At 45.8% G+C, this 144,179-nt stretch overlaps 1 protein-coding gene across 2 annotated transcripts; it reads left to right on the top strand.

Moving 5' to 3' along the window:
- Positions 1 to 67,661: 67,661 nt before the first annotated feature.
- On the top strand, positions 67,662 to 143,803 carry GPRIN3 (GPRIN family member 3). 2 transcript variants are annotated; one of them, XM_053256686.1, is made up of 2 exons: positions 67,662 to 68,104; positions 137,170 to 143,803. In XM_053256686.1, the coding sequence occupies exon 2, from the start codon at positions 137,288 to 137,290 to the stop codon at positions 139,646 to 139,648; it is 2,361 nt and encodes a 786-aa protein (XP_053112661.1). In that variant the 5' UTR covers positions 67,662 to 68,104; positions 137,170 to 137,287; the 3' UTR covers positions 139,649 to 143,803. The 2 variants fall into 2 exon arrangements, with proteins under 2 accessions (XP_053112661.1, XP_053112662.1); XM_053256687.1 differs by lacking the exon at positions 67,662 to 68,104 and adding an exon at positions 119,587 to 119,644.
- The last annotated feature ends 376 nt before the right edge of the window (positions 143,804 to 144,179 follow it).

Below are 144,179 nucleotides of genomic sequence, written 5' to 3'. Positions count from 1 at the left end.
GGGGCCACACTAAAAATGAAAAGTCTGGCAAAATAGTCACATATGTGACACTCTGTGCAATACACTGGGAAGGGCCCCTTCTCCTGCTGGCTTTCTATCTTCATAACTGGTTTTGTTGGCTGTTTACAGTATTTAGAGATTGTTTATTAGAAAGTTAGGTCTTAGCTGTATTGGTCAGCTATTTAACAGTTCAAACTTCCTTTCTCAAGAATATGAAGGAGGGATTATTATTTACCTTTTCTTTCCACTGGGCTCCTTGTGATCAAGGGGACTCGTTTCAGGCTCCTCCACACACTTCCCTCCTAAACTCCATGGAAAACACCAATGCCATGTTTGCTATCCCTGATCACTAAGTTCTTGGGCCTTCACCTCTTATAGAGAGAGTAGGCTTCAAACTGATACAGGAATGTGGCTCACAGGAAGGTGCCCCCACCACCAGGTGTGACTCACTGCAGCCCTAGCTGACTCCTCCCACTCCAGGCAGAGAGAGAGAGAAACTAAATGCCACAGAGCCCCCAGAGTAAGCCCTGGCAAATGCTAGCCCTGGCAAGAAACAAACACAGGCACGGCATGTATGTCTTCTTCCCTCTGTACAGCATCTGCAGCACTCTAGTGCTCTTTCTTTATTTGCCCTTCTCAGAGGAGCTCTTACCCCTGGACTTATGGGCCTCCACACCCCCTGGGGGCCTCCAAATCCTCCTTAGTCTGTCCTGGGTGGCACTGGCCTGCCACTGTGCCGGGTGGCAAAGCATGACCTCTGCTTTAGAGACAGAGGGGGAGTGGGGTGGGGGATATGTGGGATGGGAATATGTTGTGTGTTGAAATGTTTTTGCTAATGCATAGTTGCATAAATATACCTGTTTTATATTCTTTCATTCTTGTGAGTTCAGCTGCTGTTTATGCCCTCAAGAACCTGCGAGTTAAAAATACTAAGTGTGTCATGATGGGGGCGGCTCCAAAGGCATTTAGATCCAAAATTACCTAGGTACGCTTCTACCCTTTCTGCTTCCTCCCCCTTCTTGTTATTATGACAACAGCAAATGAGCTAGGAGAAAGCATCAGGAATGAGGTGGAGAAGGAAAAAGAGGAGGAGGAAGAAGAAGTGGAGGAGGGGGAGGGGAGGAGGGGGAGGAGGAGGTATGGAAGAGCTGCTTGGATGGCTGGGATGGCAGAGTGAGGAAAGTGAGGTGTTGCAGAGCATTTTGCCACCCTGCTAAGTCACCACCTGAGGCAGACACCTTATCTCACATCATGGAGAGACCACCCCTGGGGTGATTTATATTGCATATATTTAATATTCTACAAGCAAGCAAATCAAAATGGTAATCGTTGGATCCCAAGGTTTTTCTAGAATAGAAATCACATGACTGGTGAATACTCCTGGTGCAAAACTGTGGTGCCAGAAGAAAAAGTGAATTTCATGTACTGCTTTCCGCCTAGATGTTTAGCCACCTGCTCCATCCCAGCCTCTCCAAAACTGCAACCCCTGCTAAATGAACCAAGAGGCACCTTTTAAAGCAGTGACTCTCTTGTCTTTGGTAGGGAGAGAGCAACTGTCTTTATCCAGCCCCAGGACAACATCCCTCCAGTGTTGCAGGTGTATTTGTACTTCTTTTTCTATTGTGAGCCCTTTGGGGACAAGGATCCATCTTTATTTATTTATTTTTCCTATGTAAAACTGCTTTGAGAATTTTTGTTGACAGGTTATATACAGTATAAACCAACATAGTTATAGTAGCCGTTGTTTTTGCTCTTTCCATGGAGATGCAGCAAACCCATTCCAGTAGGTCTCTGTTTTGTGGCAGGTTCCAAATGGTGCTCTACCCCCATCCTTGGGATGGGAAACCCAAAAGGAAAGAACGGACAATTAGTACAGGTTTGTTTTGGAAAAGAAAGCAATATTCTCAGCTGGAACAGAAATCTTCTTATGCCAGCAGAGAAAGGAAAAACAGAGAACTTTGCAATAGGTGCCTCTAGAGAAGAAAAAGCCTCATCATACTTTGTCGTGGGAACTTTCTCTCTTCTCCATGCCATGTTTTATTGGTCATGCTGAGGAATTCACACTATGGCAGCTAGACAGTCACAGACAGCCACAGTTCTACAGAAGTCAAAGCAGTAATGGCAGTTGACATGACAACGATTTGATGCAAAAAGGGGTCTGCTAGCTTTGAGCATATCCTCTTTCTATTATAAAATGCAGTCCCAATTCTTATTTTGTGGTTTCCATGTTTCGGCACCATGGTTAAGAGATGAGTAACAGGTTAAGAGATGAGTAATGGGTTAAGAGATGAGTAATGACTTGCAGTAGCTTGCTGCAGGGAGGTCCATGTTCAGCATGCTTGCTGTTATTTTCAGTGGGCTAGGCATTAGACAATGGCCACCAGATTTGACACTTCCCATGGACCCCTTTTCTCATTGCTAAAATGGTCCAGAAAGGAAGGGCTGAAAAACTCACATCCTTTAGGTTTTCATTCCCTGATCATATAGCCCATCAGTCTGGCAAAAATAAGCAAAATACTGGAAAATGATTTTTTCCATTCCTTCTTATCTGTTATGACAGGCCTATTGAACTTAAGAGTTCTTTACAGGAGAAGCTTTCTTCTGTTTTTGTATTAGTAGGTCAGGTTGTTAAAAGACATTAAATATTTTTGGCCTTTCATAGATTTCCCTAAATTTTATCCATTTAGCAGCGGAACAAATGGTATTATTCAGTACTCTGCTTGGAATTATTTTAATATTTTTACGAGTCAACCAGAGGAACTGGGATGGAAAAGATTAGAAAAGACTTGAGCATTTGGGACCTTATTTCAAGAAAGCTTCTGGATAATTTTTCTACAGGTTTTGAATTAAAAGGATGAAATTTATGTAGGGAAATTATATTTATTGGTTTTATGGATCTGAGTGAGATTCATTTATGAAGGTTTTATTTTTATTTTTTTGTTGTTGGGTTTGATTTTTTTCTTGGCCAGTCATAAGTTTTTGTTGATATAATATTAAATAATAATATGTTTATTAATACTTTTTGAGCCTGTGGGTATGGGATGGGATACTGCGGATGTTTTGCTCTGTGCCTGAATCAATTATAACATTCATGTATATGTTTTTTGTTTGTTTGTCTTGACTCTCCCCTCAATTTAGATTGCTAGATTGGTTTAGAGGTCTGAAATTTTACTGGTAAGATTGAGGTCCATGTTAACATTACGTATTCTATAATTATATACACACGTATAAAAATATATATAATTACTATTTGTATCCTGCATATAGACGATGTTTTCAGGATGGATGTGTTCTTGTATGTATTCATGTATGACTCTCAGAGATGTAACCTTTTCTGTTTTTACTTATATTACTAATAAATGCAAAATTATTCTGGCAAAAAAAAAAAATACTTAAGAAGAATTCTAGTGGCCACCATGCATTCCACATGTGTCTGCCATGTGTTTGGAGAACATACATGGCACAAAGTTGGTTCAAGATCAAAGTTGATCCAAGATTGATTGATTGATTGATTGAATATACCGCCCAATCCACAGACTCAGGACAGTGTACAAACAAGAACAGCATCCGAGCTTTAAAATGAGGGAGAGAGAGAGAGAGAGAGAGAGAGAGAGAGAGAGAGAGAGAGAGGTAAACACCTGGCGGAAAAGAAACGTCTTCAATAAGATCTTAAAGGCTGAAAAGGAGGAGGCAGACCAAATCTGGGGGTGGGGTGGAGAATTCCAAAGTGAAGGGGCAGCAACAGAGAAAGCCCTTCCACAGGCCCTAGTACTACGGACCTCTCTGAGACCAGGTACCAAACGATGGGCAACCTGAGAAGATCTCACAGGACAGGACAGAACTGGCCGGAAGAGGCAGTCCTGAAGGTAAGCAGGTGCTAAGCCCTGAAGGGTTTTAAAGGTGAGAACCAGCACTTTGAATTGGACCTGGAAGCAAATAGGTAACCAGTGCAGTGACTTCAGGAGAGGTGTCACACTATCATATCTCCTAGTGCCCATAAGCAGGCGGGCCGCCGCATTCTGGACCAACTGAAGCTTCCGGGTCGTCTTCAAAGGCAACCCCAGGTAGAGTGCATTACAGTAATCCAGACAAGAGATGATGAGGGCATGAGTTACCGTTGCCAGTGCCTGCTGGTTAAGATAGGGCCGCAACTGGCGGACCAGCCGAAGCTGGGCAAAGGTACCTCTGGCCACAGCCTCCACCTGCTGTTCGAGCAGGAGCCGTGAGCCCAAGAGGACGCCCAAGTCGCGGACCACCTCCTTCAGGGACTGTGCAACCCCGTCCAGGGAGAGACTCAGAGTCGGCAATTGGCCAGATCAAGAAGTAAGCAAAAGCAACTCAGTCTTGGAGGGATTAAGTCTAAGCCTGTTTTGGCCCATCCAGACCCTGACAGCCTCCAGACACTTGGCAAGCACAGAAATGGCGACTCTGGAGTGTCCTGGGGTGACAATATACAATTGAGTATCATCGACATATTGATGGAATCTCACCCCAAACTGATGGATGAACTGCCCCAGCGGTTTCATGTAGATGTTAAAAAGAATGGGGGCAAGAACCAAGCACTGAGGCACCCCACAAAGGAGTGGCCACAGGGCAGAGCATTCGCCACCAATACACACTGACTGAAAGTGCCCACTAAGGAAGGAACAGAACCACTGCAAAACAGTGCCCCCAATACCTAACCCATGCAGGCACTCCGGAAGGATACCATGGTCGATGGTATCGAAAGCCATCTTGAACTGAGCTGTTTTTGTACGATGCAAAAATTGAATCATGTATTTCTTTGTCACTTCCATGCCTGATGAGGGCTTGCCCCAAAACTTTCAGCTGATGACACCCAACTGTACCTTTCATTACTATCTCTAGCAGGAAAGACTGTGGCAGTTCTTAACCAGTGTTTGGGGTCAGTGGCTGACATGCTGCGCAGTCTTACGCCAGTGTTTCCAATTGGCCTGCACTGCTGCAAGCATCTAAGGAAGTACCAGTGGTCTTGTGCAAATGTGCAAATACTTGAATTTGTGCATTGGCATTTTAGAAGCTTTGAAGTTGTGTTAAATGGAAGCTGTGTTCCCAAACTGTGGACATGCAACTTTAAGTATTTGCACACTTGTATTCTTATGCAAAACTGCCAGTGTTTCCTCAGTTGCCCACAGCAGCATAACCCAATTGGAAATGCTGGCAGAAGAAGCCCCAGTCAGCCAGAATTCTGCTAGATGACAGTGAAAAAGCTGAAATTAAATCTAGACAAGAGAGAGTTCTCTTGTTCAGGGAATCTGCTGGTCTGCTGTTGAGTTGTTAGCTTGTTCTAGATGGGGTGGTGCTCCCTTTGAAAGGAAAGGTTTATAGCTTGGGAGTACTCCTGGATCTGATCTTGAGTCTACTTCAAAAAGGCCGGATAGAAATGTTTGATAGATAGATAGATAGATAGATAGATAGATAGATAGATAGATAGATAGACAGATAGAAAGACAGATAGATAAATAAAGGAAGTCATGAAAACCCAGTACCACCCCTCACTAAAGGCTCATTCTCACTGACTATGTCTGGACTCTTCAGATAGTCCAGACTGTGGACTCTCTCTTCAGACTATGTCAGGGGATTTAGCTCTTCCATATAAATGTCAATACAAAAACCCTGCACATAGAAAACAGGACGTCATGGAGGACGCAAAACTAGACTGTTTCTCCCTCATGTGCAGACGGGTTGAGACTGGTGGGGTTTAATGGTGGAAGCCTGCAAACAGGGCATGAAATTATTCACAGGTGTTTGCCGAAAGCAAATTATTCAGAGGCAAGCCACCTCTAATCCTAGAAGTTCTACCTACCTATCATGCCAAGTAGCCATTGAATAATAGATCTGCTACTACTATGGATATTTATATACCTCTCTTCCACCAAAGTTCTCAAAGCGGTTTACACAGAAAAATAAATACATAAATAAGGTGGTCTCCTGTTCCCAAAGGGCTCACAGTCTAAAAAGAAATATAAGGCAGATACCAGCAATAGCCACTGGAGGGATGCTGTGCTGTAGCTGGATAGGGCTAGTTGCTCTTCCCCTGAAAAATATAAGAGAATCACCACTTTAAAAGGTCTATCTTCCATGATTTTGTCTAATCCCTTTGAAAGCCATAAAAGCTAGTGGCTCTCTCACCACATCCTGCAGCCGTGAATTCATACGATAATTGTGCATTGTGTGTAGACAGTAAAATGGTGGAGGCTCCAAACCTCTTCTGAAGGCACTGTGAACATGAGAAAAGTGAATACTGGAGTGTTGCTTATGAGGGGCATTGCAGTGAGAGCATGAGATATTCCAGTCATTCATAACTATGGTTCTTCTGGCCATAAAGCTGCACATTTGGAAACTGTCTCAAAAATCATGTAGTCATGCTCCTCTGTACTATGTCAGTATCTGTTCATCTGATCTAACCAAGCAATACATTTTGTGATCATCAGGCCCACAACAGGAGACTGACTGATGCCACAGATACTGTCTCTGTCGACAGGAAGTCAAAAATGATTCTGTCCTATTTTCTTTTCTGCTCTGAAAATGACTGTACTATAATATTCAGAGACTGATTCTGGTGCACGCTTTTCTTTATTTCTGCTGTTATGTTTTTGCAAAGGCTCTGTGAGATTCAATCAGTGCCAGAGACAGAGCCACATAACTGCTGACGTTTGTATGCTCAAAGGGAGAGGGTTCATTGCTTCTTTATCCCAGGCTGGGTTCACAGAATCATAAGGATCCTGGTTAAAAAATTAATCAAGATTAGTGAGCTCTGTGGAGCTGGTCGTGAGAATGTAGAATTTCAGGACAATCCTGGTCAAACTGCTCTGGTCAACCAGCATTTAGCCATGATAGATAACCATCGTTTAACCAGGGTAGATAACCAGGATCATGGTTAACCAGAGAGGTTTGACCAGGATTGTCCAGGAAATCTGCATTCTCCCACCCAACTCCACAGGGCTCACTAATCCTGATTCACTTTTAAATCAGGATCCTTGTGATTCTATGAACCCAGCTCCAGTATGTCTGGCCCTTGACACATCTTGTGGCCTTTTTGCACAATCTAATCTACTTAGCCTGCCATGAATTTCTGAATTACAGTCTTAAGGCCGTAACATTCTGTGGACTGGGCTTGCATCACTTTCCCCAACAGGACCATCTCTTTCTTACAGCAACCCTCCGATTCATTTCCCCCTTTTCTTTTTGTTAACATGAAGCCTTAAGAAGAGTTCTGTTAAGCTCAAAGGTTTCGTTTACTCCTTTATTATTATTATTCTGCTGTTTGTCCTAATCAACCCATTGTTCTGCTGCCTCTGATGCACGCATGCAATTTTTCAGAGTTGTCAATCAAATGTACAATAACTTAATTATGCCTAGCCTCCCCCTGCATAGAAATCCAATTCCCAGGGTGCCTTGGGAAGGAGTGACCATTAAATTAGTTTACATCTGTCATATGAATGCCAGGTGTCCAAGGCTGGAGTCAGATGCTTCTGCTGGTTTTTGAAGCACGGCAAAAAGCACTACCATTGACAAGAGGCAGGAAGGGGGGCGGGGCGGATTTATATACACCACAGTCAGTATAAGTTCTTGCATACCAACTTCAGCTTTCCAAAACAAAAACAAAAAACCCACCAACCTTACAGTCTGTCTCCAGCCAGAAGCAAGAACAGATTTCCACCAAGCCACTAAGTGGCACTGCATTCCCATGTTGGTCAGACTCTGAATGCAGAATTACCCAGAGCTTAATTCTCCGGAGCTTAATTCTTCTGAATTTCAGCTGAAAAAGAGAGAGGAAGCCCATCAGCTACTGATTGTGACTGGATCCATCCTGGGGTTTATTCAAGACTTAGTTTTGGTTGAAAGAGCCCCTTCAGTCTTCCTGTCACTCACAAATGTGCAGTGTTTGTGTATGAGTGAGAATTACAGTTGCCAACCAGGGACTTTTATAGAGGACATGTTACTATTTTGGGGACCAAATGACCCTTCCTTCCTTCCTTCCTTCCTTTCTTTCTTTCTTCCTTCCTTCCTTCCTTCCTTCCTTCCTTCCTTCCTTTCTTTTGCATTAGGAGGAATAGAGACTATTTTGGGGACCAAATGACTTTTGTCCAAAGGTCTGGAGAGCAGCTGGAACATGTTGTTCACTCAGAACACTTTGCTCTCATGAGCAGCTTCTCTTCCTCGGTCTCCTCCTCCTTCCCCTTCCTACTGACCAAAGGGAAGCCAGAGGGGAGGTTCTACTTCAGTGGCAGGTTGCAGAGCCACATGATGCAGGAGCATGGATAGGTGGACCCAACAGGTGCAGCTTGTATCCTTCATGTGGTGGTGGCAGGGAGAAGTTAGCAGTGAACTAACTAGCCTTACTCAATTAGTAGCTACCCCTGCTGAGTAAAAAGGCACCTTTTAAAGTGGTGGATCTCTTCTATTTCTCATGGGGAGAGCAACTGGCCCTATCTAACCTCAGCATAGCAGCCCTTCAAGGGCTGATACTTGTGTTACCTTGCATTTCTTTTTGGATGGTGAGCCCTTTGGGGACAGGGGAGTGTCTTATTATTTATTTGTCTTTGGAAACCACTGTGAAACCTTCTGTTGAAAAGCTGTATATAAATGTTTGTAGTCACAAAGAACAGCAAGCGAGTGGGAGACTGCGCATGCCCCACTGTGCCAGCATGCAAAGAGGCTGGCCCGGCAGCTAGCTAGCTGCCCTGCCTCGAACCAAGACGTGAAGCTGCCATTACATTATATCTGAACACTCCCTTGCTCAGTTCTTGGATATCTAGAATGCAGCTCTCAATTTAAGCCATGACTCCAAAAATACAGAGCAGACTGAATTTACTCAGATGCACAACATGCATCTCCTCTGAAGCCAGTGATGCCTCTGACTTCATCAGAAATGCATCAGAAGTAACTTCATCAGAAATTCTGCTACTGCTCAAGGCTCTTGAAAATTCCAGCTTGAAGGCATATTTATAGCTTAGCTCAAAGCTAGAATAAACAAGAGGGCTCATTGTCCAGCGCAGAGAGTGAAGACAGATGTACTATTTCAACAGTACTTATCAGAGAGAACAGTTCTTCACTGGTGATGTGATCCTGGCTTTGCCATTTGTCTCACACACACATATGCTTCTGGTGAGCTGTCTGCCTTTAAAACACAACCTAAGTGGTATATATAAGTCCAAAGTGAAAGTAAAGTAATGTGCGCCGTCACGTTGATTTCAACTCCTGGCACCCACAGAACCCTGTGGTTGTCTTTGGTAAAATACAGGAGTCTAGATTACATAAATATATGTTCATCACGCACTTTATATAAAATGTTTAGAAAAATTGAAATCTGCCCTGGAATTTGTGGGGATGTGTGTTAACAGCGGCATGGGTGTTAGCCAGTAGGTAACCTTCATAGTCAACTTCTGTCCAATTAAAACTAATCCATGCTGGAAAACTGTAAAATGGCCTTTTCAGCATTTGCCCCCAAACAGAAGAATATATGCTTGCAACTGAATATGGTGAAGGTGTTAATTCATACTCCCTCTGCTGCCTGTAGGAACATGGCATTTTAAGAGCCTTTAGCCAGGGTTAAAAAAGCACAAGTGCATTGATTTAAAGCAGGCATAATTCCCCATTGGAATGTTGCCAGAGATCCTAAGCAACTGACTTGAGCTAAGTAAGATGCTCCTCTAGGAAAGATAATTAACAGCTAGCCTCCACAGAGCCTTTATCATGAAATCAATAGCAGTCAGGCCTGATTTGCCTTTGTCTTTATATTGCATAGGTTTTGTTCTAAGTCAAAACATGGTGGCTTTTGTCTTTTTTTAAAAAAAGATAGCTCAGTGGGAAAAGCCAGTCAACCTAAGATTTCTTACTTGCTGAGCCACTAAACATGAATGGGTTGCAAAAAGAAAAAAGAAAAAGGTTTTGCTAGCAAAACATTGGGACCCATCTTGCACATGCTGGAAATGAAGAGCACTCCAGACATAAGTATCAATCCCTTTCAGACAAACACTGAAAACACAGCTGGCTAGGGGGTTCTGGCGAGCAGGTGCATCAGCATTGTGGGGTGCTTAGCAGGCTCAATCCTGCTCCCAGATTCCTGACAAGAGGTTTCCCCAGAAGAACAATAAGGAGCTGTGTCAAGCTTCCAGACCTGTGCACCAATGGGAAATCTGTTTGTACAGGAGCCCGGAATCTGAAAAGCCTCTCCTAATTGCTGGAAATTCTCACACCTGTCCCAGTACTCTCAACAGAGTTCCATAAATCTGAGCTTCACAGCTTCATGAGCAAGTTGGTATCTATCAAGTTTTCATCTTACCCTTCCTCCAAGAAGTTCTCAGAGCAGCACATTTCGTCTCCTCTGTTTATCCTCACAACAAGCCTGCAAGGTAGGTTAGACTGAGAGCTAGTGACTGATTGGAGCAGGGGTCTCAAGGTGTGACCTCCAGCTCTTGCTGGACTATAAGGCCCATCACCCTCATCACAAGGGCCAGCAACCAGGGGTGTGATGGGCAGTGCTGTATTGTTGGGATGCCATGTTAGCTGGTTCCTTGTGTAACCCTGTGGAGTCTAGAGAAGGGTGTGGCATCACTCTTGTGGGGCTTTTGTTCCCTTCAGGGGGCAGTAGGGATTAGGGATGTGTACGAACCTGTTCGGAGGCCCTTTTACGGGCCTCCGAACAGGTTCGAACACGGGGGCGGTTCTAAGTTCAACAGGGGATGGGGGTGCCACTTTAAGGGGAGAGGAGAGCTGGTCTTGTGGTAGCAAGCATGACTTGTCCCCTTAGCTAAGCAGGGTCTGCCCTGGTTGCATCTGAATGGGAGACTTGATGTGTGAGCACTGCAAGATATTCCCCTCAGGGGATGGAGCCGCTCTGGGAAGAGCAAAAGGTTTCAAGTTCCCTCCCTGGCTTCTCCAAGATAGGTCTGAGAGAGAATCCTACCTGCAACCTTGGAGAAGCCGTTGCCAGTCTATGAAGACAATACTGAGCTAGATAGACCAATGGTCTGACTCAGTATATGGCAGTTTCCTATGTTCCTAAGGGCGGAGGAGGTGCACTTACCCCTCCCACCGCTTTCCCCCCCACTGGCGCTCATTGCTATTAAAAGCCTTTGGGGTGGAAGCGTAACTCCCTGCCACCCCGTTGCCCTCCTCAGCCGGAAGTGGCCAGAAGTACTCCAAATGCTTTTAACAGCAATGAGCGCCTGCAGGGGTGGGGGGACGGCGGGGGGGGGAAGTGCACCCTCCCCAAGCCTTAAAGCGGCACCCCCGCCACCTTCGAACCACCCAGCCACAGTTCCGTGCACATCCCTAGTAGGGATGAGAAGAGTCCAGGCTGGTCAAGTCCCAGTTGGGTTGAGAGGACAAGGCAGGGAGAGCGGCAGGGACAGCTCTAGGGAGACAGCTAGATTGGGTGTGGCAGGAAACAGGAAGCCAGGTCAGGAAGGGGGCGGGGCTGGAAGTAGGCTTGAAGCCCTGTCAGCTCTGCACGGGGGCATTTAAAGACAAGGCAGCTGAGGAGGAGGAGGGGCTGCTTCTGAGTATGGGAGCTAAGAGTTCTCCAGGAGAGGAAACTGGTTGAATGCAGCAAGCCAGGAGGAGGACTTGGGTGACAAGCTAACCTCCTCCCCTGGCTGTTCCGGAGGCTGACCGTTTGTGTGTGTGCTTACCCAGTCATTCTGGAGTTCAAGAAGGGCTAGGAGCCCACCTCATGCCCTGGCAGTCTGACATGTATCTATAATGCCCCGAGCAGTATTGTACTGGAGCAGTGGGATATAAATATTTTTAACTAAATAAATAAAAGGGTGCATGTGTGCCAAGAATATGAGCCAACCCGGAGGCCCTGCTCACCTGCCAGCTCCCACTCCTGCGTCCTGCAGCCTGCTTGGCTACCATTTCCGCGGCAGCTCCACTAAGCCCGTAGCTTAGACAGTAGGTGAGCAGGTTCATGGCTACTGTGGACTTAGTTGAGTTGCCCAGGAGGCAACAGCTGATTAGATTGCAGGGCCACTGGGGAGGGAGAGGGAGAAGCGGCAGTGGCATGACCAAAAAATCTGGATATGAGGCTGCCCCCAGCATCACTGCACCACTGATGATGGGTTGATGGGTGTAGTAGGCCAATATCTGCAGGGAGTTATTCACACATGCCTTTATGCTGTGTGGTATCTGAAGAGCAAATCTGCTTCACAGCAGATTTGCAAGATGTTTAATTCGGGGGATTAAATGGACAGTTCACATAGGCTCGGCTCCTCTCCGCAATCCCAGGCAGATCTTTTTCCTGTGTGTTCCCACACTTTGCTCCGGGTTTTTCCTCCAGCCAATCACAAATAAGAGGAGGCGGCAAGAGAGCTTTGTTGTTGTTGTTAGTTGGACAGCTCATTATGGAAGAGCGGAAGAGCAGCATGACATGTTGCCAAGCCTTGCCTTTGTGAGTGACTGTCTCTCTTTATCACCTCATGTTCCACACACACACACACACACACACACACACCCCAGACTATTTCAGAGGCAGGGTGCTTTCTCTGTGTCATGAAGAAAAATGCAGCCAATGGAATTAGCTCAGGTTACACTGAGGAGAGCAGCCTCTAGACATAACAACCAGAGCTCAGTGTGTGTGCGTAAGGAGGGGAGCAGTCTGCTTCCAAGCGGCTGCGGGATTCCCTTCTTGCTCCACTAGGACTCTAACTGGACAGGGACAGCAACAAGTAGCCTTTGGCGCACTTGCAACCTGCTCCCCTCTTCTTTAACCTGCGCTCAGACCCGCTTTGAGCCTCGCCAGGTTTTCCATGCTCGGCAGTTCCCATAAACGAATTTCTTCCTCACAACATACCCAACACGGCAGCTGTCAAACTCCCCTTCATTGAGTTTTGGAAAACATTGGATTACTGGCATGGCCACTCCACACATCAAGGGAAAAGCGGTGGGGCAAAATAGAAGGCTCGGATTTTTTCCCCAAAAGCCATTGAAACTAGAGGATTTTTTTAAGCCGGACATACTTCGGGCTAAGCCAGAATGTGCAGCCTTGATTCCGGGGGAAACAGAGTCCTGTCTGTACTGGTCCCTGATAGCCTGCAGAGACTTCGGGGAAAATACAGCTAATACAGTATGTGGACTGGCACACTCCATGCCGGAGGAGATTCAGACCAAAAGCCCTGTGTGTGATGCCTCCAGGAGGGGCACCGTTTGAGACCCCTGGGTTGGAGTAAATTGGGTAACCAATTTACCCAATGGGTTTTGAACACAGATCTCCGCAGTAAGTGTAGCACCACACCAGCTCTCATATCCCATCTTAGAATTGGAATTATATCTCCAGTCTTCATTTAGTCAATGAGAACTCAGACAGGCAAAGCTAAAAGAGTATATTATGAACTAATTTACTAGAACAGTTGGAAATTTCTCTTTGCTATTTGCCCTGCTTATTCATTCATCCTTTTAAATCCTGTTATGGGAATATTTTTTCAACTCCTCTGTGTTATCAACGCCAGACAATGGGGAATAAGTTATTGCCCACAATAAAGAAGAAAGGTACAAAGGCTATGAACAAGTGTTATATATATTATATAATATTCTAGATTCCCCCACACCTGCCCACACACACACACACTCCAAATCTTGTATTGATTGCTCCCCTTACAAAATGGGGAAATGAAATTAATAATTAAATACTGAATGTAAATTTACATTTTGCTTATATTTTGTTTGCCAGCGTCTTGTGTTTACTTTGCCGATATAAACCTTTCCAGACACTGGCCACTCTTGGAGCAATAAATAAATATTATCTTTAAATAGAAGATCTGCATCATTGCAGACGTAATATGGTAGAGGGGGAAAAGGCACCAAATAATCACCATAAGTAACAAACAGTGATTTATCAGTACTTAGCTGTCAGTCAAGAACTGCCCTTTAAAATCAGTGAGTAAGAATGTTCTGACCTTAAGCTGCATGTAAAAGCATAAAAGATGGCCAAGAATATTCACTGTAAAAGTAATCTGATATTGAAGTTTCTTCCGTAGTTTTTAAGAGTTCTCCTTTCCTCTTTGTCTGAAATGAATTCCAGGTATGTACAAAGGAAGGACAAGAACATCACCCAGAGCATGGCCTAAAGGCACACAATACAGTCACCTTGCTGAAGCTAAGCAGGTCTTGGTGTGGTCAGTGCCTGGATGGGAGACCCATGTATGCCAGCTTGAAGAGAGGAGTCAGTCTTGTGGTAGTGAGCACAAGTTCTTCTCTTTTCTAAGCAGGGTCTGCCTTGGTTTGTATTTGGATGGGCAACTCCACGTTAGTGCTGTAAGATATTGCCCTTAGTGGATGGGGCCAGAGTTCAGAGGAAGGGCACCTGCATACAAAAGGTCCGGATTCGCTCCCTGACATCTCCAACTGGGTCTCAGAGAGACTCCTGTCTTGAAGAGTCGCTGCTAGTCAGCATAGACAATACTGACCTAGATTGACCAATGGTCTGACTCAATATAAGCTCCGCTTTCTGGGTTCCTACAGCAGTCACATTATTGTTCTTGGCTTATTTAGCTTATTAAGGAAGCTTGCTTGACATTTCCAAACACATTCAGGAAATGGACCAGATTCCACTTAGAAAATACAGGTTTTTTGGACTAGGCCAAACTTTCCAGTCTGCTTTCCAGGCTAGTTTTCTCTTCCTGTCTAAGACCATGAGGCAGGAAAGACTGGTGCAGCGAAAGAAGTCCGTACCAGGCCCGCTAAAATCTGCAGGGGAGATGAGCCTGCACCCCCCTGAACACATGGTTTCACCCAGCCCAGTTCCTGGCCCGGAAGGAAGCTAATGGGTTGGCCAGGTTTCTGGGAGGCTGCAGGAGTCTTCTATCTACCTGGCTGCCCTGGCTTCTGCTGTTTGTTGTGGGGCAGAGGACCGGGTGAATGAGGCTTCTTTAAACAATGAAGGCCTTTAAAAATAATTCATGCTATAGAATCATAATATACGATGACTGAACTGTCTGACACTTTGCTGTTAAGTTCCAGTTGTGTGCATGAAGGAGCAAAAAGGGGAGCGGGAAATATTTGGGGAGGGAGCACTCGCTAACCCTTGAAATCATCCCTAAATTGAGAGTCAGATCTCCCAAAGATCTGTCAGTAGATCACAATCTACTTTCTGCCCAACCCTGACCTAGCAAGCAGCCAATTGAAAGGGACTCTGAGAAACAGATGAAGATGCATTGTCTTACCACACCACTGCTACTGAAAAGGAAGTCTAAGAAATAAAAGAGAGAGAGAGAGAGAGAAAGTTTAAAACTTACTTACACAGCAAATTCTTTTTGTGGCTCCATCAAAACTTCCAATCAGATACTGTCTGTCCCAGCTGCAATCCCAGGGTGTTTAAGAAACTGAATGGCATAGAGTGCAATTCAATTGCTGCATGGAAATGTTATTATCTCAAAAGTTATTAAGCTTTTTCTAAATTGGAATGATTGAAAACTCCAAATTAGGATGCCTTGCTTATGATTTGCTAAGCTTCATATAAAACATGCAGAAATTGGGATTTTGTAGGTTGTGCTGTGTTATCTAACTAGCAAACTGGGGATATGTTTAATTTTGAGGGGTGTTTATAACAGGGCTTATGATTATTTATTGTTCCTTTTGGGTAAAGTGCCAAGTATTCTAGCAGAGTGCTGGGGAAAGCATACACTCCAGTTATAGAGTATGGAGTCTAGTTGTTGCAGCTATTTAAGGAACATGCATGGAGATCACTGTAGAGTCTAAATCACTTAACTAGTTTATTAGTGAAATACATTAGGATAGGAAAGGCCTAATCCTGTCTAATAGCTACATAATGGAATTCTTCTCATGATCATGGAGAAGAGTCACTCACCCTCCCCAGCGGATCGCCCACCCAGACGAGCGGTGGCTTCCCCCGCGACTTGCCTAGCGGCTCTGGGGGTTGGGTGCAGGGAAGCGCTGCTGTGCGGTGCTCCGCCCCCCCAAAGCCCCAATAATGCACCACACGAGTGTGCAGTACATTATGGGGAACCCCCCCCCCAGTGTGTCTGCTGCATCTGCTTGACACACAATTTTTTTAAAATGAGGTCAAGAAAGCGCTTGCTCCTTAACTTCATTTTAGCAGGAGGCTACTTTGGCGGGTTTGCCGCTGTGTGGCCACCAGGATCAGGTGCGATCCCGGTGGTTCACACGAGCGTGCAAAACCGGGCTTGGCTCCCTTAGCCCGGTTTTGCATGCTCGTGTGAATAGCCTCAAAGAATAGGTAGGGAGAGAAAGAGATGTTCCCATCTTCTCTCTAGGAGGAAAGGAAGAGGACTGACTCAACTCAGTAAGTGCCTGAGGAGTCAAAGCAGGGTTCAGAGAGTAGAGGCAACCAGGGGCAGGTAAAGAGACCCTGGGGCTATTCTCACAATCAGCAAAAATTGGGCTAGGAGAGCCTAGCCCGATTTTGGCTGATTATGTAAACCACCGGGCTACCAGGTGAGCCTGGTGGCTTACAAGCGGCTAGCCCGCTTTTTTAGCCCTCCCCTTAGCCTGGGTTTGCGGAGTGAGCACTCCGCAAACCCAGGCTTTCCGCACCGCGGCTACTCACAAATAGACCCCCGGAGGGGAGGCGAAAGGCTGCCTCCAGGCTCCAGGGGTCTCCCCAGTATGCCCTGCGCACTCGCACAGGGCATACTGGAGCTTCCGGGGGCCGCGCAGCCCCCGAGCTCCCCAGCCGGCTCTGTCACGGAGCCAGAAATCGTGTGGGTGGCCGATTCGGCCACCCAGGTCTCTCTCCCCATGCACCCTCCAAAACCGGGTCTCACTGATCATGAGACCCAGCTCCCTCACTAACTACCTCTACTCCCAATGCCCCTAGTGGCCATTAAGATAGTCGGTACAAAAGTTCAATGTCACTGGAATTCCATCTCCAACAATAACAGATTTCTTTAACACAGAGAAAGGAAATACTGTCTGTCTAAGTTGCTAGACATTTCCTGTATCCAAGGAATTATAGTCTGGGTGCAATTCCTGCCTGAGAGATTCTATCTTGCACACCCCGCCTGCCAATTTTCCAAGAGGTGGGCCTCAAGAGCAAGCTAGGAGAGCAGGAAGATTTAGGGTAGCTAACGCTCCAGGATTGGCCTGGAGTCTCCAGGAAGCTGCATCAATCTCCAAGGGACTACTGAAAGCAATCCAAGAGATTTTAGTGGCTTAATATTATGAAAAATATTGAAATTTTTTTGGTGGATGGAGAAAATTTCAATGAATAGCCTCAGTAAAAACGGACAACTCGAAGTCCATGCTCATATGGCAGAAGGTCTTAAGGTCCTTAGAGCTATTAATGGTTTCTTTTTGCCCCATATGAATTAATGGAAGAGTTTTCACCATGTGTCTTATTGAGACAGATAAATGACCCAATTCAGCTCAGCAGAGCATCTCTTTCATGTCTGTTGCTGGTGACTTCTTTGTGATCTGTTTGTTTAAGAATGTGAGCCCTTTTGGGAGAGGGAATCATTTCCTTATATCTTTTACTATGTATAGTAAATCACTTTAAGAACTTTTGCTGATATATGCAATCTAAATATTTTTAACAACACTATATACTGGAAGTGCATGAAATAAATGCTGTCATGTTCTGCACTGGCATTCTCCCATGCCAGGTCAGATCAAGTTTAGACTGTCCAGTTCTTTCTGCATAACTTCTGGAAATGAAATATTTAATGCCAGATAATTGGTTTTAAAACCAGAAATAAAGCCATGTTTTCCCAACCCAGCAACTGTTACCAGTAAGGAAACTTCTGGATTGGAGATCTAGAGGTTGGGCCACTCTCTGCATCTACAGGAGTCACTTAATACTCTAGGCCAGGGGTTTTCCACCGTGTTGAGTCCCCAGATGTTGTTGGACTACAACTCCCATCATCCCCAGGCACAGTGGTTGAAGGGTGGGGATAATGTGTCCAACATCTGGGGACTGAAAGTTGAGAACCCCTGGCCTAGGCAATAGTTAATTTCTGATCAGCTTGCTAACATCTAACCCAGAAGGGAAATCTTCCAAAGCCTGAAGCAATCCAGGTCAAATGGCCCAGGGTATTTTCAGAAATAGCCAAAAGCACCTCCAAAGTCTGTAAAAACATGATGAAAAGCGGTGATTTGATGCTTCCTGAGAAAATGGCTCTCAAAGAATTTCTGTAAAATGCATAACACTTTATTTTCTGTAGCACCATTTTCCACTTTGCCCGCATGAGGGTTTAATTCTTGCCTTCCAGGCACCTATTTTTCAGAACAATTTGCTTCTATGTTCTGTGTTTTTCCCCATTTCTAATGCTGAGAGCTATAAATTCAATGGTGCTTTAGACAAACAATTCTCTCTCGTATTTTTATTGCCCCGAGACAATTTCTCTCAAATGACTGCATACTCCATAATTCAAACTGAAAGACTGAAGGGAAAAACACAACCCAACTTCAGAGATGTATTTAGGCCAACATGTTCATTATTGTGACAACCACTCTAAAACAATGAACTAAACATGTAGCTAAATGTCACCAACATGGCCGAATATTATAATCTATTCTGGTATCATGGCATTACTTCTTCTTTTTTTTAATGTTTCGTGGGTGGCTTTTTTTAATGTGCATTCAGGTACACATATATGTGCTGTGTAAATGACTGTACATGTATTCATTTTATATTATGATGTTTTCCCACCCACACTCCACACCACTGGCTACCTGCTGGTAGGAGCAGGGAAACACACAGTGAGGCTGTGTTCACAAGTAGCCAAGCCCAGGCTTGGCTGCACATGAGAATCGCCGGAATCCATGCGGATTCCAGCAGTGCCTCAGTGCCAAACCCTATGCTGAAGCCCAGCTTTTAGCAGAGGTGAAGGGCACGAATGCACCCTTAACTCGGCTGCTGGTATCGCGTGTCAGCGCAAGCCCAGTTGCCTGCTGTTCTTGGAGCAAGAAGAACAAGTTTGTATTTCTTCCTAAAGAAGATACCAAGCAAGGGGAAACAGCAGGAAATTAAATAAACAAATAAATCGCCAAGAAGACAAGAGGGGAAGCAGAAGCCAGGTTTGTTAGGCCTGGTGATTTTCTAGAGTTTGATTTCTGACCAGGTAGAAGTGTTTGTGTCTTTCACAGAGGAGTAGCCTGAGTGGGGGATTCAGTCCAGGTGAGTGCCTCAGCTTGTGGGAGAGGTCACATTCCTGAGGAGAGTCAGTTTGCTTGCCGGTCTTGAATACAAGGCTCAGAGCAGAGGAACTTTGCTTCGAGGAATTTTGCGAACAGATATCGAAGGTGTTTTGCAGGGGTTTAGTGGGAGATTACCAGGGAACTATGAGGGGAGGCACACAAGTGGGTCCTCCTTCATCACAGAGGAGACACCCAGTGCAAGAATAAGGGGAGTACTACCCAACTTTTGTAATTTTCTTGGAGGACAACACTAAAAAGCTTTAATTAGCTGACAACTGTACCCAGTACATAGCTTCAAGCCCTATATACTCTAAATAGCCAATAAAACTAGTTATGAAGGGAGAATGCCAGCAGGGGAGGGGGTGCTTCCCAGTCTATTGCACAGAGTGTCACATGTATGACTATCTGCCTGAGGGGTAGAAGTTGTGGGTGTGCACTCGGTGCAAAGAGCTCCTGGCTCTCAGGGAACAAATTTATTCCCTTGAAGCCAAGGTGGCTGACCTGGAGAAGCTCAGGGAGGCAGAGAGGTGTGTGGATGAGACCCTCAGGGATGTGATAGAGGCATCCCACTCCCAGGCTGATGGCACTTCTGAGGTCATGGAGAATGAGGGTCGCAGGGAAGGAAGACATCGGTCTGAGGAAGAGGGAAACACGCCCTTTGCAGGGACCCCTTCCTTGGTTGATATGCCCATATCCTCTCCCACAAGGGATACTCCTCAAGGGGGTGGGGGCCTCCTAGTAGTGGGCAATTTGAACATTAGGGGCATAGAGAGATGGGTCTGTGACCTATATGTAGACCACACTGAGACTTGCCTGCCTGGTGTGAAGGTTGTGGACATCACGTTGCATCTAGGTAGGCTGTTAGACAGTGCTGTGGAGGAGTTAGCTGTCGTGGTACACATTGGCACCAACGATACTGGAAAATACAGTCGGGAGGTCCTGGAAGCCAAATTTAAGCTGATAAGTAGCATACTGAAGTCCATGACCCCAAGGGTAGCGTTCTCTGAAGTGCTACCTGTTCCACACGCAGGAACAGTGAGACAGGCAGAGCTAGGGGTCTCAATGTGTGGATAAGATGGTGGTGCTGGGAGGAGGGGGTTAGGCACGGGATACATTTTGGGGGAAGCAAAACCTGTACAAAAGGAATGGGCTCCACTTGAACCAAGATGGAACCAGACTGCTGGCGCTTAAATTCAAAAAGGTCGCAGAGCAGCTTTTAAAATGATGCCTGGGGGATTGCTGACAGGAACTGAGTGGTATATGCTTATAAAGGTAATGGGCAGGCGTGGGAGAGTGATTTTTACAAACAAAGAACTAGACACACAGGAGTGTTTTAATCATGAACAACTGGAGTAACAAAATGCAAAACTATTTTGCACATCTCTATTTTCTTATTCTAAAGAAGTGACCACAACAAATGGTTGTAAAATACACTACAGTTTTTTATAATTTAATCTTGAATTTATCCAAAAGCATGCCCTTAACACTTGCCCACCTCACTCTGGAGCTTGAAATGGCACTGCATGGGCAATGTTGCAAGATTAGGGCTGAGAAGCAAGTTTTGGCAGAATCCATGCTGATTCTGCCAAGACAGAGCAAGACAGAACAAAATAGCACTGCTGGGTCAAACCAAAGATCCATATAGTAGTCCAGTAGCAGCCAGCCAAAAGCCAGTAAGTCACTTACATCTAGAACATGGTTGTGTTGCCAAGGCAACATGGATTTAGCATACATGCATAGTAAAAACACTATGGTTTTATTGTGTTGGCCTTACTACTAGTCTATGTAGTTGTCTATAATTTCTTAGTCTATATTTTGGAAAATTACCCAGAAGCACCTGATTTGTGTAAGCACTCAGCCAATCAAAAGCAGGCAGCTCACTCCTTTGTTTTAGTTGAATTTTTGCACTTGCTGCCATGGAAATACTCCAAAAAAGATTCTTAGAAAAGTATCAGCTAGATAAAGCCATAAGTCTTCTTACCTAGCAATCATCTTTCCACGTGTGCAACCTCCAAGAATTCACCTCCTGGACTTTGACCTATATTTTGAATTGCAAACCTGCAGTTGCAAACATCCAAGTGTAAGTTGTTTGCATGCCTTGGGGGTAAAATAAAGCTTTATAAACTATTGGGAATCGTGGTTGTTTTGAGTGAACACTTACTGGGGTCCCTGAACACCCAGACAACGATAGCAAGAGACCTTCCCTGTTGAATGCACTGCTGTTATGTTTTCCCACTGGTATGTTTCCCAGAATATGGGAAACACCTATACCGGGCAGCAGCGATATAGGAAGATGCTGAAAGGCATCATCTCGTATTGCACGGGAGAAGGCAATGGTAAACCCAGCCAGTGTGGTGTAGTGGTTAGAGTGCTGGACTAGGACCGGGGAGACCCAAGTTCAAATCCCCATTCAGCCATGAAACTCACTGGGTGACTCTGGGCCAGTCACTTCTCTCTCAGCCTAACCTACTTCACAGGGTTGTTGTGAGGAGAAACATGAGTATGTAGTACACTGCTCTGGGCTCCTTGGAGGAAGAGCAGGATATAAATAGATAAATAACCCCCTCCTGTATTCTACCAAAGACAACCCCAGGGCTTTGTGGTCGCCAGGAGTCAACACCGACTCGAGGGCAAAACTTTCAAGTTTCAGATAAGTTGCCACTGAACTTGGAGGTTCCACTTTTTGTTTAAGCTGTGACAGGCCTATTCTCCATTATCTTCTCTCATCCTTAAAAAAAAAAAAATTACCTAAGCTAGTGACTATCATGACTTCTTGTAGTCATGAATTCCATAAGGGTATTTATTATGCCTCATCCAATGAAGTACATTCTCTTTGTATACCATAAACCTACTCCCATTCATTTGCAGGAACACCTGGATACTAGAACAGGCAAGAGGTTGGTGGCCAGCTGGTTTTACCAGCTTCTGTCTTTGCCTTTAACAGCAGCGTAGAGTGCAGACAATAGCAGGTGAGAATGCTTATCTCCATGCCACCATGGAAACAACACCCGGGCGCTTTCCTGCTGGCTTCTACATGCCAAGTTGCTGCTGAAGGAACAGGATCAAGACAGGCTGTTTCCCCACACACACACACACCTCGACCCCCTGCTCCTTCCAGACCAGCTGGTAACCTTAGGCAACAAGACACAAAAAGGGAATTCAGAGCAGGCAGCCATTTCAAGAAGAGTCTCCATAGAACAGGCAGGACAAGCATAACAAAGTCCAATCGCAATTCCGGTTTGGTGAGCCGGAGCTCATTGCAAAGTACAGTCAAGTCGCTAAGCAAACACCGGTGGCCAGCTTCATACAGTACATTCCATCTGTCTCCATTGAACAGGAACAGTCCATGTCTTCTGACACCAATCCCTGTTAAATCACCGTCCCTGGTTTGTACCTATGTTTGCCTTCTGGAGATCCTTTCCTAACGTCATGTGGTTATTTCTTTTAAGCCAGTGGTTCCCAGGCTGGCATTCCCAGATGCTGCTGGACTACAACTCCCAGCACCCCAGCAGTGTTCTCTCTAATTTTTTTTTCCCTGTGTGCGGAATGAGTTTTATTCTGGGTGGCAGTATGTGCTCACATGCATTCGGAATGGGGCCTTCCTCATTCAACCTGAGCGGGATCTAAAATTAACTGAGCGGACAGCCAAAAAACTTGTGAGTGCACACATGTGCGCACGCCTTAGAGGGAACACTGCACTCCAGCTAGAATGGCCAAATGCCTGTAGGAAGCTTATAACCAGGTGTGATAGCCGGAGCCTTTCCCAACTGCATGCACTGGTGGTGTGCTTGAGGGTAATGGGAGATTTGGTGGTCCAGCAACCTCTGGGGACCCCATAGGAAGCTGCCATATACAGAGTCAGAACATAGGTCCATCTAGCTCAGTATTATCTACACAGACTGGCAGCAGCTGCTCCAAGGTTGCTGGCAGGAATCTCTCTCAGCCCTACCTTGGAGATGCCAGGGAGGGAACTTGGAACCTAGATGCTCTTCCCCCCAGAGCAGCCCCATCCCCTGAGGGGAATCTCTTACAGTGCTCACACATCAAGTCTCCCATTCATATGCAACCAGGGTGGACCCTGCTTAGCTAAGGGGACAAGTCATGCTTGCTACCACAAGACCAGCTCTCCTTTCCTGTTTGACAACCCCAGGTTTGAGCCACTATTTTGTTTAATATAGTGCCATGAATGTGCATAGCACTTCACAAAGAATGAGAACCAGGCCCCTGCTCCTAACAAAATTTAGAATTCAACTTTTAAACAATAAAATGTTCTCTCTCTCTCTCTCTCTCTCTCTCACACACACACACACACCAAACAGAAGAGCGGGGAGGGGGGTGGATCCAGTAAATGCTCAGGAGAATAAAATGGTCTCTCTCTGGTCCCTAAGATTTAGTATAGAAAGTGCTAGTCCAGTGCCTCTGGGAAGGATATTCTAAAACTAAAGGGTCACCCCCCAAAAGGCCAAATCTCTAGAGACCACCCGTGAAGGTGATGGCATCCAAACTAGGGCCTCTGTTGCACATCTTACAAAATGAGCCACTTCATATGGGAGCACGTTTCTCTCTCTCCTGGCCCCCCATCTGTAATATGGGGGGCCACCACTGGGCAGCCTTGCAAGGTTGTTGTAAGGATTGCCAGAAGAAACATGCCTGTGAAGTACTTTTATTACTTTTTAGTGCATTAAGAATGCTAAGTGTTATGAATTTATTTTTATTATTGCAAGGGAAAGGCTGTGGTCAGTGAAACCAGAGCAGCAGAATTCTGTCCAGCTGTTCCACATTCCAGATCAGCAAGGCCCGGTTAAGGTGCGACTCCCATCAGCAACCACAGCAGCAGTTCACCCCGTCTGCAGCGCAGATGACAGGGTCAATGGCCTTCACACACCTTCATTATTCAGTTGTGCAGCATATAATCATAGCAATAGCAATAGCACTTACATTTATATACCGCTCTATAGCTGGAAGCTCTCTAAGCGGTTTACAATGATTTAGCATATTGCCCCCCAACATTCTGGGTACCCATTTTACCGACCTCGGAAGGATGGAAGGCTGGGTCAACCTTGAGCCCCTGGTCAGGATTGAACTTGTAACCTTCTGGTTACAGGGCGGCAGTTTTACCACTGCACCACCAGGGGCTCTATTATTCATAGGCTGCAATTCTCCCTTTTTTCCAAAGATAGTCCATAATTTCTGGAATCTGTCCCTGGTAGATCACTGTCCCTATTTTATCTCTTTTTGCCCCTTTGAATGAGACTCATGTCCTAAGGCAAGGATTGTCTTTCAGAGCTTATTTGTCTCAAGTCCTAAGATCAAGAGTGGACTGGACCCCTTGGGTGAAATTTAAGTACTATGTCATCCAAGGATACATAGATAATTTAAGGCAATGTTTGCAGTTGTCTTTCAAATATATATGGACAACAAATAATCTTACATTAAGGCATCGAGGACTGCAATGGGAATTTTTAAGAATGAAGTTTTCACAGCAGGCTGGCTATCTGATTCCATTCATACTTCTATGATGCTGTAACTGTGACTTAAAACTTAGAGTACTGGTGATTTTTAGAGTCCCATTCTGTTTACTATAGCTGAAACAATAAGAGCTGATCATTATTCTTATTCATATGGCACTATCACTGTACCTGATGCTTTCCAGTATATGCAAAAAAAACCCGTTTTAATTTTAATCTGATTTCAATCTTTTTAAAATTTTAATAGTTTTATTATGTGTGTTTGATTTTAATGTAAACCACCCTGAGCCGCTTTAGGAAGGGCAGTATATACACTGGATGGATGGATAAAATAAGTCCCTGCCCCAATGAGTCTACAATCTAACTTTTGACAGTGGGGAGAGAACATCGAGGTTGCGCAGGGGACAAGGGATAAATATGAAACAATGCAGTTAAATGCAGAAAGGAGGGTTTATTTTCAGATATTTAAGTTACTTCTCAGGATGAAGGCTAGTTGCCATGGATATAACTTCATTAGCCCTAGGGGCTCACATCCTGACTAACACTGCATGTGTGGAGCCAAAAGAAGCATACATGCAGCCATGCATTCTTGTTTCTGAAACAGGTGCTTATGTACGGAGGACAGTTTTTAACAATATCCCTTTTCCTTGGAAGCGTGCTGTGTATTGAGCAAATATCTTTGCTCAGACAGCCTTCAGGGACATTTTTGTCCTTTTCACAGAGCACTTCTGGGGGAAGGTAAGAGATGAAAATTGCTCCCCCAGATATGAGCTAGGGATGTACACAAACTTGTTCAGCATTCTATTATTAGAACACCGAACAGGTTCGGAACCCCCACATTCGGACCGGTTTGAACACAGGAGTGGGGGTGTCTTTAAGGCGGAGGAGGGTGCTCTTACCTCCCCTGCCATGCTTCCCCCTCCGGCACTGCATTAAAAATCGCTGGCATGGGGCAGCTGTATTCCCTCTTGCTGCCCAGCATAATATTGGAAGTGTCATGCACGCCTGCCCTCCTCCTACCTTGATTTTTGCAAACACACAGGCACTGATCAGGAGTGCTCTGCTAACGCTAGCGCTCGCTCTGCTAACCTCAGCTAAGGGGAGGGGGAATTTGGAGGGTTTGCTGCCGGGAGCCGCATAGGTCCCTTGGCAACAGACAATCAGCAAAAAGCAGGCTAGGCTCCCTTAGCCTGCATTTTGCTGATCTTGAGAATCTCCTCTAGCTCTTCTTGGATCTGTGTCTACCGACCCAAACAATGGTTTTTCCCAGGGTCAAAATCAGAATGATATAGACATCCTTTTTCTGGATTTCCTGCACTGAACAGGGAGGTGGGCTAGATAGCCTACAAGATCCCCACATCATCCTGTGCAGCTGTACCTGGGAGTATGTCCCCTAGGGTTAAGCTGAAAAGCCACTGATTATGAAGGAAACACAGCTTGAGGAGATTCTCACGATTGCCAAAAAGTGGACTAAGGGAGCCTAGTGATCATGGCGATCATGTGCTCCAATGAGAGCCACACAGCTCTGGCAGCAAACCTTGCTAAATCCACCTTCCCTTAGCTGAGGTTAAAGGAGCGAGCGCTTCGTTAACCTCGGCGTTTTGCTCATGTGTTGCCGCGGCATGCGGCGACACACGAATAGATCCCTGACCTGGAGGCTGCAAGCAGCCTTCTGGGCTTGGGGGTCTCTCCAGGATGCCTTGCGTGGGGCATCCTGGAACTTCTGGGGGCCGTGCAGCCCCCGATCCCCGCAGCCCCCGCCGGCTCCGTGACGGAGCTGTCAGTCGTGTGGGCGGCCGATCCGGCCGCCCAGGGCTGCCTGGCGATCGTCTGCAGGCAGAGAGTGCTAAGCCCGGCTCTCCCCACAGACCTCATTTCTGCGAGTCTCACTGCTCGTGAGACTCACCTCCTTGTCTTGCCAGCTCCATCCACAGTCCTTTTGTCTGCCCTCCTCCCCACCTCTTTTGCGGCCCATCTGGAGTCCTGCTCTGTGGGAAGGAGTACAGACTAAAAGTCTGGAACAGCTAGAAAAATCATCAGCTCATCTATCTTCTGCAGAGGCGTATCTAGGAAAATAGCGCCTAGGGCAAGCACTGAAATTGCGCCCCCTGTCCAAACATCTGACACCCATCTTTCAGATAACTTTGCTATAATATCAGCTCAAAAATATAAGTCAAGTTCATTAATCTTTTAATATTGCAAAAACTATTTAGCAGTGGATGTAGCCAGACCAAAAAATGCTGGAAAACTACAAATTTCAGTATGCTGGGGCTCATGAAATACCCAAATACTACGTGGAGTTGTACTTGGAAAACTAAACAGAAGTGCCTATCAAATTCTCTACTATGCATTGTAGCATCACTATTACATAAGTTTTAAAAATAAATCGAGAATTTGGCTTTTCCCAGATACTCTGTAAATAATTAAAGGATATGCAGAGTAAACTGTGTCACTGCTTGGAATATATTCTAGTCTTTCAGAAAGACAGTTAAAATGAGAGAAAGAGGGCAAGAAACTCCCAGTGGGCCTTAATATTAAGGATTTCACACTGATTCAAAGACAAACTCACCATTAATAGCCATATTATTAAGACACCACATTAAACTCACTTATCATAAGAAGCAAAGTAAGAGCAAATGAATACAATCCTAGCTCATAAGCTTCAGCTCAGTATCCACAAGCCCTGATTCTCTGTACATAGTGCCAAACTGAATATGTGTACAGTGACTTATATTATATTTTAATTTTTTTTTTTACTTGTAGCCCCTTCGGCATGCTTCCTATAGGCCATGGGGGTGGGGTCTGCAAAGGTTACCCCTCCCACCGCTGGCCTCTAGGGCCTCGCAGAGACCATTTGAACATGTGCAGTGGCCATTTTTAAAAATACTTTTTTTTAAATGGCCACTGAAAACAAAATGGCCACCACGCATGCTCAAATGGCCTCTGAGAGGCCTGGCATGGCCTAGGGCCTCACAGGGGCCATTTTTGCATGTGCAGTGGCCATTTTGTTTTTGGTGGCCATTTTTTTTAAAAAAAATAATTTTAAGAAATTGCGCCCCGCTTCAAGTGGCGCCCAGTGCACGTGCCCTGCCTGCCCTACCCTAGATACGCCCCTGGTCTTCTGCTTAATCTGTCTTCGGCTTTGGAATGCGCTCCCTGCTGAAATAAGAGCATCTCCTTCTCTGTTTTTAGGAGGACCCTGAAGACATACCTGTTTTCCCAAGCTTTTAACGGAAATTTAAATTTTAATGTGTTTTTATCTATTGTGATTTCTACCTGTTTTATGAATATATTTTTTTAGATTTTACATTGTGTTTTAATTTGTACACTGCCTAGAGATTTCTATATCAGGCTGTATAGAAGTTCAATAAAATAAAATAATTAATCAGTAGGTTTAAAGCTACAGCATGAATCCCCAGGTTGTTTTTATATATACAATTCACAGCAAGCAAGCATGTAGTAGAACTTGAAAACATATTTTTCATATCCTGACAAAAACAGAATATGAGAAGGTAAGGAAGTACCCACACAGGTTATGTACCCACTTGGTACCCCCTTTAAAGATTCCCACAGTCTTTCTATATTCTACTTCCCACTTCCTGCCCATATTACTACATTTCCCAGCAGACATCATTCCACCGCACTTTAAACCCCACAGCTGCCATATGACTCTAAGGTTGCTACTTTTCAGCTGGCCATTGTGATTGTGCTTTTAAAAGTGGCGGGATGTGCAGATATTAGCAAATGATAATGCCTGCCAATATTTCTAGAGCTAGCTGGAGATGTTTTCTCAATGGCTTTTGATGACGAAAAATGCTTCTTCAATAAGCATTGATGATTCCTGGCTACTGGGGTAGGAAGTGATTCACACACTTAAATGGAGGCTGGAGGGAGAAGCAGTTGGAAGATGCAATGAAGGAGTCGGAAATCTAGTTTCTGCGACCAGCAGAAAGAAAAATCCCAGCGGAAATGCAGATGCCGTTTGCTTTGCACGGGGGTGGGGTGGCGGGCGGCTGCACTAGACTAAAAGCAGCATCTAGCTGTCTACATTCTTGTTTGCTTCCACAGACTCCAGAAGTATGCTTGTAAATAAACCCGTTTCCCCCAAATGTCGTAAATCTCCTGGACTTTCCTCGCAAGGGAAGTGACCTTGTGAAAGAGTGCTCCCCTGGAACTTCCTGCTGCTTGGGAAAACAGGGAAGTACGACAAAATAACATTTTTGTAATGCTTCATTAAAAAAATCTCCTTTTACAGCTGCTAGAACAACCTATTTCCCAAAAGTCCCTCTCTTTTTTTCAATCTCTGTTATCTGGTCCCTGTCATTGGTTTAAAAAAAAAAAAAAGTCCCTACTCTGTCCCTGGTTTTTGCTTACAGGAATGCCTTATTAAAAATTATTATTATTATTATTATTTATTTACACAGTCAGACAGGTGTTATTGATTGGTTTGTTTTATCCAGACATTGAGTCCTTCCCAAACACCTGGGATGGCTGAATTTTATTATCAGTGTTGTTTCTGTTGTTGTTGTTGTTATATTTACATTTATATCCTGCTCTTCCTCCAAGGAGCCCAGAGTGGTGTTCTGCATACTTAAGTTTCTTCTCACAACAACCCTGTCAAGTAGGATAGGCTGAGAGAGAAGTGACTGGCCCAGAGTCACCCAGCAAGTATCATGGCTGAATGGGAATTTGAACTCGAGTCTCCCCAGTCCTAGTCCAGCACTCTAACCACTACAGTCATGTCAAGACCTCTGGCTCTGTGTACCTGAGGCAGGTCACCAAATGCCACCCCTCATGCAAGCACCCTCACCCCGTCACTGTCCCCCTTTTTAAAGTGAGGGCAAAAATGGTATCTTGCTACTTTCCTGGAAGCCCAGTAATCTGCTTCCAGAGGTGACTGCCTCACTATAGCGTCCTTCAGACATTATTAAAAAGCCCCACTTCTCTGCCTGGCAACGGTGGCCATTCGCCACCATTCTTCCCCTCACCGGCTGGCCAGCTGCCACCACCACCATTTTCCTGATGTACCCTTGGCTATCTGGTCACTGCTCATGAACTCTCGCTAGAGCTGCCACGCATGGGATTAGCCACAGGTACATCTTAGAGAATTATATATAGAGAAAATAGATAATTTGGGGGGGAATCCCTGAGACAGAGCCAATTGCCACAGTGAAACACTGCAAACTCAAGGGCAGGGTTCCCCCCACCTGAGTCATGGAGGGATGTCCCAACGGGCACGCAGGGGAGGAAATAGACACCAAAACACGCAGATGAAGGCCTTGTCACTGGCCCAAGCAGGGAGGCATGGTCTTGCCATCAAAAGACGATGAAGCCTCCCAGGATTGGGAGCAGCTCTTGCGAATTATTGTGATGGGATTTCACTAGACCTGCCCCAGCTGTCAGGGCCTATATAAGGGAGGACTGGCCAGTGATGAGAGAGGTCAGTTATGAAGGTGGGCTCAGAGTGGAAGCAAGGAGCCTTGGGACTCTGACTGAGCAGTGGGGGTAGCTGGTGAATGTAACAAGGCCTCCTCCCAAGCCTGAAAACCTCCCCTGGCGAGAAACTGTGAGGCCACCTCAACCTCTTGGCTCATAGGAACATAGGAAGCTGCCTTATACGGAGTCAGAACATAGGTCCATCTAGCTCAGTATTGTCTACACAGACTGGCAGCGGCTTCTCCAAGGTTGCAGGCAGGAGTCTCCTTCAGCCCTATCATGGAGATGCCAGGGAGGGAACTTGGAACCTAGATGCTCTTCCCAGAGCAGCTCCATCCCCTGAGGGGAATATCTTACAGTGCTCACACATCAAGTCTCCCATTCATATGCAACCAGGGTGGACCCTGCTTAGCTAAAGGGACAAGCCATGCTTGCTACCACAAGACCAGCTCTCCTCTCCTAAAAAGTGTGTAATTTGCATAGTGTCCACCAGCTGCTGAAAGCAGCCTTTCTAGGTGCAGGATCAGAATATTAGGAACATAGGAAGGTGTCATATACTGAGTCAGACCTTTGGTCTATCTAGCTCAGTATTGTCTTCACAGACTGGCAGCGGCTTCTCCAAGGTTGCAGGCAGGAGTCTCCTTCAGCCCTATCATGGAGATGCCAGGGAGGGAACTTGGAACCTAGATGCTCTTCCCAGAGCAGCTCCATTCATATGCAACCAGGGTGGATCCTGCTTAGCTAAGGGAACAAGTCATGCTTGCTACCACAAGACCAACTCTCCTCTCCTTGAGGTGGGCTCAGTGGATAACAGATGGTCATACAATATGAGAGAGCCTCATACTGAGAGCCTGACAATAACAATAATATAATGTGTGTGAACATGAACAGCTTAACTCCATGTTATATAAAGTGTTGTGTAAAAACAGTGGTGTGTACATGCCACCGCAAAAGGCCCTTCTGAGGTCTGCTTGTCTCGTAGCAACTGAAATAATGGGAAGATCTGCTCGACTGTCAACCCTTTGGCTCAACTGGAGCAGCTGGACTTCAGAAGCTTGGATCTCTCACCTCAGGCTGCCCTGATGGAGTTTCTATATGTAGAAACTGTGTGCTGCAGTTGTCAAGACATTGTTTTCAAGGCCTTCAGCAACAATGTCCTACCTCATTAGCAATTTTGTATGATAATATCCTCTCTCTCTCTTAATATTTGGCTGAGATTGCCTTTTGAAACATGGGAGGTCATCCGGGAAGCTATAGTCCAACATGTGGAAGCTCAAGTTTGGAAACCCTGGAAGAGACTGTGTCAATTCATGCTGAAGTTGAGGGAAAAGATAGGCCTGTTCACATAATCGTTTGAATCCAGGTTTATTGTGGGTTACCAACATTAGTGCGATTGTGTGGACCCGTGCCAAGGTGGGATTCTCGGGCCATATACCACATTGGCATGGGCTCACACAATCACTTAAATGTTGGTAACCCACATCAAACCTAGATTCAAATGAATGTGTGGTCAAGCCTAATGTTAGGTTATACTCTCCTAATTAAAACACACAGTCACACTCACACCGGAGAACAATTCTAGCCCTGTACACTCTCCGGTGGTCTCGTTTTCTGTGTACAAGATGTTTTAAACAGAAGGAACATTCAAAACATGCAATTTCTCCTGCCTGCATTCTGCAGTGGTGCAGACTGTTCTAGGCACCTCAGGACTACTGCATGAGGGCCACCACCTCATTCTGCTGCATGTTTAAACTTGTGATGCTACACAAGTCCTGCAAAAGGCTCTCTCTGTGTTCTGGGTGACTGGTTGCATTCTGCAGACTGAAACCATGTTTGCATTTAATTCCTTTGTCTGGCTCTTTGGCAGCAGAATTCCAGAGCTATAAATCCTTCTCTCCCTGCCTGCAATCTCAGAATGCTTTATCAATAACTAGTCTGTACAGTTGTAATTGGAGTCAAGGACAGAAAGCTTGCTGGGGCTATTAGATTCCTGCCTTTCTTCCTCTCTTCCTTTTAATGAAAAATACAAAGCAGAAATGGAGGTTTTCTCCCAGCTGTGGCATATGCCTTTCCCTCACCATGGACCTAGACAGTTGCCTCAGAAGGCTTCTTGCTTTCTCCCACTCATTTTGTATGCAGCCCACTACACACATTCATGCTCTTAAGAGTGTGACTGACACTGGGGGTTGGGGGGAGTTAAGAGCACAACCAATCTCTGTGGTGCCTGGAAGGAGGAGGCAGCCAATCAGGAGTCCATTCCGATGTTTCTAAATTAAGCAACAAAACTGGAGCTACAGAACAGACGTGGGAGCCGAGCTTCATAAATCAAATTCCCCTGCAGTGATGGAACCGTGATGCAACGGAGGAAGCCAATGCGTCCCTCATGAATCCATTCACATGTCTGGAGCCTCGTGTCCCAGTTTCTCTGCTCTGTGGTGAATGAAAAGCACACACCGCAGTTGGGAGAAAACCTCCACTTCCTGTGCTGCCTCTCCATAAACAGACACTTGCAGGGGAGTCTGTTAAGAGCTCGTCACTGCTGATGTGTTAGCCCTGAGCTCTTCAATGAAGTCACTTAATGCATTCATGCTGTATCCCCATGTGATGCTTTTTATTAAGCATTTCTGTGCCTAGGGCAGGTTCCTGATTCTGCATCCTTTCCCTTCTGGTTTGGGGCACCATATTAAGGGAAACGCTCTAGCCCTCTTCAAACCAGGTGCAGAGCCACCATTGAGCAAATGGGTTCAAAGAACCCGGGCCACTGCCCCTCAAGGGCCACGCCTTGTGCCCCAGAGACGTCCCCATATCTGACATCAGATGCGGAGGGCGTGATTTAGTTCCCAAATGGGGCTGCGCGGCTGGAGGCTTTTAAAGGCAGGGAGAGCTGCTCCTGACCGTGCTACAAATGCAGCACTGGCTGATTTAACTTCCAAATGGGGCCACATGGCCCCATTTGGGAGCTAAACCATGCCCCTGTGTCTGGTGTCAGATGCCGGGGCGTGGCTAATGCTCCCTGCATCTGACATCAGATTCAGTGGGCGGGGCTAGGGGGCTGTGGCGGTGGCAGAACCCGCCACTGGCCTCCCTCCATGCCTGCTTCAAACATTAGCCCCATTCAGACATTATGGAGCGCACAGCATCACTCATCATTACAGCTTGAAGTCCTGCCCCAGCACTGTCACCTACCTCCTCCAGCCGGCCACTCAAGGCACTGTTTGTGTACCACCCATGGAAGTGCCGACCATCACAGTTACAGAATCCCCGCTTCACACAAACAGTGCCATAACCGTGAGCGGCTGGCCTGGAGTAGACAAGTGACAGTGCTGGGGTGGGACTTCCTGCTTTCCAAGCTGTAACCATGCGTGTCACTGCTCTCCATAACATCTGAATGGGCTGATTATGTTGTACGAATGTACAGATGCCGGTATACTCGTACATGTGTTTGTGTGAATGACTGTACCTCTAGTCCTATTCAGACATTAGATTTTTAAAGTTATAAAGTACAGCTCTCCTGGGCCCTAGACCAAGCTGCCAATCACGGAAGTGCTCACCATCCTGAGTTGCCATGCCCCCCAGATTTCCGAGTTCCCCCCAGAATTCCAAGTTTCACCTGGATTTTAAACATCTCACCCAGATTGCTTAGCCCACTCAGATTCGCCTGGATTTGAGCTTTCATTTAAAAAAGAAAAGAAAAGAAAAAGCTAAGCTCTAGCCCTTGTAGAAGCAGAGCTATGGAGCAAAATGTGCAGTCACTATTCCGTTCAAAAAGTATTTTCAAGCCAATTTACATAATATGTAAATTAGGCAACCAGGTTTGGAAAGCCAGAATATGGCAACCCTACACCATCACACTTACGGCATCCGCCTCTTCAAATGACTGTAGTAATTGTGAGCTCCGTGGGAGGAAGAGTGAGGGAGACTGATTGACACACTGGGGCGGGGGGGGGGCAGGATTTCTGTCCCTACCCCTCACCGCCACCCCAGCCTTTCAACAGTTGTACGTGAGTACAGCTTTTTAGACATCTGAACAAGGCTTGTGTTTGTGTTAAAAGTGGAACTGGGTACAGGCCCCTCAAGTGCTTGGTACAGATAGGAAACGCACTGCTGTACCTGTGCTCAACATTAGGTGTGTATAACTGTGCCTGTGTACAGGTCTGTGCCAGTGTACACGACACTAGTAGTACGAGTGCTCAACGTAACATATGTTGGCACATTCCAAAGGAAGGGCTCAGGCCTGGGGTGACACATGAAGCACAATGAAGTTGTAGCATGAGCTCTTCTGTATAAGACTGTGGATGTCACGGGCAGGTAACATTTGTTCATGTCCCCCTATGTCAAGAACATTTTGCAATTGGAAAGTCAGCACAGCTGGCAAAGGGAGCAGTGTCATTTAAAAAAAAATGTAATGTGTTTTTATCTATTGTGATTGTTATCTTTTTATGAATGTTAGATGTTTTATATTTTATATTATGTTTTAATTCTGTACACCGCCTAGAGATTTTGATATTGGGCGGTATATAAATTCAATCAATCAATCAATCAATCAATCAATTAAAATAAAATAAAATAAAATAAAATAAAATAAGTGGTTAGAGTGTCAAACAAGGACTGGGGAGACTCGGATTCAAATCTCCACAGTTTGAAAACAAGTCTTTGAGCTTTGGTGGCCATTTGGTCATCTTGTTTGCTTTAATATACTCCTGGAGAATTAATTATTAGCAGACATACAGGGATGGGGCCACAGCTCAGTAGAAGTGTATCTGCTTTGTACGCAGAAGGTCTCGAGTTCAATCCCTCACATCTCCAGTTAGGGCTGGGAAAGATTCCTGCCTGAAGCCTTGGAGAGCTGCTGCCAGTCAGTGTAGACAATACTGAGGTAAATGGATCAATGGTCTGACTCCATATAAGGCAGCTTCCTATGATACCACCTTAGGAGTATCTCATAATTACTATTCATATCGCTGAGTACAGATATAGTTTTCCAACTAATTCTTCTACTTTCCAACTAGCTTCAAGATGCTAGGGGGTCTCCATTTATTTCTTGAGGGGCTATTCAGACTTGTTTCCATTTTAGGACTTCATAAGAACTAATGCAAACCAAAGTGGGCTATAATGGTGTAGCAAGTTTGTGCTAATGAATGCTAGGGAATCTACTCTTTTGTTAGGCAAATCACTGATTCCTGATTCAGGAGGTGAGTGGAGGCCACAGGGGCGTAGCTATAATTAAGCAAGGAAGGACAATTGTCCCTGGGCCCATGAGAGAAGAGGGAAGCTGGCTGGAAAACTGCCCACTCTTTGCTCTCCCTTCCCACCTCCCTGACTCATTGGCAAGCTGCTGGCTCTTGATCAGAGTGTGGGGAGTGTGTGATCTTATTTGCATAGAAACAAGAGAAAAGGATGCTGAGAATGTTTTGTTTTTCACCATGCCCATGTAGTTCTTTTGAAGCGAAGACATGGGAGTGAGCAAGGAGAAGAGGCTGCAGAGGACCCAAGGGTCCATCTTTACTTCTTGCCCCAGGGCTCACTTTAACCTTGCCTGGGGAAATTAATGGCTCTGAAGGGACTTGATGGAGTAAGTCACAAGTCATGCAAGATGGCACACATACTTCACCTGATGTGTGAGTGCCAAAATAACAAAAGGATGTTTTGTGAGATAGAGGCCCTGTTCAGACATTATGGCTGTTCACACAAGCGAAAACTGGGTAGGACAAGTGTCCTACCCAGGATGAGGAGCTGTGTACGCTCCCAATTTTTGATTGTGTGGGAGCAAACAACTAGGTAGGAGGAGGGAGGAGTGATTGTGTGAGAGATAGGAGCTAGGCAGGACAGCGCCATCCTACCCAGCTTTTATACTCAGCATTTGACCAAGGTAGGAAGGAAAGCTGCCCTACCTAGCTGCTGTCTCCTACACAATCACTTCTCTCTCCTCCTAGCTAGCTGTTTGCTTCCACACAATCAAAAATTGGGAGTGCCTATAGCTCTCAAACCTGTTTTCAGTTGTGTGAACAGCCTCATTATGTTGTACAAGTTTACAGATGTCTGTACACTCACACATGTGTTTGTGTGGATAATTGTACCTGCATTCATTCTAATAGTGAATATCTGTGCTACACATTTAGGTACAGACCTGTCAAATGTGTGTTACAGATGCATGCTGTATCTGTATTCAACATAACTTGTGAATAACTGTAACCTGTGTACAGAGCCACACCTGTGTACAGAGCTGTATCTGTGTACACTGTACACTTGCCATACAAATGTTGAACATAATGTATGAATAGGGCTAGAGAGAGGCTGAATTTTAAAGAGGTTGGACTGAGAACCTGAGCAGGGAGCTGAAGCATTTTAGGATGCAGGGATTTCTCTACGGGGATTTGATGTAATCTTTTGCTGCTAGCAGAAGTGCTCTGCCTGTTCCATCTAATGCTCAACTTCTATATTAGTAAACAAAGCAAATATTACAGAAGCACAATATGCCTCCAGTGATTTCTCCTCCAGAGGAAGTCAAAATCTGTATCCTCTGGAACTACTCACCACTTGGGGAAGTGGGGAATGCATATGTAGTGACCATCCTTCCCTCCCTCTAAAGAGTGAACCCTTGTCTTGACAGCCAGGCTGGTGAACTCCAGGGCTCAGCCAATCAGCACACTAGGTGGGTGGAACCTGGAGAGCTGTTGACAGGAAGAAGGGAGTCCTTTGTGAGAGAGAAAATAGGTTGGAGGTGCTGAGAAGGACATATGGCCATAGTGGATGGCTGCAGGAGAATAACTCTGCAGATCCTTGAAAGACAGGAGGGCAGGAAGCTTGAATTCTCATCAGGCATTTGGTGAGTTCAAGACAAGGAGCCAGGGCTTATGGCTTCAGGAAGTTTAGTCAGACCTTGCATGAGGAATGTTATATATCTTTGGTGTGTGTGTTTTTGCATATTCCTGATACCATTCTATTATTGTTTACCTGTAACATAAAAATACGAAACACTAGTCTATGCCCATAAAATAAGAAACACTAGCCTACCTAGTGCGTTGCAAAAGACTCTATAAACATTTAAGCATGCATTAAGGCAACCTATTGTTGTAACTCTACTGAGTATTCTTAACTGTACCTAGAAGCTGAGAAAGCCTCAGACAGAAGCAGTCTGTAGTAATTGAATAAAACTTTTTTTTAGTTCTTAGTTAAGCCTCTCCGAGTTGATTTCTTACTCAGGAAAGGTGGTGGGAGGGGATCCCTCTGGTGCAAACATGTCCTCAAACGTTCAGCAGCGATCAGTTTTCTCACCACGTGTAGGCCTACACATGGAAGATTTTTGTACTTATTCAATAGCAAAATAAACAGAGTTTTCCCTGGGATTCCATCCCAAGCCCAGGGAGGTTCAAGCTCTGTCGGTAAGAGGGGTGGTGGCAGCATTTTGAACCTACTGATAATAGTTTTAGGAGAAGCCTAGCCAGGCAGCTCAGCAGGGATGATTCAGCATTTCTTTCCCTCACATGAGCTTGATCTGAGACAAAGGCTTTAATCTGCTACAGCGCATAAGGACATTATTACAACTATACTTTTTTGTTAGGCAAAATGTTCCTTTTGCTTTTGGCCCACACTCCAAATGAACATGTGTACAGCAAATAGGAAGGAGAAGATACTGGGATCCCATCAATCAGCTGTTTGTCAGGGAAGGGGCGATTGGGGAGGCCTGAATCCAGCCTGCCTCCACTCCCCTTCCCAATCAGCTGATACACGTGAATCCAACCAGCCTGAACATATGCAATCAGGATGCATGTATAGCATGGGAGTGCATGTTGTTTCCCCGCTTCAGCAGGCCAGGGCAAATTCAGTAGTTGTGTGAGGGCGCATATTAGCAAACACTGGAATTAGGTTCCAGTGATGTATTCTGTGCTAGGTCAAACCACAGTTTCATTCATTCATTCATGTCTAAGATAAATCACACATCCTCAAAGCTGTCCTTTAGAAGATTTTTTTGGTCCATTTTAGTCACAGTGAAAGATTCGAAATGAATCTTTGTAACAACAAACAAACAAAATAGATCTCCTGGATGATAACTTTGAGGATGCACGATTTCATCTTGTCTACGGATGGGTGAAAATGGTTTGACCTAACACAGAACACAGTAGAGGAACCTAATCAGCATTTTTAACGTTCCCTAGTATGCAGAGTCATGAGTGCATCTCCACACAGGACGGATAATAGGATTCTTTGTGCACATTTAATAAGATTTTGATCTTTTTAAGGCTGTAAGTGCATTGATAACTTTCCTCTGAAACCCTTAGCCTGTTCCTTTGAAATGACTTTGCGAAGCTATTGGTTTTAAAAGTCTTTGACGCTCTGTGGCTGCATGGTGTCAATTCTTTTTTTTTTTTTTAAACCTACTGGAGAATTCAGAATTGAAAGGCAGTTTTCACCACAGGGCTAATAAAAGCAGGGCCAGCCCTAGGATTTCTGGCTCCCTTGGCAAAGTTTGACTTGGGCGCCCACCCAGTCAAGATGCGCAAAGCCCCAGCTTTTAGCTGAGCTACGCAGGCTGTTCATTTACAGGGCCAAATGAACAGTCTACACAGACAACCAGCAAAAGACTAACCCACACTGGTCTGAGGATACAGTGGGAGAGAGTTCCCAGGCTACTATGGAGGCAAAAGCACTTCAGAGATGAAAATATGCTACTGTTGATTTGGAAATCCTGTCTGTCAACCATTTCTTTTTGGAAATGAATGCTGAAGCAGGAAATTCATATTCAAGAGAGAGAGAGTGCAGCTCATGAGACTAGCTGTTATTGGGTCCAATGAGCAAAGATGACTGTGTATTTGGGGGGAAAGGGTACAGGATTACATGTTACTCTCTCATTCTTATACCACTGTGCAGTATCTGTGCAGGGTGTAAAATAAGTATTGGCAGTGCCATATTCTGGCACTATTTATCCCCCCCGCCCCGCAAGAATTGGTGCCCTAAGCAACTGCCTAGGTCTGCCTAGCGGAGATGGGCCACACCTGCCTATTAGCATGACTAGCTGCAAAAGAAAAACATTATCACAGTCCCTTTAAGGGTTGCAGTGAAGAGGAAATCTTGTCATGTTATGTCATAGAACTTGCAGGTGGAGCTGCCCATGTTGGAGTTTCTGCAACTTCCCCACCGTGAAATGCACAGGAGTCCTCTGACAATGTGAAAGAGACTGGAAGTTTGAAAAGGAGACTTGCTTACTTAAAGCACTGTGACTGCAAGCAACCATTGCCACTGCCCTGATCCAATCTCAGCAACCCTAATTTGCCTTTAAATTTATTTTATTTCAGGTCAAGATAATGATCTTCCAAGTCCTGTCTGCTTGGGGCATAAGAACGTAAAAACAGCCCTGCTGGATCAGGCTCAAGGCCCATCTAATCCAGCATGCTGTTTCACACAGTGGCCCACTAGATGCTTCTGAGAAGCCCACAGGCAAGAGGTGAGGGCATGCCTTCTCTCCGGCTGTTGCTCCCCTGCCATTGCTATTTAGAGGCATCTTGCCTCTGAGGTTGGAGGTGGCCTATAGCCACCAGACTAGTACCCATTGATAGACTTGTTCTCAATGAATTGGTCCAAGCCCCTTTCAAAGCCATCCAAGCTAGTGCCCACCACTACATCCCATGGCAGAGAATTCTATAGATTAATTATGTGCCGCTGTGTGAAAAAGTACATCCTTTTGTTGGCCCTAAATTTTCTAGCCTTCAGTTTCATGGGATGACCCCTGGTTCTAGTGTTGTGAGAGAGGGACAAAAAGTTCTCTCTGTCGACTCTCTCTACTTGATGAATAATTTTATACACCACTATCATATCTCCCCATAGTCGCCTCTTTCCAAAACTAAAAAGCTCCAGATGCTGTAGCCTTGCCTCATAACCCAAGAGAGATGATTTAGATCTGCCTGTTTTGGATGGGGCTACACTCCCCCTGAAAGATCAGGTATGTCATTTGGAAGTGCTCCTGGACCCCCAACTCTCTCTGGTTTCTCAGGTTGAGGCAGTGGCCAGGAACGCTTTTCAACAGCTTCTGCTGATACATCAGCTATGTGCATTTCTGGAGGTAAATGAACCTGAATATGTACAGTGGCACATATGCTGGTAACCTCCAGGCTTAACTACTGTAATGTACTCTTTGTGGGGCTGCCTTTGTACGTAGTCCGGAATGCGGCAGCCAGTCTGGTCTCTGGGTCTCTGTAAACCGCCCTGAGTGATTTTGGAAGGGCGGTATATAAATTGAATAAATAAATTAAATAATTAATCCAAAGGGACCATATGACACCAATTTTGAAAGAACAGCACTGGATATCTGTATGTTTCTGAGTGAAATGCTAAGTGCTAGTTATTATCCATAAAGCCCTTTACAGCTTGGGTCCAGGTTATTTAAGAGAGTACCTTCTTTGTCATGAATCTTGCCGCCTATTACTATCTTCTGGAGAGGTCTGGTTATGGTTGCTGGCCACCAGCTTGTTTGGTGGCAACTTGGGACTGGGCTTTTTCTATGGCTGCCCTGGGACTTTGGAATGTGCTCCCTGTTGAAATAAGAGCATCTCCTTCTCTGTTTGCTTTTAGGAGGACCCTGAAGACGTACCTCTTTCCCCCGGTCTTTAACTGAAATTAATAATAACCTGTTTATTTTATGAGATTGTTTTTATTGTTTGTTGAATATTAATCTGTTTTTATTCTTTTATAATGTGTTTTAAATGTTGTACACCGCCTCGAGAGGTACATATAAAGTGGTATAAAATATGATATAAATAAAATAAATACAAAATAAAGAAGGTGCTCCATGCCCCTGATCATCTTGGTTGCCTTTTTCTGCACCTTTCCCAGTTCTGCAATGTCCTCCTTAAGATATGGTGACCAGAACTGTATGCAGTACTCCAGATGTGGCTGCACCACAGATTTCTATAATAGCATTATAATATTAGTATTTTTATTTTTCAGCCCCCTTCCTAATGATCCCTAGCATTGAATTAGCCCTTTTCACAGCTGCTGTGGAACTTTCAACCAGCTGTCCACCACGACCCCAAGATATCTCTCCTGGTCAGTCACCGGCAGCTCAGATCCCATCAATGTACATGTGAAGTTGGGGTTTTTTGCCCAAATATGCATCACTTGTTTACATGGAACCGCATTCGCCATTTTGTTTCCCACCCACCCCAGTTTGGAGAGATCCTTTTGGAGCTCCTCACAATATCTTTTGGATTTCACTACCCTAAATAGTTTAGTGTCATCTGCAAATTTAACCACTTCACTGGTTATCCCAGCTTATAGATAATTTATGAACAAGTTAGAGCACTGGTTCAAGTACAGATCCCTGGGTGACCCCACTTCTTACTTCCCTCCATGGTGAAAACTGTCTATTTATTGCTACCCTCTGTTTTTGTTTCCTCTCCTTCAACCAGTTACCAATCCACATATGAACCTGTCCACTTATCCCATGATTGCTAAGTTTACTCAAGAGCCTTTGGTGGGGAACTGTCAAAAGCTTTTTGGAAGTCCAAGTACACTATTTCAACCGGATCACCTTTATCCACATGCCTGTTGGTGCTTTCAAAGAACTCTAAAAGACTAGTGAGGCAAGATTTGCCCTTGCAGAAGTCATGCTGGTTCTCCTTCAGCAAGGCCTGTTCTATATTGTTTAGCAATTTTGTCTTTAAGTATGCTTTACATCATTTCACCCAGTACAGAAGTTAAGCTAATGGGCCTGTAGTTTCCCGGATCCCCCCAGATCCCTTTTTGAAAACTGGAGTTAGATTAGCTACTCTCCAGTCCTCTGGTACAGAACCTGATTGTAGGGACAAGTTACATATTTTTGCTAGGAGATCAGCAATTTCACATTTGAGTTCCTTCAGAACTCTTGGGTAGACGCCATCTGGTCCTGGCAATTTGTTAATTTTTAGTTTTTCAAGACAGATTAGAACACTCTCTCTCTTCACCTCAAATTGGCCCAGTTCTTCAGCCTACAAGCCCGAGAAGCTCAGATCTAGAGCAGATATATGGTTAGTATTCTCCACCATGAAGACAGATGCAAAGAACCCATTCAGCTTCTCTGCAATCTCCTTATCCTCCTTAATAATCCCTTTCACACCCTCATCATAAAAGGGTCTAACCGACTCCCTGGCAGGTTTTCTGCTTCAGAGAGAGAGAGAGAGAGAGAGAATTACCCTTGACATTCTAGCTATATGCTACTGAAGCTCTCTTTTTGCATCCCTGATTGTCTCCTTGCATCATTCTTCTTCTTCTTCTTCTTCTTCTTCTTCTTCTTCTTCTTCTTCTTCTTCTTCTTCTTCTTCTTCTTCTTCTTCTTCTTTTTTGCCAGAGTTTATGTTCCTTTCTGCTCTTCATTTGGGCAGGAGATCCATTTTCTGAAGGAAGGCTTCTTCCCATTTATGACTTCCCTGACTCTACTTGTTAGCCACACTGACGTCCTCCTGAATTTGGTGGTACCTTTCTTCCTTCTTGGTATACATTCCAACTGAGCTTCTATTATTGTGGTTTTTTGAATAAGTTCCATGCTTTCTGGAGTGATTTGAGCCTCCTGACTTTCCCTTTCAGATTCCTTTTTTCCAGTCCTCTCATTTTTGAGAAGTTTCCTCTTCTGAAGTCCATTGCATCTGGGCCTGAATCAGAAGCTGTTATGGGTCTACAGTCAGGTTGCCATTGCCAATTTTTTTTAACTGGCCCTGTTCTTATGCCTTTAAGATCAGCCCAACATGCAGAAGTGTAGTAAGTGATGCTTTTTCTAGCCTGCAGTTTTTCTCCCCACAGCAAGGCCATGCTTTCAACAGCAAGGCTACCCCCACACATACACTATGTGAGGGGAAAATGTCATGCCACTAACATGGTAATGCTAGTGTAAAGCTGAAAATAAAATCTAGGGTGGGTTTGGGGTTGTGGCTTCATTTGGTTCTCTGGAAAGGCTGCTCCATCTGATTCACAGCCACTTTTTTCTGGTGGTGGAAGTCAAAACAAGCTAACTTTTCTCAATAGGTCTTCAGGTAGTGAGCCATTTTTGGTGTGTGCTCAGATCACAAAAGATCACAAAAGTAAAATCAACTGGATCCCGCCCCCCCCCCCCCCAAGTGGGTTGAGCTCTGACATGTTGGCCTGGAAATGAGTCATTGCACTGTTTTCTGGATGTTTAGCATGTGTCCATTTTGTGATCCAGCACAAGAAAAGAGGGCTGATCTATATGTCCATAAAAGCAGGGCCAGCTCAAGCTTCAGTGCTGCCCGAGGCCATGTCAATGGACACTGGCAGCATATGGACATCGGGGGGTGGAGCCAGCAGCAGGGCACACACTGCCTACCAGCATCACCCAGTTTGCAGGCAGTTTGGTAGTCACCTGGACATTTCCTTTTCCCCTTCTCTCACTCCAAACGGGGGACAGAGGAAACCATCCTGGCAGCTAGTGAATGGCTCGCTAGCTGGGAAATGTGGGCCAGGGGGACAAAGTGGGGACAGCAGAAAGAGGCAATATGAGGTAACACTTGCGGGTGGGAGGGGGCTGGATGCTCACATTTGCTGCCCCTGGGTACAGGCACCTCCTGAGGCTGTCACCTCGCCTCGCCTCATGAACGAGCTGCCCCTGCATAAAAGTCATGTGGTAGAATCCTTCTAAGACTGTACCACTTCAGATTGAAAGGAAAACCTATATTTTTAAATGCTCCTGCAAGTTTGTTTGTTTGTTTGGTTTGTTTGTTTTAAACAGTCTCTCTGCATGTGAAAAATCCAAGCCTTCAACAAGGAAAGGGTTGGATGAGAACCTTTTCCTCTGACAGGCTAGTTTTCTGTTTTCAGCAAGTTGCTTACATAGGTGGACATTCAAAAATGCCATTCCCCCACCTGCTGTCTGAAGTGGTACAGTCAAGGAAGGCCTCTATTTTGCTGAATGCATAGCTCAGTTCTAGATGTACCATCACGAGGATCTCATCCTCACTTTCTTCATTTTGAATTTCTAGAACATAACTCTGAAGTTTTGTTACAATGCAGTGGAGTGAAATGTCATCCAAAATGCATACTTAGTATACATTTGGTATTACTTGGTATTAGCATAGTATATCCATTATGTATATTATTAATTCCTGAATCCAAATGAGGGAAAATTTCCACTCACCTGGAGAAAATGCTTTCAGTTTCCTCCTTGGTTCAGGGCCAGTCACTGACATAAAGGTGGTGTTATTCAGACTGAATTGTGTATCCATTTGTGAGATGCCTGAAACACTCAATTAAGTATGTGGAAAACAAAAGGCATTGGGAGAGGTGGTGCTGCATGTGGAATGAATATTTGCTGTGCTCGGGTTGCACGGAGAAAGTGCGTGATCATGGGCGGGGGGGGGGGAATGCATACGCACCCTACGCCACATGGCTTCCTATTTTCATTCTCTATACAGCTGGGTCTCTAATTGTACAATTAGCCACATCTTGCCAGAGAGCTGTGTAATCTGAAAGGACTTGGGTCAGCCTCTAAGAGCAAAGGAAAATAAGGTGGTTCATTTAGTTGTTTGTTTTTCTCTTTATTCATGGATGGAATCAGAGAACAAGAATAAGACAATCAAGTGCCATTAAATAGTCTCTTATTTTGGTATGACTGGGTGCATATGCACAAGGAATGTGTGATTTGACATTGTTGTTTTGATTGTGGTGTCCCTATTTTCAGGGATCTAGCCATAGAAAATCAGTAGCTGATCTTTCTGACTAAATTTACTAGAGGAAATTCTACTGAAATTTAATAGTCTTTTAGACTACTGCTGCTGCTGCTGCTACTGCTACTGCTACTGCTACTGCTACTACTACTACTACTACCACCACCACCATGACCACTATCACCACCACTACAAATATTTGTATAGTGCTTTTCAACAAAAGTTCTCAAGTGGTTTATAAAAATGATAAATAAATAAATTAAATCAAATCAATCAGTCTTTATTACAGTCATAGAACAGCATAAAGTATAAGGGTGATTACATGTTAAAAGTGAGAGTAGATAAAAAGTGATTACATATGGAATGGTACTTAAGGTAAATAATAATACTAAAAATACTAAAAACTAGCTTAACCCATGCAGAGCATCTGTGCACTAGTACTTGAGTACTCCCCTCACCCCCTGCCACAGTCCCCCTCACAGAGATCTCTCCACCCTCACCAGAGCTGCACTTCTGCTGTTCCTCCTCCTCAATCCCGTTGCTTCTATCCCCCTCACCCCTCTTGGTCACTCCTCCATCTCTTTACTCCTGTTGGCCAAGCTGCAGCCCCCTATCCCTAGAGACCTACCCACTCTCACCCAAGCTTTGCTCCTCCCCACAAGAGCAGCAGCAGCAGTTGACCGGGTCCTTCCTCACTGCCGCCATGGCTGCTTGATCCCCTCAGGCCACTGACAGGCCCGGGCCCATCCCTTGCCTGCCTCCCCCCTTCCGCTAATGGCCTCAGTAGCCCCAAACAGCAGCAGTGGTTGACTGGGCCCTTCCTTGCAGCCAATAGGCACTGTGATGGCCACTCATTCCCCTCAGGCCACTAACAGGCTCGGGCCCATCCCTCGCCCTTCATTCTTTCTCTCTTCCCCTTCCTTCTTTTTTTTCTCTTTCTCTCTCCCCCACTCACTCTTCCCTTCTGTCTTTCTTCTCCTCCCTTCTTTTCTTTCTCTCTCTCTCTCCTCCTCCCTTCCTGAGTTAACAGATCTTGTTCATCTTGTTTCCTCATCTAATCAACACAATGGCAGCCTCCTTCTCTTGAAGGGGCTCTTTCCTCCCTCACAACCCCTCTCTTTGCAGACCCCTGCTCAGCCAGAGTTGCCAGAACCTAAGGGGTATACTCATGGGTCAAATGGGCCGTAAGCCAGAATTTGGCTTTTTTAAAGCCAAATCTGGCCACCTAGCTGCCCACTATCCTTTTATATACATAGATTCCTCTCTTCTGCAGTCAAGAACATCTTCCAACCAGTAACAGTTGCATTTAAGCTGACCTTAACCATCACAGGCTCCTCCTTCTTATCTGCATATGGAACCCCCACTGCCCAATCAGCACACTGCTTCTGTTCACGAACTCTCATGAGAGCTTCCACACATGGGATTAGTGACAGGTACGTCTAAGAGAAATAAATATATAGATAGTAAGTAGAAAATGCACCAGAGCATGAGGGCATAAAAGCCTGAAAAGTAATAAAAGTCATAATATTGCATAAAAGGTATAAAAAAGGGAGCATAGAAATGGATGTAAAGAGATTAAAAGACATGAGAAGACAGAAATACATAAAAGCCTAAGTAATAAAACTGGATAACGGCCAGAATATAAGGCTATAAGGAGGAGTAAAAAGAAGAGAGGAGTGTAATTCTTTCTATTGAATCAATACTGAGTGAGCAAAGTGTAGAGCCCACCCAGAGTCACTGAGGGTCAGACTAAGGCTGTTAAGACTCATGGCCTACCATCTGCTGACGAATGCTGGTTGCTGCCGCACAGAACCTGGCAACGCTATATATGATGGTAGGCTTTAGGGGTGTGTCCGAACCGGTCTGGAGGCCATTCTAAAGGCCTCCGAACTGTCCGGACCGGTTCGGACCTGGCCGGTCCGGGTCCGGGTGGGGGGGTCTTCCTTTAAGGGCGGGGAGGGCTTACTTACCCCTCCCGCCTCTTTGCCCCCTCCAGTGCCCATATTTTCTGTGTAATTGGGGCGCTGGAAACCAGCAGCCCCCGCCGCCCCCCCCCATGAGCGGATTAGGGCCAAAAGTAAACTACTGCCGCTGTCGCCCGCTCTCCCTCCCTCCCAGCCGCCCGCCCGAGTCCTCACCACATGTTTTTCCAAAAAAGAGAGGAGCTCGCGAACAGAGCTCCTCTCTCGGCAAAGTCTCGGCTCCAACTGGGGCCTTGGGCGCGCGTGCGCCGCAAAGGACGACTGGGAGTTCCGCTGGAGGCCCGGTCTACCCGCCGGCAGGGGAAGAGGCCAGGTGGACCGGACCTCCGGCGATCGGAGGCCCGGTCTACCCGGCCTCTTTCCGGCAGGTAGACCGGGCCTCTGATCACCGGAGGCCCGGTCTACCCAGCCTCTTCCCCTGCCGGCGGGTAGACCGGGCCTCCGGTGGAACTCCCAGTCGTCCTTTGCAGCGCATGCGCGCCCAAGGCCCCAGTTGGAGCTGAGACTTTGCCAAGAGACTTTGCCAAGCTCTGTTCGTGAGCTCCTCTCTTTTTTGGAAAAAAATGTGGTGAGGACTCGGGCAGGCGGCTGGGAGGGAGGGAGAGCGGGCGACAGCGGCAGTAGTTTACTTTTGGCCCTAATCCGCTCGCGGGGGGCGGGGGGGCGGCGGGGGTGGCTGGTTTCCAGCGCCCCAATTACACAGTAAAATACGGGCACTGGAGGGGGCAAAGAGGCGGGAGGGGTAAGTAAGCCCTCCCCGCCCTAAAAGAAAGGCCCCCCTTCGGTGCCGGTCCGGACTGCTCCAGACCAGGCACATCCCTAGTAGGCTTAAAGTCAGAAAGCAGCAAGGAGCTGTAGAATTGGCTCATATGTCCCCAATACTTGCATAGTAATGGAAGGATGAGGGAGGCACAAATGTCTCTAGTATAGAACAAACAGTGGAGGAGGACATGCTCAGTAGTTTTGATCTGCCCCGAGCCACAGGGGCATAGTCGCGTTGCAAATGGAGTCCTATAACGGCTTTCTAGCACTGCTGAAGGGAGGCCATGACAGTGAGCCAGAGTGAATGCCATTCTGTGCTTTGGAACCTCCAGTTCCAAGTGTGAGGGTGATCTGGCCGCGACATCTGTCACCCCGTTGATTGCCAGGGTTGATTTGGCTGATCTGTCTGGCTAGACGGGTGTCCCCTTCCTCTCTCACCACTCTATGTGTGTCTGTCCCGAAGCTGCACGCTCGGTAGAAAAGGATGACCATCCCAGATAGTAGAAGTGTACCATTCTTCGGTCAAGGGTATATGATAAATTAAATTAAACGAGCCAACCCGCACAGAGCATCTGTTCGGTCTTTGAGGCTAGCTGTTCCCCCCTCCCTCCTGCCCCACTCTCCCTCCCCTTCTCTCCCTCCCTTCTGCCCCACACTCCCCACCGGCAGGGGCGTATCTAGGGTGGGGCAGGAAGGGCACGTGCCCCGGGCGCCACTTGAAGGGGGGTGCCATTTTAAAAAATAAAATAAATTTAAAAATGGCCACTGAAAACAAAATGGCCACCGTGCATGCTCAAATGGCCTCTGTGAGGCCCTAGACCATGCCAGGCCACGCAGAGGCCATTTGACCATGTGCGGTGGCCATTTTGTTTTCAGCGGCTGTTTTTTAAAAACAAAATTTATTTTAAGAAATGGCCACTGCACATGCTCAAATGGTCCCTGTGAGGCTCTAGAGGCCGGGGGGGGGAGGGGAACCTTTGCAGACCCCTCCATGGCCTTTAGGAAGCTCCCCGAAGGGGCTACAGGTAATTTTTTTTTTTTAAAATTAATATAAGTCACTGTACACATATTTAGTTTGGCACTATGTACAGAGAATCAGGGATTGTGAATACTGAGCTGAAGCTTATGAGCTAGGATTGTATTCATTTGCTCTTACTTTGCTTCTTGTGGTAAGTGAGTTAAATATGATGTTGTAATAATATGGCTATTAATGGTGAGTTTGTCTTTGAATCAGTGTGAAATCCTTAGTATTAAGGCCCACTGGGTGTTTCTTGCTCTCTTTCTCTCATTTTAACTGTCTTTCTGAAATACTAGAATAAATTCCAAGCAATGACACAGTTTACTCTGCATATCCTTTAATTATTTTCAGAGTATCTGGGAAAAGTCAAATTCTCCATTTATTTTTAAAACCTATGTAATGGTGATGCTACAATGCATAGTAGAGAATTAGACAGGCACTTCTGTTTAGTTTTCCAAGTACACCTCCACATAGTATTTGGGTATTTCATGAGCCCCAGCATCCTGAAATTTGTAGTTTCCCTACATTTTTTGGTCTGGCTATGCCCACTGCTAAATAGTTTTTGAAATATTAAAAGATTAACGAACTTGATTTGTATTTTTGAGCTGATATTATGGTAAAGTTATCTGAAAGATGGGTGTCAGATGTTTGGACAGGGGGCCCAATTTCAATGCTTGCCCTAGGTGCTATTTTCCCTTGATACGCCTCTGCCCGCTGGGCCATTCCTCCTCCTGAGTGGCGAACAGGGAAGTCCCGCTGCTCGGTTCCCTCCCACCCCAGCCTCCTATGGCTGGCCAAGAGCCACTTCCACGGCCAGGCCCAGCGCTTCCGTGGCCTGGCCCGCCACCACCTTGCCTCCACGGCCGGGCCTGCCACTGTGCCAAGTGCCACCTCCACAGCCCACCAGGCCCGCTGCCGCCGCTTGCCAAAGAGATGGCCAGCCCCCTCCCCCACCTTCTGTCCCCGTCTCCAGGCTGGCACAGGCCCAGGCTGCTGGGCTGAGTGCCACGGCCGGGCCCACCGCCTTGCCTCCACAGCCAGGCCTTGCTGCCGCTGCTTTGCCGTCCAGTTCTTCTAGGTACGCCAGCCAATCAGGCGCCTAGCCGCCCAGCCAATCAGCTGGGCCACCGGGTTGCACATTTGAAGGCACACCCAGGAGAAATATAGATAGATAGATATGGCTCCCTGTCTCCAAAGGGCTTGCAATCTAACAAGAAACACAAAATAGACACCAGCAACAGCCATTGGAAGGATGTTGTGCTGGGGCTGGATAGGGCCAGTTGCTCTCCCCCTGCTAAACATAAGAGAGTCACCACTTTAAAAGGTGCCTCTTTGCTCAGTCCCCCGCCCGCTTTATTCCAAATAAGATTACAGCAGCACTTATTACATGATGAAGGATAACAATTATATATCATTTAAAAAGGGAGAAAAGAGGAAATGGAGGGGGGGAGATAATAAAATGATCCCTTAAGCATGACTTAACATAATAAAATACTGTACAACCTGCCAAAGAAAACAGCAGGGAGGAAACAATTAACAAACACCTAAGGATTTCCCCTCCCAAACATAAACAATTCATTGAAATTGGACCAAATTGCTGAAAATTCCTCTTCTTTAACTTTCCATCAGAAAACCCCCCAGTTCAAATGCTGACAAGGAACAAATATCAGTTATCCAAAGCTGCAATTCGGGAGTAAATTTTTCCTTCTAATATTGTATTATAATCCTTTTGGTGCCCCCCCCCCCACCTAAGCACAAAGAATCCGAAATTCTTGATGCAATGCTAGATTCCATATGCTGGGGATGTACCCCAACAAAACATGGATGTCCTTGACAGGCAATGATTGCTGCAAAGTCATGCTAACAATCTTTGCTCAGTTAACAGGAGTAGAACTATTCAGTAAGTTAATCTAGATATCATCCACTCTCCCTATTTTGTCCTTATTTTTGCCTGCTAGGAAATTCCTCACTAACATTTTCTTTATGTGTGCTGCTAGCATTATCATGCACTAGAGTTTCACACCCTCCCCAGGGTCTCTAGAATTTAAGTTCTCAGTCTGACATCCTGACTAAATGACTTGTCAGAAGTCCTATTCGAAGTCCTTTAGAGTAACTCCTGAGAGGTACTACTGAATAACTTAGTCTGGATGTCAGCCTCTGCATAGGGAGAGTGGAGAGGATCAGGGCTGGATTAACATAGTAGCAAATATAGCATTTGCTACGGGCCCCACGTTTTCTAGGGCCCCGCATGCCTGGCTTGAACGTCTGCCCCTTCTTTCTGCTCTCTATTTGGTGCTCTCTGCTGACTCTCCTCATTGCCTGCTGCTGCCCATTCTCATCTACGCATTGCTCGAGGCTTGCACAAGAGGTTAAACATATATTCTTAATATTGTCAAATGGCCCTTTTAATGTGATGGCTGCTGGGATCCAATATGTTCTGCACACATTGGAATCAAACATCCACTGTTGTTTGCCAAAATTGCTAATAGGTTCAGATTTCTCAAAGTGCAGAATTCCTGAGAACCTTTTAATTTAAACATTCAGAGTTTTGTTCCCCACCCCCTTTCTCTTTGTGAAAATAACTCCAAAGGAGAACCCATGGTCAGGAGTCACAAAAGGGTGTGTGTGGGTGTTTTGCAAGGTTTCTTTAACTGGCTGGCTCAGTTGAGTGGAAGCATGGGGCGGTTGGTGGGGGGGCACTAGGCAAATGAAAAAATTGAATTACTTTACTATGCAAGTAAATAATTTATGTTTCAGTATTTATGTGCATTTTTAAAATTTGGTGCCCCTTCATAACATATGCTACAGGCCCCACACTAGCTTAATCCGGCCCTGGAGAGGATGCATCATGTCTCTTGTACAGTGGTCTTAAACTTCTTGAGCTGGGACTCACCTCTAACCCCAACCTGCACATGGGATCAACCTTCAAGAGCTGATGAACCCATTTGCAAAGCCCAATGGTAAAAGGTTGGGGCCCATGCATACAGGGGAAGAGCCCACAGAAAAAGCTGGTTTAAGGTCTACAGCCCTTCTGGGTGCTTAAAAGTCCCCTGCCACCAAGCAATAAATCGATACACAATGCTACAACAACACAGATTGCACATATGCAATCCAGACACCAGCTGTGTCACAAGCACAAAGGAAGAACTAAAAGTATATAACTTGTCTTTGTATGGCTTCCCCGAAGGTAAGCCCCATCCCAATACTATTTGACACAGTGCCAATATGATACAGCATTGTATCAATCAACTTGGTATGGGGCTGTAGGCTTAGTGGTAGAGCATCTGCTTTCCATGTTGAAGCTCCTGAGTTCCATCTCTGGCATCTCCAGGTAGGGCTGGGAAAAACTCCTACCTGAAACCTTGAAGAACTGCTGCTAATACTGAGCTACATGAAATAATGGCCTAGCTTAGTATAAAGCAGCTTCCTCCATTCTTGTGATTCCCTGTATTGGAGACATCTTTAATTGGAATGGATGAAAAATGCTTCGCCAGGGAGACATCTTTAATTGGAATGGATGAATGCTTCGCCAGGGCTTGCATTCTCTCATACCCGATTATCGGGCTGATGCGAGGCTGATCTGTTCTGGAGTGCTGGCTAAACACTCCAGGGCTACTTTTGGGCTAGTGTGGGGAATGAGAGAGATTATAGTGAACAGACAGTATCAATTTGTGCAACGTTTTGGTCTGGAAAATGAAGAGGAGTCGGAAATGTGGTGTAATCAGGTTTTTTGAAGCAGCATTTATTTATTTGACATATTTGTATACCTCCCACTACCGAAGTCTCTAGGCAGTTTACAGCAATAAACCCAAGAAATTTTAACAATTAAAACATAAAAATATCACATTAAAATCCCCATTAAAACTACCAAATAGCTGAAGAGCTTGGCTGAAGAGATGTGTTTTTAGTTGTTTCCTAAAAGCCAACAGGAGCAGCTATAATCTCACCAGGAAGTGTGTTCCACAGGTCTGCGGCAACTACAGTGGAGACGATCCTTTGAGTAGTCACCAGATGAACTGGCAGCACCCTCAGACAAACCTCTCCTGAAGATCTTAATAGGCGGCAGGGTTCATAATGAAGAAAGTGTTCTCTTAAATACCATAGGAACCTGCCATATACTGAGTCAGACCATAAGTCCATTTAGCTCAGTATTGTCTACACAGACTGCCAGCGGCTTCTCCAAGGCTGCAGGCAGGAATCTCTCTCAGCCCTGTCATGGAGATGCCAGGGTGGGAACTTGGAACCTAGATACTGTTCCCAGAGCAGCTCCATCCCCTGAGGTGAATATCTTACAGTGCTCACAAATCAAGTCTCCCATTCTTATGCAACCAGGGTGGACCCTGCTTAGCTAAGGGAACAAGTTATTCTTGCTACCACAAGACCAGCTCTCCTGGTAACCTTGGGCCCAAGCCATTTAGGGCTTTATTGGTAATAACCAGCACTTTGTATTTTGCCCAGAAACTGATTGGTAGCCAGTGTAGTTTTAAAAACTGGTGTGATATGGTCTCTTTGGGACATCCCGGAGACCAATCTGGCAGCAGTATTCTGCACCAATTGCAGTTTCTGGACTATGTACAAAGGCAAGCCCACTTAGATTGTATTGCAGTAGTCAAGTGTGGAGGTTACCAGCATGTGCACCACTGTCATAAGGTCAGTTGCTTCCAGGAAAGGGCACGGTTGGTGAATCAGCTGAAGCTGATAGAAAGCACTCTTGGCCACCGCCTCCACCTGAGATAGTTATTTATTTATTTATTTATTTAATATCCTGCCTAGTATAAAAATCTCTAGGCGGTAATCTCTTAGAGAGAGAGTGAATCAGTTCCTTCTGTGGGGAGTATAACCCCATCCAGAACTGGCATATGTATCCCATTTCCCGAATTGTGGTTTCCTACAATGAGCACCACCATCTTGTTTGGATTCAGTTTGTTATACCTCATCCAGCCCATTACTGCCTTGAGGCAGGCATTTAGGGAAGTTATGCCATTGCCTGATGAAGCAGACATGGAGAAATAGATTTGCACCAAATCCCCTGATGATCTCTCTCAGCGGTTTCATGTTGGTGTTAAAAAGCATTGGAGACAAGACGGAGCCTTGAGGGACACCATACAAAAGCTCTCACTTTGTAGAGCAGCAGTCTCCAAGTAGCACCTTCTGAAATCAAGAGGTATGAGTAGAACCAATGCAAAGTAGTGCCCCCTACACCCAGTCCCCCCAGTGATCCAGAAGGATACCATGGGTGATGGTATCAAATGGATCTGATGAGAGATCCAAAAGGACCAACAGAGTCAGACTCCCTCTGTCAATTCTAATTTGGAGATCATCCATCAGGCCGACCAAGGCAGTCTCCACCTAATAACCTGCCAGAAACCCAATTTGAAATGGGTATAGATAATCTGTTTCATCCAAGACTGCCTGGAGTTGAGAAGCCACCACCTTCTCAATCACCTTGGCCAACCATGGGAGATTGGACGCAGGCCTATAATTGCCTAACTCTGAGGGATCAAGTGTAGGCTTCTTAGAAGAGGTCTAATAATTGCCTCCTTTAAACAAGGAGGCATCCTACCTTCCCTTAGAGAAGTATTTATGATCTTGACCAGACCCTCTCCAACAATCTCCCTACTTGATAATATAAGCCATGTTGGACAAGGGTCAAAAGAACAGATGGTAGGACTCACAGTTCCAAGCAGCTCACATCCTCAGGAGTCACAAACTGAAACTGATCCAATTTACCCACACAAGAAGAGTTACTGGGATACCTCCACGTTGACTCAGGGGCAAGGCTGGGGCACCAGGAGCAGCCCCAGAGGCATTGCAGCCCGAGTTCTTCAGACCTGTTGGGTCAGTAGTAGCTACATCCCTGATATGATCTTAGATGTTTTGAAACAGAGTTCCAGGAAGAAGAGACAGCAAAAGAGAATGTTAACACTTTTTTCCCTGCGCAGAAGGCCTGAACATATCTAAAAGCAGAAGCAAAAAGTCAGTAGAAAAGGAAATACTCAAAATCAGAGACGAAAGTGATGCCATGGTCTCAGAAGTCATCCTCTTATGACGAGACTATGAGAAAGTACCTTGTTCTTGCCCAGGTCCCATTGATTTCTGAGAATTAGAGCTGTTTCTCTTTTAATATGAGACAATGGCTGAGGTTGGTTTTTTAATCCCCTTCTCATTTTGTAAATTACAGTGTTTTATTGTGATAAGCTGCTCAGTGGGCCTTTGTGACCCAAACAAGTAAATAAGAAATAAATGTTTTAGTGGGGCTTACACAGAGAATAGGCTGGAACCGAAAATTCTTGTCAAAAAAATTTGAAGAGTATTTCAGCGTTTGTACCAAGGAGAAACTGAAATTTGAAGAGAATGTCCTCCAAGGATAGAAGTTCAGAAAATATGGTAGAGCATCTGTGTTGCATGCAGAAGGTTCCAGGTTCAATCCCTGGCATGTCCATGTAGGTCTGGGAAAGACTCCTGCCTGAAACCTTACAAGGTTGCCGCCAGTCACTGCAGACAATACTAAATTAGATGGACCAATGTCTGACTTGGTATAAGGCAGCTTCCAAGGTTCCTACATCTTAGAATAGCCTTCTAAAGGTAGCAATATTATTGCGGATGGGGCTGTGTAGCTCAAGGGTAGAGCATCTGCTTTGCATGTAGAGGTCCCAGCCAGGTTCAATCCCTGGCATCTCCAGGTAAAGCTGGGAAAGATCTCCTGTAAATCGTCCTTGGAGAGCCACTCCCAGTCAGTTTAGACAACACTGAGCTAGCTGGACCAATGGTCTGACTTGATATAAAGTGGCTTCCTAAGTTCCTGGGGTCTTCAAAATGGGGCCTTTAAACATCCAGTGACAGCAAACACCTATTGGTCAGTACACTGATCACACTGGCCTGTAAGTCACAGTCATACCTACTGTTGTGGGTGGGAACTCTTGTATGACTCATGGGTTCTCCATCAAACAACAGGGCTGCTGTTAGTGCTTCCTATAATGTGGACTCATTAGCCACAATGTGCTTCTGGACTCCACAGGATTAGAACCAAGGCCCCCTCCATTGTCCTGGCAGGAATCCTTGGACAGGAGTGTCTGTTACACCTCTAACACTTCTAGATGTCGGAAGTATACCTTGGATATGGGAACACTTATGCATGTGGTTTCGTCTTGTCCTGTTATCAATCCATTCTGGAGACTAAAATTCATAAGATTGATCATACAGCTTTACAGATATCACTGTCAAAGGTTTTTCATTCTTTCATGTTATATCCCCAGTTTATGGAATTTATTTTCACATCAAGAATGATGGATTCTTCAGGCATGGGGAGTTACCAAAGGGATTATTATACAACACTGGAAGGAGAAATTTACTCCTGATTTCCAGCTTTAGATAACTGATGCATGTTCCTGGTCAGCATTTGAATTGCTTTATTTTTCCCCTGACGGAATGGTAAAGAAATGTTTTCAGCGATCTGGTTTAACTTTAAAGAAGAGGGTAACCAAGATGATCAGGGGCCTAGAGCACCTTCCTTATGAGACAAGGCTACAACACCTGGGGCTTTTTAGTTTAGAAAAAAGGCGACTGCAGGGAGACATGATAGAGGTCTATAAAATCATGCATGGTGTGGAGAAAATGAATAGAGAGAAATTCTTCTCCCTCTCACATAACACTAGAACCAGGGGTCATCCCATGAAATTGATTGCCAGGAGGTCTAGGACCAACAGATGGAAGTACTTTTTCACACAATGCATAATCAACTTGTGGAATTCTCTGCCACAAGATGTGGTGACAGCCAGCAACCTGGATGGCTTAAAAAAAGGGTTTGGATAACTTGATGGAGGAGAGGTCTATCATCAGCTACTAGTTGGAGGGCTAAGGGCCACCTCCAGCCTCAAAGGCAGGGTTCCTCTGAGTACCAGTTGCAGGGAAGTAACAGCAGGAGAGAGGGCATGCCCTCAACTTCTGCCTGTGGCTTCCAGCGGCATCTGGTGGGCCCCTGTGTGAAACAGGATGCTGGACTAGATGGGCCTTGGGCCTGATTCAGCAGGGCTGTTCTTATGTTTATGTTCTTAATTGCTTATGCTTTGAGGAAATATAGCCCAATCAGAACACACACGCACAAATACGCACACACATATATCTTTACATATTTTGTTAGTGATTAAGGATTTCTTTTTATTTCTTTTTTCTCTTATTTGTTATTATATTATCATTATGTTGTAATGCTTTATTTGATTTTTTTTTAAAAAAAATCTAATAAGAGCCTCAGCCAAATGGTGTCTTAGCTAAGTCTGCAGCAAATAATCACTTCAGGAAGACAGGGATTTTCAGTGGGGAAATAGCACAATAAGAAAAGGTTACTCTCTCCCTCCTCATGTGTCACTGATTTAAATCACACCCCCTCCACATGGCTGCTTTTAGTGAAAGAAGTGGCATTTCTGGGATCAAGCACACTTCTTTGAAATGCAGCTTGCTGCATGTCTAGTTTGACCTTCAGATATCTGTGATTCACTCTGGGGTTGTGAAAGCAGAAATGTTCCAACGTGAACTGTTCTGGCCATGTTATGATAGCCAACATTTCTACACACTTGCAGACAGCATCATTCCTTGTGAATTCTCCATCCAGTCCAATTCTCTTCTCATCGCTCAGATGTTTAGCAGTGGGAATGGTACCCAAATGTTCTCACCCAAGAGTCCCAAGTTGTTCTCTTTGATTGAACACATGGAGAGCTGATTTGGAATGTGGTATGAAAATGTGCTCTATTAAGGGAAGCCAGTTCTTTGACTGCAACTGGGGAAGCACCCAGGCACAATGGAAACATAAAACAGATTGTGACACAAACACTTGAGCAGTGTGTGGGCATCAAAGAAAATGGGCTAAGGAACATTTCCTTCTCCTTTTCTGCCCCCAACTTGCAGGAATCACAGATATCTCCATCTTCCCAAATCTTAAATTGCACTGCAGGAAAGAGAAAGATGAACCAAGTCTATATATTCTACAGCAGTGGTTCCCAACCTGGAGGCTTTCAGATGTTTCTCAACCACAACTAACATCATCCTCAGATACTAAATTGTAGCTGGGGGTGAAGGCAGTTGTAGTTCAACAGCGTCTGGAAACCCCCAGGTTGGGAACCACCACTCCACAGCTATGCTACCAAGAGGTGCTTTGTGGATCCTCAGAAACTGCAGCCCAGTTCAGATGACCATTTATTTACTTACTTACTTACTTACCTACTGACATTTATATATTGCCCCATCCAAATGGCTCTGGGCGGTGTACAGCAATAAAAATAAAACCCACAAATCAATCCTTTTAAAAATAATCATTACAGAACAATTTTAAAACAGCATAAAACCATTAACAATGAAAGCATGCAAAACAGTTTTAAAACCCTGGAAGGCCAGGCCAAACAGATTGGTTTTAAGGGCACTCCATTAACCTTGTCTTTTTGCTTGTGTGTTGCTGTGGCACACAAGCAGCCTCCCGGGCTCAGGGGTCTCTCCAGGATGTCCCGTGCACTCGTGCGGGGCATCCTGGAACTTCCGGGGACCACGTGGGCCATGATCCCCACAGCTTCCACCGGCTCCGTGACAGAGCCGGCAGTTGTGTGGGCAGCCGATCCGACCGCCCAGGGCTTCCTTCCACTCTCCCCGCAAACCCCTTACAGCTCTTTTCACTGATCATGAGAAGAGCTTCATTGTGAGCCTCACATTCCTGCATTTCCACTTCCTCTTGCCTGCCTGAGGGGAGGAGATGGAAAGCTCTTTTGGTTTTGTATAAACCGCTGTTCCTATTAGATCTGAGTTTGGGGAACTGATGTGCCTCTGACTCTGGTTAGCTTCAGGAAATCAGAATGAAACCATGGTTCGATATTCTGGTTTGTGAATGAATCACAGTTAGGACAAAGCAGAATTTCCCAAATTCAGACACAAAGCATGATTTCTCAAACTTGGTTCCCCAGAACTTGTTGGACTACAACTCCCAACATCTCCAGCCATTGTGTCTGGGGATGATGGGAGTTGTTGTAGTCCAACGATATTTGTGGAACCAAGTTTGAGAACCCCTGACATAAAGAGAAACTGCAGACTACTCCAAACCCAAACTGGAAGTTTTCAATGTTACATATAGTTGTGCTCTAACTCACTGAAGCCGGCCTTAAATTATTACTTTAATTTGAATAAAAATGGCTACCTTGCCTTATAATTTTTTATTTAAAAATATGAAGTCTAATACAACAAAGTCTAAACCTAGATGCAATCATATCAATCTTTCCCACAACAGTTTTTAAAAACAGAAGCAGCCTCAGGAGGCTGCAAATTTGAGAAGCAGAATGGTGGAGAGGGGGGACCTGCTTGCCTCTTTCCCCCTCCAGCAGCTTTCCCAAGTTGGGAAACCATTAAAAAAAAAAGATATGAGTACGAGTATCATTTAGGAAGCTGCCTTAGGCCAAGGGCAGCCAGATCAGCCGCCCACATGATTACTGGCTCTGTCATGGAGCTGGTTGGAGTGACGGGGATCAGGGGCCTCCCAGCCCCCGGAAGTGCCAGAATGCCCCACACGAGTGTGCGAGGCATTCTGGGGAGCCCTCCGTTGCCAGGAGGCTTGTGGTAGCTTCCCCACCAGTGGGTTTTTTTTTTTAAACTTGTGAGTCACATAGCTGGGACTGACGGGAGTAGTAGTTCAACAACAGCTGGAAAGCCAAAGTTGCCTACCCCTGGTCTATACCGACTAGTAGCTGCTCTCCAAAGTGTCAGGCAGGAGTCTTTCCCAGCCCTACCAGGAGATGTCAGGGACTGAACCTGGGACCTTCTGAATGCAAAGCAGATGCTCTTCCACTGAGCTACAGCCCCATCCTGCATGGGAAGAAAAGCAGGGGTGTATTTTGAGCAAGACATTAGCAGGAGGAGAAGTGGTGCCTCCCTCACCATTCCACACTGACAAGAGCCAGCGTGGTGTAGTTGTTAGAGTGCTGGACTAGGACCGGGGAGATGTGAGTTCAAATCCCCATTCAGCCATGATACTTGCTGGATGACTCTGGGCTGGAGTTTTGAGGAGAAACATAAGTATGTAGTACACCGCTCTGGGCTCCTTGGAGGAAGAGCGGGATATAAAATATAAAATAATAATAACTGCACCCAATTTTGTTCATATTGGTGCAGGCATTGTCAAGTGGGGGATACACACAGACACACACACAGAACGCCGAGTGATCTCATAAGCTTACTTTCCTTAAGGAAAGTGTCAGGAAAAGATACATCACCCCTATTTTGGGTCTTAGTGAAAGTTCTGAAAAGATCAGTCTGCAAACTGCATTTGGGGCACGTGTACGTACGTGTGTGTGTGTGTGTGTGCGTGTGCCAAAAGGCCCTCATAGAAAGAAAACCATTTGGTTGTCAGTATGTCTCTGAATAAACTGAGGCTAATTATCCTTTTGGATATTGCTTTGATAAATTCATCTGTTAGCCAGAACCTAGACTAGACACTACTGCATAAACAGGCTGATGTTTATAGATGCTGTGGAGATATAAATAGACTTCTAATGGCAAGCTGTGTAATAGGCTTTCCATTTTCATGATTCAGAGACAGCCAAAGAGCTTTAAAGTGTGTGGGGGCAGGCGGGGGGAAGCTGAGAATCAGAACCAGGTATATCCCCACTTCCCAGGGTCTTATGTACACCACTGGAAGTACATTTGTAGGCTACCCCCGTAACATGCTGTACTCTGAAGACTAGTCAGCTGGGGCGAAATCTGGTAGCTAAGTTATTGGCTGGTGCTAACCACAGGGAACACATCTCACCAGTGTCACAACAATTCTGCTAGCGTCTATAACTTATTATTATGGCACTTAAGATATTTATGTACCCTTGCTAACAGGGCAAAGAGGCACCTTTTAAGGTAGTGGCTGTCTTACATTTAGCCGGGAGGAGAGCAAGCAATGAATTGTGGTAGCAAGCATGAAGTGCCCCCAGTACTAAGCAAGGCCTTCCTTGGTTTGCATTTGGATGGGTATGTGAGCGCCATAAGATTTCCCTTCGGGAAGGGCTGCACAACTTAGGCCCTGGGCTACAACCCATCCTCCTTGACTACTGGGATGATGGGAGTTGTAGTTCAGAAGCAACTGGAGGGCCGACGTTATTCAACCCTGCCTTAGGAAATGTGGGGCCATAACTCAGCAGAAGAGAACCCAGGTTCCCTCCCTGGCATCTCCAGGTAGGACTGGGAGAGACTCCTGCCTGAAACCTTGGAGAGCTGCTGCCAGTCAGTATAGACAATAGATGGCTAGGTGGATTGATGCGAGATGGACTAATGGTCTGACTCAGTATAAGGCAGCTTCCTTGCTCCAAGGGCTCTACTTAGCCCAACAAAGCGCATCTCCCACTTTAAACAAGTAGTCCCTTCTGCAATTCATTCCTTTTGAAGTATAGAGTCCAAGAAGATTGCTGGTCTTGTGGTAGCAAGCATGAATTGTCCCCTTTGCTAAGCAGAGTCCATCCTTTTTTGCATTTGAATGGGAGACATGTGTGAGCACTGTAAGATACTCCTCCCTCAGGGGATGGGCCACTCTGCATGCTTGCATACAGAAGGTTCCAAGTTCCCTCCCTGGCAGCATCTCCAAGATAGGGCTGAGGGAGACACCTGCCTGTAACCTTGGAGAAGCCGCTGCCAGTCTGGGTAGACAATACTGAGCTAGATGGACCAATGGTCTGACTCCATATATGGCAGCTTCCTATGCAACAACATGGTTTCATCAGGGAATCCATGACTGGCAACCCCTGATCAAACCATGATTTTGATCAAGGGTGGGAAGACTTAAGTCTTGCAGAGCAGCTTTGCTTTTTTAAAACTAGAATCTTGATATCTACTGACCAGAGACATGTGTGGAACATTGGCTCTTGAGTTTGGATGTAGACTTGGAATGAAGGCATGAAGTGCCCTGGAGCACATGCTCAGGAAATGACTTGACTAGCAAGCCAGAGGTTGCTAGTTCAGATCCCCACTGGAGTGTTTCTCAGACTATGGGAAACACCTATATTGGGCAAAAGCGATATAGGAAGATGCTGAAAGGCATCATCTCATACTGCATGGGAGGAGGCAATGGTCAACCCCTCCTCTATTCTACCAAAGACAACCACAGGGCTCCGTGGTCGCCAGGAGTCAACACTGACTCGACGGCACACTTTACCTTTACCAGAACTGGGCTCACAGTCAGTGTCCCCTCGAACAGGGATTCCCAGATGTTGCTGACTACAACTCCCATAACCCCCAAGCAAAAGCCATTGCAGCTGGGGATTCTGGGATTTGTAGTCAACAATATCTGGGAATCCCTGTTAGAGGGAGTACTGTCCATCCATGCTCCAGTCCACTCCTGCTTTCCCCCTGCTTTATTCATTTCAGCAGCCTAATTTGGGAAAGTGGAGTGGGTGGAAGGAAAGCTTTCTTCTTGTTGCTATTGTTAGACAGCTAGCAGCAGGCACATAGCAAACTGCCCGGCGGCCCAGGGACAAAGTCTTCCAGGGGCCCCAGTGCACACAAAGCAAGCGTACGCCACCACCCAATCCATGCCCCCTCCATCTGCAAGGGCCCCCCACTTGATGGGGGGGATTATGCTGCCCTCCGTGCCACCATTGCCCTCAGCAGCCCCGCCGATCATACTGCCCATAATCTTCACTGCTGGGGGAGCAGGCCACCCCACTTGGTGGCGGTGGAGGGTTTCTCCTCCCTAGTCCGCATGGCTTCTCTTGGGACTGTGTGCCTGCGCACTCCAGTTCTAGATAGCGTTGCATGTCTTGACGTCATAAAAGAAGCCGAGAGATGGCCAGAAGTGGACTGGGAGGAGAAGCCTGCCTGCCCCTGCCGCCGCCGCGGGTGGCCTGCTCCCCTTGGCGGTGAAGATTATGGGCAGTATGAGTGACAGGGCTGCTGCAAAACATTCAGAGACCCTGCAAAGCATTCAGAGATCCACTAGTGAATTCAATTTCTGATCTGCTCCGCTCATCCCTGGTTTCAATGGCTGCCTGAACTCTGCTTGCTTGAGGCTGCCTTTGAATTGTGTTTGGAAACTGCAGCTGGTCGGGTCTAATGGCTGGCATTGGTGATTGATGCCAGCTGGAGAGATGACAACACTGATTGTCAGGGAACGATGCTAATATGCAGTTGCTGCTTTCCGGCCCAATTTGAAGTGCTAGCATTGACCTTTAAGGCTCTAAGCAGTCTGGGCTCAGGGTGCTTAAAGCAACACCTCTCCCCCTGTGCTCTCTGTGCTGATGTAACTTAAGAACATAAGAACAGCCCTGCTGGATCAGGCCCAAGAAGGTCCATCTAGTCCAGCATCCTGTTTTGCACAGTGGCCCACCGGATGCCTCTGGGAAGCCCACAGGCAAGAGCTGAGGGCATGCCCTCTCTCCTGCTGTTACTCCCCTGCAACTGGTACTCAGAGGCCTTTGAGGCTGGAGGTGGCCTATAGCCCTCCAGCTAGTAGCCAGTGATAGACCTCTCCTCCATCAAGTTATCCAAACCCCTCTTCAAGCCATCCAGGTTGTTGACTGTCACCACATCTTGTGGCTTCTTCCTCTGCGAATCTGATGCTTAGGGGACAGCAACTAGGTCTCCAGCTTTCTCAAGCCTGGTCCTGCAATGGAATAAGGTGGACAAGCAGACGACACCCTTTCATATTGCAGTTGAGGGATAGTATTTTCCAACGAGCCTCTACCTTACAAATTCCCTGCAAGTACAAAGCCAGCACAGCAAGCGTAAGGTGGACTAGAACTTTTCTTCTTGCTGCTATGAATACAAATATAACGAATATTTATATACCACTTTTCAACAAAAGTGGTTTACATAGATGGGTGGATGGGTGGATAGATAGATAGATAATCAGATAGAAATAAAATGGCTCACTGTCCCCAAAGGGCTCACAATCTAAAAAAGAAGCATAAGATAGACACCAGCAACAGCCACTGGAGGGATGGATAGGGCCAGTTGCTCTCCCCCTGCTCAATAAAGACAATCACCACTTTTAAAAAGGCGCCTCTAGTCTGTATTGCAAGAGAGGCTTTTTATTAAAATGTGGCTGAGCTTTTGAAAGTGGTATCCCACACCGCATTTGTCTGATGTGGTACAGTTGTTCACACCACTAACCGTGTGGCTGATGGCCGGTGGTTGGATGTTTTGCTGCTGCTAGCCCCCAAACACCTACCCATCCCTCCCTCGCTCTCTCCCCCCCCCCACATCTACCCACCTCCTTCCCCATCACTGGCAGTGGCAAACAGATGGCCTGCGGACTAATGGCCCCACACTGCCTCAGGCTGCAAAGGTGGGCAGCGTATGCCTTGCGACTCCCCCAGCCCTGGCCCCATTGGGCGACCCATGTTCACTGCACGTGGTCGCCCAATGGTAGATCCACCCCCCGGGGTCACACTGCCGCTTCTGTTTCCCACCACCTCATCGCCACTTCATTTTGCGGCATGTTTAAGTTGAACCCCACTGAGTGGGGCATCTCTTACCAACCCATTGCTATTGCTATTGCCAAGTGAGGCTTCTGGCTCTTAGAAGACGTGTTAAGATCTTCCCTCTCACTCGGCGAGATGATCATTACTATGAGTATGAAGAATTAGAATTATGTATATATTCTACATAATATTGTATGTGAACCACCTAGAGACAAATGTTTAGGCGGTATACAAAGATGTTAAATGAATGAATGAATGAATGAATGAATAATGAAGAGACCACTTTTCAACAAAACAGACCACAAAGCCGTTTGCATAACAAAAGTAATGAGAATATGGTTCAGTGGCCCCAAAGGGAAGATACTAGCAACAGTCCCTGGGAGGGATGCTGTGCTGGCTCAAACACGGACAGTTGCTCTCCCCCTGCTAAATACCTTAACCCTAACCCTAAATAGAGGACCACCGCTTTAATGACAACCAACTACTAGTCTTGAATCCGCTTTTTTTATAGTGTAGTCACCTTAAGTGGTACAGCGGGGAAATGCTTGTCTAACAAGCAGAAAGTTGCCAGTTCGAATCCCCACTGGTACTATATCGGGCAGCAGCGATATAGGAAGATGCTGAAACACATCATCTCACACTGCGCAGGAGGAGGCAATGGTAAACCCCTCCTGTATTCTACCCAAAGAAAACCAGAGGGCACTGTGGGCGCCAGGAGTCAAAATTGACTGACGGCACACTTTACCTTTACACCTATTTTCACTCCTCCAGTCTGTTGTTTTAGATAGGTTTTGGACTTTGTGGTTTAGTTTTAAAGTGTTTATATTTGGCATCGTGTCATACGTTAGGTTTTCAAGCTTGGGTGCCCAGCACTGTTCCCTCTAACAGGGATTTCCAGATGTTGTTCACTTCAACTCCCAGCATCCCCAGCTGCAATGGCCTTTGGCTGGGAATTATGCGAATTGTAGTCAACAACATCTGGGATTCCCTGTTAGAGGGAACACTAGTGCCCAGGATGCTGGACTACTACAGCTTTCACCATCCCAGCCACAATGGCCACCCACCGGCTAGGTTTTGGAGCATAGGTAGCGAGCCAGACCAGATGAATGTCTCCCCCATGTGTCAGGGCGACCTCCCGTGACATCAGGGCAGGCACACGCTCGGCATGCCCCTGACTTTATCACATGTGCTGGGAGGTGTTTGTCCAAACCAGTCCATTAGGTTGTATGTTTGCATAAATCTCTGTGCACGTGTACATGTTTTTGTATGAATGCGTGTATGTGTGTTTAAAAGTGTACAGGCCCCTCATAGGCATGGTGCAGATAGAAAGTGTACTGCTTTACATGTGTAGAGCATAACATGTGCATAACTGCACAGGTACACAGATCTGTGGGTTAGTACAGAAAATACACAGCCTGGCACATATGATAAAGCCAGCAAACATCAAGATGTGCTCTCAGCATGTCCCTTTTATCATATGAGGGGGTTGTTAATCTGGATCACCTCTCTACAGGCACTACAAATACCTGTTTGGGACCACATGTAGGGAGGCAATTCAGATTAATGCACCTCAAAACAGTAGAGGTACACACATCAGTAGTTTCATCCAAACTGGCCTTCTTGAACACTGTACACAGAAGTTCCATTCACACATTGTGTCACTCATATGAGTGTTGCATATGAGTGGGAGACTTGATGTGTGAGCACTGTAGATAAATTCTTTATTTCGGTCATTGACCAGCATAGAGCATTGTAAGATATTCCCCTCAGGGGATGGAGCTGCTTTGGGAAGAGCAGAAAGTTCCACGTTCCCTCCCTGGCAGCATCTCCAAGATAGGGCTGAGAGAGATTCCTGCCTGCAACCTTGGAGAAGCCGCTGCCAGTCTGTGAAGACAGTACTGAGCTACATAGACCAATGGTCTGACTCAGTAAATGGCAGCTTCCTCAGTTCCGATAAGCATATAGTTTACACAGGTATAGCTCAGTGTCCTCTCTAATTTTTTTTAATCTGTATGTGGAGTGAGTTTTGTTCTGGGCAGTAGTATCGAGGCAATATGTGCGCACATGCATTCAGAGTAGAGTGGGGCCTTCTTGATTCAACCTGAGCAGGATCTAAAATTAACTGAGTGGACATCAAAAAAATGTGTGAGCGCATGTACATGCCTTAGAGGGAACACTGATATAGATCTGTACACAGGTACAGTCATTCACAGCTTATGTTGAACACAGGTACAGCAGCACACTTCCTATCTGTACCATGCATTTGAGAGGCCTGTACCCAGATTCACTTTTAACATGTATGCAAGTACAGTTGTCCCTCTTTCCATTCCTGGAAACCCTCGCAATTGGCGAGGTAGAATTTGCAGTTGGTGAGGCATAGAATTACATTGTAAACAGAAGGTTAGGGGAATTGTGAATGCCAAAGTGCCTAATATCCACCAAAAAAGGAAAAGAAAAAACCCTGACCCCCGGAAAAAGGTCCCCTGACCCCCATAAATGACCCCCGAATGCCCCCAAATCACCCCAACGCACCCAAAATTGCCCCCGGACCCCCATAAATGATCCCCTGACCCTCGGATCAACCCCCTGACCCTAGAAATCGGCCCCCCCAAAAGGCCGATTTTGTTTTTAATGCGGCAACTGCAAATACTCAAGTTACGGTTAGCAAGGGGGTGACAGTTTGCCAGTTGCAGATACTCAGATCTACGATTGGCAAACCCACAGTTGGCGAGGGACAACTGTACATTCACACAAACACATGTACGAGTGTACAGACATCTGAACACTCATACAACTTAATGTTTGAATGGGCCTAGTTTGTACATGCATTGAGTATAATATGCAGTGGGACTATGAACACATGTTCTCATGTACAGACATGTGACATGTCTGAAAAGGCTCCAGAAGTGAATGGAATGAGCACTCTGCAGGCAGCCAGAGATACTACTACGACGACGAATATTTATATCCCGCTCTTCAACCAAAGTTCACAAGGCGGTTAATACAGAAAAGTAAACAATTCATAAATAAGACGGTTCCATCCATGTCCTCAAAGGGCTTACAGTCTAAAAAGAAACACAGGGTAGAGACACCAGCAACAGCCACTGGAGGGGTGCTGTGCTGGGACTGGATTTGCTCTCCCCCTGCTAAATATAAGAGTATCACCACTTAAAAAGATGTCTCTGCTCAGTTAGCAGGGGACTAAAGTTGTGTTGTGGAGTCAGTGTTGACTCCTGGCGTCCACAGAGCCCTGTGGTTTTCTTTGGTAGATTACAGGAGGGGTTTACCATTGCCATTTCCCACACAATGTGAGATGATGCCTTTCAGCATCTTCCTATATAGCGGCTGCCTAGTATAGGTGTTTCCCATAGTTCAGGAAACATTCCAGCAGGGATTCGAACCCACAACCTCTAGCTCGCTAGGCAAGTTACTTCCCCGCTGCGCCATTAGGTGGCACTCAAGGGACTACTGCCTTCTTTATTCTTCGTCCACACGTTCCAGGCCTGCTTTCCAGGGTACTCCTTCACTGAGCTCAGATAGTTTCTCCAAATAGGAGTCGGCGGCGGCGGGAGGCTTTGATCTGCGTTTACGGGGAAGAGGGGGAGAGGCAGGGACCCAAGACTGCGTCTCCCCACCTGTGTTTCTGCTCCAGCTCTCCGGGGCAGCTTTGTCTCCTCCCCAGTTCTCAGCCGCCGCTGCCAGCAGCAGCAGCAATGCGTGCCTATGACGCGCCGTCTCTTTTCGCCTAGCGCGCTTCAGCTCAGCTCCTGCAGGCGAGCAGAGCTGCGGAAGGCGGCAAGGGGGTAGCGGCAGAGACTCTCTGAGCTGCTAGCAGTGGCAGCAACCCCCACCCGGCACGGCACGGCGCGGCGAGAAACGCCCTCCGGAGACACCTGGACCGCCCCCAAGGAGAGCACCTACTACACTGCTGATTGCGAGTCGCTGGAGAGCAGCCGCGTCTGTCTGTGCCTCCTCTGCCGACTTGTGGCTCCTTCCTCTCTGCCAGTTGGCTAGCGAGGCGTCGGGGTGGGAGATCCCGGCAGTTCCGCGGCTTGACCCTTCAGCGTTGCTGGGCTTTTGTCTTCGCACGACCGTCTGCGCGGGAAGGAAAAAAGCGGGTCGGCCCGCTTCCTGCTCCGATGAGGAATTTCTCTGCAAGGTCATCTCTCCTCTTGCCTGCTCTGCTGCAGCTGCTGCTGTTGCTGCTTCGCCCTGGTTGTTGAAGGTAAGCGAGGCGCAGGGGAAGGGAGCCGGGCTTGCAGGCGATCGCGTTGTGTTGGACTCCCCCCCCGCCCCCCACTCTGGTGCATCTGCTAAGACAGGGAGCAGAGCAGACATAATAATAGTAGTAATAAATAATCATAATGAGGCCTCGTTTCTGTGCAGGCTGCGGATATAAAGGCGGGAGAGGAAAGAACTCAGGTTGCAGTCCTAAACAACACACTTCCCAGCAAATGCATCTCATGGCCATAATCCGGAGTAAAGAGGGTTAGGATCATGCTGCAGGGTTGCGATCCTCCGAGCATTAGGGAGTAAGGGCCATTGCACTCAGTGGGATTGGCTTCGGAGTAGCCTGCTCCGGATGGTGCCGCACGGTAGTAAACCCAAATGAAAACATTCAGCCACCTTCCTAGCAATCTCTTATTTCCCGCCTTTCTCTCCTTCTCCCCCGAACTGTGTATATAACTGGGAGCTTTTGTTTTGGTTGAATCTTCATTGCGCTAGGAAGGAACCACCTGCATCCTAAAGGTGAACTTTGGAAACAAGTTTAATCACGGTTGCGTTAAGGCACCTTCAGAACTCAGTTTTTTATTTTCTTTGCAAAGGTCCCGAATTCCCGGCCAGACGCGAAAGACATGCAGAAAAAGGGTTGCAGGCGGCTCTTTGGTGGGGTGGAAATTGGGAGCTCTCAGACATGCATGGTTGACATTACAGTGCTGTCTCCCCTCCCGTCCACCTCTCTCCATGGAATGTAGGAGAGGAAATGGTGTCCTGGGGTCTCATCTGCAACCCGCGATGTACTCTTGTGCATTTTTAACAGGAGTGCATGAAAACAAATGTATGTTTGCTCTACTGCAAAACAATGTATTTGAAAGGGGATAGTTGCCTTCTCCTCGCTGTCACCGGTCTAATTTGCATCAGCTGTAAATTAGATCGGTCAAATCGTACACACCCTCCCACCCCCGGAAATAAGGTTTTTCTGATTTCCAGCCGATTCCCTCCTCTCCCTCTGAAACGCCTTTGAGGTTGTTATTCTTCTCTAGAAGGGAATGAGTAGGGATTGGAGAGGACTTCACAATGATCATCACAGGGAAGATGAACCAAGCAAACTACTTGGATGGAGGCCCAGATGCATGACATATGTACAAACTGTTTATGACTTATTTTGACGGTTAGATGATTTATTCTGAAATAAAGCACTGGAGGGAACTTTTGTCCAGATGCAAGGTCAGGGTGAAAGGCCCTGATGCTTCCTTCAGAGAGGCCAGACGCTTCTGAAGTGGTGTTCATGTACATGATCCTTCTGCAGTCTTAGACCTTTACTCCCTTTAACTCCTCTGTTTCTGGTTGAGCTATAAGCCTGAGGGAAATCAAGGTTTGCATGCAAGCAGGTACTTTATTTAGAGCACATACCATCACTCTGCTTTGCCCATATGTAACTTTGTGTGTGTGTGTGTGTGTGCGCACACACAGACACGCGCGCACAAAATCGAGCTTTTAATCCTCAACTAAGTACTTAAAAGAATGGGTAACAATTTTGGCAATGTTTGTGTGAATACAGGATTACTACAGGCACATATGTAGTTTGGGGAATGGGTCACAATTTCCACTGGTCCGTAGCCCTGTTCACATCTTACATTGAACACTTGTAGCCCTGTTGAGGCGTTATGTTGTACAAGTGTACAGATGTCTGTACACTCCTACATGTTTTTGTGTGGATGACTGTACCTGCATTCATTTTAAAAGTAAACCTGGGTAAGGTAAAATAACGTGTGCCGTCGAGTCGGTGTCAACTCCTGGCGCCCACAGAGCCCTGTGGTTGTCTTTTGATAGAATACAGGAGGGGTTTACCATTGCCTCCTCCCGCTTAAGATCCTTTCAGCATCTTCCTATATCGCTGCTGCTCGATACATGTGTTTCCCATAGTCTGGGAGACATACCAGCGGGGATTCAAACTGGCAACCTTCTGCTTGTTAGTCAAGCATTTCCCTGCTTCAGATTACATTTGTGGAATAATTTCACTCTTTCCCTTTTCAAGCACAAGATAGTGCAATCTTGACTTTAACAGGTGTTGCCTTTTCATTAACCTCTAAATCCAAGTGTTAAACATAACCATGAAGATAAGCAGAAGAATGATGCCTTTCAGCCTCTTCCTATATCTCTGCTGCCCTATATAGATGTTTCCCATAGTCTGGGGAACATACCAGCGGGGATTCGAACCGGCAACCACTTGCTTGCTAGGCAAGTCATTTACCTGCTGTGCCATGAAGTGGCACAGGGCCTTTAAATGCCTGATACACAGGGGAAATATGCTGCTGTACATAATATCCCATTAGCATCTTGTGTGGAAAAACTGTACCTGTGTACAGATCTGTACCTGTGCACACTGCACTTGGATGAGTGTTGGACATAACATGTGAATAGGGCTAGTAAAGATCTGTACACAGGAGGTCATTTGCATGTTATATTGCATGCATATACAGCAGTACACTTTCTACCTCTACCATGCACTTGAGGGAATTAGACCCAGGTTTACTTTAGAAGTTAATGCAGCTACAGCCATTCATACAAAAGTGTGTGTGTGTGTAGATAACTGAGTACAGGCACAACATAATGCCTGAATACGACTGTGCGAAGGCTGAATTTTATTAGAAATGGCAATGCTTTCTGGAGTAAAACTCCCTTTGTCTAAGTATTCCTGCCTCTCCACCTGTGACTGAAACCACTGGATTTAGGGAGCTTGAGAGAGAGGACATAATTTGCTCAGAATGAATGGGAGAACAGATTTGATTGGGTGCAAAGTTTTACTTAATCTCTAAACAAACATGTTGAGTTTCCTCTTCCTGTTTCCAAGGAGCTGCTTGTCTATAGCAAACCTCAGCAGCAGCAAGACATGTATGTTTCTGGCAAAAGCAGTTGCTTAATTGTTTATTGGCTTGATCATATTTATTTGGTGGTGCTTTTTTTTTTTTTACAAATGCAAGGTCTGGGTGGGGCACTTTTTTAAAAAAGAAAGAAAATTAACTGAATGGTAAAGGATTATTTGCTGTTTAAAAAATGGGGAGGGGAATTACAAATATGCTCTCTGTTGGAGCTTTATGTAGACCAAGAATCTGTGGGGTTAAGCATGCTTGGGCATCATCCAATACAGATTGTTCCTGTGTGTATCCCATTGCAATGAATAGGAGCCACACAAGAGGGTTTGCAGGAGCACTAACTGCTGGTTTTTGTCCATACCCGTTTTAGTTTTGCTGCTATGTGGTTTTGGATTTTTATTTTTTTGGCCATCCAGTAGAGAAGAGTCATTACCATAGCAACCCCACAGTCACAGAATAGAATTACTTCCTCTGCACAGGTAATGGAAAAACAAGACAACAGCCTGTGAAAAACGCAAGGCGGCCTTGTGGCATCTTTATTTAAGGCCCCTCAGATGCTCACATGCAAATGTGATGGATTCTGTCCTTTAAGAGGGAGGCTATTGAATGTTTGCAGGTGAAGTGTGTCTTTATATTAAAAAATGGCATTCAAAATATCGGACGTTTCCCATGTCAACTTGGCACATTCTGTGAGAAAAATTTATCTTTTGTTAAGGCCACAGAATCCTTGATTCACTGATTCTTCAGATTGCTCTGCTAAGCACTTAATGAAACACAGCAATATGACTGAGCCATACAGAGATCTAGCCATTGTGGTGAATGACAAGAATTATGGGTTTGCATGTGGAAGACTCGAGTCTCCACTTAAACCAAGGTTAAGGTTTCTTAACCTTGGGTCTCCAGATGTGGTTGACCCCATCACCCCAGCCACAAAGGACATGACTGGGGATGATGGGAGTTGTAGTCCAACAACATCTGGGGACGCAAAGTTAAGAAACCCTGACTTAAACTGATTTCCCAACTGAGCAATCCTGGGGAAGTTGCTGTTGGTTAAACGAACTGACTTCACAGGTTATGATGATGATGATGTATACTGTGTGTATATATAGTGGGATTTTTGCCAAAGCATGATGAGGATGGATGAAAACTATCATAAAACCTCTCACATTTGAGCTGAGTTTGGCTCCATGGGTTTGGTGGGGTCAATTGCAAAGGTGTCCAGTAACTCCTCTGGTTTGATTACAATGGATCAGTTTCAATTTGTGACTTCTGAGGATGTGGACAAGCTTCTTGGAAATGTTCAGCCTACCACCTATTCTCTGGGTCAGTGTTCCCTCTAACAAGGATTCCCAGATGCTGTTGACTGCAACTCCCAGCATCCCCAGCTGTAATAGCCTTTGCTTGGGAGTTATGGGAGCTGTAGTCAAAAACATCTGGGAATCCCTGTTAGAGGGAGCACAGCTCTGGGTCTGAGCCCAATACGGCTTATATCCTCTAGTAGGGAGGTGGTAGAGATGGCCTCGTCAACATCATAAATGCCTCACTGAGGGAGGGCAGGATTCCTCCATGTTTGAAGGAGACAATCGTGAGACTTTTATTTAAGAAGCCGACCCTAGAGCCCTCGATGATGGATAATGATAGATTATCCAATCTCCCTTGGTTTTACAAGGTGATAAAAAAGATGGTAGCTGATCAACTTCAGATAGCCTTGGAAGATACAGGTGGACTTCTATATCCGAGGGGGTTCAGTTCTCCATCTCCTTCCTACCTCCACAGCTCCACACCATGCATAATTGTATAAACCTCTGCCGTTGTCACCATATTCTTAGTTGCCTTTAAAAAAAGAGAGAGAGACCCCACACATGTTCACTCTTCCTTGTTTCAACACCTTGATCATTTTGGTTGCTCTTTTCTGCAGCTTTCCCAGCATTATAGTACAGGAGGACCTCAATATTTGTGGAGGTTCAGTTCCCACCTGCAACTGCGGATATGGAAACCATGAATATTGAATCATTGGGGGCTATGGGATTGCGGGGGTTAGGTTCCCAGATGTTTTGGGAAACCATTGAAAATGACTGAAAGTAGGCCAAATTTGGGGGGATAATGCTGGGGGAAGCTGCCTATGATACTTTGGTGGTCCCCTGAATCATGCTGTGCCCCGAAAATTGCTCCCCCACACTTTTTTCAAAAAGGAGCCATTTTGAGGCTCCAAAACAAAAAATGGTCGCCTGAAATGCCTTCCATGAGCATTTCCGGCAACCTGCAAATATACGAGGTCAGCATGTTCTTTTCCCTTTTTCTCCTGTGTATGCCAAGGTCAGGTGTCTTTTACCCAACCACGGATATGCAGATCTACAGATAACGTTTCAAAAATCTGTATGCTTTTTAAAATATGACCAGAACCATTCACAGTATTCTAAATGTGGCTGCACCTTTAATTTGTATAAAGGCATTGTGATATTTTTGGTCCCTTTCCTTATGATCCCTACATGAAATTGCCGTCTTTGTAGCTGTTGAGCACCGGTTTGACTTTTTATGGAGCTATCAAATGGATTTTGTCTGTCCACATACTTGTTGACAAATAACTTTAAAAGCTTAGTGAGGCAGCACCTTTGCTGATATTCTCCTTCAGCAAGACTTGTTCTTCAGACTGCTTGATAGTTAATAATGCTTTCCATCAGTTTTGCCAAAATTAGTCTTAAGCTAGCTGGCCACTAAATTTCCTGGATTAAAAGAACCAGTGCTATAGTGGCTACTTTCCAGTCATCGGATAGGGTAACTGATTTAAGGGACAAGTGACATATTTTTGTTAGAAGATCAGCAGTTTCACATTTGAGTTATTTAAGAACTCTTGGGTGGATGCTCTCCAGGCCTGGTGCTTTTTAAATTTGTGGTTCAGCCCTTCCTTTCTTGTCACCTTGATGTGACTCATTTCTTCAGACTTCCTCTCTGGAAAAAGTAAGTTCATTTACAGCTATCTACCCGACACCTTCTCTCCTGAAAACAGATGCAAATTATTGGTCCAGCTTCTCTGCAACTTCCTTAGCTTCCTTTAGCACATCTTGCATTCTCTCCCACCACCGCAGTGGTCCAGCTACACTTTCCAGCTGGTTTCCTGCTTCTGATATATAAACATTATTGTTAGCATTACAATAATTATGAATATGTATGGACCACTTTCCAACAAAAGTTCTTAAAGTGGTTTACAGAGAAAAATAAATAGGTAAAATGCTTCCCTGTCCCCCAAAGGCATATTTCTAAACAGAAACATAAGGTAGACATCAACAACTACCACTGGAGGGCCAGTTGCTCTCTCCCTACTAAATAGAAAAGAATCACCACTTTAAAAAGTGCCTCTTTGCTCAGTTAGCAGGCATTTGTTTCTGACTACATGAGAAGTACTGGTGCTGCTGATGGGTTTCACTAACACGGCCATGGCACACACACAGGGCAAATTTCAGCAACCTCCCTTTCCCCCAGATGTGTTGTGTACTACTTGGAAAGTATGTCCCTGAGGGTCATGCAGCCCTGAAGGACATATTTTCAGGTGGCACAGAGGGCTTCTGGGGGAAGGGAAAGTTGTGAGAGTTCATCCCCTGCCCCACCACATGCAAGCACCAGTGCTGTATTAGGGACTGAGTGGGGACATCCAACGCTTCTCATGTAGCACTTCTGCTTGGTTAGTCAGGATGTCAGCCCATTTTTCGGAAATATGCTCCTTGAATTCTTTTTTCACATCTCTTGTTGTCAGCGTACATGTCAGTTGCCAGTGTTTGTATTCTTTCCCCCCTCCTCATTTGGGCAAGGCTTCCCCGCCCCCCCCCAAAGTAAGCCTTCTTGCCTTTTAGAGCTTATTTGACTCTGTTCATTCACCGTGTTGGCATTCCCTTGTCCTTGGTACATTTCCCAATCTGTGGTATACGTTTAGCTGAGCTTCTGTTCTTGTCGTTAAATAACTTTCAAGGATTCCAGAGAGATTTTACCCTCAACTTTCCCTTTCAGCTTCCTTTTTACTAGTTCCGTCATTTTTGAGGTCCTCTTTTGCAGTCCACTGTAATTGTGTTGGAAGTTCTTGGAAATTTTCTGCTTGCATATGTGTTGAATCTGATCGTATTGTGGTTGCTTGTCCTAGTGAGTTCAACAACACTTTATCTTGCTTTGGTGCAAGCCTGGGTGACATTTCATCCAGGATCTCCTCCCCTCCAGTCAATTTCATGACCAAGTGTTCTACAGTAGAGGTATCCAAAGTGTTCTCCACCCCGCTGCAGACCACTTGAGAATTGCTTGGGTTCTTGAAGGACTACTTAATAAAACTCATCTTTATTTTACAAATCAAAGGACACAACTCATGTATAATATAAAAACATTAAGTGAAGGGCAAATTACAGATATTTCCATCTCTTCTGCAACTTTTCTGTGGACCACGTGGTGAGCATGCAAACCATTGGTGGTCCACAGATCACAGTTTGAGAACCTGTTTTTAGGTATTATCATTAAGAGTCACCATGATGCAGCGGGGAAATAACTTGCCTAGGGAGCAAGAGGTTGCTCGTTCGAATCCCCGCTGGTATGTTTCCCAGACTATGGGAAACACCTATATCGGGCAGCAGCGATACAGGAAGATGCTGAAAGGCATCATCTCACACTGTGCAGGAGATGGCAATGATCACCCCCTCGAGTATTCTACCAAAGAAAACCACATGGCTCTGTGGTCGCCAGGAGTCGACACGGACTCAGTGGTGCAACTTTACCTTTACTTTATGTATAATTACAGGTGACTCTCATTATCCATGTTCCGGGCTCCCACGGTTTCGTGTTTCCATGGTTGGACTATATAAATCAAACCTCGTTATCCATGGTTCAGAAAAATAGGCAAAATTTGCCTATCCGAAGTTCCTGGGTGTACGGAGATGTCCTTTCTGGCCACCATTTTGCAGCACGGAGTCATTTTGTGGCTCTTAAAAACAATTTTTTTCCTTTATTTTCCACCAAAAATCAGAGGAATTGGGGGTTGGGGTGGAGTATTCTTGTACAGCTGGAGAGCATGATACAGTATTTTATTGCTCTTATTTCTGCCTCCTCCCCACTTTTAAGCTCATTTTTAATCTCAGTGAACCTCCCCCCCCCCAGTTCCCATTAACTCAAGGTCTCATTATCTGTGGTTTTGTTATCCACGTCTGTAGGCTAGAATGGAACCCCTGCTGATAATGAGGGCCACCTGTATAGCTCCTTGGTGCATCTTGAGAAGGGTGCTGTACTTAGGAGGTTCCGGGAAAGGTAGTGGGCCTTCCCCATGTCCACCTTTTAGCTATGGACAGCCTGAGCTGAAGTTAAGGCAGATAGTACTGTCCCAGATCCTTTCATTGCAGAAATACAAAATGGCTGCAGATGGAAAGAAAAGAGTAACTCTTTCTCCACATTCCTTAGCTTCAAGCACTACTGTAGAAGACAGTGGGAATGGCCCAGTGTTCACTTCATTCTTTGAGAGCTCTGCAGTGACTGTTGGTATAGTGGCTACAGCAGGGCTTGACCAGTTTTGGGCACCAGGGAGCCATGTTGCCTTGACTAGGAGATTCAGAGTCACAGTTAATTTAATAAAATCTTTATTTGTCCTCGGCAGCTTTGTTTCTGTTTGAACTATGTTATTTGTAAAGGGGATAAAGGGAATCCCACTTAACCCCCCCTCCCCACAATGTCCGCCATCAAATTTGGTAATTTTGTCAAGTGTCCGTTGCCTGGCTCCTACATTTTGGGACTGGCTCCTAGATACAAGGAAAATTTGCCAAGGCCTAGGATACAGGCTAAAGGTAAAATGTGCCATCAAGTTGATTTCAACTCCTGGCACCCACAGAGCCCTGTGGTTTTCTTTGGTAGAATACAGGAGGGGTTTACCATTGCCTCCTTCTGCACAGTATGAGATGATGCCTTTCAGTATCTTCCTATATTGCTGCTGCCTATTATAGTACCAGCGTGGATTCAAACTGGCAACCTTCTGTTTGCTAGTCAAGCATTTCCCTGCGGCACCATTCGGTGGCTAGTGGGCCATAATTAAGGAGACCCAGGTTCAAATAGCTGATCAGTTGACCTTCAGCCAGTCATTTTCTTAAACGAGCATACTTTACAAGGTGGTTGTTCAAACAAAATGAGGGTGGTGGTGAGTGGGATAAAAATATTTATTTATGAAATTTGAGCACTCAGAGTAATTTGCATTCAGCGCAAGGTACAGCCCGGCTTCCTCCTTGACATTCTGGTTTTATATGTGCAAAGATGACTTTATTCCCCTTGGGGGAAATATCTAAATACTAGCTGGGCCATGCACAGAGCATATGCGCCTCAGGCCGGCACCACGGCTGCTTCCCCCCTGCCCAACGCTGGCTGGTTTTCTGGCCTGCTGGCTGGCCCGCTTCTCTTCTCCCCTCCTTCTCCAACCCTGCTCTCTGGCCACCTCCTCCCACCCACCAACTCCTGGCAGTAGCCTCCTGCCAGCCAGGCTGCTGACGCCTCCTGTTTTCAGCGGCCAGGCCGCCCCGCCCCCTGCACCACCTCTTGCTGCCCCCTCTTGCTGCCCCCTGCACCACCCCTGGTGGCGCAGTGGTAAAACTGCCGCCCTGTAACCAGAAGGTTACAAGTTCGATCCTGACCAGGGGCTCAAGGTTGACTCAGCCTTCCATCCTTCCGAGGTTGGTAAAATGAGTACCCAGAATGTTGGGGGCAATATGCTAAAATCATTGTAAACCGCTTAGAGAGCTCTGGCTATAGAGCGGTATATAAATGTAAGTGCTATTGCTATTGCTCTCAACTGGGCCAGCTGGCTGACCCGCTTCTCTTCTTCCCCCCCTTCTCCCCCCCTCCCCGCTTTCTGGTGGGTCAGAAATCCGGCCTGCCTCCTCCTCCTGCCTGCCCAACTCCTGGCAGTGGCTGCCTCCTCCTGCCTGCTGCTCCTGGCGGCGGCGGCGGCCGCCCCATTTGCTCCTGGCCGCGGCCGCCAACCCATTTGCTCCACACATGCAATTAGTGTCGGGTACATTTAAGAGAATTAAATTTAAGAGAATTAAATGTATAGATGTGACATGCACGTCCCCTTCTATCGGCACCTGAGGCCAGAATTGTTACTGTCCTGGAAGAACTTTAGCACTGTCAAAGAGTCGTATGCCCCATCCTGAACAAGCCCGCCAGTGATCCAACAGGCTCAATAGCCCTGATGGAGTGGATCAAGCCAGCAATATGATCTTTGCCAGCAGCAAAGTACCCACAAGGGCTGTCAGGTGGGGTGGGGCGGGGCCAGCACACCACCCATCAGCTGGCAGATGGGGCTGGCTCTGCATGCAGCCGTATGCGTGGGAAGCAGGAGAGAGGAAGGAGACCTCTCCTAGGATCGACAGGAAGTTGGAGGAGCAGGAACCACAGGCCACCAATTACGATAAAGCAGTGGCAAGAAGAGGTTTGCCAGGAGGAGACACAACAGGAAGAGGGGCGGGGACTCAGCAAGGCCGAGGGCAGTCAGTGAAGTGCAAGCAAGTCTGCCTCATATTATCAGGGAGGGGCAGGTCTCACACCCCTCCCCAACCATGTTCCCTCTAAGGCATGTGCACGTACGCATGCTCACAAGTTTCTGGGTGTCCGCTCAGTTAATTTTAGATCCCGCTCAGGTTGAATCAGGAAGGCTGAATCAGGATTGAATCAGGATCCCGCTCAGGATCAGGATTGAATCAGGATTGAATCAGGATCCGCTCAGGTTGAATCAGGATCCCGCTCAGGTTGAATCAGGAAGGCCCCATTCTGAATGCAGATGAGGACACAGTGCCTTGATACTGCCACCCAGAACAAAACTCATTCCATACACAGATGAAAAAAAAATGAGAGAGAACACTGCTTCCCATGACTCCGAGGCACACCAGGAAGCAACTGCAAACCACCAACAAGCCACAACCACATTTGTGTAGACTGACCCTTAGCACATCATGTTGCATCTGGACACTAAAGCAGTGCCAGGACAACCGTGAGGTCCTCATGCAATGCAGACTGCTGGTCACACCTTCATTTTAGCTTTTCTCCTTCTGATCTCAAGAACGAACAGCCAAATGTCAGCCGACATCAGAACACTGCAGCTCCCTGGAATGCTCTTTGCTCACTCTGCAGCGTTCTCCCCACCCTTTACAAAAAATAATTCAGCTGACAACAGACCTCCCAGCCTGCTCAGGCAAGGCAGAGGCACTCTGAATCTGTCAAAGAAACAGCCAGTGGGAAGTGTGGGGATAAGCTGTAATTTTGATTGCTCTTTAGCTTATAATGTTGAAAGTCGTTTCCGCGGGAGAAAGGGCAAAGTCAGCGAGCCATGTATTCTCACCCTATCCTTGCTTTGTTCTTTCTTTCTTTCTTTTTTTCTTTCTTTCTTTTTCACCGCATTTCAAACAAAAACTTGTTTGTTTCAACAACATTTTGTTGAAAAGCGGTATACAAATATTTGTCGTATTCGTAAGAAATGATTAAAACTTGATAATTAGATTTGTAGTTCGTGTTGGAAAGATCGGGGAAAGCTGTATTTTTATACAAGCGTTTTAGGAGGAGCTTGAGCACTATTTGCACGTTATGTTTAACACTTGTACAATCTTGTACACAGGTACACTTATTCACATGTTCTACTGAATGCAGGTACACCAGGAACCTGTACCCAGGTTAGCTTTTTAAATGAACGTAGGTACAGACATTCACACAGACACATGTACAAGTGTACAAACATGAATACAGGTGCAACACAAATCAAGATTTCCTCAGAATTGGGGTGGATTACCTGATTGGTGACTGAGGCCATAGCCACTGACCCTTTTGCAAGTGCCCAGTTTCCCTTGTTAATTTGAGTCTACCTTGTGCTTGGCTTGGCCTCAGTCCTACATCTGTGAATAGCATCAGCTAAAGTCAGGTTTACATATGTGTGTATCTGTCACTTGAGAACTGCAACATCAAGAGATGGCCATGTGCCTTAGTCTGCTCCCAGCTGACCCTGCCCACCTGACTAGATGCTCTGTATGCCAACACGTGTTGAGGCCCTTTTGTCAAGCACACAGGACAGGCCTTCTCAGTTCTTTTTCCCAGGCTGTGGAACTCGCTCTCAGCTGAGACCTGCATGGATCCCTCTCCCAGCCGTTAGAAGGAAAGTGTAGACTGCCCCTTTTAACCAGGCTTTTGCCCAGTGAGCTGTCTTCTGCTCTTTTTAAACTTCTAGCTGTATTTGTTCTGTGTTTATGTTTTAATGGAACTGTTTTTATCTTGCTGTTCACTACCCTCGGGTCTTACGACGAAGGGCGGAATATAAATAAATAGATTTGTAGGTGGCCGTATAGGCCATCAAGTCCAACCCGCTGCTTCATGCAGGAAATCCACAGCTAGAACATCCCCAGCAGATGATTGTCCAGCCTCTGTGTGATTTGCAGGCATGAATGGCCATCACAGTCAGAGATGAAACTATCATCATAGCCCTGTTCATGTGTTATCAGAAAGCCAGAGAAGCTGTACAGTAGGTTCCCCAGCATTGAGATCACGGGGGAAATCTCACTACAAGTACAGTGTTTTGTTTTTACTGACAAATGATGTAACCATGGACAGCAGGGGGCGAGGCTAAAAAGTGCACCAGCTTTGGGGTGGGGCTTGCAAACACATCCTTCGTAATGCTCTACATGAGTATGGCACCCCCAGTTTTGGTAATGCCTGGACGGGACTATAATCTCAAATGCAGTGCTGTTCAGTCAGTTCAGTTCACACATCAGCTGCTCATAATCAGCTGCATATGAAGAAATCAAGTGATACTTGATTACAGACTGGATTACTGCAATGCGCTCTATGTGGGGCTGCCCTTGTATGTAGTCCGGAAACTACAGTTGGTCCAGAATGAGGCAACCAGGTTGGTTTCTGGGTCATCTCGGAGAGACGATATTACTCCCGTATTGAAGGAGCTACACTGGCTGCCGATACGTTTCCGGCAAAATACAAGGTGTTGGTTATAACCTGTAAGGCCCTAAACAGCTTGGGCCCTGGGTATTTAAGAGAACATCTTCTTCGTCATGAACCCCACTGCCCATTGAGATCATCAGGAGAGGTATGGTGGCCACTCAGGGACGGTCCTTCTCCGCTGCTGCCCCGAGCTTTGGAATGTGCTCCCTAGTGAAATAAGAGCCTTCCCATCTCTGACAGCCTTTGAAAAAGTCTTTAACGATGCATCTGTTCACCCAGGCTTTTAATTAATATTGTTTTAATGGTTTTAATGCTGTTTTAAAATTTTGTTTTAAAATTTTTAAATTGTATTGTTTTAAATTTTTTGGTTTTGTTTTAACTAATGTTTTACTTTTTCTGTTTTGATTTTGTTGTAAACCACCCGGAGACGTAAGTTTTTGGCGATATAAAAATGTTAAATAAAGAAACAAACAAACAAATAAATAATACACATGCATGTGTGAACCAGCCTTGAATGTGGCATGTCTAAGAGCCAAGGTATCATCACAGATATGCCTCTGTGTTCCATCTTGCTGTTTCCTGCTGAAGGACAACTTTTTTGTGTTGTAATGTTTGGAAGACTCCCAAGTCTTTAATAGTGACATGTCAGGAAGATGTGCAATAGATAGAAGCTGCTCTTGTTGAACTTCCTGTCATGTGGCCTACAAAAGGCATAGTCAAACTGTGTGCTTAAAACAACCACCACCAAATAAAAAGAAAGCAAGATTCTAGTCCTTATGGCCATTACTGAAAAGTAATAGCCATAATGGCCACACCACCTAGATATATCTATGTATCAATCAGGTGGTGTATATAAATAATAAAAGGGCAGTCTTCAGGTTGTAAACCTTCTCTGCCCTATATGGCTATATGGCTCATCTTGATGTCCCCCAGTCATACGTCTTCAGTGTCCCTACATCTCTAAAACCACTTACTTTGCAATACATTCTCTCCTATCTCTCACACGCCATGTTGACAAAACGCAAACAGTCCACCAGAAGTTTGCAAACATTCCAATTTTTTTTTAAAGCACATATGTTAGGGGGGCGGGAATTGCACAGACCTTTGTATTTGCATAATTCTGAGCATACTTTTTAACACCTTTCCTCAAGTGGAAGTGTGGTCAGGTTTCTTTGCCCATGGTTGAATAATTTAACACCAAGAGAAGAAAGTAGGAACTTGTAGGCGGCACTGCTTTTTAAAGTTCTTATGTGCTTATATCGATGGCAGTTATATAGGGATTAACTGCAGGAAACATTTTTGCTGAGGCTCATTTGCAATGTCCCACAGTAAAGCAGTCTCCAATGTGTTTTAAATCATCATAGGGACTTAGAGTTTTCCAGTCAGTGATGTGGGCTGTCCATACAATTTCAAATTGGATTTTCCCCGCCCAGTGGCTTTACTCAGTTGGGATCTAAAATAGCATGTTTGTAACTTATTCAGTAAACAAAACTGAAAACTGCTATGTTCATTTTACTTTCTGTAAAAATATCTCTAAAGTCTTTTTCAGTAGTCAAAAATACTTGGATCAGAATACTTGGGGTGAGAGGGAAAAGTCAGGCATGCTGAGTGTGCTTTAAATTCTGAATTCAAACAATTCAAAGCTTTACATTGAAATCATTTTTAGTGGAACACTTGGGAATGTTGTGAGACACAACTCATAACATACATTTCCTTGCGTTGTTTAAACTGTATGGTGGGGGTGGAACTGAACATTGTTAACATACTAATTTTAGCATGCCCAACAAGTATGCCTATATTATATATTAATGCATGCTTCCTTACACTAGTCACTTGGAAAATATTAATTATAAGTTTAAAAGTGACCAATTCCTTGATATTGCATTCTTTCATTATGTTAATTTGTGAACAAGTTCTAGTAAGACCTAATCAGCCTACTTTCCTTTCACTACCCCCCAAAATTGGACTAAATTTGGTTCCAGATCGCTTAGGCAGTTCACAAGTTAGCCAACTTAAGCTTCAAACATTCATGCATCTGCCCTCTTGAATTGGGATGGATGACATCATCACAAACTATGCGTTCGTGGTGTCCAGATTTGATCCAAATGGGTTCCCATTTGCAAAAGTTCACATGTCCGCCACTTTGAATCGGGGATGACATTACAAACTATGCCCTTGAGGCATTGCTATATGTCCCTACAGCTATAGCAAATTTGTTTTAAATCTGTTTGACAGTTCACAAGTTAGCCAACTTGAGTCTCAAATGTTTACGTGGTCGCCATCTTGAATTGGAGTGGATGGCATCATCACAAACTACGCCGTTGAGGTGTCCTTATGTGTCCCTACAACTGTACCCAGTTTGGTTCATATTGGTTCAGGCATTGCGAAGTTGATAGTGGGGAAAACATGGAATGTCATAGGCTAAAAATGGAAAATTGTATGTGGAAAAATATAGCATCACTGGTTACACTTCAGGCCCTCCCCCTGCAGACTAGTATTCAGAGATAGGCTGCCTCTGTACATGAAGGTTCTGTTACTCATAGGTAGATGTATCCATCATGAAACTCTATAATCCAGGGGAGGCTCGACTGCTATTGTTTGACTACAACCTCCACCATCCTTAGCTACAATATTTTATTTGTTTCTTTATCACATTTGTACACCGCCCCAAACTTCCATGACTGGGTGGTTTGCAACAACATAAAACAAGTTAAAACAGAAATAAAAACCTTAAAACAAATGTAAAACCACAATCTAGTTAAAAAGCTTGGGTGAAAAAATAAGTCTATAGAGACTTTTTCAAAGAGTTGTCAGAGATGGGGAGGCTCTTCATGTATTTCAGCAGGAAACTCATTCCAGAGTCTCTGAGTGGCAAAAGAGAATTCTGCCCCTGTGTCACTACCAGATGAGCTAGTGGCAACTGCAGACGAACCTCTGGAAAATCTCAATGGGCGATGGGGCTCATAGTGAGGAAGATGTTCTCTTTAATACCCTGGGCCTAAGCTGTTTAGGGCTTTATAGGTTATAACTAGCACCTTGTATTTTGCCCAGAAACTCTTTCATAACCAGTGTAGCTCTTTTAATATAGGAGCAATATGGTCTCTTTTGAGATGACCTGGAGACCAGCCTGGCTGCCGCATTCTGTACCAACTGCAGTTTCTGTTCTACGTACATAGGCAGCCCCACATAGAGCACATTGCAGTATTATTATTTATTATTTATTTATTCAATTTCTATACCACCCTTCCAAAATGGCTCAGGGTGGTTTGCAGATTAGAGGGGGGGGAGATAAAATCAATCAACAATTAAAACAGAAATTTTAAAATACCACAAAAGAACAGTTAAATAATAAAAACAGTTTTAAAACCCTGAAAAACCAGGTACATTAAAACCCTTTACAACAATTTAAAAACCCTGGAAGGCCAGGCCAAACAGATAGGTCTTAAGGGCTCTCTTAAAAGCCTATAAAGAGTTCAAATTACAAATTTCTGCAGGGAGAAATCCGTACTCCTCTGCAGGGAGTGCATTTCACAGTCCAGGAGCAGCTACAGAGAAGGCCTGCCTCTGAGTCGCCACCAGACATACTGGTGGTAACTGGAGACGGACCTCCTCAGATGACCTTAATGTGCCGTGGGGATCATACAGAAGAAGGCGCTCTCTAAGATAACATGGACCTAAGCCGTTCAGGGCTTTAAAAGGTAGTAGTCAAGTCTGGAGGTTACCACCATATGTACTCCTGTTCTGAGGTAGTTTATCTCTAGAAACGGACACAGCTGGCGTAACAGCCGAAGCTGATAGAAAGGACCTCTGGCCACTGCCTCAACCTGAGACACCAGAGAGAGGCTTGGATCCAGAAGCACTCCCAGACTGCATACCTGTTCGTTCCAGGGTAGTGTGACCCCATCCAGAACTGGCAGATCAAAATTGTCTCCCAAGTTCTGACCCCACACAATAAGTACCTCTGTCTTATCTGGATTCAGTCTCAGTTTATCCCCCATCCAACTCATCACTGCCTCCAGGCAGGCATTTAGAGAGGTTATGTGTTCTTCCGATGATGTTGACATTGAGGAATAGATTTGGGTGTCATCAGCAAATTGATAACATCTTGCACCGCATCGCCTGATGATCTCTCCCAGCTCTTCCACAATATATTGTGTTTGTGCATGATGGGAGTTGTAGTCCAACAGCTGGGAAACCTCGAGTTGTTCCCCTGATCTAATCCTCTAAAGCTGTTTCAGCTAGTGAACATCAAGTCTTGTGGTAATGTCCTAATATTCAAACCCCCCCCCCGCCCAATCTCCTTGGCTAAAGAGAGCTTAGCCTTTTGTGCCAGTGCTAGGGGTAGCCCATGGCCATGCACAAGCTAATGAGTTTCGCTTTTTGACAAGAGCTTAGCTGTGCAGGTTGAGCATTTAAATTAGGCAATGCATTATAATGGATATTTATCCACTCCACCAGATAAGGCTGCTATGAAACAGGAAGCTCTTTTGTGATGCAGCTGGAATCCTTAATTCTTCCAACCCGTTGGGTGCTGCATAAAACGATGAATTATTTCATGAATCTTTATAAGTCAAGGACAAACTGCTAATGGAGCTCAGTTTTGCATCTCAAGCCCAGAGTGTACAGGGATCAGAATTCTTAATTTTATCTTAAGGGAAGGTAGAGCAGAGGCACAATGGCTAAATTATGTGCATGGCTACAAAAATAGTAACTGCAGTGAGTCAATTCAAGCATACAACCATGCAGTTGATATTAAAGCTGGCTTCTGTTGCTGGTCTTTGGAAACAGACAAATTTGCACATTCTCTTCTACAATATCTCTGTTTGATATACTTATAGAAGTGGTTGACACTGCTGTATTTTAACTGTTTAAGAAAACAACCTTAAAGTAATAGGTATTTATTGTTTGGATTTATAAATCCCCCTATTCCAGGGTTTCAGGACAGACCACCACAATTATCTAAATATGTGAACTGCTTCTCTGCTCTTCAGTGATTTGCAAGTTAACAAGCTGTTATTATGTTTACTTTGATTTTTAGTAGGCATTGAGCTGGTTCACATATACGTGCAACTCATTTGATGACTTGCTAAATTTGTGAATTGACTCCAGTGGAAAACTGTGATGGCTGATTCACACATACAGATTGACACTTGATCTTGCAGTCCCTCTTAAATCTCCCACTTGCTCTCCTTCATCTTCTGGGCCCACACCTCACTACCACTAGGTGGCGACTGCTATTGCTTCTTGCTCCTGTCCCAGTTCTCGTACTGAATGGGCAAGTGAGCAGCAATGGTGAATAGGAGCAGCAGCGGGGTGGGGGTGCTTGAGTCATCAGTAGTGAGACCCCTGCTGTGGGTTTACCCAACATTCCTGAGCCTTGAAGCCAGCCCCGGCTCATAGCGTAGTGGTTAGAGTGTTGGACTAGGACCAGGAAGACCTGAGTTTGAATCCCCATTCAACCATGAAACTCACTGGGTGACTCTGGGCCAGTCCTGTATCTCTCAGCCGAACCTACCTCACAGGGTTGTTGTGAGGAGAAAAATAACCATTTACACTACTCTGAGCTCCTCAGAGGAAGAGCGGGAGATAAATTAAATAAATAAATCTATCTTCTTGTCTGCCAGGGGCTGCCTGTGTGGAAGCTGAGAGCCATAACCCCCTAAGTGAAGCTACCTTGTTTGGCAGACCACTGAACTGATCATAGAATTCCCAGCCAGGCTGTTCATTGGATCTTCCTGGAGTAGGTAAGGCTTTCTCCTCGGAGCAAAGCTTTGCCACAGTATCAGGGTCTTCCTAGTTCTGATGTCTGTGATCCCTAGTTTGGCTTCACCTCCGGCTTTCAGCTTATGTCCAGACCCCAGTCCTAGTCTGTTCCTTTGCCCCTGGTTCTCTGCTCAGCCCTGGTTGGTACCAACTTCAACTACCCTGTGCTGGCTGCCCATGATCCATCCCTGACACTGTATTTCTTCCAGATTGAGTTGAAGCTGCCTCTGAGCCTGTGCACCCTCTCTTTTTCAGCCCATTATTTCCCTTGCCATACACATTATACTTGAATTATGGGGAGGGGAGAAGAGTGGGAGCCCGTCAGGCCTAGCACACCATTTCCTTGGGCAACTGCGCTCCATCAAGACCTAACTGATGCCTGTCCTTGGGGCACCCTCCCACCAGGAGGATTGGATTCCAACACCTGCAATTTAGTTGGAAGCTGCCATTTTCTTTTGCTTATGATGCCCAGTTGTCATGTCGTTCCAGGGCATTGTGGGAGGAAAAGGTAGGGCCTGCTATGTGTTTGCAGGCCAAAAACTACTTAAAATAAAGAAACAATAGATAGCACTTTGTGATGAGTGGAAATGCACATGTTGATTTTTAAAATGGCATTGCAGAGAGTGCTTTGGGTGGATAATCTGTTAATAAAACCATCATTGGTCTGTTGAAATCATAATGTGTATATGTAAATATCTATATCTCTTCTGATCTGTTTTGTGGACTTTGAACTCTGCAGCAATTTTGCTGAAACAAAGCCTTGTGGTGACTGGTATTCTAATCACAGGTGTTTAGTTACTTATTAAATCTGCAGAACTCCTGCATCTTGTTCAAAGTTAGTGCATACCTGCCAGCCTGTCCCTATTTTCCCATTTACCTGAATGGGAAGATAGGGATATGTTGGCAGGTATGTTAGTGTGGTGTGTATTACACTGTTAAGGTGAGGTGTAAAAGCTTCATTCCATTATTATAAACCCTGACCTGTCTATTGGTCATAGCATCCCAACTGTCTGTCTCAAATTTGGCACAAAGCAAATAGGGGACAAATGCCACCATCTGTTCAAGTTTGGTGCAAATCTGCTGACTAATTACTAAAATGTGGAAACTTGAAAATAGATCCCTAATGTGTCAGTTATCACGTGTAAGTGACTTATCCTTGGCCAAGGGTAACATACTTCTTTCTCTTTTTTTGAAGGGGGGAAAATCTTTTTAAATCTATTGGAAAATTTAGAACTACAGAAAAGTATGTGCTTTTGTTCTGAAATATGATCCAGTGAGTATTTCCTGAGTTATTAGCCTGTGAAGTCTTGGTTTATAATAGGGTAATCAGGTCCTAGTACACATGACACTGCATGTCAAATGGCCTGGTTGATTCTTCCAAATAGTTATCTTTTTCCTTAATAAAGATGGCTGCCATATTGCTTATGCTGAACTATGTGGATTGACTGTGCCATCATAGCTTGGGCCCTGGGTATTAAGAGAATGTCTTCTTCATTATGACCCCCTCTGCCCATTGAGGTCGTCTGGAGAGGTCCGTCTCCAATTGCCGCCAGAAGGGACGGGCCTTCTTGGTTTCTGCCACATGGGGATGGGCCTTCTCGGTTGCTGCCCTGAGACTGTGGAATGTGCTCCCTACTGAAATGCGATCCTCCCCATTTTAAAAAGCATTTGAAACCGACCTCTTCACCCAAGCTTTTTCAGTTTTTCAAATTTTTAGGTTTTAATCTGTTCTTTATTTTTAAATTGTCTGCATTGTTTTAAGTTTTTGTGTATGTTTTTAACTTGTTTTATGTTCTTGTTAACCGCCCAGAGACAAAAGTTTGGGGCGGTGTACAAATCTGATAAATAAATAGCAAGCTTCAGTATGTAAAGGTAAAGTGTGCCGTCGAGTTGATGTTGACTCCTGGCGACCATAGAGCCCTGTGGTTTTTCTTTGGTAGAATACAGGAGGGGTTTACCATTGCCATCTCCCACGCAGTATGAAATGATGCCTTTCAGCATCTTCCTACATTGCTGCTGTGGGGATTCAAACCGGCAACCTCATGCTTGCTAGTCAAGTCATTTCCCACTGCGCCTTTAGGTGGCTATTCAAACATTATGTTGTTCCTATGTTCAGATATCTGCACACACCTGCATGTTTTTGTGTGGATGTCTGTGCATGTGTTTATTTCAAAAGTAAACCTAGGGTACGGGTTCTTTAACTGTTTGGTACAGATAGGAAGTGTACAGCTCTGCCTGCATGCAACATAACAGTGAATAACTGTATCTGCGTCCAGATCTGTACCTGTGTGTGCTGAACACAGGTGTATGTGTGTTGAACATAACATGTGAATAGGGCTTAAGTGGATTCTCATTCAGAACAGAGACTGCTGATTTGATGAGCTTTTTATGTGTTGCATCAGCTGCCTCCAATCCTTACATTTACAATTCTTTGCATGTTTGGAACATGCAGTAGCATGTTTGGAACATGCAGTAGCATGTTTGGAACATGCAGTAGCATGTTCTTCCAGTCAGAGGTAGTCCTGCTGTTAATAAGGGAGTGGGGAAATGCTGTGAAGATCTTGGTGAAATGGGGGAGTCAGGGAAAAGCTGGGGTGGTGGATATTGGAAATCCTTTGTGAGGTGTTCATAGAACAATACCTTTTAAAAACATGGGCAGGGAGACAATCTCTGTAAAATAGAAAGCTCACTTTTTAAAAACCCAAGGGAAGGAATAATAGGAAGATCCCTTTAAACCAGAGGGAGAGAGGATAATGAAACCATCTCTGTAAAAATGAAGAGGGGCTAATGGAAAGATCCCTGTTCAAAATGGAATAATGGAACAGCATGATGAAGAGAGCTGGTCTTGTGGTAGCAAGCATGACTTGTCCTTTTAGCTAAGCAGGGTCCACCCTGGTTGCATATGAATGGGAGACTTGGGTGTGTAAGCACTGTAAGATATTCCCCTCAGGGAATGGAGCCCCTCTGGGAAGAGCAGAAGGTTCCAAGTTCCCTCCCTGGCTTCTCCAAGATAGGGCTAAGAGAGAGACTCCTGCCTGCAACCTTGGAGAAGCCGCTGCCAGTCTGTGTAGACAATACTGAGCTAGACAGACCAAGGGTTGGACTCAGTATATGGCAGCTTCCTATGTTCCTATGAAGGCCTCCGTGCTGATTGTGTTGGGAGACCTCACCAAAATATTTATTCTGAGACCACCTTGGCTGGCTCGGCTCTGGATTTAATGGCTGCCGTGACAACTGTGGCTCTTTCTCAGATTATATTGGGCCCAGCACCTGCCCATAACATGCTCATTGTGGTGGTCTGGATGTGAGGAAGGTGATCTGTGGATGGGGGAGCTGGTAATAACACACTTGTCAAGGAAAAGTCAGTACTTGGCCCGGTGACCATCACCACATCCCATAGCAGAGAATTTCATAGATTAATTATGTGCTGTGTGAAAAAGTGCTTCCTTTTGTCCGTCTGCACTCCATCAAGGCCTACTAAACTGATGCCTGTCCTTGGGACACCCTTTCCCACCATGAGGATTGGGTTCCAGCATCTGAAATTTTGGTTGGAAGCCGTGTGTGTGTGTGTGTGTGTGTGTGTGTGTGTGTGTGTGTAATGTGACTGGTATTAATATTTCACTATTCCTGCAAGGAGTTCAAGGCAGCATATGGCTATTCCCCAGCTCTCCCATGTTATCCTCACAGCAACCTTGCGAGGTAGGCTAGGCTGAAAGAGAGTGATTGGCCCAAGGTCACCCAGTGAGCTTCATGGCTGAGTGGGGATTTGAACCCAGGTCTCCCCGGTCCTTGTGATTTGTGCAGTAGTGCTCAAAGGCTTTGACATGATTATGGTTGGGATGAGAATGTGTTTCAATTGAGCCTTGTGGTGGACTCTTATCAGATCATGACTGCATTTAATAGAAGTCAATTAGCCCTGTGTGGCTTGGGAACGTCTTTGTTCTGAACCTTCTGCTGGCATGTGGCAAGGGAGAGTGATGTAAGACAACCATCACGAGTGCTGAAAGCGTTGCCTGTTTTCCTGTGTCTAAGTGGTGCTGGTTAAGCAGGCGGAGTTGGGAAACAAGGCTGCAAGGCCAGTATTACCTGCTACTTCACTGCTCCATGGTTCTCCTGATCGACTTGCCTTGTTCGCCTCTTTTGCCTCCGTCTCAGGGAAGGGGTTTGCAGACTATGAGGGAGGTGAGTAAAGTTCCAAAGAGTTGTGTTCAGGTCTCTCCCCAGGGCCCCCTATTGTCACCACGTCTCCTGAATCATCCAGCCCTGTTGACCTTTTCTTCTGCCTGCCAACTATTTCTCTATCTCAACATGACTTCTGCTTCATCCCTCTCTTTCTCCTACCATTTCCTGATCTTCAGTGGGCCAAGTGTGCTTGAAAGAGGCAAACCTCTGCACTTATTGGCAGCAGTAAGGTTTCTGTCTGGGGGTCCTTCCTTATCTGGAGATGCCAGGGATTGAACCTGGGACCTTCTACATGCGCAGCAGATGCTCTGCCACTCAGCTCTACCAGTCTATCAGCTCTACCGGTGAGTGCTCTACCACTCAGTTGAGCATATGCAGTGATAAAAGTGTATCTGGAATGGATGTACCATTTCATGCTGTGGGTGGGTGGATGGGTGTCAGCTCTGAATGCTCCTCTAAGCAAGTACTACTACTAGTAGCAGTTGATAAATCCCTGCATTTAGAAAATTAGACACTGGAGAGAAGGGTTCTAGCCAGGGAAGGCTAGCTTTCTGGATGGAGCATGGTGTCATGCGAGTACCCACATGCATTCTGAAGTGGTACAGTCCAGAAGCAGGTTTACTGCCTCATCTCCTCTTTTTGAGAACTAAGCTCAGCTCTTAAGAGTTCACTAGTTCAGTTTAAACTAGTTAAGTCCCTGGTCAAGATCTCTCCATAGTTTCCTTTTGGCAAGACTCTTCCATTTGTCTTGCAGGGCTCAAATAACTGAGACTATTAGGATTTGCTGCTGAATGGAGCTTTGATGGCTATCCTGCTGATTTCAGTGAAACTTAAGGTAAAGATAAAGTGTGTCGTCAAGTTGGTTTTGACTCATGGCACCCACAGAGCCCTGTGGTTTTCTTTTGGTAGAATGCAGGAGGGGTTTACCATTGCCTCCTCCCGCGCAGTGTGAGATAATGCCTTTCAGCATCTTCCAATATCACTGCTGCCCGATCTAGGTGTTTCCCATAGTCTGGGAAACATACCAGCAAGGATTTGAACCGGCAACCTTCTGCTTGTTAGTCAAGCATTTCCCCACTGTGCCACACCTTAATCTGGCTTGCACCAGATTGCTCTAGGGTAGGAAGGAAGGCATTCATTCTCAGCTTTTGGTATTTTTTCATGACACATTGTTGGCAGCTAGCTTATAAAGACATTCAAGTTGTATCTGTATTTGATTTCTTTCCAGTGAGGTCAGTCAGTGAGGTAGAACTTTATGATCACGCATCAGCAGTTGTTCATCCATCATATCCTAGAAGCCTGATGCCATTCAGTAGTGACAGAAAACACATTTCTGATAAATAGACCCTGAAGATCATGCTATTAATAGCAACATAGGAAGCTGCCATATACTGAGTCAGACCATTGGTCTATCTAGCTCAGTATTGTCTACACAGACTGGCAGTGGCTTCTCCAAGGTTGCAGGCAGGAATCTCTCTCAGCCCTATCTTGGAAATCTTGTCCTATAAAAAAAAATCTTGTCCTATCTTGGAGAAGCCAGGGAGGGAACTTGAAACCTTCCGCTCTTCCCAGAGCGGCTCCATCCCCTGAGGGGGATATCCTATAGAGCTCACACTTCTAGTCTCTCATTCATATGCAACCAGGGCAAACCCTGCTTAGCTAAGGGGACAAGTCATGCTTGCTACCACAAGACCAGCTCTCTCTTTGCTTATACTGTATTTTTCACAGGCTGTAGAGCATATGCTTTATAGGAACATAGGTAGCTGCCATATATGGAGTCAGACCATTGGTCTATCTAGCTCAGTATTGTCTTCACAGACTGGCAGCGGCTTCTCCAAGGTTGCAGGCAGGAATCTCTCTATTTGTAATCTCTCTGAGGTAATTCCACATGGTAAGCCCTTGTGGTGATTACACCCCAAAATGTTAAGTGATTAATATCTCAAAAGTGTCCTTTTATCAGAACTGAGGCGACAGACCCCTCGGCTATTAGAGGCAGAAGATGATCTTTTGGGAGCCTGGGAGACACTTAAAAAGAGGGTGGGCTGCCGCACTAGGGCAGTGACCAGCCGGACATATAAGATAGGTGTCAAAAATTATCAGAAAGTGATCACCCAACATCTGAGGATTGTTGATAAGATGAACAGGGGAGAAGCCTTCGATGTGGAATCATGCCGCCGCTACAAAGAGACAATCAGGACATTTCAAAAAGAGCTGCGGCATAGGCGTTTAGAAAATAAGCGGTATCGCTTCAAAGGGTCTGTAGTTGAAAAAGGGGAGTGAGCAAAGGACAAGATGCATGCATCTAGTTTGACATTCCAAGGCCTGCAATCGGATGGAAGTAGCCCACTAATGGCCGACCCCCACAATATGTTAAAGATCATGGCCCAGTTTTATACAAACTTGTATGCATTGAAGGATATTTCTGTAAAGGACATTCAATCCTATCTAGATAGGTTCTGCAGACTGAATGAATATAGTCTCGGCTATTCCCTCACTGAGGGGGGGAAAAGCTCTTTGACCCATCCTGTAATGATAGAAGAGGTCAGAGCAGTTATCTCAGCGGGAAAGAACACATCGGCCCCGGGACCTGATGGTCTGACATGGCCTTTCTATAAGATTTACGCAGACCAGCTACTACCAGTTTTAGTAAAATTATTTAATTTTGTCCTAGACAATGGGCGTTTAAATAGGTCCTTTGGGGACAGCCTCTTAATTTTTCCCCCCAAGAAAGGTGACACCACTTTACCACAAAACTGGAGACCGATAACCCTCACAAATATCGATTACAGAATCTTTGCCAAAATCCTAAATAATAGATTGGCGAAAGTGGCCCCTAAATTGGTCCACAGCTTGCAGACAAGCGCTATCTCGGGAAGAAAGATGACAGACTCATTGTGTCTGCTGAGAGAACTTTTTTACTCTATACAGAAAGGAAAGGTCACCTCCTTATTGGATCAAGTTAAGGCCTTTGACAAAGTGAACCACAATTATCTGTGGACATTGTTGAAAGCTAAAGGTATACCACCCCTATTCGTTACTTGGATACAGCTGCTCTATACGAATGCAAAGGTGACACCACAGATTAATGGATGGCGGGGCGACCTGATCATTTTGCATTCAGGTGTCCGCCAAGGATGCCCACTGAGCCCATTACTTTATGTTTTTGCCCTGGATCCGATCCTGATCAGGATTCAGAGAGAACCCCATCTCCCTCTCGGTCTCTATCCCTCCGCCCTGTGAGATCTTCCCGGTAGGAAGAGTGATGGGATAGCCAAACCACTCAGAACCGCATACTGAGTTTAGGGTAAAATTTGTAGCTCATGGCGATGATGTTACATTACTGTTATCGAATGAAAATGAAATCTGTGTAATACTAGACCTCTTCTGGGAATATGGCAAGATCTCAGGCTCAGAATTAAATGCTGACAAAAGTGTATTTGTTAAAATGGACCCCGGATGCCAACAAATCTCGTGCCTACCCATCTCTGAATGTAAAAGCGAAGGGGCCCCAGAGTCCAAACTGAAGTGGGTAGATACAGTAAACATTTTGGGGATTGAATATGGGATTAAGGAAAAAGACTGGGGGGGCGGGGAATTGGACAGATTGGGAAGAAAAAGTAATGCTTAAAATCACCATGTGGAAAAAACGGAGCCTTGCCATGTACCAGAAAGCGGTTTACATCCGGACTTACCTGATACCCCCGGTGCATAACCTAGCGGTAGTCTATCCTCCCCCGCTCGATCTCCTTCGGAGAGTTGAAAGCCAGATCTTCTGTCTAGTATGGCACACAGCGTCCTTCCCTTTGACCTGTGTGGTAGCATTTAAGGAGGTTGAGCGGGGAGGCCTAGCCCTACCTGCCCTGCAACCCTATTTTGTAACTGAATTCATGTCCTACAATTTTGGAAACTGGATTTTCGTGAATGTCCATAATATGTCCAACCTCCTGCAAAAAACCTGGGTCTCGCTTTTCGCTCTGCGTTGGCACAAGTCAGCATGGGGCATAGCATGGTGGGGGAAAGGATCTTTCAGTGGTAATATCACACAAGTAATAAAAAGAGAACACCCGGACTACTTGAGAGATTTGTTATTCACACTTAAAAAATGGAAGGTTGAACCGGATCTATTTAAAGGATCCTCCTCAGTTAAGCAGCTGAGGGGAAAAAATTATGGAGAGATTCTAGAAGTGGGTTTCTTAAAACCTGATTTAGAATGTAAACGCTACAAACACCGCACTTCACAGTACTTGTTGCAACCCGATCACCCTATCGCCCTCTTTAAGGAGAAAAAAGTCCCTTTCCATTTATGGGAAACAAGGTGGCGCTTATACCATCAAGTACTACCACTTAATGCGGCTAAGCCATGGCTCCCAGAGGACCAGCAAGAGTGCCCTAAAATTAGGGGTGTGCACCGGACCGCGGACCTGCGGCTCGGCACTGGGGTGGGGGGGTCCATTAAGGGCGGGGGGGGCTTTACTCACCCCTCCCGCGCTTTGCTGCTTCGGCGCCATAATTACTTTAAAAAATGCGCCGCAGTATCATTTGCCGCTCCGGGGCTCCTTCTTGACTGCAAAATCGGGCGGCAGGATACTTCCCTGCCGCCCCCAAAGCCCCCTCAAGCCATTTGAGCGCTTTAAATCTCGCCCCGGACCGAGTGCTAAAGCGCTCGGGCGGGCGGCGGGGAGATGTCCGTCCGTCCGCCCGCCCCCTTCCCTGCCTTCTGCGAAGTGCAGGGAGCCTTCTGCGCGCGCGTGCGCAGAAGCAGGGAGCCTTCTGCGCGCGCGCAGAAGGCAGGGAAGGGGGCGGGCGGACGGACGGACATCTCCCCGCCGCCCGCCCGAGCGCTTTAGCACTCGGTCCGGGGCGAGATTTAAAGCGCTCAAATGGCTTGAGGGGGCTTTGGGGGCGGCAGGGAAGTATCCTGCCGCCCGATTTTGCAGTCAAGAAGGAGCCCCGGAGCGGCAAATGATACTGCGGCGCATTTTTTAAAGTAATTATGGCGCCGAAGCAGCAAAGCGCGGGAGGGGTGAGTAAAGCCCCCCCCCCGCCCTTAATGGACCCCCCCACCCTAACCCTCCCGAACTAAAACCACCCCTTGTCCGGACCGGTTCGGAGGCCAGTAGAATGGCCTCCGAACCGATCCGTGCACACTACTACCTAAAATCACTTGCAAACAGAAAGCTAGTAAGCTAGGTAAAATATTCAGGGAAACCCACTCACATTTCTTAAAAGAGTGTGTGGTAGCCAAAAGAGTGTGGCAGGGAGTAAGCAAGCGGTTAGAGTGGCCTGATTTGGAAAAACAGACTTGGGAAGAACTAACCTCGGGTTTGAGCGATAGAACCTCCTTTCGAGGTCCCAGAAAGAAATCTTCAAGGAAACGGGACGGAACGGGTGCCCTCATACTAGGGAATTGGAATGTTCCCCTTCTCGTAATCAGGTTAGTAAACCTGTATGTCATTTATGCAATGCTCCTGCACAGGAATAGGGAGGGAAGACGCAACCAAGAGGTTCACGCAGATGGGACAGTAAATCTCTTCTGGAAAAGTTTGTATGGTTATGTGCAAAAAGACAAGAGTATCTCTTCTAAACAGCAGTGGGACAAATTGTGGAAATGGATGTTGGACGTAACCCCCCCCCCCCGATTACCTGATGTGCCTTGAAATCCCCCACCCCCGAGTTATAGTACTACCTGCATATCCTCTCTAATAAAACGCTTGGTGTCCGTCCATGGACGGACACCAAGCGTGCGTTCGTGCCTGCCTGTTCTGGGCATGCGCGCAGCACATGCCCAGAACAGAGCCAGGGGGACATGACCGCCAGCACCCGGTGGCCATCTTGGGCGGCCAGAATCGGCCACCCTGAAGAAGCCGGGTAAGCGGCGGAGGGGGACACTGGCCGAGGCGCGGCGGAGCCATGGCTGAGGCCTGGCCGCGCCGCCGCTTACCCAGCTTCTTCGGAGCGGCCGCCTCTGGTCGCCCAACATGGCCGCCGGACGAGGCGGCGGGGAAAACTGGATGCGGTGGTGGGCCCGGGCAGCGGTGGGCCCGGCTGGAGCCGCGGGCGGCCGTGGGTGGCGGGCCCGGCCGGAGCCGTGGGTGGCGGTGGGTGGCGGGAGGGGGAATGGCGGCGGGGGTCCGGAGCACACAGCTCCACTAGCGCCCGTTATCCAACGGGCTTAAAAAAACTAGTACTTCATAACCTTGTGGGTTTCCAAATCCTTGTGTGTAAATCTTTGTAGATATATCATGTACAAACAACCACTTTGTATATAACTGTGCTTTGGCAACATACTGTATGCTTTGGTAGTTTGTTGGTTCAATAAAAAAAAATCTTGTCCTATTTAAAAACAAAAAACAAAAACTTGTCCTATCTTGGAGAAGCCAGGGAGGGAACTTGAAACCTTCTGCTCTTCCCAGAGTGGCTTCATCCCCTGAGGGGAATATCTTGCAGTGCTCACACTTCTAGTCTCCCATTCATATGCAAGCAGGGCAAACCCTGCTTAGCTAAGGGGACAAGTCATGCTTGCTACCACAAGACCAGCTCTCCTCTCCTCTCCTCTCCTCTCCCATGGGGAAGGTCCAATTTCTGGAATCTTGAGGTAGGGTTGAGAAAAACTCCAACTTGAAATCCTGCAGACCTGCTTGCCAGTTGGTTTAGACAATACTGACCTAGGTGGACTGATTGTCTGACTCAGTAGAAGGCAGCTACATGGGCTCATATATAGAATATTAATCAGAGAGAATAAGTGTGTGTTTTCTAGAAAGGTAGTGAAGGATGCCATCCGTATAAACTCAGGAGCTGGTAGGTTAACTGAGTGTTCATGATGAAGCAGGCAGCATCACTGCTGGTTAAGAGCAGGGAAGAGATGGATTTCAGATCTACTGGGTGTGTGTGTGCACTTTCTATATGATATTCTAGTTTCCTTTTGCTCCTAGCCTGGCTGATTTTTGACACTCATTAAAAATCTGGCTATTTCACCAGACCTTGGTGACATCTTCTGTGTGTCTTTAATTGTCTGTCTTATTAGTCCTCTGAAATTGTATATCCGATCTGTGTGGTTAAGGAAAAACCCAAAGTTTCCTTTTTTTGGGGGGGGGGGGGGGTAAAAACTTAAAAAATATATATCAAGTTCCCAGAAGAAGAAGAAACAGCAGCAAGAGTAGTGCCACTGATGTGACACACATTAGGTCCAGTCACAACCGTAGTTGTAGGTGCCAGCTTACTAGCTGAAGATCGATGATGTTACATTAAAACATTTACAGTATACGAATTCTCAAGTGGCAAGGTGTGACTGAAATAATGTGTAGAAAGTCGCCAGTAAAAAGTGGGACACTTATGTAACCTAGATAATTCTTGTTTAAAGTTTTTATCCGATGTCGGGGGTGAGGGAAGCTCTACATGTCTCCTCCTTTTAATTTCCTTCTTTTGATTCTAATTAGCATTAGCTATCCATGTTTATAAGGCTCTGCCAGTTTGCCTGTAAATCTTAAAGCTGGTTCATATATATTATTATTAATAATAATATTTATTATTAATCTTAAAGCTGAGTCATATTTATTTATTCATGGTTCAATTTATATAATGTTTTTCATTAAAATAATCTCAAAGCGGTTTACAATATAACTAAAACAATGCATCAATAACAAAGTACAGATCATATTCCTTAGTCCTTTTTTCACTGTGGCACCCTCAGAAACATGACAGGGCTTGGAAATGGACTAGCACCTTAGCTAATGACCCTACATTAAAAAGCGGGATCAAAGTCTAGCTAAGGGAATAAAAATTTCCCAGCAGAAATTCGTAATCTTAATTCTTTACTGACCTTCAAGAGAGCCCTTAAAACCCATCTGTGTAGCCTGACCTTTCAGGGTTTTTAATTAGTTTTAATTGTTTTAATGTTAACCTGGTTTTCAGGGTTTTAATTGTTTTGATTGTTTGATTGTTTTTTAAGGTGTTTTAAAATTGGTGTTTATATTTGTATTTCTGTTTTAATTGTTTTTAATGATTTCTGTTTTTTAATTGTAAACCGCCCTGAGCCAGCTTGGAAGGGCGGTATAAAAATCAATTAATCAATCAATAAAAATCAATCAATCAATCAAATAAATAAATAAAATTAAAAGAAGTGAATGTAAATCCAGGCACTGTGAGATCTAATTTTCATTTGGTGACCTCCTTTCAGACTGCTGCAGGATGCTTTACAGTGAGTAGGCTGTCTAGGGCAGAGGAGAAGGAATGATTTAAAATGAACTACTAGCTGGGCCAGGCGCAGAACATCTGCGCCTCCATCCAGCCTACCCTGGATCCAGCCCCTCCAACCGCCTTCTTCCCCAACAGCCCGCACACTGCCTTTTTCTTGCCGTTCCCCCGCCTCCACTTTCTGGCTGGCCAGGTGCTGGTTTCTTCTCCTCCCCCCCCCACCCCCCCCGGTTGGCCTGCCCACTGCTGGCAAGCCGGGTGCCAGCTTCCTCTCCTCCCAATTTCTGGCTGGCTGGCTCCCCCCGCCAGCTTTCTGGCCAGCCAACGTGTTCTTCGTCAGCCACAGCTGCCATTTTCCTCCTTCCCACCCATCCCGTGGCTATCCAGCAGCTCTCCGAACTCTCGCGAGAGCTGCCACACATGGGATTAGCCACAGGTATTCCTTAGAGCATTAAATATATTTAAATGGAGACAACAACTCAGGAGATCGGTGTACGCTGTGCAAAGGTGTGCGGGGCAGGGGGAAGCTGTCCGTTCCGAACTTATGGATACTAAAGAAGAACATTTGCATTGTATAAAAGCCAAGGATGTGAGCAGAGGTATCCCTAATTCAAATTTCAGCTTAGATATAAATTATCCAGGGGCCAATTCAGATGGTACTTTGACTGGCCCTCTTGATCACTGCGGGGAGCAAAGGTGCACACACTCCCCCCTCCCCAGATCTAGTGCACCAGTCAGTGCTTTGTAGAAGAACGGCCTTCCCTCAGTGGAATAGCCCCTGTTTTGATAGCAGAAGGTTCCAGGTTCAACCCTTGGGCATTTCCCAGACATCTCCTTATAAAACCTGGAAGACAATTCTGTCAATTCAGTGTAGACAAAAGTGTGACTCTTCCTATGAGTCCTGTGTAAACCAGGGCTTGACAAATCCCAGGTGCCAGGGAGCCAGATTTTAATCATGGCACCTGGACTAGGATATTCAGAGGTGGCTGTGGTTGTTATTGCTTAACATATTTTTATTTTGCCCAAAACTTACATCTCTGGGTGGTTTACAACAAAGCAAAATAAATAACAACAGAAAGATTAAAACATTAGCTAAAACAAAATAAATTGCAACAGAAAAGGTTAAAATGTTACAACAATTGTAAAACAGTATTTTAAAACATTGTTAAAATTATTAAAACAATATTTAACTAAAAGCCTGGATGAACAGAGATTAAGGGCTGAGAGAGATTCCTGCCGGCAACCTTGGAGAAGTCACTGCCAGTCTGTGTAGACGATACTGAGCTAGATGAACCTGTGGTCTGACTCAGTATATGGCAGCTTCCTATGTTCCTAACTGGCAGTTTGGCTATGCTGCTGGTTCCCCATGTTGTGTGAACCCACTCAAGAATATATAATTCTCAAGATTCTACCCCCAGATTCATTCAGCCCCCTCCCTAGCTGCTTTTAAGGCCCTTCTTAAGACCTACCTGTTTCACCAGCCATTTGCCCTTTTAATTTTTTAAAATTGTTATTGGTATTGTTTTTCACCACCTAAAGGCAGTATATAAGGAAATTTTAATAAATAAATAAATAAATAAATAAATAAATGATATTGATAGCGATATTCATGAGTCCTATATATTAATCATTACATAACACATGATAAAGGTCAAAGCTGTCTAACGCTTAGGATTTTAAATCCTGAATTTAGGTTTCCAAACAAAAAGGAGCAAATCTCTTCACTCAACCGCAGTTTTATTAAATTCCTCAAGGCCTTTCATTGACCTAAAAGAAATGAGCAGCTGAGTGTTTTGCAATTATTATTTTTTTTAAAAAAAAACTTCAGAGCAACTCTGGGAGGTCCAGAAGTGTCATTTATTTCCAGTTTATAGACACAAGGTGAGCTTATAGGTCAGCAGGTTGAGATGGCTAGAAATGTCATTACTCTGGGAGGGTCACTGCTCTGGAACGGGTGATTTTTCAGCAGGTTTAACCCATTTAACAACATGGAAATACAGCTCCTATTTAAAAATCTGAATGATGATACCTTGCCAGAGGTTGCAATATAACTGGGTGGTAGAATCTGGACAAGGTTCATATTAACATTGGTGATGGTGTAATGCTGCCAAAAGGAGAGGGGGGGAGAAATGCATACATTAGAAGCAGGGAGAAGGCACCTCCGTGATTAAGGGATTCTGAATGTTATATTGGCAATTGGTTAATTTCTGCTTCATTTAGAAAACCACAGAACCTAAAAACCCAGGTGCCTTTTTTTGGTGGCAGTGGGGTGGGGGAGTCATAGCAGAAGAAAGCAAATTACCACCTACACAAAAACAGTTTGTTGGTCCTCTGCTTCCTGGACCCATTTTTTGAATGTGCTTTCAGCCTTGGCTACGTTGCCTCCTGTGTCCTCTTCCCTTGCCAGCTCATTCTGCAGTTTAATATATCTCAAGGTCAAAAAGCGTATCAGAATAAGCAGCATAAATACATGATTTTTCTCCCTCTCAGTCAGCCTGTTATTTTTAATCATACTGATTTGGAATACACCAAGAGCCACTTCATGCACTCACTCGTGCACGCACACTCACACAGCACTTTCTCTAAACAGAGGGACTCTAATGTGTTCTGCAGTCATTGGATGCCATTCCAGAATTAATTCAGTTTTTGTTTGAAGTGTCATTCCAAACTCTCTGTTCTTCTTAATCTCGTGGACCGGTGTCAGGAATTGCATTTGGGACTAGAACTGTGTGTTCCATTGCTCCTTGGTGTGATCTCTCCAAAGCTGCAGCACAGTGATGGTTGATACAGTTGATTGTCTTTCCAGGCTCCCACAGAGCTCCTCCCACCATTGATTTGTTTGCTCATTAGGCAGTTTTAATCCCAGGTGGAAGTTTATACAGTTCAAATAACTGAACACAAGGAACGATATAAACAAACTGCAGAGCAGAAAAACAAAACAACTCCCCAGGTATAAGAAATAGCTTCACAGCTACCAAAAATGCTTTTTTGGGGGGTGGGGGGTAGCAGACTAAGTCTTTTATAGTCTTTTTTATTGACCATGGAGCACTGGTCAAGAAGGGGCCAAGTGGTCCTTCCAGGACAGGGAGGTCTATATTCTGGGTGCAACAGAGAAGGCCCTGCCATTTAACCCCACCAACTTTACTTCAGAAGTTGCAAAGCATTCAGCAACTGCCTGCCCCATACACTCCTCAAATTGCCCTGCCTATCATCCAGAAATTCAGTGACAGTCCGTTTCTGACATGTAACTCTGCCACAAATTTGTCCACTTTGACCCTCAGCCTGTTTGCTTCCAGTTATTCCTAGGCCTCTAGCAAGATCTGTAAGGTGCCAGAGGTGGACTCAATCCAGCAGCCAGGCTGGGAAGCTTACTCTCAGGCTAAGGGAGTTATTGGCCTTGTCTTTGCTGTGCTGTAGCATCATCCAGGTGTCAGCCAGAGCAGGTGATGTTGCTGCTCCTCAGACTGACCTGGCCATTTGACCTGGAGAACCTGGCTAGCTTTATATGTAAACTGTTGCTTCAGGCTTCGTTCTTCAGTCTGAGCAACTGATGTCGCTCAGTCACAAAGGCTCTTGTGCCTCACCTAATTCTTTCTACTCACATATGCCTACATTGCCAACTTTGGAAACAGAGCTTGCCTCTGCTGATCTCTGTTTGCTATGCTGGAGCTGGACCTTGACTTGGCTTGATTTGACTCAGTTATGTACATCAGGGCTGCTCAACTTTGGCCCTCCTGCAGATGTTGGCCTACAATTCCCATAATCCCTGGCTACTGGCCACTGTGGCTGGGGATTATGGGAATTGTAGGCCAAAAGCAGCTGACGGGGGGCAGGCGTCTAAGTTAAGCAGGCCTGATCTGCATCCAGCCCTAGGATAAATAGCCTCCTGGGCGAGGAGTGTTTCCCCATCCCACCCCCAGTTAGTCTATCAGTGTTGCTAAGTTGGATGACTTGTGCAGGCCTAGTAGTGTAGCAAGCACTACTGCTGTTCCTGGCTTCCCAGCAGTGCCGTTGAAAGGAGTCCAGAACTACCTCTCAGTAATTGGCTGCTAAGCTGCCAGGGTTCTCCGGCTCCAGATCTGGGATCCCACTGAAGCCTCGCAGGCCTTCCTTCTGCAGCTTCTTCTTAAGCCTGGCCTCTTTCTCCGCTCAGTCTGGCACCCCCTTCAGGTAGGCACCCCAGGAGACCGCCCACTCACTCTTCCCAAGGCGAATCTGATCCAGCGCCTTGAATCCTTGTCTGCCTGCTTTGGAACTCGACTGGGAATCTTGCTGCTGGTCTCTGAACCCAGTTGCAGCCTGACAAGGCGGCTATTCTCACGACCAGCGAAAATCGGGCTAGGAGAGCCTAGCCCGATTTTTGCTGGTTGTGTAAACCACCGGGCTTGCAGGTGAGCCCGGTGGTTTAAAAGCCGGTAACCCACTGATTTGCCCCTGCCCTTAAACTGGGTTTGTGGAGTGAGCGCTCCGCAAACCCGGTTTTTAAAATTGTGTGTTTGTGCGGCTTCGTGGCACAGCAACTCAGGAGTAGACCCCCAACCGGGAGGCTAAAAAGCAGCCTCCCGGGTCAGGGGTCTCTCCAGCATGCCCTGCGCATTTGCACAGAGCGTGCTGGAACTTCCGGGCGCTGCGCAACCCCTGAACTCACAAGCCCCCGCCGGCTCCATGGTGTAGCCAGCAGTTGTGTGGGTGGCCGCTGTGGCCGCCCAGGGAGGGCTTGCTGATCGTCTGCAGAGAGAGCGGGTTTAGTCCGCTCTCTCTGCAAACCCGATTTGGCTCTCCTCACTTGATCGTGAGGAGAGCCTCAAGATCTGTCACTTCATTTCTTTTTGAGGTTCAGTTCTTCTAGAACTTGTATCTTTATCATCTGGCACTCCTTGATGCCTGTGCCCCAGTGGTGACACACTTGAGAGCAACTGAACACTATGGGGAAAGTGTACCCCTTAGAAGTGGCAAGCAAGATGGCACATGGGTTTGTCCCAGGCTCTTTCTAATTAAAATGTGATAACCGTACATGTTAGCAAACGGCAAAACCCAATTTATCACAAAGCACTGGAAAGTACCAGGGCAGGAAGCAACAGTACAGAATAGGGATGTGCAGAAGCAATTCGATCGCAAACCACCTTGAGCTGGTTCATCGAGCAAATCAGTTTGACCAAACTGGTTTGCATACCTGTGGTTTGGTCCAAATTTTGGTCCGAATTCAGACTGAATCGCACCAAACAGTCCAAACATACCCCAGTACAGAAGACTGTAGGGCTGCTCTCATGATGATTACTGGGGTAGGAGAAGCCCGCTACCCTAATCGGGGAGCCATGCATCCTCCTGATTGGCCATCGTGAGAATTCTACAAGCAAGGTAGGCAAAAGGGACAACGCTTGTCTGCAAGCTGGATATGGAGGCGAGAGGCTCAGGGAGTATTTTCCCTCCACCCGCACTCTAGAGCTGGGTAGAAGTTCTGGGCTCGCTACTACTGCCTGCCTCTGTCCCCAGCTCGCCGACAAGCATTTTCCTCTTCTCCTACCTTCATTGCAGGATTCTCGTGATGACTAATCAGGAGCACGCACCCCTCCCAAACTAGGATAGGAGGCTTCTCCTACCCTAGTAATCATCATGAGAACAGCTCTTGTATATCCACTTACAAGATTTCAGAGAACAGGACTGGTGGCAAAGTTCTACCTGCAGACTATATTTGCACACATTTGACTGCGCTTGGCTAAATCTGACTTGGTATAAGGCAGCTCCTTTAGATCCACTTCCACTTGAAAACAGCATTTGTTTATCAAAGCAGGGTTTGCTGGGAAAGTGCTAACCTTGGGAGCAGATGGCATTCATTATCGGCCCTGAAGGTGGTAGTTGCCGATGATGAATGGCTAGGCATGGGATGATGAATTGGAAGTTGGGCTTAATGATTCACAAAACTCTTTCTTTGCCATACAGCATGAGTCCAGTGACAGCTCGGAAAGTGGACATACGTATGTCATGCCAGCAATGAAGTCGGGTCAGAATAGAGCAGGAATGGTTGTGACCTGGGAGCAACAGCAATGGTCTTGGCAGGATTCAGTGCCCACAGTTATACAGGACTTCCAAATTGGGTCTCTTAGACCAAGGGTTCCCAGCCTTGGGCCCCCATATGCTTGACTACAGTTCCCATAATCTCCAGCGATTTTGGCTAGGGATGATGGGAGTTGTAGTCAAACACCTGGGGACCCCACATTGAGAACACATGTTCTTTGAGAACCCATGTCCTAGACAAATGGATGGCCCATCTGCCACTACTACTGAACTACGAATAGTCTGATGGCTTGATATAGTTTCATCTCTGAAATTTAAGCAGGTCTGGGCCTGGCTAGTATTTGAATGGGAGAGTTTGCCCACGAACCCCATGAACTCACTACTCTGAGTACATGGAGGAAGAGCGGAATGCAAATGTTATAGATATAGATATAGATTTTTTAAAAGTTTTGGTTTTTTACTTTGTAGTTTTCTTGCATACTTTATCTAATATAGGAGGAGTTTTATGTTTTTATTTTATTTATACTTATATCCCGCTTTTTCTCCGAGGAGCTCAGAGTACATGGTTCTTTTTTTTTAATCCTCACAACAACCCTATGAGGTAGGTTAGGCTGAGAGATACATGACTGGCCCCGAGTAACCCAGTGAATTTCATGGTTGAATGGGGATTCGAACTCAGGTCTTCACGGTCCTAGTCCAACATTCTAACCACTGCTATTTGAGCTATTAATTGGACATTTTATTATATCATTTTAACTTTGTAATTTTTTGTATTTTATATTTTCTCTTATCTGTGAAACAGTCTGTGGTCCAAGACAAGACACTGGCTGTCATCCCCAGAGCAGTGGAGCAAGGACACTGCAGAAGCTGTGTCTTAATGCAATCAGTTTAAGCACATGGGGAAAGGGGAGAGACTTTTGCTGATCTCCCTTGCCTACGGAAGTGCTCTATGCCTTCCAAAAACATGTCCCTGAAGATTGTTCAACCCTTAAGGAGGGAGAGAAAATCAGCAAAAATCATTCCCCATGTGTGCTCTGCTGCTGCGGAAGCCTGGGGCTGCATCCTTATTTCATTGCTCTGGATGTCAGCCACTGAGTATTAAAAAGTAAAATGAACATTTCTTTGATCCAGTAGTGTGATAGTGACATGGATTACATACTCTCGAAATAGAAACCTTTTCTACATATCTGTCAATATCATTTTCAACTCTGCCCAGTTATTTTTTGTTGTAATATAATTTAACAAAAATATAGCAGATAACTCCTTAAATTCTATTTACCAGATACAAGTGAACCTCATTATCTGCATGGGTTCTGTTTCCATATATTACTGTGGATAATGAGTCATTGAGTCTATGGGAACACAAGGTTAGGTCCCCAGATTTAAAAAAAAATACACACAAAACCCACAAAAAGGTCCAAATAACATGCCCTACCGTGCTCCACAGGTCTCCTGCCATCCAACAGTGCTTCCCAAATGCCCCAAGTTGTCCCCCAAATCAAAGATCTTTTAAAAAAAACAAAACTTTTTACCTGAAAAGAGCCACAAAATGGCTCCCATGGACAAAATGGTGGCTGGAAATGACTTCCACGGTCACTTCTGGCCCTCTAGGAACTATGTATATGTGTGCTTTAACCCTTTCATATCCGCAGATAATGAAACCGGGTGTCAGACACGCGTGAATATGTGAAACTGCAGATACAGAATCCAAGTATAACGGGGTTCTCCTTTACTGTATTTCTTTATTCATTTGTGCTGTCTTTTTCCTGTGGAGCAAGCTAGCCCATGGGTTATAATTATGTTGGAATTGCCCAGATAAACAGGAGAATCAATATAAATCAGACTGTAGGCAAACATGAATCCGGAAGACAAAGCTATTGCATGGGTACTTTAGGAGCTGGAGAAGATGGAACAACCACCTGAGGTTTGTCGTTACAAGCATGACTGTACACTCCGCCCTCCCATTCATGCACAAGGAAGATTGAAAGCATCCATACCTGATTGAAACAAACCACGGTGCCTTGTTTTTATCCAGATTCAGCAAACAGATTTTAGTCTTGCCTTGTTCACAAACTTATTCGAACAAACTGCAGCTTGCAAAGTTTGGATGCAACAAATTGTGATTCTGAATAAAGCAGATTTATCCGCTGCATCCCTGAGGGTACACCTCACAGCCATCTCGTCACACCATGTTACTGGTTCCTCCTTTCTGTTGTTGAAAAGGTTTTTTTAGGGGTTAGATTGTTTCCCCCCAAGTCGGCACCTACCTAGGACCTGTCCTTAGTCCTCTGCCTACTCACTCTCAAGGCTATCACCTCTGCGCATGCCATGTCAGTGAGCCCAGAGCCCTCTGAGCAGACCTAGCTTTCCTGCCTTTCCACAAGGATGAGGTCTCTCTAACACCAGACATAACCTTTCTGCTCACGGTGGTTTCCCAGTCCAACCTGCCTCAAGAGATCTCCCACCCAGTATTCTTCCCTGCCCCCCAAACTGTGAGGAGCAAAGGTGGCATTCCATGGATGTCCGAAGAGCCTTAGCCTTCTACATCCATAAGACATTTTGTAATTCCAACACACTTTTCTTCTGCTGTGGGGGACCAAACAAGGGTCTCCAGGTCTCCTCTCCGACTTTTTGCCTGGGATGTGCTCCACCATCAGGCTATGCTACCAACTGGCAAAAAAGCCCTTCTGTGCTCCAGTGCATGCCCATTCGTCCAGGGCCATAGCAACCTCTGCTGCCTTCCTTGCTGCAATTCCTTTGGACATGATCAGCAGAGCTGCAACATGGTCCCAGACCACCACTTTCATCTGCCACTACACCTTGGACCTAAGGGCAAGACACCATGCCGCCTTCAGCTCGACGATCCTATACACTGCTGCTGGCGTTATTCAGTAGGCTGTCCCTCCTCCAGGTGAGACTCTCTATCCCCTACATGTCTGATGCACAGAGACCTCGATGAAGAAGAACAGGTTGCTTACCTGTAACCATATTTCTTCAAGTGGTTTTCTGTGCCTTCACATGACCCACCCACTTCCCTGCTGCAGCCTATTCCCCTTAGGGGATGGAGCTGCTCTGGGAAGAGCAGAAGGTTTCAAGTTCCCTCCCTGGCTTCTTCAAGATAGGGCTGAGAGATCCCTGCCTGCAACCTTGGAGAAGCCGCTGCCAGTCTGTGAAGACAATACTGAGCTAGGTAGACCAATGGTCTGACTCAGTATATGGCAGCTTCCTATGTTCCCCTTTTCAGACACTGAGGCAGTGGTTCCAACTGAGAAGATAAGGCAGGACAGACACAGGGTGGATACGAAGGGGGCGGGGCTACCACCAAATATTCTCTCTCTCATCTCTGGGAGGTTCCAAGGCAGGTCTCTAAACAGACACGAATCCCACACGTGTGATGCACAGAAGACCACTTGGAGAAACATTGTTATAGGTAAGCAACCTGTTCTTTTGAGCAAGACATAGTTGGTTGCTAGATCTGAACTTGGGTTTTGCTTTTAGTAGGCCAGATCAGACTAAGCTCAGAAATTGTAGTATCTGAAGTTCAAAACAAGGATAAACCACCTGCCAGGAAATCCCTTTCTGTTTAGGAGCAAGCAAGGTAAATATCAGTACATTGTGCCCATCTCAGACACACTTTTTGTTCTGATCACAGAGATGCAGTCATGCTTATCTTGGCGCCTCTTTAAAGTAGGTCAGTATTGACTACTTCCTTCTCCTTAGGCACCACTCTCCTCCTTTTGCCCTACATTTATAAAGAACTGTGACTAAAGGCTTTTCCAGACACACACACACCCCCACACACAGAGTAACTGTGCAGTTCTTAATTAAGTTGCCTGGGATCCAGATCTTTTTTCCCCAGGAAGTACTTTGGTTACATGAAAATAGTATGTTTTAGCCTACAATCAATGAAATGGGATGTAATTATCCACGCTTTTGTTGCAGGCTTAAAGAGTTGTTGTATAGAAAGTGGAAGGCCTTTAACATTCTTTTGCTGAGGTTTTACACATGCGGTGTGATTTCTTATGGGGGTGGGAGAGAAATCTAACCAAAAACTAAACGCTCAGTGAACTGTTCGTAAACTACAGGCCAGATTTTTCCATGTTTTGTTTTGGTTTTAACAATAGTTATGCATGGTAATCAACATGATAATAATCCATTATCATTTGCGTGTGTGTGTGTGTGTGTGTGTGTGTGTCTATATATATATATGTGTGTGTGTACACACACACACACACCCATGTTTTTAATAATTTATTTGAGCTCCAACTGGTTTTATGAATGATTGTGCTCCTGTGCTTTTTTGATGTTTTGTTTTATCATAATTATTTGTGTGCAGGATCACTGTTCTGTGTTGTTATCTTAGTACACCACCTGTGAGAGTGATAGTCTATAAATTATAAAGTAAATAAGATGCAGTAAAGCCATTCTTAAGCTATCTTGCCCAATGCAGTATGTCTTGTGTATGCCAGTCAGGTTTTATACTTGGAGGAACAGGACGAGATGAACTTTATAGGCCTCTTCAGGTGATGCTGTCCCCATCCTTGTTGAATGTGAGGAAAAAGAAATGAAACTGAACAGTGTGCCCCATGCCAGTGCACCTGCTGGCTGTGCCCCCATGTTCCGCATTTTTCTGCAGGCAGCAGCACCACCAAATGTGGGAAGCGTCCCTCCATGCAGTGCTGGATTTAGGAAGAAACTAAGTAGGCTACAGCTTAGGGCCTCGCATTATCAGGGGCCTCTGAATACCAAAAATTGCCTAAATTACAAGTTTTACACAACGGGTTGAACAATAAAGGAGAAAGGGGGAAAGCCTCAAAGACATTATTGTTCTGATAAGAAAATATACTTAAGGCTACACCATTTTTCATACTGAGTTTATAAATCTGTGCAGAAACAGCTGTAAACTATATTGCAATTTGATTAGACCAGGACCTGGTTTAGACCAATGCCTGTCATCACAGTTACAAGCAGAATTCATCTCTTTAAGCGCTGCTGTAACCGTGATCATTGCAGTGATGGGCGGGTGGGGAGTGGGTGGGTGAGAGGCATCCTGGAGCGGGACATTCAAGTGATTTATTTTTTAATGCTATGGGGCCTCTTATGCTTCATATAGCTTAGTGCCTCAGCATGTCATAATCCAGCCCTGCCTCCATGCAATGTAGAACCTCAGGCATTCCACACTGCATGGTGTAAACCTCCCCACCCTTGGTGCTGTTCTTTTTAGGTACTGCACTGAATGTGCTGTAGCCCAGCGGGCATTATCAGTGAGCATGCCTTTGTGTGGGTAGGTCACACTCTCATCTGCCCCCTCCCCATGCATTTGGGGATAACACCCAAACAGAGCTTTGGCCCAGATGCTGTGACGTTTACCCCTGCTAACTGAGCAAAGAGGCACTTTTTAAAAAGTGGTGATTCTCTCGTATTTAGCAGGGAGACAGCAACTGCCCCTATCCAGCTGCAGCACGGCAACTCTTCAGGGGTGATTGCTGGGGTCTACCTTATATTTCCCTTTAGATTGTGAAACCTTAGGGTCAGGGAACCATCTTTATTTTATTTTAGGTTTCTATGGAAACTGCTTCGAGTGCTTTTATTGAAAAGCAGTAAATAAAGATTCGTAGTAGATCTTCATATACTTTCACAATCCAGTAGACCACGTCTGCTCTGGGTCTGGAAGGAGAGGGATATAGGGAAGCGGCAGGCAAGCACAAAGTGAAGGTTTCAGAACAGGAAAGAAGTAGCCAGGCCTATTTTTATTTATTTTATTTTTACATTTATATTCTGCTCTTTCTTCAAGGTGCCCAGAGCAGCGCACATGGTTATGTTTATCCTCACATCAACCCTGTGAGGTAGGTTAGGCTGAGAGTTAGGTGACTGGCCCAGACTCACCCAGTGAGTTCCATGGCTGAATGGGGATTTGAACTCGGGTTTCCCTGGTCCTAGTCCAACCCTCTAACCACTACACCACACTGGCTCCTGGCTACAGAGGGACATGCCGAAAACAACACTAGGGAGCCTGTCAGGCCGGGTCAAAAGATGGCTGCCTGTTGCTCAAGCAAAATTAGTGCTCAGCTTACAGTGGGACCAGAGAGGGCCTGTCTGTCCCCCTCACCTTGGGTGAAAGTGATCTTAGAAAGCCACAAGAGGGCCGTGATTTGACTGAAACGGATGAACTCCACAAACTGAATTGTCGATTTCATTAAGGGCCCACTTAATCGCCCCCCTCGATTAGTGCATTCTGCAAAGAGGCAGGCCTGACCTGGAAGTGTTTCTATACAGGCCGGGTCAGAAAGAACTGAGAGGCTGCCTGAGGGATGGCGCCCCGGATTATGGAGGGCAATTCTGCCCCTTCTTTTTTCTCCATTCTGAAGTCTTGAGTGGCTGGCCCCCAAGGATACCAATGCAAAAGCAGGCCCACCTGGTTTGAACCCCATTAGAGCCTGACATACCAGGCAGTAGTTTTTAGCTAGCTGCGCTATATCAGGCAGTCTAGGTATGAGTGGGGAGGGGTGTAGTGGTGTGGGTTCGGGATGTGCAGGGACGGAGCACCAGGACTTCTTGGCTTCTCTGGCTGTTGGGTTGGGCGTGGCCATGGGGGCTGTCATGGAGCACGCCTTCTGCGCTTCTGAATTTGCAACTATGTCACTGGGAGGGAGGATTTCTATATTGTGCTTTTTGCTGTAGCAAAATTAAAAGTTTTTTAATTTTTATTTAAAAGTATTTTTTTTTAATTTATGTATTTATTTATTACAGTTATAAACCACCCCATCCAGAGGCTCTGGGCAGTGTACAACAACTTTAAAAACACACAATTCAAAACACAGTGCTAAAAACAATATAAAAACAATTCAAAAACAATTAAAACCATTAAAAACCAATTAAAATACTTTAAAAAAACAACACCACTTTACAAGCCTTGGAAGGCCAGGCCAAACAAATAAGTTTTTAGGGCTCTCTTAAAGGCTGACAGCGAGCCTAAACTGCGGATATCTGCCGGGAGTGCATTCCATAGGCCAGGAGCAGCTACAGAAAAGGCCCGGTTCTGAGTTGCCACCAGACATATCAGTGGTAACTGGAGACAGACCTCTCCAGATGACCTCAATGGGCGATGGGGATCATACCGAAGAAGGTGCTCTCTAAGGTTGCCAGGACCAAGCCATTCAGAGCTTTAAAGGTAATAACCGGCACTTTGTATTTCGCCCAGAAACATAGCAGCAGCCAGTGCAGCTGTTTTAAGACAGGCATAATATGGTCTCTCCTGGTTACCCCAGCGACCAATCTGACTGCCTCATTTTAGCTGAAGTTTCCGAACTACGTACAAAGGCAACCCCACATAGAGCACATTGCTGTGGTCGAGCCTGGAGGTTACCAGCTGATGCACCGCTGTTTTGAGGTCATTCTCTTCAAGGAATGGACGCAGCTGTCGAATCGGCCGAAGCTGATAGAAAGCGCTCCTGGCCATGGCCTCCACCTGAGATACCAGGGTGAGGCCTGGATCCAAGAGCACCCCCAAGCTGCGTACCTGTTCCTTCTGGGGGAGTATAACTCCAACCAGCACAGGGAAGATCAAACTCATCCCTTAAATTTAGAACATCTCATCACTTGTAATATTGCAACTGTGTTTTGCTCTTGATTGATGTTAATGCTCAAGGTAGACTAAAGGATTATGGGATCATTGTCGGGTGCGGCATAGTACTAGGCATCTTCAGATGCACTTGCCAGCTCACCAGTGGCAAGTGCTACCGGCCCTCTGGTGAGCAGGGCACACAGCACCACACCGATCTCCTCACCAGAGCTCTCATTCCCACTGCCGTTTTTGAGAAGGTTGGAAACAGTTCTCTCTTAAGCCCTCTGTCTGTGTGCCAGAAAAGGATCTGAGTGATTGGCGGTGACCATAAATAATGCCTGGCTAGTAAGCTATGCCTGCATAGTACACAGAGGAAATCTAAGCAGAGTGCAGCATGATACTACCGATCATGCAGATTTTATTCTGATTTACATCATGGTTTGATCTCCCCTTTTCTGTTAGAACTCCCAGGTCACTCCAATGATTTTTATGTATCATTTCTTCTAGCAGATTATAAATTTCAGGTCACTTATAATGTAGACAAGTGTTGTGCTTTTTAACCTCTAGGTTGCAGCAGACAATGGTTAATGATTTGTATTTAGCTTGATTTATTCATTACTGTAATTTTCGGTAGAAACACTGTAGTGGGTACGTTTTTAGAAGTTGTTTTTTGCCGCCAGCAGCATTTATGCTAGAGCTGCTCAACTTTGGCCCGCCTGCAGATGTAGGCCTATAGTTCCCATAATCTCTAGCTATTGGCCACTGTGGCTGGGGATTATGGGAGTTGTAGTTCGAAAACAGCTGGGGGGGCCTAGGTTGAGCAGGCCTGGTTTATGCCAATGCAGTATTTACACAGGAATTTGGAACGAACCAGAAAAGTGCTCCCGCAACCCAAAAAATAAGGCTTGATGTCCCCCTCTAACTGCGGCGTTTATGCCAATGCAGCGTTTATGCCGAAAATTACAGTACTGTCAGATATTAACCTTCTTTGTTGGCCTTGGGCCATAATAAAGAAAATCTGAATCTACTCCCTACATAAGAACATAAGAAGAACCTTGCTGGATCCAAGGCCCGTCTAGTACAGCTTCCTGTTTCCCACAGTGGCCCACCATATGCCTCTGGGAAACCCACAAGCAGGAGATGAAGGCATGCTCCCTCTCCTGAAATTGCTCCCCTGCAGCTGGTATTCAGAGGAGTTCTACCTCTGAACCTGGAGTTAGCTTATAGCCACCAAGACTAGTTGCCATTGATAGATATGTCCTCCATGAAAACTGAATTATGGGCATTGCACCCCACTCTGCAGGTTTAATAATAGTGTTCCCGCCAACATTTTGTAAATGGAAATAAAGACAGTCTTGTGGACTTAACAACACTCCGGGGCTATTCTCACGATCAAGCAAAATCGGGCTAGGGGAGCCTAGCCCAATTTTGCCTGATCATGTAAACCACCGGGCTCGCAGGCGAGCCCGGTGGTTTACGGGCGGCTAGCCTGCTTTAGTAGCCCTCCCCTTAGCCCGGGCAAACCTGGGCCACCTGATCATGAGTAGCCCCCCGGAGGGGAGGTGAAAAGCCGCCTCCCGACTCCGGGGGTCTCCCCAGTATGCCCTGCGCACTCGCACAGGGCATACTGGAGCTTCAGGGGGCCGTGTGGCCCACGAGCTCTCCAACCCCCACCGGCTCAGTCACGGAGCCGGCAATTGTGTGGGCAGCCGATCCAGCCGCCCAGGGCTCCCGCCGCGATCGTCTGCGGGGAGAGCAGGCTTAGCCTGCTCTCCCCGCAATAGTGGCAAAAGCAGGTCTCACTGATCATGAGACCCACCTCTCTTATCCACAAACCAAGGATCACTGAACATATGAGTCTATGAAGTTGCCTCATCCTGAATCAGATCTTTGGTCCCATCTAGCTCAGCATCGTCTATACTGACTGGCAGCGGCTTCTCCAGGGTTTCAGAGAGAGATCTTTCCCACCCATACCTAGCAATGCCAAGGAGTGAACCTGGAATCTTTCACATGCAAAGCGTGTGTGCTGCCACTGAGTTGTGGCTCCTCAGTGCTAGACAGTTGCATGTTGCTGAAGGTTCTGTCCAAGGCTAACCTAAAGTCTCCATTTCCTTATTTTCAAAAGCATAAGAACACATGATAAGTAGGGATGGTTAAAGCGTGTGTGAGTCACATTGGGAGCATGAGAATTTCCCATGTTGCAGCTTTAAAGTATTACTCAAAGACTCAACTTTCAGACATTTATTTGGCTCGTTGGTGTATATCCCATCTTTCTTTAGGGTGTGTGTGTGTGTGGCCCCAGCCAAAGCAGCCATTAATCAATCTCCATCAGGGATGCAGTCACATGTTCTATTGTATTCTCCTGATTCGGATTAGAAAAAACATCTCTTCAGGAAATGGATTGCCTTGATCCACCACTTTAGAACATTAGACCTGCATGCATGAATGCATGCATTTATGTATCATATTTATATACCGCCCAAAACCTGTGTCTCTGGGCATTGCATATGGACATAGTAAGATGCCTTATACTGAGTCGGACCATTGTTCCATCTAGCTCAGTATTGTCTACACACTGACTGGCAGCAGCTCTCCAGATTTTTAAAAAGGGGGTCTTTGCTAGCCTTATCTCAGGATGCCAGGGTTTGAACATAGGAAGCTGCCTTAAACCGGTTCAGACCATTGGTCCATTTAGCTGAGTATCAAGACCTGCTCAACTTTGGGGCCCCCAGCTGTTTTTGGATGACAGCTGTAGCCAGAAATGATGGGAGTTGTAGGCCAAAATCTGCAGGAGGGCTAAAGTTGAACTTGACTGGACCAGTTCCGTTCCCCCGGTTTTTTAAAAAAAAAACCTTAATTTTTTTAAAAAAAAAATCATGAACCCCCAGCACTGTCGGGGTTTTGGTCCAAGGTTGGACCGAACCGTGGGGTGGGGTGGGGGGTCTGTTCGACCACGGAACTCAAACTGTTCGCACATCCCTACCACTGAGCTGTATCCCCATACCGTACAGGGCAGTTACCAGGACATAGCACAGCAACCAGGTTGAAAACTGCAAAGTGTGCATACATCCCAAAGGTGTACAATGAATGAACTAGCCTTCATCTTCCTTTGATTGCTGTCACTGCCAACTCAGCCTTGAGCAAGTGATGCATTGCTTGGAAGCTTACTTTGCCACTGGCAATAGTTTGGTTCTTCTTCAGGCAAACAAATTTCTGTTTTCAAGCATTTCCATTCATCATGACTGACTGGCCAATAATGAGCCCACACTTTTATTTATATAGCAATATCCCCGGAGAAGCAATGGGGTGTGTGTGTGTGTATATATTTTACCAAGCTGCTCTGTTCCCACTCTCAGTGGGTCACATAAATGGATTGACAATACATGTGAAATTCTATTTCCCTTCAAATTAGCTAAAAATATAGGATTTTGTGGTAAAGAACACATTTACAGCTGTGAATATGAATAGATGCATTAGCCAGAGTTCATGTAAGAACAGAGTAACTTGAATTTTGAGTGAACAACCTCAACAAAACTGTAATTAATGAGCATTACCTACGCATAGAAAATCGGGCTAGAATGCCTTTGCTCTGGGTGCTTTTGATATCAGAAGTGTGTCAGGCATTTTCCCCCTCAGGCTTTTAAAAAAAACTATTCTTCATTCTTTTTGGCAGGCTGTTGAAACGTAGCTTTTTAGTGGATGATTTTGGTTGCTTGTATTTAGAGCTTTTTCTGTACTGCAACTGTTAATTCTCTCTTCTTTATTTGTGCTCCTTTAAATTTTTGTTTTCTTTTATATGTACTTAATCAACCCCCCTCCATTTCAAATCAAATATTATAACATAAAATGGTAGAGTAATCGAAAATAACAGAAGAAAAGGAAAATGCTTAATGACTGACATAATATGTAATCTGTTTAATTCTTGTGGTACATTGCCATAGGTTGCCTTTTGGGGAAGAAATATGGCAGAAATTCCCAAACTTAGGTCCCCAAATGTTGTTGGACTACAATTCCCAACAGCTCCAGCTGCGATGACCATTGTACCTACACTTAATGTATTTTCAATACCTAGGCTTTTAGTCTGTGACAGAAGATGTTTTTAATTGCTGCCCTTTTTGTCCTAAGAACATAAGAACAGCCCTGCTGGATCGGGCCCAAGGCCCATCTAGTCCAGCATCCTGTTTCTCACAGTGGCCCACCAGATACGGCTGGAAGCCACAGGCAGAAGTTGAGGGCATGCCCTCTCTCCTGCTGTTACTCCCTGCAACTGGTACTCAGAGGCATCCTGCCTTTGAGGCTGGAGGTGGCCCTCTGACTAGTAGCCGTTGATAGACCTCTCCTCCATGAAGTTATCCAAGCCCCTCTTAAAGCCATCCAGATTGTTGGCTGTCACCACATCTTGTGGCAGAGAATTCCACAAGCGGATTATGCGTTGTATGAAAAAGTACTTCTGTTTGTTGGTCCTAGATTTCCCGGCAATCAATTTCATGGGGTGATCACTGGTTCTAGTGTTATGTGAGAGGGAGAAAAAAATTATCTCTATCCACTTTCTCCACACCATGCATGATTTTATAGACCTCTATCATGTCTCCCCACAGTCATCTTTTTTCTAAACTAAATAGCCCCAGGTGTTGTAGCCTTGCCTCATAAGAAAGTTGCTCTAGGCCCCTGATCATCTTGGTTGCCCTCTTCTGCACCTTTTCCAATTCTACGATGTCCTCTTTTAGATGTGGTGACCAGAATTGTACACAGTACTCCAGGTGTGTCCGCACCATAGTTTTGTATAAGGGCATTATAATAGCTGTTTTATTTTCAGTCCTCTTCCTAATGATCCCTAGCATGGAATTGTCCTTTTTCAGAGCTGCTGCACATTGAGTTGACACTTTCAACGAGCTGTCCACCATGACCCCAAGATCTCTCTCTTGATCAGTCACCGACAGTTCAGATCCCATTAGCGTATATGTGAAGTTGGGGTTTTTTGTCTCAGTGTGCATCACTTTACACTTGCCAGCGTTGAAGCACATTTGCCATTTGGTCGCTCACTCCCCCAGTTTGGAGAGATCCTTTTGGAGCTCCTCACGGATTTCACTACCCAAGAGAGTTTGCTGCTCTTTTACACTCACACTCACACTCTCACTCTCACTTTCTCTCTCTCTCTCTCTTCTTTTTTTGCTTGTGTTCATTGTTTTGTTCTTATTTTTGAAATTTTATTGTGTTAAGTTGCCATGAGAACGTTTCCCACGGAAAGGCAGGATATAAATGTTGGGGGTGGGGGATGGTCTACACCAGTTTCCAAAAGAATAAAAAGGGAGGGCTACGTGGTCCTCCCAGAGGAGGGAGTAGGGGTGTGTCCGAACCGGTCTGGAGGCCATTCTAAAGGCCTCCGAACTGCCGGACCGATTCGGACCTGGCCGGTTCAGGTCCGGGTGGGAGGGTCTTCCTTTAAGGGCGGGAGGGCTTGCTTACCCCTCCCGCCTCTTTGCCCCCGCCAGAGGCCGTATTCTACTTCGTAATTGGGGCGCTGGAAACCAGCCGCCCCCCCCCCCGCGAGCGGATTAGGGCCAAAGGTTAGTAAACTACTGCCGCCGTCCCGCCCTCCCTCCCCCCCGCCCCCCGAGTGCTCACCACATTGTTTCCAAAAAAAGAGAGGAGCCCGCGAACAGAGCTCCTCTCTCGGCAAAGTCTCTGGCCCAACTGGGGCCTGGGGCGCGAGCGCGCGATACGACACCTGTTGGAACTTCCGCCGGAGGCCCGGTCTACCCGACCTCGTCCCGGCGGGTAGACCGGGCCTCCGGCGGAAGTTCCAACAGGCGTCGTATCGCGCGCTCGCGCCCCAGGCCCCAGTTGGGCCAGAGACTTTGCCGAGAGAGGAGCTCTGTTCGCGGGCTCCTCTCTTTTTTTGGAAACAATGTGGTGAGCACTCGGGGGGGGAGGGCGGGACGGCGGCAGTAGTTTACTAACTTTTGGCCCTAATCCGCTCGCGGGGGGGGGGGGCGGCAGGGGCGGCTGGTTTCCAGCGCCCCAATTACGAAGTAGAATATGGCCTCTGGTGGGGGCAAAGAGCCGGGAGGGGTAAGCAAGCCCTCCCCGCTCTAAAAGAAAGGCCCTCCTTCGGTGCCGGTCCGGACTGCTCCGGACCACACACATCCCTAGGAGGGAGTTCCAAAGCCTGGGTGCCACAACCAAGAAAAACCTGTCCCACACATCTGCCCGGCGGCTGTGACCTTCTTTCTGTTGGTATGACTGTACATACAAAGACCTAAATGTGCCAATTGTTATGCCACAGGAAAAGAGGCAGGGAGGGATGGGGGAGATTGTGTAGCTTAGAACTTAATGCAAACAGCTTAACATAGAAAGGAACATAGGAAGCTGCTTTATACCAAGTCAGACCACTGTTCTGTCCATCTAGCTCTGTATTGCCTGCTCTGGCTGGCAGCAGCTTCTCCAAGGTTTCAGGCTGGAGTCTTTCCCAGCTCTACCTGGAGATGCTGCCAGGGATTGAACCTGGGACCTTCTGCATGCAAATCAGATGCTCTACCACTCAGCTACGGCCCCATCCCCGATACACACAGAGCCCTTGAATCGGATATTGCCTTCTGTGCATGGCGGAGGTCATGGGGGATAGGGGTACACCCGCTCTCTCACTATGGGAAGAGAATTCACATCTCAGGTAAGCATATGAACAAATCAATGGAAGAAAGGTCTATCGCTAGCTATTCGTCCTGAGGGCAATGTAGAACCTCCATGATCAGAGGCAGTATACCTCTCCAAAGCAGTTGTGGGAGAAGGGGGCAATACCAGGGAGGGCTGTTGCCATAATGTTCTGCTTGTGGGCTTCCCAGAGGTTGGCCACTTGTGGGAAGCAGGATGCTGGACTTGATGAGCCTTTTGGTCCAGTCCTTTTTATCTGACCCTCTTACTTTCTAACTAGGCTAGAGTTCTCACCTAACAGACGCGAAAGAGTATTTGCCAAGACCTGGGCGGAAAGAAAAACAAGTGGAAGGTTTTTCCAGTTTTATCTTCTAAGCATCAAAGGCTTGTGATACCCCCCCCCCGCCCCGCCCCAGTCATTTGATTTCTGACCAAGCCAGTTCATCCTCTAGAAAGTGGATCTAGCAATGCGGTCTTGTTTCTCTCATTTCAAAGAGCTGGGGGTTTTTGTTTTTTTTTTAAAGAAAGGACCAATTTGCGGAGATTGTACTGTGCCCGTTGTCACTGACAGATAGCTGGGGCCCTGGGAACACAGCAAAAATGCAGAGACCACCAAAGGAGGAGGGGGCCAGCAAGAGGCAGAAATATATTTTTAACTTCTTTCCCTCCAAGTCAGTACTTGGGGTGGTTTATTAATGCATTTATTCCTTCTTCTCGAACCTATAAGGCCCCGCCCCGACAAAGGTGGCTAACAAATACAAAATATAACAATCCATAAAACCAAGGAGTCAAACCAAACCCAGTCAGACTGTAGAGGCTTTTTCAGTGAACATTTATCTCGAAACTAAAATCTCTTGGTTGCCTTGAACCTGAATGAAACCCTGTAACGTACAAAATGGTAACTGATTCAAAACAACTGACTCAATAATTGAGCACTCGGCTTGAAATTGTACCATTTAGTGCAGTGGTTCTTAGCATGGGGTCTGCCAGAGGTTGCTGAACTCAGTTGGGGTCTGCCAGATGTTGGAACCACTGCATTAATGGTACACTTTTTCCTGGCATTTTATTTTGGATTTTTGTTTTTTAAGAACTTAAGCATTTTAGAAATAAGCCAGCATTTTGCTACTGAACATGTATTTGTCACAGCTATGCTGTAGCGTCTCTGTGAGGGTGTAGGCCAGGCCTGCTCAACTTTGGCCCCCCAGCTGTTTTTGGACTACAACTCCCATAATCCCCAAACACAGTGGCCAGTAGCCAGGGAATAAGGGAATTGTAGGCCAACATCTGCAGGAGGGCCAAAGTTGAGCAGGCCTGGTATAGGCCTTGTCTGCTGTCCAATGACTGTGAAGCATGTGGGCCAATGTCTTAACCAGAATTGAGCCAGAGTGTTGGAAAATACTGATTGACCTAAACCAGAAGCGAGTCCACATTCTTAATAGTTGTACTCCTTATGTAAAACAGCAAAAGAACTGAAATCAGACTAATTAATGTCAGAAAGGCAACTGAGGAACAAACACTCACATGAAAATGAAAGTTTGATAGAACAAAAATATCTTAATGACTGCAAAAAGGCCATTAAGGTGGAGGCCAAGCACTCTCAAGGGATGAAATCCCACAATTTGGGTACTTCTACTCAGAAGTGTGTGTGTGCACGAAAAGAGCATGGATTTAGCACTTACAGTAGTGAAGATCTGTTAGAACCTCTGAGCAATGGCTGCCGAATTCTCAGGCACCAAAGGAGTGGAGGAACAAGATTCCTCATGGTTAGGAACAAGGCATCAGTCGTATGCTTAGCTCATTCCTCTGAATGACTACAGAAATGAAAATGAACTTTAGATGTGGCTTTGCAGCCTACCCACTTTTTGTCTTGCTTGTTTGAGGCCTTTACTTGTTGCAAACGTAAAGGCCTCAGACCTTTACTCATGAGGAGACCTCCTACTGGCTTCAAAGGCCTGACCATCTGGAGAAGCTGACTACCCAGCCCTTCCATAGTGGGGCTGCTGTTTCCCATGGCACACTCCTTCCTACTTGGTCTTCCATTTTTCTCTTCCTCCCCTGCCATGGAGCCCTGCTCCTTTTACCTGGGTGCCTTAGCAAGGTGGGGTGCCTCCCAAGCCTATAGAGTTATATATAATAAGGGCACTTTTTCTAGACTTAAAGATAAAGGTAAAGTGTGCTGTCCAGTCAGTTTTGACTCCTGGCGCCCACAGAGCCCTGTGGTTGTCTTTTGGTAGAATGCAGGAGGGGTTTACCATTGCCTCCTCCTGCGCAGTATAGATGATGCCTTTCAGCATCTTCCTATATCGCTGCTGCCCGATACAAGTGTTTCCCATGGTCTAGGAAACATACCAGCAAGGATTTGAACCGACAACCTTCTGCTTGTTAGTCAAGCATTTCCCTGCTTCAGATTACATTTGTGGAATAATTTCACCCTTTTCCTTTTCAAGCACAAGATAGTGCAATCTTGACTTTAACCGGTATTGACTTTTCATTGACCTCTACTAAATCCAAGTGTTAAACATAACCAAGAAGATAAGCAGAAGAATGAATGACCATAGCTGTACAAAAGGCAAACAAGTCCTGTGGACTGGCCAATAAATAATATCCCTGTGGCCACTCTGGAGGTTGCCCAGAGCCATGTACAGAAGAACAACTTCTGTCGAAAGAAAGAAAGAAAGAAAATGACTCTTGTAACTGTCGCTTCATTGGACTCTTGTTTAACTACCATATGTGCTTGCATACCATTTCTCCTTTCCTTTCACCTTGGGAAGAGAAGTAAATCGGTTTGTGGTGCTGGGTAATAGTGAGAAATGTGTACATCTTTGGCAGAAGGAAAGGCTGTACTTTTGTCACATTCTGTAGCTTTGGAAAAGAGTGCAACTTTCTATATATTTGAAGAGGGGTGTGTGTGTGTACGTGTGTGTGTGTGTAGGTGTACACATGCATGCACACATGCATTCATTCATTTGTTCATTCCTTTTTTGCGACATTAGAAAGTGGGGTTGATGAGGTGTTTTTTATTTGTGTGTGTTAGCTTGTTTGCTTTCTGACGAGGTGCTGGTTTAGGGGTGGAGAGCTAGTTTTGTGGTAGCAGCTTGAATTTTGCACTTTGCTAAACAGGGTTCACCTTGGTTTGCATTTGAATGGGTGACAACACGCAAGCACTGTCTGCTGTGAGATATCTAGAAGAGAACATCTTCTTCACCATGAGCCCCACTGCCTATTAAGATCATCTGGAGATGGTCTCTTGTGGTTGCCGCCAACTTTTTTGGCAGCTACTCGGGAATGGGCCTTGTCCGTTTCTGCCCCTGGGATTTTGGAATGTGCTCCCTGTTGAAGTAAGAGCCTCCCCATCTCTGGCAGCTTTTTAAAAGGCACTGAAGACACATTTATTCCCCCAGGCTTTTAATTAGATTTATGGTTTTGAATTTTTAATGTTGGTTTTAAATGATTTTAATGTTTTAAATTATTTTAATGTTTTAAATTATTTTAATTGTTTAATTGGTTGCTTTTATTTTGATGTAAACCGCTGTGAGCCATTTTTGGAAGGGCGGTATAGAAATCTAAAATAAATAAATAAATATTTCCCTTAGGGGGTGTGGTCATAGCTCAGTGGTAGAGCATCGGCTTTGCATGCAGGAGGTCCTGGGTTCAATCCCTGGGATCTCCAGGTGAGCCTGAGAAAGACCTCAGCCTGGAATCTTGGAGAGTCAGTGTCGACATACTGAGCTATTTGGAGCAATGTTCTGACTTGGTATAAGGCAGTGTCCTAACTTGCCTCAGTCTTGTCTATACAAGGGGTCTCAAACTGCAGCCCACAGGCAGTTGCTTCAACTCCTGTAATCCCGAATCACAATAGTCAGTAGTAAGGGATGCTGGAAGTTACAGACCAACATCTGCAGGAGCCCCACAGTTTGAGATCCCTGGTCAGTGGCGGCCAGTGAGGGGCACCGCTAGGGGAGGGTGGCAGGAGTTACCTTTAAAACTAAATTAGATCGTGCCTACCAGCATTACTGCAGCATCTGTAAAGTGCAGCAAGCAGTGGCATGGCGCCCGGCAACCTGCAAGGTGGCTCCAAAACGCACCTGGCCTCTGCGCATGAGCAGAGGCCAGGTGAGTTTCTGAGTCGCTCCACCGCCCTGTGAGTTGCCAGGCGGCACACCTGCTTGCTGCACCTTGCAGGTGTGGCGGTAATGCCAGTAAGCACTATTTAGAGGAGAGCTGGTCTTGTGGTAGTAAGCATGACTTGTCCCCTTAGTTAAGCAGGGTCCGCCCTGGTTGCATATGAAAGGGAGACTAGAAGTGTGAACACTGTAAGATATTCCCCTTAGGGGATGGAGCCGCTCTGGGAAGAGCAGAAGGTTCCAAGTTCCCTCCCTGGCAGCATCTCCAAGATAGGGCTGAGAGAGATTCCTGCCTGCAACCTTGGAGAAGCCACTGCCAGCCTGTGAAGACAATACTGAGCTAGATAGACCAATGGTCTGACTCAGTATATGGCAGCTTCCTATGTTCTTAGTTAGATTTTAAAGATACCTCCCACCGCCCCCAGTGGTGCCCTCACCAGCCACCACTGCCCCTGGTCCACACTGGCGGGCAGGCACTCTCCCTGCTTTCAGACAATCTGTCCCTGCTGCCACGGAGGTGCCCTGAGCAGACAGACAAAGGGTCTTTCCCAGCCCTTCCTGGAGATGCTGGGGATTTAACCAGGGACCTTCAGCATACATGTGCTCTTATCACTGAACTACAGTCACTTCTGTTGTTGTTAGTGCATTTCTGTTTTAATGGTTTTTAATGATTTCTGTTTTTTAATTGTAAACCGCCCTGAGCCAGCTCGGAAGGGCGGTATAAAAATCAATCAGTCAAATAAGTAAGTAAGTCTGTGATGCTGTGGCAAAAGCATGCCCACCATGGTATTGAACAGAGCACTGGACAGGTCTGAGCCAAAATGCTGCCCCCATTCTCAGACAGAATTGGGGGGGGGGTGCCTTAACTGCAGTGTTAGCAGCACTTGTCCAATGGCTACCTGACATTTTCCTTTCCCATAAAGTCACCAGGGAAGGATGCTGTGTGATGTCACCTCCTTCCCTGTAATGCTGCTGTGATCAGTACAGTAGCGCTTTCTGCCCTGCCCTGTTACTGCTTTTGAGTGAAAATGGAAACGTGAGGAGCCCTAATCGTGGATCTGCAGCATTTTGTGTAGCTTAGCTCTTGGCTCATGAGCTGAAGCTGTTTAGGAATATGATTCCCTGGGATAAACAAGCCCAGCGTCTCTTATTGCCACTGTGTCCTCCTTCATTCAGAAAAGTCAACCCTGAACAACAGATGGTGCATGTCTCAATGCATCGAAGTTCCAATGCATTCATATTTTCTCTAGGAAATCAAGCTGACAGCCGTATCACAAATAAATGATATTCATTTTGTCACTAGCCAACCCTGTGAATGCACCCTGTCCCTCTAAGGAGGAATGGCTACACACCAGCACTAATAGCATTCACATCCTCGTGTGGAAGGGCAGTGAAGCTTATAAAACAGTCCTTGCTTATAGCTTCAGCCTTTTCATAGGAAATTTCTTTGCCAAACTGCAACAGACTTAAGGAAAGGAGATTGCTCTCCACTTCGTTAAGCTGGCCACGAAGAGTTCCACAGCTCAGTAGGGGTGTGCATGGAACCGACTGGACCTGTTTTGTTTTGCACTCCCTCGAACCCCCACACCCCTGTTTGGTTCAGTCTGAGGGGGGTTCGCAATTAAAATAATAATAAAAATTTTACCTTTAGCCCCTTCGTGGGGCTTCCTCTAGGCCGTGGCGGGGGGGGGGGTCAGCGAAGGTTCCCCCTCCGGCCTCAGTCATCAACGCTGTGGCCCATTCGGCCGCTTTATCATTTGGGCCTCTGTATGTAGGCGCAGCGGCCATTTTGTCCACTGCCTCCATGCATGTGCAAATGGCCTCTGAGTGGCCCTGGGCCATGCCAGGCCTCTCAGAGGCCATTTGCACATGCACGGCGGTGGACAAAACGGCCACTGCGCCTACATACAGAGGCCCAAACGGACCACAGCGGTGATGACTGAGGCTGGCAGGGGGAGGGGGAACCTTCCGCCCCCACGCAGCCTAGAAGACGCCCCCCAAAGGGACTAAAGGTGTGTGTGTGTGTGTGTGTGTGTATATATATATAAAATTTAAAAAATTGCAAACCGCCCCCCTCCCCCGAACTGTCGGGGGTGGGGGTGGTTTTGGTCTGAGTTCAGACTGAACTGGCGGCAGGTTTCAGTTGAACCCCAAACCATCAAACCAAACCAGTTTGGGGTCGAACCTGTTTGCACATCCCTAAAGCTCAGCAGATGTCAGTAACCTAGTAAGGGAGTATTTCATTGCATACAAAGAGCCCCTGGTGGCGCAGTGGTAAAACTGCTGCCCTGTAACCAGAAGGTTACAAGTTCAATCCTGACCAGGGGCTCAAGGTTGACTCAGCCTTCCATCCTTCCGAGGTCGGTAAAATGAGTACCCAGAATGTTGGGGGCAATATGCTAAATCATTGTAAACCGCTTAGAGAGCTCCGGCTATAGAGCGGTATAGAAATGTAAGTGCTATTGCTATTGCTATTGCTATTGCTACACACACCCTCTTTTAATTAGAGACATAAGAAGCTGCCTTATACTAAGTCAGACCCTTGGTCCATCTAGCTAAGTATTGTCTACACCAGTGTTTCTCAACCAGCGGCCCGTGAGGCATTGGGTACCGGTCCATGAGGCATCACTAATAAAAATCACACACACACACCCCAAAAAAACCAATTTTGGGCTGGCAGGGGCCACTGGAACCTATCCAGAACTCATTTCCAGGCAGACCTTGCTTCTGGATAATGTTCATTTCACTTCCTTGAAATGAATATTATGCAGCAGTGAGGGCTGCCTGGAAATGAGCTCCAGAGAAGTGCCTGAAATTGTTTTTTGGGGGGTGCCTGGGGGTGGGGTTGGGGGTCAGGGGGGTGACCCCTTTACTAACTGCTGGTCCAGGAAATGGCGCATGTATAATGTACTGGTCCATGACTCCAAAAACGTTGAGAAACACTGGTCTACACTGACTGTCAGTGGTTCTCCAAGATTTCAGGCAGGACTCAGTCTCTCCCAGCCCTACCTGGAGATGCTGGGGAGAGAATCCTGGGCCTTCTGCATGCAGATGTTCCTCCACTGAGCTATGGCCTCATCCCCTAAGAGTCCTGCTCACATGCAGTCACCCATCCAAATGCAAACTAAGGCAGACCCTGCTTAGCAAAGAGGATGATTTATGCTCACTATCACAAGACTAGCTCTTTTCCTGAGTTGTATGGCCCTAAAGGTATTGTCTGAAACACCCACCCACCCCTAAAGATTGCAGATGGGGGATAGAAAGTTTTAAGAATCATTAATACAGATTTTTTTAAAAAAAACAAAACACCATCACTTTCCTCCATGTACAAAATTAGTTTGTCAGGAAGAAGGCTAACTTAGAACTATCTCCTAGTTTGTATGGAGCTTTGTATGTAAAGGGATCTCTTTTTTTAATATAGTGGTTCAAATAAACCTGGTCTTCTTCTTAGCCAGTCTTGTACAACCCATTAAGATTTCTGTCTTGCTCCCAAGATGCTGGCCTGGTTTGTTCAGACTCAGGTTGGTTGTGAGTATGTTGGCCGCAGTGAGGGAAGATGGAGTTTGCTCCCAGTACCTGTTTCAAGGTTTGGCAAATCCCAGGCCCAGGGAGCCATAAAACCTAGAAATTTAGCCATGGCACCTAGACTAGGATATTCAGAGGTAGAGTTATTTAATAAAATCTTTATTTGTCCCAGACAGCCCTGCTTCTCTTCTTAGTAAAGGAGATAAAGAGAAGCCTATTCATCCTCCCCACTCTGCAATGTCCATTTCTAAGTCTGGTAATTTTGGCAAGAATCCATTATCTTGCTCCTGGATCTAAAGAAAATAGATCTTGTTCTACTTTGAGATTGACCTACCTTTTGAATCTAGTTGCAGACCACCTAGAAATCTATTTGCAGTCTTGGTTCCTATCAGACAGTTCAGCACAGACTTTGGTAATGATGTAGGATTTTGATGTCTTATTTCAGTGAAATTGCTTTATTTAACTGTTTTAACTTTTGGACTTTTTCCAGATTACACGCTGCAGTAGTTTCACAACGTGTCCATTAAGTGCCCCTCCGCATTTCTCATGTTGTGACATCGTGGTCACTGCACTGTCACCAGGGTGCCATCCATATTTCCGATGCCTTGATTCGGTTTTATTGATTCGTTTGGGCCCTATAACGTTGTAAAACTGTTGTAGGAAAGTGCTGTGTTTTTCTGTTGTACGGAGGCTTGCCCCATTTTTGATGCATTGCAGCATGGTATGTCTGGTTCACTTGGATTTCCCAATTACATCCCCTTTCTGCCCATTCCTGAAATAATGTTGCCACTCATGTAAAAATGTAAAAAATAAAAATAAAAATTCAATGCGAGTTAAGGGTGCAACCCACAGTGGTGCAAGGGTGCAATTCATTTCTTATCTACTTTCAGCTTTTGATTTAAATCACTCATGTTCTTCATTAAGACTTTTTTAAAAATAGTTTCACGCTGTGGATTTGCTGGCTCATTTGACAGATTGAGGATCTGTTGATATGTAAAGCCACACAATATATTTTTCTTAATATATTGTCGCCTCTCCATTTTTAATTTCTGCCTTGGGCCCTAGGTTTCGGTCACATATGTCTCTGGAATTTGACCTGTAAAGCTGATTTTTTTCTTTTAATAAATATATCTAATGTATTTCTGCGCCGTTTCATTTTGTCTTTTGTCCTTGGCTTTTGATGCCATTGGTCTCACGCCCCACGTGTTCAGTCCTTCTGCTTGCTCAGAGGAGAAAGTTGTTGCATCTTTGCATAACAGCACCGATAAATTTTTATTTATTTATTTATTTAGAGTTTGTTGTGTCAGCAGTTCCCCACCCCCTCTGAAACCCTATTGGCTGGAAATGGAGGAGGAGGGAGCAGTGAATGCGATCCAGGTGGAATATGGACATCTCCTGCCTGGAAAATCCACTGCAGTGGCAGGCAATATGGACAGCCAAAAAAACCCCTGTCATGTTGCATAGAAAACCACTGCCTAAATCCACTGCACTTTGCAACACTTTACCACTGTAAATCTTGTAGTCCAGAAAACGCCTTGGTGATTGGACTTTAAACCCCATTTTTCTAGATGTGTTGGACCAGCTGAGATTGGGGAAGTAAATCATTGAAGTACTTCCTTTCTCTATCCCCGAAGTGTTTTATGCTTAGCCACTGGAAGAAAGGGCATTTTTGAACTTTCGTGGTTGAGAAATTGCCTGTCATTTGCTGACACTTGTCCTACCTTTTCATTTGTTTGAATAAGCAGGGCAAGTCATGAAGCTTTATGAGAATGGACTTGCTTTTTATGAAGCCAGGGGTGCCTTGGTTGTAAGAAATTGTGCTTAATTCAGCTATTTTCGAGGCTTTCTAAGAAAACTAAACCTCAGATGTTTGCTCCAGGCAAAACACTGCGTGCATTCAACTGCCAATTCTGCTGAGAAGGGTTTCACATTGGTCCCTTTCCTGACATGATATGTGTTTGCAGTTCTGAGATGGGCAGACAGAGAAAGATTTGAGGTGGAAAGTGTGTGTGTGTGTGTGTGTTTGTGTGTGTTTCATATTTGTAGGCCACACCAAACGTCCATCTCTGGGCAGTTTATAACAACATTTTAGATCTGCCTGTGCTGGATGGGGTTACACTCGCCCGGAAGGAACAGGTACGCAGCTTGGGGGTATTCCTGGACCCAGGCCTCACCCTGTTATCTCAGGGTGCTTTCTACCAGCTTCGGCAGATTCGACAGCTGTGTCCATTCCTTGAAGAAGCCGACCTCAAAACAGTAATTCATCAGCTGGTAACCTCCAGGCTCGACTACAGCAATGGGCTCTACGTTGGGCTGCCTTTGTTTGTAGTTCAGAAATTTCAGTTAGTTCAAAATGTGGCAGGCAGATTGGTCTCTGGGGTAACCCGGAGAGACCATATTATGCCTGTTTTAAAACAGTTGCACTGGCTGCCAATATGTTTCCAGGCAAAATACAAAGTGCTGGTTATTACCTTTTAAAGCCCTGAACGGCTTAGGTCTGGGCTACCTTAGAGAGCACCTTCTTTGGTATGATCCCCATCACTCATTAAGGTCATCTGAGGAGGTCCGTCTCCAGTAACCACTGGTACGTCTGGTGGGGACTCAGAGGCGGGCCTTCTCTGTAGTTGCTCCTGGGCTGTGGAATGCACTCCTGGCAGAAATCCGTAGTTTGAGTTCATTGTTGGCTTTCAGGAGAGCTCTTAAAACCTGTTTGTTTGGCCTTGCCTTCCAGGGTTTTTAAACTGTTTTAAATGTTTTAATTGTTAATGGTTTTATGCTGATTTTTAAATTGTTCTGTAATGAATGTTTATAAAAGAATTGATTTGTGGGTTTAATTTTTATTGTTGTGCACCGCCCAGAGCCGTTTGAATGGGATGGTATATAAAAGTAATAAATAAAAATAAATAAATAATAACATAAAACAGATTAAAAATGAAAACCTTAAAAATTTAAAACTACAGTCCAGTTAAAATGGTTGGGCAAAAACAACTTTTAAAAAGTTTTCAGAGATGGGGAGTCTTAATTTCAGCAGGGAGTACATTCAGAGTTGGGAGGCAGCGACAGAGAAGGCCCGTCCCTGTGTATCTACCAGGCGAACCTCTCCAGATGATCTCAGTGGGTGGTGAGGCTCATAGTGAAGAAGACATTATTTTACCTTTTTGCTTGGCTACCTGAAAAACTTTTCAAATATAGTTAGGATAAATTAATGTGGAGGGTTTTTTTTTCTCTTTAACTGTATAAATAGGTCAAATAACACACCAAATCAGACCATCATGTATTTAGGGCATCAGGAAAATTTGTATAGTAAGTGTTAAATAGTTAAAATTGTATAGTAAGTGTTTTTAAATTTTAAATAATGTTAACTTTATGGAAAGTGTTCTGTTTTTAATCTCTGCTATGACTGGCCTTGTGCTAATGTCTTATGTTTCATCCTTAAGTGTTCCTCACCTGTAAAACAGGTGTATTAATGGGTTGCTTTTTGACCAAATGCTTCTGCTAGCTAATTTTTAGAGTTATGAAGCACTTGCAAAGAAATAAATAGCACTCTGAGACTAACTGAAAATATTATAGGATGGTAGTAACCTTTGGCCATTGTGGCTGGGGATGATGGGAGTTGTAATCAAACAGTATCTGGGAGCCCAAATTTAAGAACACCGTGACTGGCATCCATCACATCTGTGTTTTATCTGGAGCAGTTAATTACTCTTGGGAGCAGGTGAATGCTCACACATTTATTTTTCTGGACTCGTGAGGCGGAGCCACCATTGGGCGAACGGGTTCAAAGAACCCGGGCCGCCACCCCCAGAGGCTGCGCCTCATGGTCCCGGACACACACACCCTCCGCGTCTGATGTCAAGACGCAGGGTGTGTGTGTGTTATTTTGCTCCCAAATGGGGCTGTGTAGCCCCATTTGAGACTGAAATCGGCCCACGCTGCGTTGCCAGTGCGACCGGAGTGACTCTCCCTGCCTTTCAAAGCTAGCCATGCCCCTCACTTCTGATGGCAGACACGGGGGCGTGGTCTCCCTCTCAAACAGGGCCGTGCGGCCCCATTTGGGAGCGAAATAATGCCGCCCACGTCTGCCTTTAAAGGCAGGGAGAGTTGCTCCGGCATGCACTGCCCAATGCAGTGCGGGCCGATCTCCCTCCCAAACAGGGCCACGCGACCCCATTTGGGAGGGAGACCAGGCCTCCACGGCTGACGTCAGGCACGGGGTGCTTGGCTAGATGCCCCCCTGCGTCTGACATCAGATGTGGGGCCAGGGGCGGCCGAACACAGCTAGCCTCCCTCTGTCACTGCTTGATTGATTGATTGGCCGTGATGCACTTCACAACACATTGGGAAAGTCTGGTAATGCTTCCCAAGATTTGAAAGTAATAGAAGAGGCAAGCTAATTTCTCATTCCTGGAAAGATGTTACAATTTTGGGGCAGTGCCCAAATCCAATTAAAAGCAAGAAGAGTAAATATTTAATATAATGATTTCATATTTGGTTTGATGTAGGCATTCTAAAAAGGTGTACTTTGTTTTCTTCTAAAACATTTTTTTATCTGTGAGTGTCATCTGCATCACAGTAACTTTTTGGCTTGGACTTCCTTGCCCCCATCTCTGCTGGAGCATATATGTCCCTCTCTATGCATTTTATAAAAATCAGTTTGAAGTAGAGAGATGAATTGCTCACAGCAGATGACACAATTGGCTAAACCCCCAAAGACTGGGAGCTGCATTAATTTTCTAATAACATGAAGTTCAGTCACATAAATATCCCAGGGGCATGATTACAGGGTCAAAACCCAGCAGAAGGACAGGGAAATGTAGGTTGAGCTTTCTTGCAAACCCAGCAGAGGTTATTGTCTGAGAATCGGTTTGTTCATTATGGCAGGGATGTGTTCAAGTATCAAGTAGCTGTGTGCTGCCCAATGGGATGTTGTTGGGCTTGTGTTTCTCCAAAGCTGCATTCCAAGCCACATGTTGAAACTGGAGGGACTTTGCAAAGCAGAATGTGATTTGGTATTGAGAGGGGGCAATCATCTGGTCTTGGCATGCCAAACCCATGGAATTTGGATCCTGACATATATTTTTCCTACCCTGAGATAATTCCCATGTGGAAGGAAAATCCCATACAAAGTTGCCTTTGGGCATCCCTTGATGGAGAAAAGGAAAGCATCTGATTAACCTATGGCCCATTTGCAAGCAAATGTGTGTAACTGAATCCTGCCCTTTTATTTTTCAGGAATAGGGAGCAGTTTTGCATCAACATAAGGTCACCTTAAGTGGCGCAGCAGGGAAATGTTCGACAAACAAGCAGAAGGTTGCCAGTTCAAATCCCCACTGCTACTGTATTGGGCAGCAGCGATATAGGAAGATGCTAAAAGGCATCATCTCATACTGCATGGGAGGAGACAATGGTAAACCCCTTCTGTATTCTACCAAGGAAAACCACAGGGCTCTGTGGGCGCCCGGAGTAGAAATCGACTTGACGGCACACTTTACTTTTGCATCAACATAAGAACAAAAGAACAGCCCTGCTGGATCAGGCCCAAGGCCTATCTAGTCCAGTATCCTGTTTCACACAGTGGCCCACCAGATGCCTCTGAGAAGCCCACAGGCAAGAGGTGAGGGCAGCATGCCCTCCCTCCTACTGTTGCTCCCCTGTAACTGTCCACCAGTAATTTGTCTAAGCTGCTTTTAAAGCTTGTGTCCATCACCTCATCCTGTGGCAGAGAATTCTATAGATTAATTGTGCACTGTGTGGAAAAAGTACTTCCTTTTGTCGGTCCTAAATTTCCTGGCCTTCAGTTTCATGGGATGACCCTTGGTTCTGGTATTGTGAGAGAGGGAGAAAAATCTCTGTCTGCTCTCTCTAGATAAAATGTGCCGTCAAATCGATTTCGAGTTCTGGCGCCCACGGAGCCCTTTGGTTTTCTTTGGTAGAACATAGGAGGAGTTTACCATTGCCTCCTCCCGCGCAGTATGAAATGATGCCTTTCAGCATCTTCTTATATCACTGCTGCCCGATACAGTACCAGTGGGTATTTGAACCGGCAACCTTCTGCTTTATTAGTCAAGCATTTCCCCACTACACCATTAGGTGGCTTTTCCATGCATAGTTTTATACACTTCTATCATGTCTCCCTGTAGTCAGCTCTCTTCCAAACTAAAAAGCCAGGCCCCTGATCATCTTGGTTGCCCTCTTCTGCACCTTTTCCAGTTCTACATTGTCCTCCTTAAGATATGGTGACTAGATCAAGAAGCAGTGCAGGGAGGGAGAGTGCTGACTTCATTTCCCTCCTGCCTGTTTGATTTGCTCTAAATTTGCTCCTCTCCAGTTACATTTTCCTTTTTGACCCTCAGAAGTACTTGTTTGGAACCCCATGGAGGGGAACTCAGCTTGAAGGGGGGTGATTTGGAGCAGAAAAGCAGCCAGTCGGGAAAGGATCCACCACCATTTCTCTGTGAAAAATTACTTCCCTACCAGAGCGGCTTTGACAAGGAGCAAAACATTCAAACATGCATTTGCATGTAACCTGTTAAGGGCTTAGACAAATGATTCATACAAGACTCTTTGCATCATGGAGTCCAGTTTTTGCCTATGAGGAACTGGTGGTTTGAAAGTGCTGTATTGCGGTGTGAGCAACTGGAGCAGCCCCAGTAGCCCCCGATGATAGCAGGTATTGGATGCTTCCTCCCCATCCCATTCAATCCTCTTCATTGTCAACCCCCCAATTTCCCCTACCATGATCCATGTCACCCATACTTGCTGGGTGACTCTGGACCAGTCACTTCTCTCTCAGCCTAACCTACTTCACAGGGTTGTTGTGAGGAGAAACTTAAGTATGTAGTACACAACTCTGGGCTCCTTGGGATATAAAATGTAAAATAATAAGAATTTCTCACCCCAGGTGTTTTCCATCTGTTAATTGTAAGCTCCGTGGATAGTTCCTATTTCTGTGGTTTCTACTGCTCCTAGCGGTTCTAAATGAATAATTAGTAGTATTTATTTATTTAAAGTATTTATATCCTGCCTCTCCAGTGCAATACTGCTCAGGGTGGCTTACAACAGTAACCCATAAAGACTACGGTCCAATTCAGACACTTGATGGACCCACAGGGTTGGGTCCTGTGGGATTCTGATTCTGTGGGAGCACAGGAAAGCTGCAGAATATGAGACCAAGTACAGAATACACCTTCTCATCCTAGATGCTGGGTTAGAACTAGAGATGGGAGGAGCAGCAGGCTGAGAAGGAAATGCTCTCTCTGGCCTGGAAAGCATCATGTGGTAATTTGTGTTTCTCCTTGCCAAGTCCTCATTCCTTCCCTTCCGAGGACTATGATTATAAGGCAAGCCTGTGTACAACTTGTGACCCAAGAAACTAAATGTGATCCACTAGCTACGCATGGGAGCTTAAGACGTGCACGCATGCACGTACGCGCATGTCTTTTGTTCAGTTTCAAGGGTCATGTGATGCAGGCTTAGGATGGGACCATGACTGAGATCCAAAGAAGCAGATGGCTGAAGATATTTTGGACATGTGTTTCTTGGACCAGCTGTCCACACTTGCATGGCACACGCTATCTTTGAAAGAAAGAGTTGCACAAGCAAATTGTGCTGCTGCTCTTTGGCTGCTAACCGTTGACCAGATAGGTGAATTATGGCTTTGAGTTCTTCTTCAAAGATTTGTGCATAATATAGTTAGTGAGTTTCCTGGAGTCTGCTGAAGACTGCTGTAAAGATACCATAACTATGATTTTTGGTGTGTCGGTGATTGGTAGCTTTCCGTGTCACTTAAGAATTGGACTTATACCCTCAGCTTCTATCAGTACATGATGTCCTTTTAACCAATTTAATTTCAGGTTATCTTTGTAAACTTCTGCAACAGACTTTCTGCTTAGTTCAGGAAATGCAGCCCAGAGGATGGTGTACAGGAGCAGTGCAGACCCCACAGGGCAAGATATATTAGAGACACAGCCTTATAGCCTTGTATTGTTTAGTCTTGCTTTACTGAGGGGTATACAGTTTGAAAGTTCATAATGTGCCTTGGTGATTTCCTATCTGCTTAAATAGTTTACTGTTTCTGTTTTGCTTTGGTTGTCCTCCTTGGGCCCAGTTCCTTTTTCCAGACCACATCCAGGGCATCAAATCAAATTACAGTTATACATTTCTATTCTGCCTTTCCCTCCATGGAGCTTAGGGCAGCATCTCCCTGTTCAAGTCAGAGGCCAGGATTGAGAGAGCCAGGCAACCAGTCAGGGATCAAGCCAAAGGATCATGGTCAAACCGAGCTGGTAGTCAGGCAGCAGGGGTCAAGACGGTAGCCAAATGTCAAGCATGTGACAGAGGTTAATCCAAGCAGTCAGTTCACAAAAGCTGGCAACACACTCACACCAGAACGGGCCTTCTATGTTGCAGCTCCTGGACTTTGGAATCAGCTCCCTGTTGAAATAAGAGCCTCCCCATCTCTGGCAACTTTTAAAAAGGCACTGAAGACACATTTATTCACCCAGACTTTTAATTAGATTTATAGTTTTAAATAATTTTAATACTGGGTTTTAAATGTTTTTAATCTTTTAAATAATTGTTAATTGATTTAATGTTTTAAATGATTTTAATTGTAAACCATCCAGAGACGCAAGTTTTGGGCAGTATATAAATATTTTAAATAAATAAAAAATAAGAATAAGGAGACCTTGACACTGAGGCTCAGCATGCTTCGAACAGGAAGCATTTTATCCTTCCTGCCAATGGTATCTGGAGGACTTTTTCCTGGGGGCCAAAGCAAGCAATCCAGTACCCCCATTCCTGTGAGTATGCAGTCCGGGGGGGGCAGGTGCCCCCTCTTCCCCACCCCATGGATACCCATGCTTCCTGCTACAGGGGGGAGCCAGTGAGTGATCCCATAGAGCATTGCCTGGAAGCTATGCTTGAGAACCTGCTGCAGTATAGCAAGCTGCCAGAAGGGGCAGCAACATGCAGAGCCTCATGGCGGACAGAACAACCTCCACACAACCTTCGCACAACAACCCTGAGTGTAGCTTAGGCTGAGAGTTGGCAACTGGCTACATGGCTGAGTGAGAATTTGAACCTGGGTCTCCTTGGTCCTAGTCCAGCACCCTAACATCTACTTTGTACCTTTTGGCTTGCACACATGTGACTTTTAGTTGGGATCTCATGGAGGCACTGACTTTGTGGACTTGCACTTCCACAGGCCAGGACAGGTGACCAGCCTGATGGATCCCTTTTCCATATTGTTGTGCTTGTGCAAATTGCAGCATATGGGCCTCATGTGGAGGTTGTGTCAGTGCCTCTGCGTGATTCCTGCCAAGTCACAAGCCCAATGGCGATCCCATTGAGCAATCCTGTGGGTCCACCAAAGCCACCCCAAGCAGTATTACACCTCAGAGGCAGGATATAAAAACTTGAAAGAAATACGACTAGTTATCCATTTTGAACCGCTAGGAGCAGTAGAAACCACAGGAAGTGTCCACGGTATTTACAGTTCACAGATGGAAAAAACCTGGGATGGGAAATAAATTGTGGCGGGGAACTCTGGGGGTTGACAATGAAGATTGAATGGGATGGGAAGGAAGCATCAAATAGTTATGCAGGAGCCACAATCCTACACACACACACACACACACACACACACACACACACACACACACAACTGCTTCACACTGTCATGTGATCGGGCTCAGTACTGCCAACCCTGACTATCCGTGGCTTCTCTAAGGTTTCAGGCAGGGGTCTTTCCCAGCCCTACCTAGAGATGCTGCCAGGGACGGAACCTGGGGCCGTCTTAATGCGAAGCACGTGCTCTACCACCAAGCCACAACCATATCCCCAAATCAGTGATGATCAACTATGCCTTTTCCATCGTATCTGTTTTACCACATGGAGGAGTGGGAATGGGGCAGCACATTTATAGACTCACAGAGTTGTTGCACACACATACACACACCGGCCCCCTTTCTGGCTTATATATGTAAAATGTGTGTAAATCAGAGGTGAGCAGCAACTGGCTCGTATGGCCTGGACAAGCTTCCTCTCCACCTTTGCTGCCGTAACCGCTGGCCCGCATGTCGATTGCCACGTGGAGGTAGTCTGCAGAGCATATTATTTGGTGCAAGCTCATCATAAGTGTGCTTTGCTTCCTAGCTTACACTTGAGACTTCCATTGCTTTTCTTGGATTGTATTAATAATATCTTTCTCTGTGTTCTTCTTTAACAGACTGGTTGCAAGGAAGAGTTGCCCATAGCTACACCCCGGTCTTCAGAAGCCCTTTCCCAACGGAGCTTGGACGGGCACTGAGCGACATTGACTGCACCTTGTAACTCCTCCCACTTCCATGGGGACTGTACCAGATCCTTTGAGGTCTGCCAGGCTTTCGCTGGTCGCCGCTTCTGAGGAGGAAAGCGGTCTAAGACAGCGGCAGTCCCCCAAACACCAGCACAGTCAAGCAAGCATAGAGACGAACAGTAATGGGTTTCCTTTTCCGGCCAAGGGGCAGAACGCTGGGGAGCTCTTGTTTGAAGTGAACTCGGCCACAGAAGCTGATGATCCAATGGGTGAACAGCATTGTGGGTATGACACTAGACAACCAAGCATGTTTTCTCCTGGGTCCTCCAGCCCTTCCAAAGAATGCTGCCCAGCAGCTCTGGAGCCACTAAAGAATTCTCAGCAAGAAGGCAGCAATGGCTCCAGAGACGAAGGCCAGCCCACAGCAGAAGGCTCTTCTCTGGGGCCTGTTGCAGACAAGGTGCCTCCTACCCAAGAAGCCAGCGAGATGGTGCAGATCGGTGCTGGAGAGCAGCTCTGTAGGGCAGTTGATGAAGCAAGCTCTACTTCTGGAGCAGGCAGCCATGCCAGGGAGAGCAAAACCCATGAGAATTCTGCTCTCACTACCCATTCAAATGCCCAGCAAGATGCCTCAGTGGCAAAGGAAACTGGGGGTGAAATGACTGGTCCTGAGAAAACTCCAGCACCAGCTTCAGTGAGGGAATCTGAAGCTGCTTCTGATCTTGGAGGGAAGTCCCATGTTGGCTCAGAAGTAGAATTGAATGGTACAAAGGATGCAAGCTCCCATCTTAGGACTGTGCCAGAGTTGGTACCCAAATCTGACCTTGAGAGCACGTCACGGCCATCATGCAGTGCAGAGGCTGTGGAGGAGGCAGCGCCAGAGCTCTCCAAGTTCAGAGACACTGGTACGATGACCGTGCAGGCCGACAGTAAACCTGGAGCTGGGGAGGCAACAAGCACGACCCATCAAGATGCCGAGGTTCAGGCTGTAGCCAGCATGGAAAGCAAATCGGCTTCCACCAGCCCAAGTATCTTTGCTGCATTCTTAAGAGAAAGCATGCCTTCTGAGGCGAGACCGAAGCAAGAGCAGTTGCACGTGATTTACACAGGAGCTGGAGGGAAAGAACAATCCGAAATTGTGGATGGGTTTGTGCCACTTGTCCAAACAGCGCCATCCACTGGTGTCATGCCTGAAGTGCACCTTCCAGCCTTGGCTACAGGAGGTGCGTTGGGAGTGCACACTGTCCAACTTCGAGACAGCCCAGCAGGCACACATGATACAGTCCGCTTGTCTTTGTTGGACACCACAAAGAGTCTGTGCCCACTGGCATCTGGTGGTACTCAAGAAGCATCTGTCAACAGGGTAGAAGCACAAATAGCCGGCATGGCTAGTAATCTCAGTGATGTTTCTCAGCAGCCGTTAGACAGTTCAATCTTGTTGAAGACAAGACCTGTTTACCAGATTACTGTCAACACCAGTAATCAGCCTGGGCCTCTTCCACAACCTGTGCAACCTGTGAACACTGAAACCAAGCTACCTCCATTAGCTGCTCTCCCAGAATTCCACAGCAAACATCAGCACTCTGGGCCCTGTGCTAAGGAAAATAGCCAGGCATCGCCATCCTGCCGTGACGTATCTGAACATGCCAAGGCTGCAGTTGGTGCTCAAGGTAGCAATTATGAGGAGAACCTGCAAACCAAGACTGTTGGTGACCTTGGGACAGGTGCAGCTAGCTTCCACGTGGATGTAAAACCACAGAGGGAGGAAAAGCTCATCTCTCTTGATCCTAAAGGACAAAAGATAAGTCATACAGGAGCTGCTGCTGCTGCTGCTGGCACCCCGACAACATGTACTCCAGTCGTGACAAAGAGAGAGCATGGTGGATTCCCAAAACATAAGAAAGAGATGCAAGCAGCTGGGCTGGAGTCTGAGTTGAGTAGAAATTCTGCCCCAGGTCTTGGAAGTCAAGTCATTAAAAGCAGTGAAACTAGGAAGGGACCAAAGCTAGATCCACCAGCAGCTCCTACGTCTTCTCAGCCTGTGCCGGCTATTGGCGAAAAGAAGAAAGAGCCCCGGCCTGCCACGGACGCCAAAGTGCAGCTGAAGCAGTCCAAGCGCATCAGAGATGTCGTGTGGGATGAACAGGGCATGACCTGGGAGGTTTACGGGGCTTCCCTAGACCCAGAATCATTGGGGGTCGCGATCCAGAACCACTTGCAGAGGCAGATCAGAGAACACGAGAAACTGATTAAAGTCCAAAGCACCCAGAACCGGAAATCCATTTCTTCAGATACGTCCTCAAATAAAAAACTCAAGGGGAGGCAGCACAATGTTTTCCAGTCCGTGCTGCAGAATTTCCGGCGCCCCAATTGCTGTGTTCGCCCTGCTGCTTCTTCCGTGTTGGACTGAAAGAGTTGGGAGTGTGGGTGGGGAGATGATGTGTGGCCATTTGTATCTGGGTACACTGAAATCCATGGAAAATAAGTCCTGACGCTCAGCTTCATTGCTATAGAATCCGAAGCGAAGAGCAGGGGTGGGGGAGAAGTAATGACGCTATATTATATTCTCAGTAAGTCAACACATCTTCACTGTCTTATTTCAGCAATGGGCACATGCTGCTTTTTTGTTGACTTGGAAGGCCCTGACCCCAGTCTGTTCCCAAATGAAAGATAAGCACTTAAAGAAGCACAATTCAAAATTGCCGATGCGCTGCAGCAATCATGGCAGCTCTAGAGATGAAAGAGAGGCAGGGGGAGCGGGGTGGAAAGAGGCATCGGATCCTTTTACATCACTGTTGTTGACATGTAACTAGCTGTTATGCAGACTGTTTTAAATAATGTAGACCATGATGTGGCCAATGTTTCCCACCTGGGGAGGGGAAAGCATCAGTTTGAAATTCCTGAGTTGGGCAGGGTTGGTGCTGAAAGAATTAAGGGCGCTGATTCTCTTACATTTTTTAAAAACCCTCAAGAGATATTTTAAAAAGTATAAGGGGATGCATGCTCTATTTATTCCCATAGAACAAGTTAATGCCAATTTAAGAGGCCTACCCAGAGGAGGAGCTCCAGAAGCCATCTTGCTTCACAGCGTTGGAGGATGCTAACCAGAGGTGGGCCTCCTGTGCCAATAATATACAACACACAGGGCCATTTCAGATGATCCATTACCAAATTGCACGATTCGAAAGGTAAGCATGCCAAGAGCATGCCCCTGAGAACATCTTGCATGGAAGATGTCCTTCCTGTATGGGAGTAGACGGTCCATCCAAATAGCTGGGACATCCCGGGGGGGAGGGACGCTCTCAGCGTATCCACTTTCTTATTGTGTAGGCCAGTAAAGTATTGTCTGAACCAGCCCACATTTGTGCCAAAAGTCCTCTGGATGAATGTTGCAGTGGGTCTTTGGAATCCTCTGGCATCCCTTCCAAGTTAAAGGTGCTTAGGACTGGAGAATAAGGGACATAAAGACCCAATTCCCCACCCATTTCAGTGGGTGCCAGATATTCTTAAAAACATGCCGGGCTGCTACATGAGGTGTTGACTGTTATTTGTTCATTAATGAGTTTCTGCGAGTGGTATTAGTAATACTTTTCTTTTTGAAATGGTCCTTCCAAATAGAGCTGGAGGAATTACCAGGGTTCTCCACAACATATACATGTAGAAAGAACTAGAAAGATTAGGAATGTTGTATAGCCCTTTTTAACGTCTATTTTGTACACAGAGGAATTGCCGGCCCGTAAGAAGGAAGTGATGGTGGCTTGCCTGAGGCAAAAGCTTTGTGTTTTCACTTCCTGCCGGCTGCCTGACTTGGCAAAGAAAAGCTCCCCTTGGCAAAAATGTGTTTAAATAATGGTATTGTGTTTCATGAAGCTGTTGATTGATTGTCACACAGAGCAATTAATGTCTATTTCTTGTGGAGGTAAAGCTTTCTTGCACATCCTAAAGCAAGGGTTCTCACAGTGCAAGGGAAGCACTCCTAAAGGGAGGTTGGAGAGAAACCACCACCAGTGGCCAAACTGTTTGTTCCCTGAGTTGTCGGGTCCCCCTAGTGTTCATTTTCAGTGGGCCAAAAGTGCCAGTCCAGCATCAGCATCTGATTGCCGCCATCCTAGACACTATGCCAGACTCCTTGTGTTGATGGTCAGTCCTGGGGACCAATAGGGGCAAAGCTACTGTATATTTTTCTCCTGCATTGTGTTTCCCTTCAGTTCCTCTCAGACGAACCTGTGGGTTTAAATGGCTGCTTCTATCCTTTTGACCTGTTTGCTACTATGCTGAGGACAGGCATGAGCATTTACTTTTAGGGCTGACCGTATTTTAGCTGCATAGGATCTCCTGCTGCATCCTCCCTGGCACAGGTCACATCAAAAGTTCCAGGACAGGTGCGAAGCACCTACGAAGTAGCCCCTCCCAACTCCAGAGTTGCTCCATTTTCTGGACGGGACAATACCAGTATGGGAATTGCCATCTTCTCCCATCTGATCTTAGAGTGACACAGGAAGATGCATGATAGGGGCTCCCATGTCACAGAGGTAACATTAGGAGGGGTCTTTAGCTGCACTTCTGTTTCCATGCTCTAGGAAGACTTGGAAGACCAGTTGTAAGAACCTTTGCACTTACCGACTTTGGCCATTTAAAACATCAATTCCAAATCATTGTCCTTTTCTACAAATTGGTGGTGGTACCAAGCTGCAAGGGCCCAGTAGGCTGTTAATTCTTTTTATAATGCCAATTATGTGACTAGCACTTTGTGGATAAAAACAAGACAAAGAGAGAAAACTTAGGGGGGAGGGAATAAGTTTCCACATCGTTGTCCAGACGTCATCTGACTTTGCTTTCCTGAAGTGGAACGCTCATAGTCCCAGAGAGCTGGCTGCATGGTCTGTAAGCGGAGTAGAAAGACCAAAGGGACATCTGTTCTGCTATAATCATTGCTCAAAATCCAGTGGGTGCAAGGCTTAAGTATCGCAACAGAATCTGCTCAAGCACGGTAGAATGGATTTGAAGAGCAAGATTTGAATGTTCTAGGCACAATACTTGCAAATGGATTCTGGAGGACTTTCTGCGTGGAACTACACGTTACAAAACTTGCTGACATGTGCCCCTTCGCCCTCCATGATGTGTACCAAAACATACCTCCATAATCCAATGTCATCGTGTTGCATATTTCCCTGCCCTTGCGCCATGTGATTAGCTGACACGGCTGGGGAAATGCACTTCATGAAATCAGAACATAGGACATGTCCTGCACATTACGGAGAGAAGTGGGAAAGCTTAACCCAGGGATTCCATTTTTGGAGGCAGCCCTCGGCTGCTCATAATGGAGTGGCATCATATTACAAGATTTGCAGTCATACTAGAGCAGGGCTGGATACATTTGGACCTCCAGATGATGTTGAACTACAACTCCCATCATTCCCAACCACAATAAATTATGGCTGGGGTGATGGGATTTGTGGTTCAACAGCACCTGGTTGGCCAAGTCTGGCCAGCCCTGCACTAGAGGGCAATTCCAATGGTAACAGAATCAGGCACTTTACTTCTTTTTCAGTGATTGTAGCCTGTACCCACTGGCAAGAGAGTCTTAAGACCACATTTTTATGAAATCCTTAAATATTATAGATATTGTCTGAAATGTGCAAAATACATTGGTAAAAGGATTAGAATTATTTTACATCACTTCTGATACCGTTGCCAACATATTTTGCACATTTCAAGCTATAGTGATTTAAGGGTTTTGTAAAAATAAGGCCTTTATAGAATATGTTATCTTGCCAGTGGGTATATATACAACATCAACTTGGAAATTTGCTTATGGCTACAGTTCCTGAATTTGTTAGCCTTGGAATTGTCCTTGAGTTCACTTACGTTTCAGCTCTAGTATGAAGATGTTCCAGAACTGAGCAGGTCTTCTATCCTGTCCTCTATCGTGTCCTCTTTCATGATCTCCTGATCATGAGTTATTTCGGTTTTGTTTTAAACAGAAGACAGACCTACCACTCAGCGCAGTCTGAATATCCAGGACTGCCTGCCCAGGAAAAATATATACCTGTGTGTTTCATCAATGAAAGAAAACAAACAGACAGACATACTAGGGTAATGAAAATTCACATTGAATTGATCAACTAAGGTTTTCAAAGGCTCCTAAGAGCCAGGTTCATTAACTGGTTAAGACAAACTACTTGAACTTGATTCCCAGAGAAGTCAGGACTCAGCTGGCAGTCCATATGTTAGTGCTTAGGGTTTCATTTTTCACCCTAGAATGTTAGACTTGGGGGTAAATTTAATGAAATTGATTGACAGTAGATTTCAGGATAGGCAAAAGAAAACATTAATTCATACTAAGGCATTAATTAGTTTTCTGGAATTCACTGATACAAGATATGGTAATGGCCACTTAGCATCGCCAGAGGTTCTCAAATGTGGGTCCTCGGATGTTGTTGGATAACTCCCATTATCTGCATAGTTCTGGGGAAGATGGGAGTTGTCCAACAACATAGGGAGACCCACGTTTGAGAACCTCTGATTTAGATGGCTTTAGATTAAAGTGGTTCCCAACCAGGGTTCCGTCAGATGTTGCCGAACTACAACTCCCATCATCCCTGGCTACAATTTATTGTGGCTGGCGATGCTGGGTGTTGTAGCTCAGCAACATATGGAGGAACCCTGGTTGGGAACCACTGATTATTATAATTTTATTTAACATATTTCTATACCATCCAAAACTTGTGTCTTTTCGACAAATAAATGGAGGGGAGATGTTTCAATGGCTCTTAGTCATGGGAACTGAATGAAACCTCTGGGTTAAGAGTCAGTATGCTACTGAATATCCGTGGCTGAAGAGCAAGAATGGGCAAGGGCTGTTTCCTTCAAAGCCTGCTTATGGGCTTCCTAGAAGCCTCTGAATGATGGCCTGTTGTATCCAGGACACACAGAGATAG

Source organism: Hemicordylus capensis, chromosome 5 (assembly GCF_027244095.1).
Source record: "Hemicordylus capensis ecotype Gifberg chromosome 5, rHemCap1.1.pri, whole genome shotgun sequence".
In the NCBI taxonomy this organism is placed as follows: Eukaryota; Metazoa; Chordata; class Lepidosauria; order Squamata; family Cordylidae; genus Hemicordylus; species Hemicordylus capensis.
Note: the sequence above shows the minus strand (reverse complement) of the source record. Positions and strands in the feature narration are given on the sequence as shown.

Excerpts from the sequence above, each read along its gene's own strand:
- GPRIN3 (XM_053256686.1), top strand. The coding sequence starts at position 137,288 with ATGGGGACTGTACCAGATCCTTTGAGGTCTGCCAGGCTTTCGCTGGTC.